Source organism: Pelobates fuscus, chromosome 12, assembly GCF_036172605.1.
Source record: "Pelobates fuscus isolate aPelFus1 chromosome 12, aPelFus1.pri, whole genome shotgun sequence".
Taxonomy (NCBI): Eukaryota; Metazoa; Chordata; class Amphibia; order Anura; family Pelobatidae; genus Pelobates; species Pelobates fuscus.
The window spans coordinates 71,427,109-71,553,288 of NC_086328.1; the positions used below are offsets into that span (position 1 = coordinate 71,427,109).

General features: G+C 42.4%; 1 protein-coding gene across 1 annotated transcript; it reads left to right on the forward strand.

Annotated features, from left to right (window-relative positions):
- Positions 1-51,092: 51,092 nt before the first annotated feature.
- On the forward strand, positions 51,093-89,237 carry PSKH1 (protein serine kinase H1). The gene is made up of 4 exons (XM_063438248.1): positions 51,093-51,344; positions 79,224-79,350; positions 81,870-82,883; positions 88,747-89,237. Exons 3-4 carry the CDS (start codon positions 81,948-81,950, stop codon positions 89,062-89,064), a joined length of 1,254 nt encoding a protein of 417 aa, XP_063294318.1. The 5' UTR covers positions 51,093-51,344; positions 79,224-79,350; positions 81,870-81,947; the 3' UTR covers positions 89,065-89,237.
- The last annotated feature ends 36,943 nt before the right edge of the window (positions 89,238-126,180 follow it).

Genomic DNA, 126,180 nt, shown 5'->3' on the forward strand with positions numbered 1-126,180 from the left:
CATTCTAATTCACTTACACTATACACACCACATTCAGTCCCGCATCATTGTCAGCGGACTAGGTAGGGCGTGGGCGGGCCCGGGAGGGAGGGGTCGGGGGGGGGGCCCCAGACCTTGTGCTTTGTCAGGGGCCCCAAAATTTCTGATGGCAGCCCTGCCGCTGAGGACCGTCCAGTAGTTTATACAGATGAATGACTGCCAGGGAGGGAGCTTTCGGTAATATGCGTTCGTCAGAAGGGAAGGTACTGAACCAGGGGGACAGTGAACAGCTCTTTCGGTGGAAAAGTTTTAGGTATAAGGACAGGGTCCGCCACACCAGAATATGCAAATTACCAAATCTTATTAAAGGGACACTGTAGGCACCCTGACCACTTCAGCTAATTGAAGTAGTCTGGATGCTGTGACCCTTTTGCACTTAGTGCTGCAATGTAAAACATTGCAGTTCCAGAGAACTGCAATGTTTACATTGCAGCTCTAAGTCTGCCCTCTGTGGCTGACTAACAGACAGCCACTAGAGGACTTTCGGAATCCAAACTGACTTTTAGTTCGATATGACGCTGGAAGTCCTTACAGACCTCCAGCATCAAATTTTCCCCATAGAAAAGCATTGAATAATGCTTTCCTATGGGGAGGTCTAATGCGCGCGCGACCATTGCCGCGCATGTGCATTAGGTCTCGGCGGGGGTGGAGCGTGGGTGGAGCCTGACCCAGCATCAAGGGACATCTGAAGGGGTGTCTGAAGGGGCTTTACCCACTTCAGCGCCGAGGGAGGGGGGCCCCGAGGGAGGGGGGCACTCCAAAAGCCTATAGTGCCATGAAAACGGGTTTGTTTTCCTGGCACTATAGGATCCCTTTAATCAGGTAGTGCATATAGCTGTTCCTACCAATAGAGGGCACTCTACAGGTTCCATGGCTAAATCCACCTAGTTGGGAGCAAGCATCTGCAACACAGGAGAGCACACTAAACAATTAACAATACACAAATACATTATACAAACCCTACACTTATAATGGACACAGTGTGATTTAGACATAGGTGTAGTCCAGGGTCCTACATAGTGTTCCTCTTAAACTCCGGGTTATGGTGACTATTGTCACAGTCACTAAATTGGCAACCCTAAAGGCTTGGGTTTGAACCCATGTATGAGACAAATCTAATAGTATAAATGAAGCTAATAGGTAAATAAACCCACACAGGTAATTGGACTGTAGAATAAAAATGAAATTAAAAAGATTGAAAATGATTAAAGCTATATAAAATAAATAGACATATGGTAATACCAACCTCCCTTGAGTAAATTCTGTTGTTATTTTAGGGCCATTCTAATTATAGTTGTTTTTACTTATGGCATTATGTTTTAGAACACCCGTATCATACCACTTTCTCCCACATCCTAAGATGTTCTACCAACCCCCCTTGAGTATACCCTGTTGTTATATTAGGGCCATTGTAATTATAGTTGTTTTCACTTACAGCATTATGATTGAGAACACCCCTACCATAACCACCTCTTCCTATTTATTATATCCTTATTTTAAGTATATAACATAAACAGAATTTAGACGGAGTATCTTACATGCACAAAACAGTAGAAATTCTGACTGTAAAAATGATATTCCTATAATAGGAAAAAAAACAAAGGAAACAAATAATGGTGCAATATCGTTGGTGCTGATGGGGAAAATTACAATATTCCCAATAAAATCCCAATGAATTTGCACTCACAAACAAGGAGCCAATCAATATCCGGCTCAGATCATCAGCTTTGTGGGATATGAGAGGTCCCACTCCCTCCTCTGTATGTAAGAGATCTTCCTTTTGTTGAAATCACAGGCATACAGTTGGAGTAATCAAAGTGCTTTATTCCATAAAGTGCACAAAAAAGTTTAAAATGAATAAAAACCTTACAGTTTGTACTTGTGTATCTTGAAAAGGTAGCAATACGCGTTTCGCCTCTCAGGGAGGCTTCCTCAGTTGCTGGCTATATACTTTATTTTAAGTACTTTTTATCCGATTACTTTTTATTTCACCAACTACTATAATTTCTTATCTATAATATTCACTTTTATGTACAGCCACTTTTATTCTATTTTTACATTAGGAATGTTTTTCCCCACCCAGCATTGCCACTTAACCCACTCCCCCTGCAATAGGTATTTGCTACAACTCCTTCCCCTACCAAGATGGCCACCGTATTCTCACAATAATTCTATGTTAATTACTTTTTTCACTATCAAAATAAGTTTTTCCTGTGGCTGCCACCTGCCGCGATTGCGGCGATCTGGGGTTAATTTTAACGGGTGACGGACGAGTTCAGTCACTCGTCGTTAAGGGTTTCCCCTGAGTGACGGACCTCGTCCGTCACTCGTCATTAAGGGGTTAATGTATAGAATGTTGATGTTTGTTGATTAGATGACATTGTATGACGCAATTTTGGCGCCAATTTTATATTAATCTTTTCCCTATATAAACCCCTACTAGCCAGGTTGAATGTTCTTTATGCCATTTGAGAAAGACTTTATTGGTATAACGTGTAATGGTTATTTTAAATTGTGTATTTTAGATCAATTAAAATTTTTGGGTTACTTTATTGTGCCAATTCTCTTTTTATTGTATTTTTTATGCACTTCTACTATTTTTGCTTTCCTGGCTTTTTACCACCAACACCTTATTAATAGAGCAGTATTTTCTGCTCTACACCTGTGAGTATTATTTTAGTTACTTTTACTTACTTTTATCCAATTGAGAGCACTATTGTCGCCTCTTTTTATTACCCCTGGAGCTTCGGATGACCAGACGGCGCTGATTTTCTTTTACATATGCCAGCAGCCTCCTACTATTTTACCCTTTGGATTTTAGACGTATTGCACTACTAGCTGCCCATGTTTCTTCATATATGCGAATACCCTGAGACATTAGGACGCACCCACCCCTACTGAAAAGTCTACTCATCTATATCCCATCAAGCATTGTTGCTCTAGTGAGACTCTTTTGGACTATTTTATGTTATTTTACTTTTCTGCTGGCGCAGCCCTACCCCATCTCTTTATATGGTAATATCTGCATATACACGAAAAGATGTGAATAAAATGTTGACTGATAAACCTGAGTTGTTCATGGAGGTGGCTGTGTGTAAATGAAAGAAGGCAAAACCTTATAGCAGAAGTCTTAGCAACTAAATTATTAGATGACAAGTGTGGCAGTAGACCCTTGAGAAGATAGGTTACTACTGCATAGGTTGTCACTTACCAGTTGTGAATAGCTCCAGAGTGATTATACCCTCCTGCACAAGATACCACTGTCTCACCCAAACACTAGTCGAGACTTAGTGAAGGGTGTAGAAGAACTGTTTTATTAGGTCATGGCACACCAAATTTATACACAGACCCCCAGCATGGAGTCTCCATTGAATGTAACACAAGTCGGACCAGGTGCCTCTGCGTCTTGTGGAAAATTGAGTCAGCTCTCGGTTAAACAAATTATCTCGCAGACACAGAAAGCCAAATATCTAAAAACCCTGAAAACACATAGAATACTGAGAAGAATCCCCACATGTCATACGTCCCCGGCAAGGTCTCTCTAAAGTGCCCAATCTGTCCAAGAAGTGCCTAGATCGGACAGGTCTAGCACAAATTAGATGGAAGTCCAAAATTCAGCGGGATGCAGCAAGCCTCAATTCGGTGCTGGGCTCCAGAGTGGTGGGTAGAGATCTTCAGTTCCCTAAAACCATAGCGCTTTCCATGGGTACATGGAGCTCTCCCAAGTTCTTGGTGTCATTGGATGCCTCATCACCCCCTCTATCAATTCTCCGAAAAGCACCCTGTGTGCTAGTTCAGGGGCCGAGAGCGCTCTGATTGACGTATTAGCAGACTGCAGCAACACCGCAGTCTGCTCTAGAGTTCCATAAGAGTTCAGAGTTACTCCCGGTACGGGCACACAGTGTCTTTCCAGCTTCCTGGCCGGTAAAGGCTGCTTCTGGGGCAGCGAACAAGTCTGGTTGGCAAGGAACACACGGTATGGAGGGTCAATACATTGCAAAAATAGTCTTTTTGGAGAGGGTAAGAGTTGGGGATACCAGTACTGGGATTAGGTGACCTGAAGGTCCATTCCAATAAGACTAAAGCCCTAATGGTTTACCCTCCTAGCCACTCACCTAAAGAAGGGGAACAGAGATGGTGAACAAAAAACAAAGATACACATTTATTGCTAATACAAAGGTGAGCAATATTCACCTACAGATATTTATGAAAATAATTCCACTACTCTTAAGGGTATACAGAGGAAAAGACACCTAAGAAAGGTACCTATAACTACCTGAGTGCACCACAAAGCAGAAGGTGCACCAACATACCAGAGAGAGAGACAGGTAGAAAAAATCCCTAAAAGTAAAGGAGGATTCCAAATTATAACCAATGCTAAAGTAAACTACATTTGCCTACAAATGTTGGGGAATAATCTCACTGCTCTTAAAGATATACAGGAGAATACAGTGGTGTAGCAAAAGTGGGGTGGAAGGGGGGGTCTACTTTTTTCGGGGGCGGCAAGGTCCCTGCTCTCTCCCATATTGGCAGTGACCCTCGTTCCACCCTCTGAGTGAGACCTGGCAGCGATGCTGCTTTTCTTGCCAAGTTTCCTCCGTGCGATGCTGTGAGTGAAGGTGTGGTGGAACAAGCCACCTATTTGGATTATTTGTTCGGATCCACCGAACAAGTTATAATTGTATTGTTCGTATACCGAACAAACTCCCAAACAGTTAGACCACAAAGGGGAGTTGCGTGCTGCGAATTGACTCTATTAACTTCCTTCACACTTAGAAACCGCAACATTCCAGGCAGTCGGCTGGGTGGCCATCGTTCGTATGACCGAACACGTGGCGGCGGCCATCTTTAGCCGCAAACACATACAGCTGTGTTTGGTCGTCAAGTGCATGAAACTATAATCGGACACTCGACGGCATGAACACCGCTGGGACTTCCACCTCTATGTGTGTTCGGTTCCATTCACCTGAAAAGAGCGTCATTCGTTAGGAGTAAACCCCTGAATGAGGGGCACACAACCAACATATATACGAACTGTTACATTCGTTACTTCATTGTTTTTTGTACTCCCGAAAGAGACCGACCGCTCCGCCTGAATTCATGGAACTCTTTTGGGCAGGCGCCTCGTGAGCGGTTGGTCTAAACCAGGCATAGTCAACCTTCGGCACTCCAGATGTTTTGGACTACACCTCCCATGATGCTTTGCCAGCATTATGGGTCTAAGAGCATTATGGGAGATGTAGTCCAAAACATCTGGAGTGCCGAAGGTTGCCTATCCCTGGTCTAAACTATACCCTGGTGGTGTTTCGACTGTGTTCATGGGATCTGAGTGCTTTCGTGATATGTTAGGCGCCCAGATCCAGGCTACCCGGGGATATGGTACTTGAGGGTGTACCTTATTGTTACAGGGGTGTCTCGGGATCTTTATTCATGTACATGTCCTGGACCTGAGAGGTATTGTAATTATGTTGTGTATTTTTGTCACTGTCCCCTCTCAGGTCCAGTGGGGAATGCCCCTGGAATTAGTTACAGTAAACCCCTTGCATGGGGACACACATAAAAGGGCGTGTGTGGCTCCCATTAAACAGTTGACTCCCAGAACTGTGTATAGTCCGGCAGTGGTGTATCTTGGTTTTGTGCTGCCCTAGGCAGGACAAAACTCAGACACCCCCCCCCCCGCGCGCGCGCGCCACCCCCACCCAACCCTTCCCCCGCCTTCTAAATACACACACATTCACTGACAGATACGCATACACTAGCTAACAGACACACACAGTCAGACACACACAGTCGGACACACACACACACTAACAAACACACACAGTCGGACACACACACTAACAAACACACACAGTCGGACACACACACTAACAGACACACACAGTGAGACACACACACTAACAGACACACACAGTCAGACACACACTAACAGACACACACAGTCAGTCACACACACTAACAGACACACACACACTAACAGACACACTAACACACACAGTAACAGACACACACAAACACACAGTCAGACACACACACACACACACACACACTAACAGACACACACTAACAGACACACACAGTCAGACACACACAGTCAGACACACACACACACACAGTAACAGACACACACACACACTAACAGACACACAGTCAGACACACACTAACAGACACACACAGTCAGACACACACACACTAACAGACACACACACTATCAGACACACACGCTATCAGACACACACACTATCAGACACACACACACATTAACCCTTTTTTTTTATTTACTTCCCCCCCCCCCCCCCATTCTCCTTACCTTTGGGAATGCTGGGGGTGGGGGGGTTCTCCCATTCCCTGGTGGTCCAGTGGCTGCAGGACGGCACTGGCTGGCAGGCTGGGCGGCCGGCGAGGGAGCTCTTCTCCTGAGCTCTCTGCTCAGCTCCCTCGCGCGCCGCCCGCAGAGTGAGGCTGGGAGGCGGAGCCGGAATATGACGTCATATTCCGGCTCCCAGTCTCACTCTGCGGGCGGCGCGCGAGGGAGCTGAGAGCTCAGGGGAAGAGCTCCCTCGCCGGCCACCCAGCCTGCCCGCCCGCCCAGCAACCAGCCCAGCATGTCTGTTAGCCGCAAGGCTAACAAGACATTTGCCCTGGGCATTTGGGGGCGGCGTTTTTTGCCGCCCCCTGGAAAATGCCGCCCAAGGCAAATGCCTTGTTTGCCTTGCGGTTAATACGCCCCTGTAGTCCGGTTACTGGGGGAATTGGATTTATACTGGTGAACTGCGCTTTCCTTTATGTTCTACAGACTACCAGTGGAGATATTGGTTTTATTATTGAAGCTCCACTACAATTGGTGGCAAGCAACAGGATACAAGCCTTGCAACTAAAGAAAGTAGCATTCGTATGTGTTTGGATTAAACGAATGGGAAAGTGAAACAGCAGTTCATATGCAGTTCGGTTATATGAATGAACGAATGAATGGAGAGAATTATGCAGCACTAAAACGAACAACATTGAAAGAATTATTAGAAGCAAGGGGTAAGATAGCCAGCAACAAAGCGAAAGCTATCCTTATCGATGAATTGATGGAGGGAGACAGAGCCAGCAGCGCTGCACCTCCACCAGCTATGGCTGAAACTGAATTTGAAAGGGAATTGAGTACAAGGCTGGCATTCTACAACGGAACACCATCAGAAGAAATCATAACAAGAGTCATGGCAGATGTACAGGACTACATATTGGCCAGACAGCAGTAGGCGACCCAGCTACAATTAGTAGACCGGCAATCCAGAGAGGGATCACCAGCAATATTGGCATCACACAAAGGAAGTCAAAAATCCCCTATCACGCATTCAAGTCCTTCTCAGACACAGAAGAAGACATTGATGGTTTTCTTCAGGACTTTGAGAGGTTGTGCCACCTGCACGACATCAGCCGCGAAAACTGGGTACCCTTGTTGGCAGGCAAACTATCCGGACATGCAGCCAATGGATACAGGGCAGTATCCGATGAGGACAGCAAGAATTACAACCGGGTGAAACATGCCATATTAGCGCGATATGCCATCACACCCGATTCCGAGAACTAAGGAAGCAGGAGAAAGACTTGCACGCAGAGTGGGCTTACCAACTTCAAAGAGCCGCCATGGAATGGGTCCAGACTAACCAAGCCATGACCATGGAGGAACTACTCCAACTTATCCTCCCGGAGCAGTTCTTCATTGGGCTAGTACCAGAAGTACAGGAGTGGGTAAGTGACCATAACCCCCTTACCCTCACAGACGCCGCCCGGCTGGCAGAAGAACACCACAATGCCAGGCGCCACCACCCTGCTTATTTTCCAGACCGGCTGTACCTACATCAGCATCAACTGCACCAGCCCCAAAGCACCATGGGAATCTGTTTAACCCCACAGCACCTAGGTTTAAACCACACTCCAATATTAGGTGCCATCAGTGCCAACAATTGGTACACGTACAGAGGGAATGCCCCCAGAACCGGAACAACCACTCGTAAACAGAGCAGCGGCCCATTACTATCAGACGGAGACCCTTACCAGCGATGCAGCTCCTGACTACCCCGAGGAACAACTGGGTGTTGTGCGCAAAGCCGACCCAATCCAGGCTGCGTCCGATAACCGGCAGCACCACAGACAAATGGTATGCTTGGAGGGGAAAATGTCCAGGCACTCCAAGACACGGGTGCCACTTTAACCCCAATCAAGTGCCACCTAGTTCCAGAAACAGCCCGTACAGGAGGATCGGTGGCAGGGAGAGCCATAGTTTGGTCCATTTGAATTGGGGTGTGGGGTTGGGAGTTGTGGAAGTGGGTTTGATACAGGAGCTACCCGCAGATGTGCTCCTTGGAAATGACTTAGACAAACTAACTTATGTTTTTGTGGCCCAACCTTCACTCGGGGAGACTTACCCTGTGACCACTCGGCAACAGGCTTGCACCGCGGACCAACAATCACAGTCTGAGGCACAGGTAAGCAACAACCACTCACCCATAGAGAAAGTTTCTGGGGATGCCCCAGCTGAGTTTGAAAGGGAGGTATCCTTTGACCCCACATTGCAGGTGTATAGAGATGGGGTCACCTCCAGTCAGGCAGGATTTGAGGGGGAGGGATACTCCTGGGACAAGGGATTACTCTATAGGAACTCATAGAGGGTAGTGGCTGGGTCTGTACCGACCCCCTTCAGCAGGGTGGCCATAGACCTTGTTGGGCCCTTAGCTAGACCCAGTCCTTCCGGCAAGAAATACATCTTGACTGTGGTGAACTATGCCACTAGATACCCAGAGGTGGGGGCGCTGACCTATGTCCATGCTGAGACAGTCGTGGATGCCCTGATGAGGATTTTCTCTCGCATGGGATTTCCCTGAGAGATTATTACGGACCTAGGTACCCAATTTACTGCAGAGGTCACCCACCAGCTCTAAAACAGATGCTCTGTACATTCGTAGACATTAACAAGGACTGGGAGAGATTCCTACTGCACCTCCTATTTGCATACCGGGAGGTACCCCATTAATCCACCGGGTTCTCCACATTAGAACTACTGTTTAGGAGGTGGGTGAGGGTGCCCCTAGATTTAATTAGGGAGCATTGGGAGGGAGTTGTTAGTACAGATGGTACTCCTATCGTCCCTCATGTGTTGGAATTTAGGGACGGCCTGGAGGAGTTAACCCAGGCTGTGCGAACGAACCTCCAGGCAGTGCAGCAACACCAGCGCAGGTAGTATGATAGAGGAGCCAGGGACCGCAGTTTTCAAGTGGGACAGAAGGTGTTGATTTTAAAACCCGTCAGCAATGATAAGCTGCAGGCCGCCTGGCAGCTTACATACAAATGTGACACCACCTATGTGATTGGCCCTTGCTGTGGTGTAGGAAGGAAACGCATGCTACATGTGAACATGCTCAAGCCCTACCATGAGTGAACGGAGGACGTGGCGGCTATCTGCGCCCCAGCCTCCGAGGATTTTGAGAATCTTCCCCTACTGTAGCTCCTAGGGGAAGGAGATCACACAGGTGCCCTTGGAGAGGTACAGTTAGGGGAGCAGTTGAGCCTTCAGGAGCGTAACACAAGTACAGGAATTAATTACATTTTCCAACATACGGCCAAATAAGGGAGCCACATTCTCCAACCTACCTGGGTACACTCCTCTGGCTACTCACCATGTAGAAACCCCAGGTCAGTTACCGTTACGCCAGCCACCCTACCACATCCCTGAAGAGAATATGTGCAAGGAGATTTAGGAGATACTTCAGCTAGGGGTTACTGAGACCTCAGATAGTCCCTGGGCATCCTCGGTAGTGCTAGTACCGAAGCGGGACAGAACAACCTGCTTCTGTGTTGACTACCGGAGGCTGAACGACAAAACCGTGTCCGACGCCTATCCCATGCCCAGGATAGACGAGCTCCTAGATAAGATGGCCAGGAACCAGTACCTCACTACAATAGATCTTTGTAAGGGGTACTGGCAAATTCCACTAGCCGAGGATGCCATACCGAAGTCGACGTTTGTCACCCCGTTTGGCCTGTACCAGTTTCGGGTAATGCCATTCGGGATGAAAAATGCCCCGGCAACTTTCCAGCAGATAGTAGATCGGCTATTGGATGGGTTCTAGGATTATGCATGCACATACCTGGACGATATTGCTATCTACAGCAACACCTGGTCAGAACACCTGACCCACGTAGGGGCGGTGTTAGACTGTATTAGAGAAGCAGGGTTGACACTTAAGCCTATCAAGTGCCATATAGGGATTGCTGAGGTACAGTACCTCGGCCACAGAGTAGGGAGCGGTCAGCAGAAACCCGAACCAGCCCTAGTGGAGGCTGTGGCAAAGTGGCCTACCCCACGTACTAAAACCCAGGTCCTAGCTTTCTTGGGAACAGCAGGGTATTACCCAAAATTTGTACCCAACTACATCGCCCTGGCCAGACCTCTCACTGACCTAACCCATAAGAACCTCCCTAGGCAGGTAGTCTGGGCCCCAGAGTGTGAGCAGGCATTCCAACAACTGAAAACCGCTCTAATTAATAGCACAAGTCCTTGTTGTTCCTGATCCAATAAACCGTTTTCTTGTTCACACAGACGCTTTTATGTTTGGATTGGGGGCAGTACTAAGCCAAGTCAGAGCCGATGGCGGAGAACACCCTGTGGCTTAATTAAGCAGAAAATTATTACCCCAATAAGTAAGCTACGCCGCCATCAAAAAAGAATGCCTGGCTGTGGTGTGGGCCCTCAAGAAATTACAACCATACCTGTATGCTCAACCCTTCTCATTGCTCACAAATCACAAACAGGGTGGCAGGAGATAATGCCAGGCTGCTTTGCTGCAGTTTAGCGCAGCAGCCATTTGACTTTACAATTCACTACTGCCCTGGAAAGCAGAATGGCAACGCAGACGGGTTATCCAGACAAACTGAACTAGAGTAGTGATCTGTGAGTACTCCCCTGGACATCCCCAAGCCGATCCGTTGGGATCAGACTGGTTACGGGGGAGCTGTGTGGCGGAACCAGCCACCTATTTGGATTATATGCCTTTCTTTTAAATCATGGACTTATCTGGTTTGGCAATTGGGGTCCACCGAACAAGTTATAACTGTATTGCTCGTATACCAAACAAACTCCCGAAATGTTAGACCACAAAGGGGAGTCGTGTGCTCCCAATTGACTCTATTAACCTCCTTTACACTTAGAAACCGCAACGTTCTAGGCGGTCGGCTGGGTAACCGTTGTTCGTATGACTGAACACATGGCTGTGGCCATCTTTAGCCACGAACACGTACATCGGTGTTTGGTCGTCGAGTGCATGGAACTATAATCGAACACTGGTTCCATTCACCTGAAAAGAGCAGCATTCGTTAGGAGTAAACTCCCGTACGAGGCACACACAACCAACGGATATACGAACTATGACATCCATTACTTTATTGTTTTTCATAGTCCCGAAAGAGACCTACCGCCCCGCCTGAATTCATGGAATTCTTTTGGGCAGGTGCCTCGTGTGTGGTCGGTAGAAACTATACCCAATTGGCGTTTCGGTTGCGTTCGTGGGATCTGAGTGCTTTCGGTATATGTTGAGCGCTCAGATCCAGGCTACCCGGGGATATAGTACTTGAGGGGGGTCTTTATTGTTAAAGGAGTGTTTTGGGGTGTTTATTCATGTGCATGTCCTGGACCTGAGAGGTAATGTAGTTATGTTGTGTATTTTGTCACTGTCCCCTCTCAGGTCTAGTGGGGAATGCCCCTGGAATGTGTTACAGTAAACCCCTTGCATAGGAACACACATGCTATGTTATTATTTATATGTATATTGTTGTTATTTATATAACGCTTTACAGTGGGTGGACAAACAAACATGTAGTTGTAACCAAACAAGTTGAACACACAGGAATAGAGGGGTTGAGGGCCCTGCTCAATGAGCTTACATTCTAGACGGAGTCGGGTAAAGTGACACAAACGGTAAGTATAGTATTAGACTAATGGCAGTTGCAAGAGAGGAATCAGTTGGGAGCTATTAACAGTTTAATTGATACGCTTTTATGAAGAAGTGGGTTTTTAATGATTTTTTGAAGGAGTGGAGACTGGGTGAGCATCTAACGGAGTTCCACAGGAACGGTGCAGCCCTGAAGAAGTCTTGAAGGCAAGCATCAGAAATGGGAGTACAGATAGAAGATAGACATAAGTCTTCAGCAGAGCGTAAGGGCCTAGACGGGACATACTTGTAGGAAGCCAATGTAGGGACTGACAGAAGGGTGAGGTGTGGGTGAACAAGAAGATGAGCCTTGCCGCTGCATTCATTATGGACTGTAATGGTGCAAGTTTGGACACGTAAGACCATTGAGAAGCGGATTACAGTAGTCAAGGCGAGAAAGGACAGTGGAATGGACCAGCACCTTAGTCGCATCTGGCGTAGGGTCGGATGCGTGCAATATTTTTGAGATGGAAGTGGCAGGATTTGGCAATAGACTGAACATGAGGCGTGAAGGAGAGGTCGTCGTCAAAGAGAACACCTAGGCAGCGAGCCTGCGTGGTGGAGCTGATGGTAGCAAAGTTGACTTGAAGGGAGACAGACACAGGAGTAGCAACATTTAAAGGAGAAAAGACCAAAATGAATCTCCTCCCCCGATTTCTCTATCTATTTCAAGCGCTACCAATACCCATTTCCAAACACGACCTTAAAACGCTCCAAGTACACATAGACAGATTCATATGGTCAAACAGGAGACCACGCATTAAAAGATCCACAATGTACAAAACTACAAAAACGGGAGGCCTGGGTTTCCCGAATTTCTACCACTGTTACCAAGCGGCCCAAATACAAAACCTACACGCACCACCAGGACTCAAACTCTGGATAGACCTGGAGCATGACCTCCTGGGATGAGACCACCCATCACTACTTTTTTGGCTCCCTAAGAAAGACAGACCACCCACCCCACAGACTACCCCTACACTAACAACATGTTTCCTCATCTGGGGATGTGATGAAGCCGAGTGTATCGGCGAAACGCGTCATCACGCTCTGACGGAATTATGTCATCACGCTCGACGGCTGTTAAGCCCCGCCTCCCGGAAGTGTTGGATCAGGAAGTCTCTCGGCACACAGAGTTTGCAAAGCCAGCGCCGATAAGGAGATAATACAGCACTCACCATAAGGAGGAGATAAGGACAAAGGGACTTATCAGCCAGAAGCAGTTTTTAATGGAAAGTGTCAAATAAAGATTTCTATCTCCACCACAGTTTTCCAGCTTGCATATTTGTACGAGAGGCCAGCAAAGTTTAAAGCAGACTCAATTGCTACCCTTGTGAGTGTTTTTGTTCTACAGTTTATATATTGGATATTTTAACATACTATCCTATAATTGTGTATTTTTCTCTTTTTGAGACATATATTGTGAATGCTGACATTAGCCAAAGGGCACATTTTTTTATCAACTATTTGCATATTTATAAGCATGTTTTTGCACAAATGCACTTGGTCACTTTTTCTGTCTAATATTGCACAGATTTGACTCCACTTGTACAAATATTTGGGTCTTAAAGGGACAGCGCACTTTATTTGTTTATCTTGTATTGCTATAGGTGAATAAGCTCCTTCACTATATATAGTGCTGCTTATTACTAGAGATGTCCCGAATAGTTCGCTGGCGAATAGTTCCTGGCGAACATAGCTTGTTCGCCACGGCGGGCGAACATATGTGATATTCGGTCCGCCCCCTATTCGTCATCATTGAGTAAACTTTGACCCTGTACCTCACAGTCAGCAGACACATTCCAGCCAATCAGCAGCAGACCCTCCCTCCCAGATCCTCCCACCTCCTGGACAGCATCCATTTTAGATTCATTCGGAAGCTGCATTCTTTCTTTTTTTTTTATTCTTTATTTTTTAAGTGCAGTGAACATACACGTAGTGACAATGACATATGGTGCAATGCAAAACGTTGGAATACAGACTTAGAGTTATGAAACAAAATGTCAAGAAGAACTGCACATTTTTAAAATATAAAACAATCATGCTAGGTAAACTTGTCTTGATATAAGTGAAAAGCATGGCATAGGGAAATCGTCAGACATGTTGAGAGTGTTCGTAAGTTTGAATACACATGCTTGAACTGAAGAGGGGTAAGGGGATTAACACCACCAGTTATAGATCAACATGTGTGAATCAGAATATCAAAACTAGAAATAAGTAGACTAAATAACCTCTTAGTGAGTGCTGTTAAATGCTAGACAACTGACTACACCTCATAACAAGGTCATTTTAGATTCTCAGCAGCAAAGATGTTTTAGCCAAGTGCTCTGACATGCTTCAGAGAGTGGTTGTCTCTACTCGCATCCATGTGCCGCTTAGTAGTGCTTCCACCGCCTGCCGGGTGGACCATAGGATCGCTCAGACCACGAGGGTCAGCAGGTCGGCGCATCAGCACCCTTGCTCCCCGAGCCCAGTCCACTGTGGAAGAAGATGCCTGGTCGCCCCCCAGCCCTCCAGCTTCAGTATAAGTAACCTGTGAGGTTCTGGGATCGGTCCTGTTCAGTCGTGGGCGGCTGGTTGGCGTGCCATCCCCCCTGGCTCTCTGTTCCGAAGGAGAGCACAATGCTGGGGCACCTCTGGAGATCTCTTCCATCCTAGGTGAGGTGAGTAGCAAAGCCCTCTGCCGTGATTCAATCCGATTCCAGAAGGCTGCACAGAGAGCATCAAAGGCTGCATGGAACTTAGCTTTCCAGTGTGGGCTTGATTGCTCTGTCGAAGTGTTGGCCATCTTAGCTGTGACACGATGGCTCATTTTGTCAGGGTGAGTAGTGGCCATTTAGCCTTGTGGGTTACTTTAGCCTTTCCCTGGTGGGGACCGGGATAACCCCCACCGGTCCAGAGGGGGGGGGGACACGGGGCTGTAGATATGAGGTACAGACACGATGAGAGCTCCAGGCCGGGAGATCGGCCGCTTCTCCCTGCCACAGAACCCCCAGAGCAGATAGGCAGGACAGTGCGTAGTCATAGGCTGCTACAAACCTGATCGGGTAAGCTCCCTGGTGTTCAGGAACAGGTAAGTGTTCAGTGAGCAACCTCCAAAGGTATTATTCCCTCTGTGGGTCTCACTTTGCAGGCTGTATGCAGGGAGCTCACTTCATGCACGTCCGTCCGCCATGCTGGCCAGGCCCCGTCCCCCCGGAAGCTGGATTCTTAGTGAGAGGAGGGACAGTGTAGCTGCTGCTGATTTAATAGGGAAATCGATAGCTAGGCTAGTGTATTCAGTGTCCACTACAGTCCTGAAGGACTCATCTGATCTCTGCTGTAACGACAGCACCCCAAAAAGCCCTTTTTAGGGCTAGAACTTCAGTCTGCTTTCTTTTTTTTTTTTTATCTAATTGCATCTAATTGCAGTTGTCTGCCTGCCAGCGTGTGTGTCAGGCTCACAGCGTATACTGTGCCAACTTGCCCAGTGCCACCACTCATATCTGGTGTCACAATAGCTTGCATTTAAAAAAAAACAAAAACACTTTTTTGACTGTAATATAATAGCAGTCAGTTTCCTTCACACGTGTGCGTTTCAGGGCCTGCCAGGGCACATTGTCACACCAGTGCAACTCATATCTGGTGTAACAGTAGTGTACATATAAAAAAAAAAAACTTTTTTGACTGTGAAATAATAGCAGTCAGTTTCCTTCACACGTGTGCGTTTCAGGGCCTGCCAGGGCACAGTGTCACACCAGTACAACTCATATCTGGTGTAACAGTAGTGTACATTTAAAAATAAAATTGAATAGCAGTTAGTTGTCTGCAAGCGTGTGTGTCAAGCCTACAGCGTCTACTCTGCCAACTTCTGTCACAGTAGCTTGCACGCATAGTACCACTAATCGAAAAAACAATGACAGGCAGAGGCAGGCCACCCCGCAGGGGCTGTCGTGGTCGTGGTGCTGTGATTCCCTTTGGCCCTAGAATAATGCCCAGTGTTCAGAGGCCACGTACCCTGAACTCGAAAAGTTCTGAGGACATAGTTGACTGGCTAACAAAGGACACCCAATCTTCTACAGCTTCCGCTCGGAACCTTGACGCACCATCCTCCTCCAGCTTAGCTTCAGGCACCTCTCAAGTTACCACTCGCCTGCCTGCCGCCACCACCAACACTAGCACCACAGCCGCTTCACTTGATCTGTCAGAGGAGTTATTTACACATCAGTTGGAAGAAATGAGTGATGCGCAACCATTATTGCCAGAGGATGTAGATAACAGGGATATGTCTCAGTCAGGCAGCATTACACACATGGACGTACGGCGTGATGATGATGATGTTGTACCCGCTGCTGCTTCCTTTGCTGAGTTGTCAGATACAAGTGAAGCTGTTGATGATGACGATGCATCTGTGGATGTCACGTGGGTGCCCGCTAGAAGAGAAGAGGAACAGGGGGAAAGTTCAGATGGGGAGACAGAAAGGAGGAGGAGACGAGTTGGAAGCAGGGGGAGGTCGAGTTGGACAGCATGCATCGGCACCCGGGGTCAGCCCGACAGCACGCCAATCAACGCATGCTGTGTCCACCACCAGAATGCAGTCATTGCAGAGCTCAGCAGTGTGGCATTTTTTTTGTGTGTCTGCCTGTGACAACAGCGATGCCATTTGCAACCTGTGCCAAAAGAAACTGAGTCGTGGGAAGTCCAACACCCACCTAGGTACAACTGCTTTGCGAAGGCACATGATCGCACATCACAAACACCTATGGGATCAACACATGAGTACTAGCAGCACAGAAACTCAAAACCGCCAAACTCCTCCTGGTCGAGCATCTTCAGCCACGTCAACCACTGCTGTCCTCCTTGCCCCCTCTCAACCATCCGCCACTCCGTCTGTTGACTTGAGCAGTTCCTTCTCATCTGCCCACAGTCAGGTGTCTGTCAAGGACATGTTTTAGCGTAAGAAGCCAATGTCACAAAGTCACTTTTCAGATATCCAGCGGCGCACTTTTCAGATATCCAGCGGCGAAACAACATGCCTGTGAGGCGCTTTATTTGCGACAGCCCGACACGTTGGAATTCAACACTCCTAATGTTCGACCGCCTGCTCCATCGCGTGCCTTGCGAAGAGTGCTGGATCAGGCCGTAGATGAGCGTGAAGAGGAAGAGTTGTGGTCATCATCACCACCAGAAACAGCCTTATCAGCATCGCTTGCTGGACCTGCGGCAACGCTGGAAGAGGATTGTGAGGAAGAGGAGGAAGAGGAGTCAGAAGAGGAATGTGGCTTTGAGGAGGAGGAGGAAGACCAATCACAACATGCATCCCAGGGTGCTCATTGTCACCTATCTGGTACCCGTGGTGTTGTACGTGGCTGGGGGGAAGAATATACCTTCATTGAGATCACTCAGGACGAGGAACGGGACATGAGTAGCTCGGCATCCAACCTTGTGCAAATGGGGTCTTTCATGCTGTTGTGCCTGTTGAGGGACCCTCGTATAAAAAGGCTGAAGGAGAACGACCTGTACTGGGTGTCCACGCTACTAGACCCCCGGTATAAGCAGAAAATGCCTGAAATGTTACTGAATTACCGCAAGTCGGAAAGGATGCAGCAGTTCCAAAATCAATTAAAAAGTATGCATTACTCAGCGTATAAGGGTGATGTCACAGCACAACAGGAATCTAACAGGGGAAGAGGTGAAAGTAATCCTCCTCCTCCCACGACCACGCCGGCAAGGACAGGACACTTTACAGACGTGTTGTTGATGGAGGACATGCAGAGCTTTTTAAGTCCTACGCATCGCCACAGCCCTTCGGGGTCCACCCTCAGAGAATGACAGGTAGCAGACTACCTCGCCTTAACTGCAGATATCGACACTCTGAGGAGCGATGAACCCCTTGACTACTGGGTGTGAGGAAGAGGAGTCAGATGAGGAATGTGGCTTTGAGGAGGACCAACCCCAACAGGCATCCCAGGGTGCTCGTTGTCACCTATCTGGTACCCGTGGTGTTGTACGTGGCTGGGGGGAAGAACATACCTTCATTGAGATCACTGAGGAGGAGGAAAGGGAAATGAATAGCTCGGCAGCCAACCAAATGGGGTCTTTCATGCTGTCGTGCCTGTTGAGGGACCCTCGTATAAAAAGGCTGAAGGAGAACGACCTGTACTGGGTGTCCACGCTACTAGACCCCCGGTATAAGCAGAAAGGGGTGGAAAGGTTACCAAATTACAACAAGTCGGAAAGGATGCAGCATTTGCAAAATAAATTAAAAAGTATGCTTTACACAGCTTATAAGGGTGATGTCACAGCACAACGGGAATCTAACAGGTGAAGAGGTGAAAGTCATCCTCCTCCTCCCACGACCACGCCGGCAAGGACAGGACACTTTAAAGACGTGTTGTTGATGGAGGACATGCGGAGCTTTATAAGTCCTACGCATCGCCGCAGTCCTTCGGGATCCACCCTCAGAGAACGACTCGACCGACAGGTAGCAGACTACCTCGCCTTAACTGCAGGTATCGACACTCTGAGGAGCGATGAACCCCTTGACTACTGGGTGTGCAGGCTTGACCTGTGGCCTGAGCTATCCCAATTTGCGATAGAACTTCTGGCCTGCCCCGCTTCAAGTGTCCTGTCAGAAAGGACCTTCAGTGCAGCAGGAGGTATTGTCACTGAGAAGAGAAGTCGCCTAGGTCAAAAAAGTCTAGATTACCTCACCTTTATTAAGATGAATGAGGGATGGATCCCGAAGGGACTGACAGTGGGCGATACATTCGACTAAAAAAGGCCTGATGAGGGGGACGTAACAGGGATTAAACTGATAAGAATAGTACTACTTAACACCCCACTCCTATCTGGTGGCACATTAGATTACACGCGCAGTGCCCCAAATTTGAAGTAGGAGGACCAACCAAGCATCTTTTTCCATCTCCCGGTTCCTAAAATTGATGCCATATACTCGTCCCCTGATAGGGGACGTAACAGGGATTAAACTGATAAGAATAGTACTACTTAACACACCATTCCAATCTGGTGGCACAGTAGATTGCACGCGCAGTGCCCCAAATTTGAAGTAAGAGGACCGACCAAGCATCTTTTTCCATCTCCCGGTTCCTAAAATCGATGACATATACACGTCCCCTGATAGGGGACGTAACACGGATAAAACTGATAGGAATAGTACTACTTAACACACCTTATAACCTTTCGGGGACCCTTGGTGTTGTACGTGGCTGGGTGGAGGAAGAGACCTTCAATGACATCAGTGAGGACAAGGAACGGGACATGGCTAGCTTGGTATCCAACCTTGCGGTTGTGCAAATGGACTGTTTGCGGTTGTTTGCGGTGCGTTAAACGGGTAGTTTGGTCTGTCACTGTGAAGCGGGCGTAAACCTTACACTACCTGATCGATACAACATCATACCTGATGTTTTAAAGCAGGTTATTCCAAACAATTTAGGAATGTTAGGTGATTTATGCCCTTTATGGATTAAAACCAGACTCTGCATCAACTATGTAATTTTCCATGGGAGTTTTGCCATGGATCCCCCTCCGGCATGCCACAGTCCAGGTGTTAGTCCCCTTGAAACAACTTTTCCATCACTATTGTGGCCAGAAAGAGTCCCTGTGGGTTATAAAATTCGCCTGCCTATTGAAGTCTATGGCGGTTCGCCCGGTTCGCCCGTTCGCGGACATTTTTGGAAATTCGCGTTCGCCGTTCGCGAACAGAAAATGTTATGTTCGCGACATCACTACTTATTACAAATTATTATTGTATAATTATTCAGCGCCATAATATTACTTGTGTGTTTATATCAGCTCTACAACATATCGACTGGCATAAACTCCTTAGTGATAAAAACACTGAGGATAAGTGGAAACTATTCAAACAAATACTAGAAATGTACATTTCTCAGTATGTACCATTGGGTAATAAATATAAAGGAAACAAATTAAAACCAATGTGACTTAGTAGAGAAGTAAAACAAGAGATTAAAAATAAGAAAAGGGCATTTAAAGCATTAAATCGGACAAATCAGAGGCATCCTATATAAGATATAAGGAAGCCAATAATGCTTGCAAAAAGTCAATTAAAGTGGCTAAACTAGTTATATATTGTGCTTTGATGAGGATATGTGGTTTATGCACAGATATTTTGATAAAATATAATATAATGACACACTGATATGTTAGGATCTTATAGATCTATATCAATGGATACTGTTCCGCGGTGATGATTATAACATAATATATCCAATAGCACTATTATAGAACAATCTGAGCAATGGCTATGGTTTAAATGTGGGGACAAACAATCTAGATAATGTGTTTGATGCAATGTTGTTGTTTTTTTTTGTTTGTTTTTTATATTATTATGATTTTTTTTTAATTTTTTTTTTACTATTATTACTTATGTATTTATTTATCTAGTTATTTATTTCATTTTCAAAATTTTGCAAGGTCTTGCCTAATTACTCCCGAGTGGCTGGCGTAAACGGACAATTCAGAACTGAGTACCCTTATACTATGCCACTCGGATGTATAGGGGCACAAAATATAAGCTGATACGTATCTCGCTTATGTCGCTTGAAATTAATTGAAACAAACGGAATCTTGTCTATTGGATACGAGATGAGGTTATTCTTCTATTTCTATCTACTAGAAACAGCATGATCCTATGAGGCTGTTTTTTTTTTTTTTTTTTCTCTTCCCCTTGCCTCTCGATGGGTTGCCCCTCTTGGTGTAGTGCTACTTCACTGTTTCCGTTGATCTCTATTGTAATCAGAAATCTACGGTTTAAAAAAGAGAAAAAAGAACTATGTTCTTTTTAAGTTTGTTCTATGTTGTCTGTTGACGCTGAATCTACTACGAATTCATTCGGCGAGATTAGGCGCACTATGTTTGTCTTTGTGTTTTTCTACGGGTGTTCTTTTTTTGTTTTCTTTTCTTAGAGCATACGATACCTTTGATAAAGTTATCACATTTAATGACACTAAAGCTTTTTTGCCTCCAGATACCGGGGCTTCGAATAGTATATTATATAATGAACCCCCGATAACTTCAGATGCTTAGGTTCCTATCTTTGAATGTGCAGGGTATGAATACTAATAAAAAAAGGAGAAGACTGTATAATACTCTTAATGAGCATAATGTACAGGTGGCATTCTTACAAGAAACTCATTGGCTCAAAGATATTAAACAAAGATGGGGAGGGCATAAATACCCTAATATTGTTCACGCCTCACTAAGAGATAACAAAAAAAGAGGAGTTGCAGTTGTGTTTAACTGTAATATAGACTTGGAAATTAAATATATCGAATTAGATCCAGAAGCTAGATTCATAATTATTGTCTGCATTATTGATAAGTTGACCTATACTTTTGTTAATGTCTATCTCCCGAACGTTGATCCTATGACTAAATTTGCGACTATAATGGACCGAGTCGATAAAGTATCCAAGGGACATCTAATTATAGCGGGGGATTTTAATTGTGTATGTGATCCTAAAATGGATAAGACGCATACTTCTAAAAAATGTTGTGATAAAAGAACTATTAAGCAGGCTAAAATACTTTATAACATCTCTAAACAGTATAATATCCATGATAAATGGAGACTATTACATCCTACTGATAAAGACTATTCTCATCAATCTTGTGTGCATGGTACGTATGCACGCATTGATTTTTGTCTCCTTGACTCAAATTTGATATCTTTGTGTAACTCAATTTAAATCAGAGAGAGTTTATGGTCAGATCATAGCCTCATACTAATGGACCTTGGAAACAAATCTCCTATGGTCCGTACCACATGGAGATTAAATGATGCTCTTATTAATGATTTAAAGAATAAAGAGGAATTAACTCAATTATTAAAAAATTTCTGGTTAGAAAATAGTTCCTCCGATACTTCACCGGCAAACAATTGGTGTACACATAAAGCTGTTATGCGTGGTTATTTAATTAAATTAGCCCATACAATGAGGGTTCTCAATGGCAAGACCCTGACTGATTTATATATTGAGTTTTATAATATATCTAAATTAAATAAACAGAAGCCATCTGCAGTATTAAAAAGTAAGTTAAATACTCTAAAAAAACAAATTAATCTGAAAGTTGAACAAAAAATCAAATTAAATATTCATAAACTAAAACTAAATAATTACTATACTGGAAACAGGTCAAATAAAAATCTGTTAAAAAGACTGCAAAACCACTATGCAAAAAATAGAGTGGAACAATTGATTGATGGCCAAAAGATCTATTCCACACCCTCTGCAATTGGGGAGAGATTCAATCCATTTTATGAAGATCTATACAATCTTAAATTGTCTCCTAATTTAAATGATATTCAAAATTATTTAGCTTGCACCCAGATTCCCAAAGTCACATCTCAAGATCTAATAACTCTAAATAGGACCATTTCGGTGGATGAAGTCAAACTTCAAATAAATCGACTTCCTACTAATAAAACTCCGGGACCTGATGGTTTCTCGAATTTATATTACAGACAGATGCAGCTTCTGTTAATTAATCCCTTAACAGAAATGTTCAATCAGATAGCCTTAAATAAATCTTTCCCACCTGAATTGTTACAGGCAAATATTATTCCAATACTGAAACAAAATAAATTAAGTTCTGACCCCGGTAATTATAGACCCATAGCGTTAATCAACACGGACATGAAGTTATATGCGGCAATAATTGCCGACAGAATTAAGAAAATCATTTTGTCACTGATTCACCCTGATCAAAGTGGATTTGTCCCAGGCAGGTTAGCGTCTAACAATACTAGGAGAATAATTGACATTATAGATTGGGCCAATAGAAATAAGCTTCCCCTCCTGGCCCTGTCATTAGATGCCGAGAAAGCATTTGACAGGGTCGGGTAGGGTTATCTTAGTGAAGCCCTTAACGCTTTTGGGCTCACCGGCTGGATACATGACGCCATTATGGCTCTCTATTCTTCTCCCTCTGCCAGAACTGTGGGTCCTAACATTACAGCAGGGTGGTTTGCACTTAAAAATGGTACGCGACAGGGATGTCCCCTTTCTCCTCTGTTGTATATCTTGTCTATTGAGCCTTTGGCTATTAACATTAGGAATAATGTATTGATAGAAGGTGTACAAATGAATTCGTTGAATGTCAAAATATCTCTTTATGCGGACGATGCGCTACTTACGCTATCAGCTCCAGAGTCTTCTCTAAAATCTTTAATGTTTGAGATCGACAGATACTCTACTATCTCAAATTTCAAGTTAAATATAAATAAATCTACGGTAATGTTTTTGAACTTGAATAATGAGATAGTAAATAGTTTAGCCTTAATCTATAAAATGATATGGACTGATTCACAAATAAACTATCTGGGATTAGTTATAACAGCTAAAGTGTCAGAAATAATGGAGCGGAATATTTCGACTCTTATGAGAAATATGAACCTTAAACTTAGAAAATGGAGAAACCTAGAAACTTCCTGGCAAGGCAAAATTAACATCATTAATTCGTATATTTTGCCTAGATGGCTATATTTGTTCTCCATGATTCCGCTTAAGGTCCCCAGACCTTGGCTGGCGATGATCCAAACATACTTCAATAATTTCATCTGGAATAGCAAAAAACCTAGAATTGCCCAAAAGATCTTAACCAAAAAATTGACAAATGGAGGTTTACATTTCCCTAGTATTGTCTATAGTTATCACGCTAGCATTATTAGGCATATATATCTTCTTCAGGACCCTAAACAGGTCTCGGAACCATGGTACATTATGGAGTCTGAAGTGGCTCATGTAGACAAATTACAATATTTGATGTGGACAGTTACAAGTAACAATTCAATAAACTCGCCTATAAACAACTCAGCGATATTATCCCAAATCTTAGAAGAGTGGACACTAATTAAGAAAAAATTAGGCCTAAATAATATGATACCTAAGTCATGCACTTTGGAGATATTGCAACTACTTATACAAGACTTTTCGTTAAAGAATTGGGTCAACGCTGATAAATTAAGGATTGCAGAAATTATGCAGGGAGACAATATTCTACCCTTTCAGAATATTTTTGACACTTTGAATATCCCACGTAGGGAAATTTTTACCTATCTCCGTATAAAAAAATTTATCCAAAAAAATGTGATTAAATCATCTTCCATTTTTGTTAAAAAATTAGAAGTCATATTTAATGCCCAATCTATTAAAAAGATTATGTCTGTTGCTGCATCAATGTTGGAAGCTCTCAAAGAGTCTCCCCACAGTCTGATTAAAACGTGGGAACTAGAATTGGAGCTTCAAATTTCTCTGGACGACTGGAACTCCTCGTTGAGCTTGGTGAATAAATATATTCACTGTTTGAACTTGTCAGAATGCCACTTTAAAGTCCTTTATAGATGGTACTATACTCCTGCTAGACTGGCTAGAATGTTTAATACTTCTGATCCAACTTGTTGGAGATGTGGTACCCACTCAGGTACTTATATACACATCTGGTGGGCTTGCCCAGCTGTCAAATACCTATGGTCTTGGGCCTTTAATATTTTTACAGCTGTGACTACTAATAGAATTATGGAGAATGCGGCCTCTGCTCTATTACATCTTAATTTGTCATTTGAATCAAAAAAAGATATCTGTTTCGCTATTCATTGTTTAGTTGCTGTTAAAATTACTATAGCAAGACACTGGAAATCATCTAAGCCGTTTGATAAACGTCTATTGATTAATCAGGTTCTGTTCCAAATATCAATGGAACACGAGATGATCAATGATGTGATTTCGAAGAAAAAACAGTGGTATGGTGAATGGTTAGATAAATACAAGTCATTATTTGGATAAACTTCTCCTAATAGTCTCTCTTAACCTAAGTTATTACTCAATAATGATTAGCTATTATACGCAAAGAGGTAATAATTGATATAGATAACCCTGAGATGATACAATACACTTAACTGAGTGTCGAAATCGATTGACCTTGTGCTCTAGATTTGGGTTGGGTTTTTTTTTTTTTTTTCTCCCTCTTTGGACTATGTTTGTATGTTTTAGTATATACTGATCCATAATTGTTTACAAGACAAATTTGATGAACTATAATGCAACTGAATCTTTAACATGAACAAGCTATGTCGTTTTTCCATTTGTCTGCTAAAGAAATTGTATGACTTGTGGGACCAGTATATTGTTGTATATGTTGAAAAAAAATCTTTCTAATAAAAATTTATTAAAAAAAAAAAATAAAGTGGCTAAACTAGAAAATGAGAAATTGATAGCCAAAGAATGCAAAACCCACCTCAAAAAGTTTTTCAAGTACATCAATTCTAAAAAACAAAAAATGAAAGTGTAGGTACACTGGAAACAGAGATGGGTTTGTTAGCTAATGAAGACCAGGAAAAAGCAGAAATTTTAAATAACTATTTTTCTTCAGTATATATTAATAAGGATCCTATGGCAAGAGATATGCAAATGATTGCTGCAAAAAACTTGCAGATAACTTGTGATTGGATAACTCGAGGCAAGGTGCTACAGCTATTAAAGAAAATTTATGTAAATAAAGCTCCGGGGCCTAACGGTATTCACCCACGAGTACTTAAGGAGCTAAGTGGGGAAATAAGTGAACCTCTGCATTTAATTTTTCACGATTCTTTTGTTTCAGGTATTGTACCGGAGGATTGGAGGAAAGCAGATGTAGTTCCTATATTTAAAAAGGGTTCAAAATCCTTGCCTGGAAATTATAGACCTGTGAGCTTAACTGCTGTGAATGGGAAAATATTTGAAGGGCTATTAAGGGATTATATTCAGGAATTCATTGGGAAGAACTTTGTTATTAGCAATAATCAGCATGGTTTTATGAAACATAGGTCATGTTAAACGAACCTAATTGCATTCTACAAAGAAGTAAGTAGAAGTATAGATCAGGGTGTTACAGTGCATGTGATCTACTTGGATTTTGCCAAGGCATTTGATATGGTTCCTCACAATAGGATAGTCTTCAAACTAAAAGAAATTGGTCTAGATGAATATTCTTGTTCTTGGGTAGAACATTGACTTAAGGATAGAGTACAACAAGTTGTCATTAATGGTAAATTTTCAGGCTGGACAAAAGAGGTAAGTGGTGTCCCTCAGGGTTCTGTTTTGGGACCGCTTCTATTTAACATATTTATAAATTATCTTGAAATAGGCATTGAAAGTCATGTATCAGTGTTTGCAGATGACACAAAACTTTGTAAAGTAATAAAATGTGAGCAGGATATTGCTTTGCGGCAGAGGGATTTGGATAGATTGGGGGACTGGGCACTAAAATTGCAGATGAAATTTAACGTAGAGAAATGCAAAATTATGCACTTCGGGGTTAAGAATGCACAAGCAATTTACACCCTAAATGGTAGTGAATTAGGGATAACCACACACGAGAAGGATTTGGGAATTGTTATAGACAACAAATTAGGCTGCAATATGCAATGTCAACCTGCAGTTGCTAAGGCCAGTAAGATTTTGTCATGTATAAATAGGGGCATAAATTCTCGGGATGAAAATATAATTTTGTCTCTTTATAAATCGCTAGTAAGACCACACCTTGAATATGCTGTGCAATTTTGGGCACCTGAAAACTAACTGTATACAGCCAAATGAGGTACACTGGAGACAGGGGGTTAACCCGTAGTAGAAATGGACAAAGAATTGGAGAAATAGTGTACCGAGAGAATATTGGGAGAAAGCAACGAGTGCTTGTGCTACATAATGACCAAAAATCATATATAAAAGTCTGGAGCTCGAGTGTTAAAAAGACCAAGGGTCAGAAAACAAAAAAAGAATTTATTAAATACTGAATGGTATAAAGAAAATGCCAATAGATTTAAAAGTACTAGACCAAAGTACAGTAGAAGAAAAACAAAAATAAAGACTAATAATAAATCAATATTCTAATGACACATATATCACTGAGACACAAAACTGATATGCTAAAGATGCATGCTTCAGTGAAGTTTCAATGTAACAGGATAATATTGGATACATGTGTCGATGTATCTCAGAGTATATTAATGAGACAGAAAACTGATATAATAAAGATGCATGCTTTAGTTAATTTTCAATGTGATAGGATAATGTTGGATACATGTATCGATGTGTCTCAAAGTAATACGATAGATATGTCAAATAGATAGATATGTTACAGCAGTATAGTAGTCAGCTGCAAAATGTATTCTACTGTCCTAAGGATATAAGGGTGATGAATACCAGCACACGTCTGTGCTAATGGGAAGACAATGGCTAATTTAGTAATGGCGGGGGTGTAGATGGAGTGCAGGAAGAATGTCAGGATGGCAAATTGTGCAAGCATATGATTGCTAGATACAAATTCGAGATCGCAAAGAATTTCACTTTAAAACTAAAATAGTAATATGGAGATTACAAGTCTAAACATATACTGATGATATATATATATATATATATATTTTTTTTTATTCTTTATTTTTGTAGTGCAGAAGTTTCATACAGTCGCTTGGGAGGTACCCCAAAGGCAGTCCTCCAGCGCATCATAAAACATTTATACATAGAGGTACAGGATTGAACTTGCACATTTTTATAAAATTGAGTTATGCGATATCCGGTATCGATTGGCATTACTTAAGAATAGTCATAACATAAAATAAACTAAAATAAGCTAAAATGACAACGCTTAACTTTCTGCTCGTGGGATAAGTAAGTAAGATGCTGTATCCAGCGTTATGGTAACTATGCGAGTAAACTATTGTGGTTGATTCCGTTTGGGGAGTCGCTTAATGGAATCACGAATCAATGTGAGACCCAACTTTCAGTACAGGCTAGGTAAATTATGGGGTGAGTGTAACAGTCACGATAGCTTGTTACTGATGCCCTCTCAAAACTTTGCTTTTAAACATAGAATAACTTCAGCTATAACTAACGAGGTAAAAAGTATAGTATTACTTTGGTATGGTGATATCATTGCATGTTTTTAGGAACTACAAGCAGAAGGGGTAATTAGTGCAGGCTGGACCAAGGTAGAATCGTGGATTGTTAAACAATAGCTGGAAGGGTTGCACCGCCTCTCCACGGTTATTCAAATGGTTATTCTCACTACAGTGTAGGGCAAAACGTTACCCTTTCTTATGGTAAATCAAAAACAAGATAAACTGCAGGTTATGCACACTTTAGCCATGACTATGCATAGTTATATGAAAAGAGCGTGTATTCAAGCTTAAAACATTAACAAACGGTCACCAACAGTCCTTGTTGTGGTCAGTATGAGAGATTGGGCTATGGACTCATCTATAGTGGCAAGTGTCCCGTTTAGCCAATACCTGACCGAAGAATGTCCCCGTCCCGTTTAGGCTCCCTTGTGGCTTTTCCTTGCGCTGAGTAGCTGGTCGTTGGCAGCAGTTTTGGTGTCGGATTTACAAAGTCCCGGCAGGGTGAGAGTCGGTCAGTCTTTAAGCGGTGGAGGTCCGTGGACAGTCCGTTCTGTCCCACAGGGTGGCTTGACTGGATTCTCCGAGCTGTAAGGTGCCCCAAGGTCTCCGTGGCTCCGTTGAGAGTGTCATAGGGGGGCCTGCACTTGGGTTGCAGTCGCTTGACGGCGTTGGCCGGTTTCTTAGGGCGCAATCCTCCCTTGGGACGTTGTCTCATTCTTTGAGGAACGCGGTGAGCAGTGGACGGCACTGTGTGGGTTGTGGCTTTCTGGTTGTCTATTTGTTTCACCTGTTTCCGCGGTTCAGGAGCTTGTTGGGTTTCACGTGGTTTACCCGTTCTGCGTTTCCTGCCATCGGTATGTGAGTGTTCCTTCATGTCGGTCGTCTCCTCAGCTTGCGGCCGTCCGTTCCACAGTTTCTGCCAGAGCTCTTTGAATAATGCGTCCAGCCGCTGTCATAGTTGTCCAGCAGGCTTCGTGTTGTCGGCGTGGCGGTCGCCATGTTGGCCATGACTGTGTTGCGGAGTAGTGTGCTTGACTCAGGTACGTTTCGTCGGTACTTGTCGCTTGGTTGTGCCGGGATATCCCTCACCGGCCGGGGGGGGGGTAAACGGGGTCTTGGGTGTAGCAGCGTTTTCCAACAGAGCCGCCGGCGTGGAGGTCGGCTGCCTCTCCCGCGCCTGCACCCGTTGGTAGGCCGCAACCCTATCTCCACCTCAGATTGCTACTCAGGGTCCGTTGTACCGGCTAAATGATCCTCTGGGTCACACCGCTATTGTGGCTTGTTATTTCAGCAATTTAGGTGTGATCTGTGAAGAATAAGTCGCTTGTTTACCGGTTCTTGCCTGGAGCTCCGGTGTGGTGCGACCAGTCTGCTTGGCGGTTAGGCCCCGCCCCCCATACTGATGATATATATAATGGTTAGTAAAGCCAATCTTGCTTGATATCACCGTATAAGTTGCAGGGGTATGAATGCTGACGGCTAAAGAAAATGTCCGTAGCCATCTGTGTACAGACAACGAATCCTTACATGTGGATGGTTAGGTGTAATGAAGTTGATGTCTATCGATAGTGGTGCAGTTGTGCATATATATAGTAAGTAGATGAAGATGTATTATTTACAATTGGCCACTCACAAATTGTTAGATGTAAAACAGCTTTAAATGGAATCCTTTTCTTCAATATTTTCTAAGTTTTCTCATCTTCATACTCCCATGCAGGGCCGGATTAACATAGGGGCTGATGGAGCTGCAGCTCCAGGCCCAGGCCCATGGAATAGGCCCATTTTAAAAAATAAATTTTTTTTTTTTTTTTTTTTTTTTTATTTTTTTTTTTAACACACTACTCTTAGGTTTGCCACCTGACTGGTATTTTACTGGCACAGCCAATATTTGAGGCTGCCGGGCCATGCCGGTATTGCAGCAATACCGGCAATACAAATGCAGGTATTTTTCTCCGAATAAATGGAGATTACTCTGCAATACCAGCACCGGCCAGTAGGGGTCACTGTGTGTGGGTAGAGGCAGGGATAGGAAGTTACAGAATATCCCTGCCTCTCTCTACTACTTACTGATCTGTGGGGGAGCAGCAACACAGCACAGAGTTCAGACAGCAGCTCTACAGCTCAGGTAAGTGAGGGATAGGGGGAAAGGCAGCAGGGACACATGGGGACACTGAGACACTAGGGGACACTGGGACACATGGGGATGCTGAGACACATGGGGATGCTGTGAGACATAGGGACATTAGGAGACACTGAGACATTGGGACACGGAGACACTATGTCCCCATTTCTCCCAGTGTCCCACATCCAGTGTCGCTAGTGTCTGCATCCCCAAGTCTCCCAGTGTCTGTGTTCCTAGTGTCTCAGTGTGCCTAGTGTCACCATGTCTCCCAGTGTCCCTATATGTCCCATTGTCCCCATGTGTCTGTTTTCCAGCCAGTGTCCCCTAGTCTCCCAGTGTCCCCTAGTCTCCCAGTGTCCCCTAGTCTCCCTGTGTCTGTGTTCCCATGTCTCTGTGTCCCTAGTGTCTTAGTGTCACCAAATGTTTCAGTGTGTCTGTGTCCCCATGTCTGTGTCCCCATGTCTGTGTCCCCATGTCTCTGTGTCCCCATGTCTCTGTGTCCCCATGTCTCTGTGTCCCCATGTCTCTGTGTCCCCATGTCTCTGTGTCCCCATGTCTCTGTGTCCCCGGGTCTCTGTGTCCCCGGGTCTCTGTGTCCCCGGGTCTCTGTGTCCCCGGGTCTCTGTGTCCCCGGGTCTCTCAGTGTCCCCGGGTCTCTCAGTGTCCCCGGGTCTCTCAGTGTCCCCATGTCTCACTGTGTCCCCCAGTATCCTAGTGACATGGGGACACACTGAGACATTGGGACACATAGGGACACAGAGACTAGGGGACTGGGCGACATGGGGACACTGACACTGTAATGCATAGGGACACTGAGACACTGGGTGACTTGCGAGACTGAGACACTGGGAGCAATCCATCTATACAGCAGAATCAAACTGTGAGTAGTTTGTTGGTGATTTTACAGAATTTTCTCTGATGTCACTCCTTGTGATTATACAAATGATTAAGGCTGGCTGTTAGAAAGGTGGCAACCCTAACTACTCTTCACATACTCTTGCTTAAAGAAGCACTATAGGGTCAGGAACACAATCATGTATTTCTGACCCGATTATGTTAAAACCACCTGGCCCCTTCTTGCCTCCCTAAGTATAGTAAAATATAACTAATATTCAGGTCTGCAGCTGCTGGCTCTGCCTCTGAACTGACTGTCTGCTGACATCATCAGAAGTGGTGGTCTGAGCAAATTACAATACTTCCCCATATGATTGTCTGAGACTGTCAACTAGGCAGATCAGGGGCAGAGCCAGCACAAGTCCAACATAGCCCTGGCCAATCAGCATCTCCTCATAAAGATAAATTGAATCAATGCATCTCTATGAGGAAAGTTCAGTGTCTGCATGCAGAGGGTGGAGACACTGAATGGCAGTGCTGCCCCAGGAAGCACCTCTAGCAGCCATCTAAGGAGTGGCCAGTGGAGTTATTTTCTCTGAAAAGACAATGTTTACTGCAAAAGGCCTGAATGGAATGATTCTAATTACCAGAACAAATACAATAAGCTGTAGTTGTTCTGGTGACTATAGTGTCCCTTTAAGTTTTGGAAGCTTAAGAGGGATGTATGTGAACAAAACTTATGTGGACTGGCTGACAATAAAATTAGTTTAGGTAATGCAGACGTTGGTCTCTCTAACACTGTGGCATGTCCCCTTTCTTCTACACTCACTACATACACCTTTTCTCTGTCTCAGACTATATACCAGGAACTTCTGCCTGCTAGTAAGAAGGTAAGGAGACAAGTGGACCAGTGAGTGCTAGGGGACAGTCCTTAGAAAGCATGGAGTGAGCACATCATTAGACGCATTTATGTCAAGCTCAGGGTGCTGCCTGCATAATATGCCCTTAATTGGACACCCTGCAGGATTGGTGGGCAGCCTGACATGCATTCATGCCAGGCTGTCCTTCAAATTCTTGGACAGACATGCCCCCTTTTTGGGCATGTTCTCCCCTTTTGGCAGGTCTGGTCACGTGATTCGCAGCAGTGGCCCAACTTTTTACCCTGCCCATTGACTTCCTGCTTCACTGCTGTTAGGGGTATGGATTTACTTGAAAGATGAAAGCATAAATTAGAGAGATTAGCATAGAGAATGTTTTCTTATAGCTGCATCCTATGAGTTTCCCTACAGCACCATCTCCATCAGATACATGACGCTTGGGAGGTAGGACTGTTTTAGTGTTTTTGGTCAATAAGATTCCGTAATTAGGCCCATCATAATTGTCAGCACCAGGCCCAGTGTGCTCTTAATCCGGCCCTGCTCCCATGAATGGGTTGAAATATTTACTCAAAAGAGAAAATATATGGAGAAATAAAGTGCAGTTCCAGAGTGCAGTAAAAAATAAATTTAAAAACTTACATATAAGCTTAAAACAATTAGCATATCACCACTGGGCGTCCTACGCATTTCGTCCTTAGATGGGACTTCCTCAGGGACTTGGTGAATAAATAACAGCAAAAAAAAAATTAATAAACTTTTTTACTACACTCTGGAACTGCACCTTATTTCTCCATATATTTTCTCTTTTGAGTTAATATTTCAACCCATTGATGGGAGTATGAAGATGAGAAAACATGGAAAATATTGAAGAAAAGGATTCCATTTAAAGCTGTTTTAAATCTAACAATTTGTGAGTGGCCAATTGTAAATAATACATCTTCATTTACTCTCACACAGTTAAGCGCTATGTTTTTGCATTTTATCTGTATTTAGCAGATTATCCCCTATTCCATTTGTATATATTTGAAGACAAGAGGAAGTCTTTGGGGACCTTTTCCCTATTCCATTTGTATATATCTGAAGACAAGAGGAAGTCTTTGGGGACCTTTTCTGGATACTTCACCTAATACAGGGAAGTTCCGGTTTGTTTTCAATTATCACTATTTTCACTGGGGTTGTGTTCACACATTTTGTTTGTACATATATAGTAAGTGCAAGCTTGCAAGCATTGAATACTAGATATCACTGCCTATAGAACCGCCCGACCTAGAAGCGTGTGAATGCTAAATATTATTAAAGCCTGACATAATAATAACAGCATCTGATAGTTTGTGCCGTATTAGGTAGTGGTGCTGATAGTAGATAATCTAATAACATACAAGGATTCTAATAGAACGATCTTGGTTATGAAAAATCAGGTACAAGCTGTAACCCCTGCAACTTATACGGTGATATTAAGGGACCTGCCTGCCAACCCAGGCCAAAAGACCAGAGAATTTAATTTGCTCTCACTGTATTTTACCCTGTAACGTTCTACGACACCCTAAAACCTGTACATGGGGGGTACTGTTTTACTCGGGAGACTTCGCTGAACACAAATATTAGTGATTCAAAACAGTAAAACATATCACAGCGATGATATTGTCAGTGAAAGTGACTTTCTTTGCATTTTTCACACACAAACAGCACTTTTACTGATGATATAATTGTTGTGATACATTTTCCAGTTTTGAAACACTAATATTTGTGTTCAGCAAAGTCTCCTGAGTATAACAGTACCTGCCATGTACAGGTTTTATAGCGTTTTTGAAAGTTACAGGGTCAAATATATGGGTCAAATATTTTTACATTGAAAATGGCCAGGTTGGTTACGTTGCCTTTGAGAGCGTATGGTAGCCCAGGAATGAGAATTACCCCCATGATGGCATACCATTTGCAAAAGAAGACAACCCAAGGTATTGCAAATGGGATATGTCTAGTCTTTTTTAGTAACCACTTAGTCACAAACACTGGCCAAAATTAGCGTTCAATTTAGTTTTTTACTTTTTTCACACACAAACAAATATGAACGCTAACTTTGGCCAGTGTTTGCGACAAAGTGGCTACTAAAAAAGTCTGGACATACCCCATATTGAATACCCTGGGTTGTCTACTTTAAAAAAAATATGTACATGTGGGGTGTTATTCAGCGATTTATGACAGATAATAGTGTTACAATGTCACTATTGATACATTTTAAAAATTTATGTTTTGAAACCGCAATATCCTACTTGTACTTATAGCCCTATAACATGCAAAAAAATAGCAAAAAGCATGTAAACACTGGGTATTTTTAAACTCAGGACAACATTTTGAATGTATTTAGCAGTTTTTTTCATTCGCTTTTGTAGATGAGTAAAAGATTTTTCACATAAAAGTCAAAAAACATGTATTTTTTTCAATTTTTCATCATATTTTTTCATTTTTCTAAAATGAAATTACATGAGATTATATAAATAATGGTATGTAAAGAAAGCCCCTTTTGTCCTAAAAAAACAATATATAATTTGTATGGGAACAGTAAATGAGAGAGCGGAAAATTACAGCTAAACACAAACACCACAAAAGTGTAAAAAGATGCCTGGTCGCAAATGTACAACATCGCAAAAACAGTCCGGTCCTTAAGGGGTTAAGCAAGATTGGCTTTACTAACCATTATATATATCATCAGTATATGTTTAGACGTGTAATCTCCATATTACTATTTTAGTTTTAAAGTGAAGTTCTTTGCAATCTCGGATTTGTATCTAGCAATCATATGCTTGCACAATTTGCCATCCTGACATTCTTCCTGCACTCCATCTACCCCCCGCCATTACTAAATTAGCCATTGTCTTCCCATTAGCACAGACGTGTGCTGGTATTCATTACCCTTATATCCTTAGGACAGTAGAATTAATTTTGCAGCTGACTATACTGCTGTAACATATCTATCTATTTGACATATCTATCTTATTACTTTGAGACACATCGATACATGTATCCAACATTATCCTATCACATTGAAACTTAACTGAAGCATGCATCTTTAGTATATCAGTTTTGTGTCTCATTAATATACTCTGAGATATATCAACACATGTATCCAATATTATCCTGTTACATTGAAACTTAACTGAAGCATGCATCTTTAGCATATCAGTTTTGTGTCTCAGTGATATATGTATCATTAGAATATTGATTTATTATTAGTCTTTATTTTTGTTTTTCTTCTACTTTGGTCTAGTACTTTTAAATCTATTGGCATTTTCTTTATACCATTCAGTATTTAAAAAATTCTTTTTTTGTTTTCTGACCCTTGGTCTTTTTAACACTCGTGCTCCAGACTTTTATATATGATTTTTGGTCATTATGTAGCACAAGCACTCGTTGCTTTCTCCCAATATTCTCTTGGTACACTATTTCTCCAATTCTTTGTCCAATTTTGGGCACCTGTTCTAAATAAAGATATCATGGCACTAGAAAAAGTGCAGAGACAAGCTACAAAATTGATAAAAGGAATGGAGCATTTTAGTTACGAAAAAAAGGTTACAAAATTTAAATCTGTTTAGTTTGGAAAAAAGGCGCCTGAGAGGGGATATAACATTATACAAATATATTCGGGGCCAGTACAAACCTTTATCTGGAAATCTATTCATAAACAGTGCTATACATAGGACACGAGGTCACACATTTAGGCTGGAAGAAAGGAGATTTCATCTAAGGCAAAGAAAAGGTTTTTTTTTACAGTAAGAGCAATCAGGATATGGAATTCTCTGCCTGAAGAGGTGGTTTTCTCAGAGTCTATACAAATGCTTAAACTGCAATTGGATAAATACTTGCAAAAACATAACATGCAGGGATATAATTTCTAATTAGTGGGGTAATAGCTGCTTGATCCAAGGAGACATCTGACTGCTATTTTTTTTTTTTTAATTCTTTATTTTTGCAGTGCAATTAAATAGGACAACACGCGTGAGGTACCCCAACGGCATTCCTCATGTTGATTTTCATAGATTATAACAATGGGGTATTCGATTGACTTGCACATTTTTTAGTTACTTAAAGGGAAACTCCAGTGCCAGAAAAACGATCCGTTTTTCTGGCACTGGAGGGTCCCTCTCCCTCCCACCCACCAATCCCCGGTTACTGAAGGGGTAAAAACCCCTTCAGTCACTTACCTGGGACAGCGGCGATGTCCCTCGCCGCTGTCTCCGCCTCCGCGACGCTCCTCCTAGTGCTTACGTCGGCCGGTGGGCGAGACTAATCTCGCTCACCGGCCGAGGAGACCTAATGCGCATGCGCGGAAATGCCGCGCATGCGCATTACGTCTCCCCATAGGAAAGCATTGAAAAATCATTTCAATGCTTTCCTATGGGGTTTTGAGCGACGCTGGAGGTCCTCACACAGCGTGAGGACGTCCAGCGACGCTCTAGCACAGGAAACCTGTGCTAGAAACAAGGAAGTGACCTCTAGTGGCTGTCTAATAGACAGCCACTAGAGGTGGAGTTAACCCTGCAATGTAAATATTGCAGTTTATGAAAAACTGCAATAATTACAGTTGCAGGGTTAAGGGTAGTGGGAGTTGGCACCCAGACCACTCCAATGAGCAGAAGTGGTCTGGGTGCCTGGAGTGTCCCTTTAAGGAAATGATGATCAAGTTTAAACATTTGTAACGCTGGATATTCATGTTGTGGTTCATACATTTTTTAACAGCATAGAGAGCATAGTTGCCTCACCAACTGCATGCATAAGTTAGCAAGCTAGTACATTAGATCAGCTACACATCTGACAGGATACTTATACTGATTCTGCGCTTTGCTGCCTGAGTGCAGACTTGAAAGATGAGAATCATAGATAAAATAGGTTAGATAGGAAAGATAAATAGGCTAGGCGATATGGCTTGGCTGGTGTTTGCATTATACAGAAAAGTCACAGTGCTTAAGGAACCCTGGGTCCCCTGACAGAGACTCCCTCCCTGTTTGTTGTTGTTCAGGTGGCAGAGAGTAGGCAGCCCCAGTCCCTGTGCAGAGAGCAACCCCCATCACTGGCAGGCTTTGCTTCACAGCTCCATCTGCGAATGATTCCCTGATGCTGTTGTGTGGCTTGTCAGGTAATGACGGGTATGCGGTTGGGAGCTGGGTATGTGCCGTGTCCTCAGATTGATCCGCAGCCATCATGTGTGTAACTTCGTGGAATCTCACCAGCTCGCTGCCGGATTACCTTTATAGCCGCTGTGTCAGTCAGATTGCCTCTGCTCAAGCTCCTCAGTGTCGATTGAAGCACTCCAAGCCGGGTCTCAGGATAGGTAAGTGTCTCGCTTGCTATCTCCCTGAGTTTCCCGTGATGAGCGCCAAGAGCCCCGAGGAGGATAGGGGGCGCCATCTCCACAGCCTGCTGGTCAGACTCCGACGCCATCTTAGGTGGTAAGCGAAGTCTCCGATCGGGGTAGAGCCCCAGGGTAGGCCGGGATAACCCCCACCGGCCCAGAGGGGGGGAAGCGGGGCCATAACCCCATTGCATTAGGGGACCACCATGTTGCGGTCAGGCAGGATAGCAGGGCGGCGGCCGTCCGCCCTACTCACCGCCCGGGTAGGCTTGACTAGGCCTCGGTCACAGAGCTCCGTTTTCTCCCCAAAAGTGGCCAGGAATCAGGTTGCTGACCGATCTCCAGATTTAGCACCTCACAGTGCGGTTGTCTGCTGTGTGCCAGTGCCAGAAATTGCGTTTTTTAACCAAATTGCAGGAAAATAGCAGGAGCTATAGTGTCATGCGTCTGCTCCGCTTGGCGGTCCGGCCCCGCCCCGCCCCCCATCTGACTGCTATTTTGGGGTCAAGAAGGAATTTTTTCCTAGTTTGTTGCAAAATTGGAAGCGCTTCAGACTAGGTTTTTTGCCTTCTTTTGGATCAACAACAAAAACATATGTGAGGAAGGCTGATGGACGCCAGTCTCTTTTCAGCTATGTAACTATGTAACTATGTAAGAAGTGAGACTTGGATGTAAGACCGCTCTGATTTCTTGGCTTACACCGATCAGTCAACCAATAAGAACGTTCCTGGTCATATTGCGAAGCGTGGGAAAAAGCACAAATTTTTTGTTGAGTTCTCCATGGGTGAAGATGGATTATTTTTAGGGGGCTTTTTTTTCATTTGAATAAGTGACGTCAGGAATTATGGATTTTTATTTGTCCTTTTTTGTGGTTTAAGAAATAAAAGAAAGAAGACTTCTGATGGTAAGTATACTTGTTTTTTTTTTTTTACAGGTATTAGATTTTTTTACCCCCTCTCCTCAGTATTATTGGGGTAAATGGGGCAGCTAGAGACTTTATTTTATTAATGTCTAAGGGATTGGGGTCCTCTAGCCAATGGGGGGGGGGACTTACTATTATATGGGAGTTGGACAAGGGCATTTTATAATTAGTGCCCCCACTAGCCAGCATGAATAGGAGCGGGGTCAGGGGACACTATGTCCTCCCCTTTATTGTTAAAATTTTGGTCCCCACCTGCCAGCATGGGTGGGTGTCGGAAACACTAGGTCCCCCCTGTTTGTTAATGTTAGGGCACCCACCCACTGGCTTAATTGGGGGCTAGAGGGGGGAAGGCACTAGGCCCAAGCATTTTATAAATATTAGGACCCCCATCCAGACTGGGAAGGGGACACTAGCACATATTTTATAGGTCCTACTTATTATAAATGTTAGGGTGGAGAATAATACCTCCATTGTTGACCCCCATTTTTTTTTTATTTATTAATTTTTTTCAGAGCACTTCCTGTCAGTCCGGCCAGGTACAGGAAATAGAAGCTCCTGTACCGCGGTCCGCCGCCCGGTCACGCTACAAAGATAGGTAGGAGGCACAAGTGGGGGGGAGAGAACCACTGAGAGGGGAGGTAGCACCACTAAGAAGGAGGAGGAGGAGGGAGAGGTAGGACCACTAAAGGGGAGGGGGGTTTAGAGAGACAGGACCACTAAAGGGGAGAGAGAGACAGATCCACTAAAGGGGAGGTGGGTAAGAGAGAGACAGGACCACTAAAGGGGGGGGGGGGAGAGAGACAGGACCACTAACAGGGGGGGGGAAGAGGGACTACTAAGGTGGTGGGGGAGAGAGGACCACTGGGGGGGGGGGGGGAGACCACTATGGGACAGGGAGGGGAGAGGAACACTAAGGGAGGGGAGGATAGAGCACTAAGGGACAGGGAGAGGAGAGGAGACCACTAAGGGACGGGGGAAGTGAAAGAGATCATGAAGGGACGTGGGGGAGTGTGAGACAAACAGAGAGGCTGAGGAAGGGGTGAAATTGAAGCACAGAGGGACTGGTAGGGGAGACAGACATGCAGAGGGGCTCAGGAGAGCGACGCACAGAGTCACTTGTGAGGGAGACACACAGAGGAGCCTGGGGGGAAAGAGACACATAAAGGAGCTGGGAAGAGTAAGACACAAAGGGGCTGGGGGGAGTAAGACATACAAAGGGGGTGGGGGGTAAGAGACAAAGCTTAAAAATATACAAGAATAAGTATATTAACAAAATAAATAGAATAATAAAAATAAAGAGCTGCTCCCCTCTCATCCCCTATTCTACCCCACAAACTCTCTCTTTCACACTACACACATACACAATGCATCCTTACACATACACAGAAACACACAATGCATCCCTACTCACACACAGACACACAGAAACATACAATGTATCCTACACTCACACAGAAACACACAATGCATCCATTACACACACACATGCACTGAATCATACAATGCATCCCTACTCACACACAGACACACCGAAACATACAATGCTTCCTAACCTCACACAGAAACACACAATGCATCCATTACACACACACAAAATGCATCCCTTACATACAAAAACACACAATGCATCCCTTACGCACACACACACTGCTTCTCTTACACACCCACAGAAACAAAATGCATCTCTTACACACACTGAATGCACCCCTTACAGACACATACACTGCATTACATTACATACACAGAAACACACCTTGCATTCCTTACACATACAAACACAGATTCACACAATGCATCCCTTACACACACACACACACACACAGAAACACACAATGCATTCCTTACACACATAAACACACTGCATCCCCTATACACACACTACATCCCTTACACAAATTGTTATCCCTATACACTACATTTCATAAGAACACACACACATTATATCCTCTACAGTAACATGCAACACATTCTCTACACACATACACTTCACTCCCTGTGAGTAAACTCATGGGTGTGTCATGTAGGTGGACTTATGGGCGGGCTTTGTAGGCAGGCCCGGACTGGCCATCGGGCATACCGGGCAAATGCCCGGTGGGCCGCGATGGCCGTGGGGCCGAGGCCGGCAGGGGAGATCACAGGATCTCCCCTGCCAGCCCCTGCAGGGCCAGCGCTACCCGAGCGCCAGCCCTGCTGTGTGTCTCCATGGGCCGTTGGGGAGATCAAAGATCTCCCTCACCGGCCCAGAGACACTGACAGGCGGCCGCCGGCAGGAGAGGGTGTGAGGGAGGGAGGCAGGCGAGAGGACCGGCGGAGCTCTAGCCAGCAGCTCCGCCGGGTCCTTCGCGAGGTCTGAGCGTTGCCGCGGTAACCGCGGCAACGCTCAGATCTCGCGAGAGTGAACTATAGCCTTCAGGCTAAAGTTCACTCTCACCACTGGACCACCAGGGAAGGAAGCTGCACGGCACCCCCCCACCCCCCAGGCAGAACGGATCCCCCTCTCCCCACAGGCAGAACAGATCCCCCCCTCCTTCCAGGCTAAAAGGTAAGAAGGGAGGAGGGGGGATATAACTTTTTTTTTTTTATTAATAAAAAATATATATTTAAATGTAAATAAAATATACATTCACACTCACACACACAGCACACAAACACACACAGCACCCTCAAACACACACACAGCACTCTCAGACAAACACAGCACCCCCAGACACACACAGCACCCCCAGACACACACAGCACCCTCAGACACACACAGCACCCAGACACACACAACATCCAGACACACACAGCACCCAGACACACACAGCACCCCCAGACACACACAGCACCCCCAGACACACACAGCACCCCCAGACACACACACAGCACCCCCAGACACACACACACAGCACCCTCAGACAAACACAGCACCCCCAGACACACACAGCACCCCCAGACACACACAGCACCCTCAGACACACACAGAACCCCCAGACACACACACACAGCACCAGCACCCCCAGACACACGCAGGACCCTCAGACACACACAGCACCCCCAGACACACACAGCACCCCCAGACACACACAGCACCCCCAGACACACACAGCACCCAAACACACACAGCACCCAAACACACACAGCACCCAAACACACACAGCACCCTCAGACACACACAGCACCCCCAGACACACACAGCACCCCCAGACACACACAGCACCCTCAGACACACACAGCACCCAAACACACACAGCACCCTCAGACACACACAGCACCCTCGCTCACACATATACAGCACACTCCCACACACACACACACACACATATATATATGAATATATATATATATATATATATAAAATAACCCTCAGTGAGTTAACAGACAAAGAAAATTAGAAACCTAGAATGTGACGCACATAAAAATACCCTCACACACAGCACCTCTCTTACATACACACACACTGCGCCCCTCACGCATACAATATGTCCAAATAAATATATATATATATATATATATATACACACACACACACTAAAGCACCCCTCACACTGCACCACTACACACACATTACGCTCCAGATACACGCTAGATCCCTTACCCTATATGCACTCTTAATCCTCTACACACACACACACACGCACACACACACACACAATCTCCTATACACACTCTGGGTCCTTTACACAGTAGATCTCCTACACACACACTACATTCCTTGTCAGCAAACACATACAACATTCTCTAAACACACCCTCTCTACAACCCCTACACACACTACGTCACCTATACACACACACTTCAACACATATGCACACACTCGCTACATCCCCTATAACACTATGCTCCCTATACACACACTCTCTACAGCCCCTAGCCACACATATTACACCACAAACACAAATGAAATTGACCTATTTACACAATACCACACCACACTCTACACACACGCAATCCCACAAGCAGGCTCCATACACATGCACCATACACTTTCCTGGCCCTTTTTTCCTCTGGTATCCCACTTGTGGAGACACCAGAGACAATTTAAAAGCAAACTCAGCGCAAGCATGTTATTACATTTGCTTGCGCTGCGCAGAACAAATTCAGGGCCTTTTTCTAATGCCAGAGCTCTTCAGCGGGGCTCTGCGCATTGAACTAACATGCTCACTTTGAGAGGGGGCGTGCTTGTCATTAGTGATGACAAAACACACCCTCTCTGGCCCCGCCCCCTTCTTAGGGGGCCGCTCTGATTGAAAAAATGCCCGGGCCTAATTTTTTTCCCAGTCCAGCCCTGTTTGTAGGCATACTCACGGTCAAGCCCTGGGTGCACAGCCATTGAGCTGTGTAAGGGGCACCAAGAAATTGAGCTGCTTCATGTTCGTTGATTTCTGTGAGCACTGTTACAAACAGTCTCCAGAGAGCATGTTCTACACCAGACCAGTGGAGCCAGACTGCAGCCTGAGCCCATCATCTTGTCCTCATCTGGTGGTAAGTAGGCAATCCAGTATATTATTCGTGGCACTAATCTCTAAATTACCTCACATTAAAGGGACACTGTAGTCACCAGAACCATTTACAGCTTAATGTAGTGGTTCTGGTGTCTATAGCCTGTCACTGCAGGCTTTTTAATGTAAACACACTGCCTTTTCAGAGAAAAGACACTGTGTGCAGCACTGGCTTTGGCCTATATGGCAGGTCATATGGGTGGGGAATTGTGATGTTACATGGTGGGCAGAGCATATGGGGGGGGGGGGGCGACAAAAATCCTTGCACCAGCCCTGTCTTCAATGATCAATTAATTAGCAAAAAGCAAGTAAATAAAAACTTGCGAACATACACCCTGCCAGAGGCATTACGTTTATAATTGATACATCTCTGATTCCGGGGCTATAGATTGGTTTGAATGTGAAAATTACATGATTTTGCTATTGCATGACGAAAAGTCATGATTTTAATAAAGACACGGAGGCGAGTATTTGCATATCCCTTTCTTTACTGTCCACAATAGCAGCAAAGAACATTAACAGAATTGAAAAGAAAAGGTAGTACATGTCTCACACACAGGCCACGCCCCCTTATGTCCAGTATAATACCCTAGTCCACCTTCCCATTTCCCTCTTTCTGAAGGTGCTACACAAAAAATTTTACAAACGTAAGAATATAACATGTAGGTAACTGTCAACAAAACTTCGGGCTTTCTGTAACCCGCATAACTGTGAGTCCCATGGAAGCAAGTTCATAAATAGGTGATGATGAGCCGTTTCCACTGGATGAGAAGGGTCGTTTCATCCGGGCGTGGCAGCGTGTCTCCGGCTGACTCGTGCAGGTCCAGGTCAGGCTGTGAAAACATAAGCGACAGGAACCCAAAGGTTAAATCGGATCTGTGTACCTATATCAAGGCTGGAAGAGGCCGAATATACATAATCTCACCTGAGCGTCATGCTAGTGCAATTGCATCTATAAGACAAAGAACCACATACATAAGTGCAAGAAAATGTCCCACTTACCACCTGTCCTTAGTCGTCCGTATGCAGACGGTGTGGGTGGGAAAATTTCCGGAATAAAATCCTCACATACTTACGCAAGTTGGGTGGGACAATACTCGCCTCCGTGTCTTTATTAAAATCATGACTTTTCGTCATGCAATAGCAAAATCATGTAATTTTATTACAAGACACGGAGGCTCGTATTTGCAAGTTTAAAGCTGGTCCACCACTGCCGTAAACAGGTGAGTAGTTGGGCGAAAGTAATATTCTCGGAATGTCGACTCTCTAGACCAATCAGCCATCCTCATAAGGTCCTCCAGGCGTGCCCCAGATGTGATAACTGCAGATGCCGAGGCGCTCCTTACTGAATGAGCCCCGAAGATGGAGGTATCGATACCTGCTGAGCCGAGTAGCCACTTCAACCAACGGGATAGAGTAGTGCTTACCACAGGTTTAAAAGGTGGACGGAGTGAGAGGAAGAGCTGGGGTGTAGTCGCCACCCGGTTAGTACGAGTGCGATCCTCGTATTCTCTTAAACGCGCCACCGGGCACAGTGGTGGTGTAGATGGGAAAGCCGGGTATGAAACCGATCTAATAGATGTTTTGGTTCGTCTATTGATGGTGAACGTTACCCCGTCAGGGGTGTATGATCTAGCGTCGAGGTCCAAGGCCCGGACGTCCGATACTCTCTTGCAAGATATAAGGCAAAGGAGACAAAGTAATTTGGCCGATAATTGGCGTAGGGAGAGATCTGGATTCGGAGGCCAGGCGAGGAGGAAGGACAAAACAGTGGAAACATCCCAAGTGGAGGCGTAGCGGGGCCTGGGTGGTCGGGAAAGTCTGGAGCCCCTTAGGAGTCTGCATACTAGTGGGTGTTGACCGGCTGGGTTTCCGTCCAAGCCTTGATGTGTCGAGGAAATAGCCGATCTGTATAAATTGATAGTTCGGTATGCCTTCCCTCCCTCGAAGAGGGATGTGAGGAAATCCAGAATGAGTGTCACAGGGGCTGAAAAGGGATCCACGTTCCTAGCCATGCACCAGCTAGCCCAATTTCTCCAGGCTGACCCATATGCTCGTCGAGTGCCCGGAGCCCATGCATCTACCAAGAGTCGTCGAGTAGAGTCCGAAACACCTCGGATTTCACAGGGTCCCCTGAAATGCGCCAGGCAGGAGGGTGAGAGAGGCATTCACCAGGAGGGGGTGACAATCCCCTGATGAGTTCCTGAGAAGGTCTTGGAATGTTGGCAGCAATCTGGGGAGATCCACCGCCATCTCCAATAGCTGTGGGAACCATGATAGCGTCCCCCAGAAAGGGGTGACGAGGACTAGTTCGGCCCGCTGGCGGCGGGTCTGGATGAGGGTGCGGGGGATCATCGAGAATAGGGGAAACGCATATAGTGGGGTTTCTTGCCAGTTCTGCAGGAAGGCGTCCACGGCTTCTGCCCATGGGTCTGGTCTCCAGCTGAAGAAAGTCGGGATGCGTTGAGTCGGGATGCGAAAAGGTCTATAGCAAAAGGAACCCACAGAGATGATATAGTGGAGAACACCTCCACGTCCAATTTCCAGTCGCTGGCGTCCGAGAGATAGCGAGAACTCCAGTCCGCCTGGACATTGTGTAACCCTGGCAAATATTCTGCTTGAACCATCAGGTTCCGTTCCAGACAGAACTCCCAGAAGTCTTTCGCTAATCTGGCTAGGAGAGCCGAATGGGTACCGCCCATGTGATTGATGTACCACACTGCTGAGATATTGTCCATGCGGAGGCGGATACATCCATGTGCCTGATCTTTCGCGAAGCTGCGGACCGCGAAGGAGCCCGCCCGGAGTTCCAAGGCATTGATGTGTAACCGGACTTCGGGTTCCGACCAGCGGCCTCCCGTAGACACGCCTGCGCAGTGAGCGCCCCATCCCTGATGCCTCGCATCTGATTCTATGGTGAACTCCGGGAGGGAGACGAAGATCGGCTTGCCATTCCAAGCGGACAGGTTGAGAATCCACCAGCGGATTTTGTCTCTTGTCTCTCTGTCCAGAGTCACCAGGTCCGCGTAGGACGCGCCTTCCCGTAGGTGCGCAATCTTGAGTCATTGTAGGGCTCTGTAATGTAGAGGGGCGGGAAATACCGCCTGAATGGAGGATGTTAAGAGGCCGATCAAGCGAGCTAATTGTCGCAACGTGAGTTGCGGTCGGAGGAGTGCCCTGCTCAGCTCCTTGCGGATCGCACGAACCTTGCTCGTGGGTAGGCTCAAGGATTCTTGAAGTGAGTTCACCATAAATCCTAGGAATTCTATCCGTGTCGTAGGGGTCAGACGGGATTTCTCCCAGTTGATGATGAACCCTAGACGGGAAAGGAGATCTATTGCCAGTTTGATGTGTCGTAAGAGGACCTGGTGAGCTTGAGCCATGAGTAGGATGTCGTCTAGATAGACGATAAGTCTTATCCCTCGACTGCGTAGCCAGGCCATCGCCGGGCAGAGGAGCTTGGTGAAGCACCAAGGGGCTGATGAGAGGCCAAAGGGGAGGCAGGTAAAACGCCAGGTCTTGTTGCGCCAATGGAAGCGTAAGAGGTCCCGAGATGTTTCTGCCACCGGGACTGTAAGGTAGGCATCCTTGAGGTCTAGTTTCGCCAACAAATCTCCGTGCTGGAGTAGGTCTCTCAGGGGGTGTATACCCTCCATCTTGAAATGACGATACTTTACCAAGTTGTTGAGGGGGCGCAGGTTTATAACCGGGCGCATAAGGCCACCTTTTCTCTCCACGAGAAATACATTGCTCAGGACCCCAGCGTTGCCTATGGGTGGCTGTTCTATCGCCCTCTTGTCTAGGAGGTCGAGCAGTTCCTCATTGATCAACATGCGATCGTGCCGAGAGAGGCAAAATGGTCTGGGGGAGGGGATACTTACCGGATCCCCCACTAGCTCTATGTGAAACCCCCGTATTGTGTTGAGCACCCAGGTGTCGGACGTCAGGCCCGACCATGCTGGGAAAAAATGTTGGAGTCTGCCCCCTACACAAACATGAGAAAAACATAGATGTGTGCACAGAGTGTGAGAATTGTAAAGACTCACCGTAAGGTCGTCTTGAGCCGGTGTATCCACGGAAACCTCTTGAGCGCCATTGCCCGCCGCGGGACGGGAAGAATGGAGATCGGCCCCTTGTGTCGTGATAGGTGGGGCGTTGAGTAATGGATCCTCGTCCCGCACTTCGGGACTGGAAATAATTCCGGCCGGCCAGACGGCTCCTAGATCTGCTGGCCCTGGTAGAGACCCGTCCCTGGAAAACCTTTCTCATAGATGTTTGTGCTTTATCAAGGGCAGTGAACGTGCCCACGTAACGCTCCAAATCTTTGATAAATGAGTCTCCAAACAGAAGGCCCTGGGTATCTTTGCCGGCTTCCGTGAGGGCCAAGTTGGCTAATTTGGGGTCAATTTTAAAAAGTATGGCTTTACGCCGTTCAATTGATAGGGAGGTATTCACACTCCCGGCAATGCATATTGCTCTTTGGACCCAGCCACGAAGGTCATCGGGGTCAACCATGCGGTGTTCCGCTTTGGCGTCTTCTGCCAGGTCAAACAGTTTGGCCAAGGGGCCAAATATGTCTAAGTGCTTGTCTTGGCAGGCACGCAGGGCTGAGTCTAAACCCTTGCGTGGGTTCCAGCCCAGTTTGGTTAGGTGCTGGGTCATTTTTGGGTCCACTTCTGGGGTGTCACACACTTTATTGGGGACTATTGGTCTGGGGCATTCTGCCCTAAGCTTGTTTCTTGCAGCCTTACTGGGATCTGCGTCCATAGGCCGTGCCAAAAGGGCTTGGGCAATGGACTGAGAGAGGGCTGATGACATAGATCCCATTGCTGCCATAATGGCGTCGGAAGCGCCGTGAATTGGGGTCCCTCTGAAATATGGGGGTTATCGCCCGAAGAGAGCGGGTTTGACATGGTGGCCGAGGTCTCCCCTAATGGGGTGGTGTTGTCCCCATCCGTATGGGCGGGGGAGACAGGCATATTGGGTTTAGGCATAGTAATAACAATGCTAGGGATACAGTCAGTGAGAATAATTCACCCAAACTGACTGTTAAAGTAATAGTAGAATTGCAATATTCAAAACCAGATAGGAGAAAGGTATTTAAAAAATGCTGACAGACAGAAGACAGAGACTCTCACCAAGGCCCAGACCGTTGGTATGAGGAAGGCAGGTCCCAAAAGGGGGGAGGAGAAACAGGAGGGTCACTGAGCTGACCAGAAAAGAACGGGAAAAGAAAAAAATGAATTAATGTAGTGAATAGATAGAAGGGTTTAAGTAAAGTGAATAAAAAGGTGAACAGTCGTTCGTCTAAAAAATTTGAATGAAAAATTCATCTAAAATGAGAAGTACCCAGGGAGAAAATGGCACTAAAGCGCTGAACAGAGACCAGAAAAAGTCTAGTGAGTCTAGTCTAGTGAGAGAAGGAGGTCAGGATTTCTCACAAGGAATAAAGGTGGGGGTGCCCCTAGTGAGTATGAGGGCACCCCACACGGTCTGGGAACCTGGGAGTACAACGAAGAACTAATATTCAGTCACATAAAATACATAAAGCAGGATGTAAGGAAAAGATTAATAAAATTATGAACGTATAGTAATGAGAAAATTAAGTATTATCAGAGTATAATAAAAAGGTACTTATCTGACGTGGTAGCAGCAAAGAAAGAGTGAAATGGGAAGGCGGACTAGGGTATTATACTGGACATAAGGGGCGTGGCCTGTGTGTGAGACATGTCCTACCTTTTCTTTTCAATTCTGTTAATGTTCTTTGCTGCTATTGTGGACAGTAAAGAAAGGGATATGCAAATACGAGTCTCCGTGTCTTGTAATAAAATCACTGATTTACTGAACTTATCTGAACTAATTTTACAGACTTTAGCAAATCTGACACTTACCAATCCAGTTGGAATTCAGTTGTTTTCACTGGAGTTTGTTCATACGAACAAAGTCCAGTGTTTAGTGAAAAACCCTGTATGTTTATCTGAGTACTACTCATATGCTCAGGAACACTTTTCCTGTTACAAATTTGAAACTGTTTTATTATTCTTTGTCCATCCAAACAAACCTGTAGTTTTATATCATGTTTCTACAAATGCTAATATATTTTCATGCTCTGGCATGTTTAACCCCTTAAGACCGCAGGACGTTCTATGCCGTCCTTATTTAGATGGCTCTAAAATCCGCAGGGCGGCATAGAACGTCCTGCGGTCTTATGTACTTACCCGGTCGCCGGCGATCCCACGCCGGCGATCGCGGTATGGGGGACTTACCTGGGAGCCCAGGGAGTCCCCCTCCGTCCTCTTCGGCCCCCCAGGGCCATGTGATCGCGAGGTCCTTGCGAGGACCCCGCGATCACATGGACGGCATAGCCGTCCATGTCAATGCCAGCAGGGGGAGTGCCTGTAATGACAGGTACTCCCCCTGCTGTCTGAAATTCAAATAAAATCCGTTAAAACAGTGTAAAAATAAGATTATATATACTTAGATCATATATATATTTATTATATATATGATCTAAGTATATATATACACATATACACATAAATATACATACACTGTCTACATGTATTTTAATATTAATATATACATAATTATATATATATATTAATATCAAAATACACGTACAATGATATTGATTAAATATATATATAATTTTTATTATATATATATATTTATATATAATAAAAAATAAATAAATATATAAATACGTTAAAAAAAATTAAAAAAATAATACAAAATAAATAGATAAAAAATATATAAACATGCGAAATTTCGTTCTAACTGTATTTTAAAATTAATATATATATATTGATATCAAAATACATGTAGAACGAAATAATATATATATCTATATACATAAGTATATACGTATATATCACTAAATATATACCTATATATAAATAAAAATAATAAAAAAAATTATATACATATATATGCACACATATATATATACACACCTATATATATAATAATTCTACGCATATATTTATGTAATAATTTTACATAATTAGGTCATTTTATTAATTACAATTAGCGGGACCTGCCTGACAACCCATGCTGAAACTATAGGGAATTTAATTTGCTAGCACTATATTTAACCCTGTAACTTTCCAAGACACCATAAAACCTGTACATGGGGGGTACTGTTTTACTCGGAAGACTTCGCTGAACACAAATATTAGTGTTTCAAAACAGTAAAATATATTACAACGACGATATCGTCAGTGACAGTGACATTTTTTGCATTTTTCACACACAAATGGCACTTACACTGGCGATATAATTGTTGTGATACGTTTTACTGTTTTGAAACACTAATATTTGTGTTCAGCGAAGTCTCCTGAGTATAACAGTACCCCTCATGTACAGGTTTTATGGTGTTTTCAAAAGTTACAGAGTCAAATATAAGGTTTGCGTTTCAGTTTTTTCACATTAAAATTCGCCAGGTTGCCTTTGAGACCGTATGGTAGCCCAGGAATGAAAATTATCTCCATGATGGCATACCATTTGCAATAGTAGACAACCCAGGGTATTGCAAATAGGGTATGGTTTTTTTTTTTAGTAGCCACTTAGTCACAAACACTGGCCAAAATTTGCGTTCAAATTAGTTTTTTGCATTTTCAAATATTAACACTAACTTTGGCCAGTGTTTGTGACCAAGTGGCTACTAAAAAAGACTGGACATACTCCATTTGCAATACCTTGGGTTGTCTACTTTTGCAAATGGTATGCCATCATGGGGGTAATTCTTATTTCTGGGCTACCATATGGTCTCAAAGGCAACGTAACCAATCTGGCGAATTTCAATGTGAAAAAACTGAAATATGTAACATGCTATATTTGACCCTGTAACTTCCCAAAACACCATAAAACCTGTACATAGGGGGTACTGTTTTACACGTGAGACATCGCTGAATACAAATATGTGTATTGTATTGCAGTAAAAGCAAACTGTATTATGACATTCACAGTTAGAATGTCACGTAGAACTAAAAAAATTAAAAAAAATCTTATTTTCTCTCATTTTTGTAATATTTTTTTCATATTAAATTATGTTCCATACCTAAATATTTGATGTTAAACGAAAGCCCTGTTTCCCCTGAATAAAATGATATATAATAAGTGTGGGTGCATTTAATATGAAAGAGGTGAATTACGGTTGGACAGACATGTAGCGCAAATGCCAGGTTTTGTTTACGGTTTTTTTGCATCACAACTTGTACATTTGGCTGCGGTCTTAAGGGGTTAAAACTTCATATATACAAAAATAATTTAAAACATTTTTTTTTTAGGTTAAGTTCTAAAAAACAACTTGTTTTTGTTCTCTAAAATAGTAAATTATTGCTTCCTCATAATTTTATATACACGTTATGAGGAAACAAATATGCAAGAAGTCAGTGTACGTCTAATAATTGAGTAAAAATGAGAGGAACCCCCCCCCCCTGCACAATCGAACATTCCTTTAGCATTTGCAAAGCTAAGAACGTTAATAAATAGCTGTATTAAGTATTGCCCGTCAACTTGTCCACTGTGTTTTAAATGCCTGACATCTACAGGGCCAGTCACGTGACATCTGCGAACTGACGCGAGATTTCTGTACATCGTCCGGATTTACGTTAGGAGACATATCTTCCAATTGGGAGAGAGGGAACGCAATAATACGGGGTCAGTGGATTGACACCAGGAAAGTTTTGGATGTAAACGGAGTTTAGGAAACGGGCTTTATACCGGGAAGAGGAGGGTAAAACAGATGGCTATGAGTAGGTGCCAGACCTCGGAGAGAACTCTATGCTGTTATTGTTACGACTTGGATTCCGAGTTTATCGCCGAGGAGTAAAAGTTGGATCAACTGGTGAGACATTATCGCAAGATTTATCAATTGTTCGTGTGAGATGGATAGGATGGTAAATATGGACCCTCCCTGCTTAGTTGGAGTGTTACTTCTTGGCTGGATATTAGAGACCAGACCCAGTGAATGCCATCACTTTGATCAATTACCTTCTTAAACTATACATAGTCATAAGAAATGTGATTAAAGTTTACATTTAATGTTGTTAAGGAAGTGGCATAATGAGAGACAATAAATTGAATTAGAAGGGTAAATGGAATGTTGGAATGCCCATATACATTAATTCTAACGTATTGGATACACGTATGTAGTTATAACAATGATCATGGTGCCTTTTAGATTGCTGCTGCATAGAAAGGAAATAAAGTTAAATAAAAACTAGTGTTAAAACAGATATAGGTGTTTACACTTTACACTGTTTACAGTCTTACCTATAAAGTACCTTTAGTAGTGACTGTCACTAGAGGCACACTGACTGCCAAATGTAAACAGTACATTTCTCAAACACTGCTACGCTTGGATTTGTCACAGTGCAGGCACCAAGACCATTGCATTGAGCTGTATAGTTATTTTTGGTGCTTAGTGTCCCTTTATTGAGAGAGAGGGAAAAAATGTGGCATGAAGACTGTAACACATCAGATAAACATTTAGCATGGATATTCTTGTGGTAAAATGTAATGTGTGTCAGATTGAGGTTATAGATCAATTTACTTGCTTGTATATAGACTTTTAAAGGGACACTATAGTCCCCAGCCAGACTTGGCTCAGTTAAGAGACCTGAGTGGAGGCATGGAGCGACACACGGTGAACCACAATGAAAGGAACACTAGAGTCACCTGAACAACTACTGCTACTGTTGTTGTTCTGATGTCTATAGCCTGTCCCAACATTTTAAGAGAAAAGGCAGTGTTTACATTGCTGACTAGTAATACCTCTGCAGTCACTTAGATGGCCACTAGGGGTGCTTCCTGGGTCAATACTGCACAGTGTTGAGCATTGGCATTCAACGTCTCCATGTTGTTCATAGGGATGCATCGATTAAATGTATCTATGTGAGGAGATGCAGACTGGTGCCGCTTGACATCTAGCCTCGCAAGCGCATTCGCCTCAAAATGCTTTCGTATCAAAGCGTTAGATTGGCTTTGATAACCATTATTAATTATCTCGGCCACAGAGGCGATGTGTGACAGGACCAGCCACGGCAAGACCAGTGTGGGAGAAAAGGTGAGTAAAATCACTGTTTCAATGGGAGGCAGGAGGTCCAGGGACCTAAACAGTTATTTTACCACTATAGTGTCAGAAATAAATATGTGTTCCTGACACTATATTGTTCCTTTAAATGTTTAGAAAAATAAGTGGGTTGGGGTGAAAATCTTATGCACTGTACTGTGACCATTATTGCTGTATAGCTCATGTAATGATTTAAGAATGATTTCCGGTTTGTAAAGGAGTATGGATGTCTGTCAGGAACCCATTTGATGCCTTTCCCCTCCTTTCAAATTGTAAAAGAATCTTGAAAGTTTGTCAGGGTGATATGTGTTTTCTTATACCTCTAGGCATTACATATATGTTTTCAAAGCATGTTAAATACTTTTTATTTTTTTTAAATATATTATTTAACTGTATTTACTGTATGTGGGCATTGTGAAATGCGGACATTATTTCCACAGTCTTACCCTTTTAGGAAACTGCATTGCTATTATTGTCATTGGGGTCTTTACAAATACTTACAAGCAGTGTATTTGACCATTTTTTGGCTCATGTGGCCCATCGAGGTGGCCCTAAGTGCAGGGGCCACCCGATCTGTATTATTTATTTTTTGTTTACTAGGGGCCTGGTCTGGCGCAGCGGCCCTTTTAAAAATCTGACCGGGCCCCTGCAGTATCTGCCGGCTGGTAGGAAGTAACTTTCTCCAAGCTTCTTACTGAGAGACCACACTGGAGGGAGGGAGGATTCAGCGAAGGAGGCACAGACCGCTTGGGGAGAGGAGCAACCAGAGAGCTGCTCTGGATCCCCAACTCCAATCAATGGCAGCCAGAAGCAGGGGGCCAAGGGAGCCACCCTCATGAACACTAAAGGTATGTTAACAGGATGGTGGCTGCAAATATAAAGCTTATATGTGTTCATGTGTATGTCAATGTGTGTTTCAGGGTGTGTATCTGTGTGTGTGTTTCTATGTGTCGGGGTGTGAATCTATTTGTATGTTTGTCAGTGTGTGTATGAATTTGTGTGTTTATATGTGTGTATCTGTGTATTAATGTGTATGTATATCTGTAAGTATGTATGCATGTGGCAGTATATGTGTGTTTATATTCATACATCTAAGCAATCAAACGCAAACACACTTCTGCAATCTTTCCTCCAAAATGATACACAAACTCACCCCTTCACTCAAACACCAATACTACACACAAATGTACATTCGCATCTAAAAGCCAACATTCCATCCAAACACACCCCTGCATTCAAACACAAACATTGCTTACAGACACTCCCCTGTATTAATACACTAAAATGACATAGAAGCACCCCTTCAACAAACAACAACACTAAACACAAAAAACTTTATTGCACTAGAGCCCTCTCTACATTTGTTCCGCCACTGCTGACACTGTAGTGTTCATTTAAATGAAACGGTTAAGGAGTGGCCAGGACACTCTTGGAAAAACCCACTGCAGCATGCTGACAACAATGGTATGGACTGTACATGGGACTCCAGGATAGTCTGACCGGCATACTTCAACAGACAGACCGCTGGTATAGTGGTACAAGTTTAAGCAGACAAGCCTTTTTGGTGGCCTGGCTTTGATTCTTTGTATGGGAACTAAACATTTTGATTTATTTTAGTGCAGTTGTTTGAAAAGAGAAAAACAAATTCAAAATAGCATCTGATACGCTACAGGCAGTGAATATGTTACACGATACAAATAAGTAAACCTCTTCAATTTCTGAATAGCAAATATGCCACGTTCACTCCACAGAAAAACAATACGTGAAATACGTGTAATGTGTCAGAGTTTTGTTAAGAATAATTTGTAAAATAATATACAACCATTTCGTTAAGAGACTGACAAGTATTCAGGTTTTCTTAGCAATAGGCTCAGGAAGGATTTTTTTCAGTCCCATTGCTAGGCAACTTACTGCTACTGTGACTTAGTAATGACCGGCAAACTGCATTAAGGTGGGGATGGTTTCAATGATTGTACAGTGTCCCCTAGATGCTGGAATGTCTCCCTACTGTTAATAGCTGACAAAACCATTGCAAGGTATTCTGTTGTTCATGCTTTATGGTGTGTCCACTTGTTGTTCAGGCTTGAACTATTGTCCATAAAGGCCTGGTGTGCCTAAAGGTCAGACAACACTGGAAAGGAAACTGAGATGTATAGTAACAGAAAGAAGGGAGAAGAAAAAGCACAAGATGTGGAGTTCTGGGGGAAGTATGAGTGAGAGATTCATGGGAGCAGTACGCCATCAGAATGTTTTGGGCCCGTAACTAAACAAATGGTTTCTGCCTTGCTCAGTCATTTCATCCAAGTCAAGTTTCAAATGTGCTCTTTTTAAAAATAAATTAGTCTCTTTACCTACAGTTTGGCCTTAGTGTAGTAAACATGCCACCCCATCAAGATTAGACCCTTTGAGCAGAACCCTAACCTAACCTGTTTTTCAGTCATTCTTATCTTTTACTGTTGTAAAAAAACTTTCAAACAGATTAGCAGTAATACTATAATTTACTTGGCAAAAACACATACACACTCTCTGATACACGCACATGCATACTAACACAAACACACATGATGCACAGAGACACAGACATTGACAAATATAGACATTCATTCACAATGTGTGTTTGGCTGTGTGTATTTCTGAGTGTGTCTGACCTTGTCTTCCTGGGTGTGCCTGACAGTGAGTTTGTATGTGTGTCTCTGTGTCAGGATCGGGTCAGGGATCCAACACGCAAAGTACAAACAGGTACAGGGTACGTATACCGGACCTTAGAATGGCCGGACTAACGTACAGAGAGTATAGAGAATGGTCAGAGACAAGCTGAGGTCGAGGGAACGAGAGGGTAGGTAAGCGAGTAACAAGCCGGGTCAAGGATAACAGAGGTAAACAGAGTAAGTCAAACAAGCCGGGTCGTAACCAAAAGGATAACTGAAAACACCAGAGCACTGTGTGACTAGACAGGCTAGAACCACGACAGGGCAATGAGCAACAGGGCGAAGTATGTTTAAATACCCTGGCTAGAGAGGATAGACACGCCTCCGACGGGTCCTGATTGGTCTCCAACGGATTGAGTGACAGGTTGTTCCGGATTGGCGTCATGACGTCGGTCTCCGGGCACCATGCTACATAAGGAAGTAACTCCCTCGCGGCCGGCGTCTATGTGAACGGGTCGACCGCGAGGAACAGGAGAAACATGGCGTCCGGACGGATAAACGTCTAAGTCTCTACCTCTCTCGGAGGTAGAGACCTCAGGTACCCTGACAGTACCCCCCCTCTCAGATACGCCCACCGGGCGGAAGGAACCGGGACGAGATGGGAAGCGGGAGTGATACGCCCTGCGGAGACGAGGAGCATGAACATCCTCTTGAGGTACCCAACTCCTCTCTTCAGGACCATAACCCTTCCAATCGACCAGATATTGAACCCTCCCCCGTGAGATTCGAGAATCAATAATAGAGTTAACCTCATACTCCTCCTGACCCTCCACCTGAACAGAGCGAGGAGGGGCTGTTGTGGAGGAAAATCTGTTGCATATAAGTGGTTTCAGCAATGAAACATGAAACGAGTTAGGGATGCGTAAGGTAGCAGGAAGAGCTAGACGGTACGCAACTGGATTGATTCGAGTCAGTACCCTGTAAGGACCAATATAACGGGGAGCGAACTTCATGGAGGGCACTTTTAAACGGATGTTCCTTGTGCTCAGCCATACCCTATCACCTGGAACAAAGACCGGAGCCGCCCTTCTACGTTTATCAGCGTGTCTCTTAACCAGCATAGAGTTGTGCATAAGGATTTGTCGAGTTTGGTCCCACAACTTCCTCAAATTGGCCACATGAACATCAACCGACGGCACCCCCTGGGAAGGAGAAGCCGAAGGAAGAATAGACGGATGAAAGCCATAATTCATGAAGAAGGGGCTTGAATGAGTAGAATCGCAGACGAGATTGTTGTGTGCAAACTCCGCCCAAGGAATCAAACCGACCCAATCGTCCTGGTGTTCGGAAACAAAACATCGTAAATATTGTTCAATTTTCTGGTTGGTACGTTCAGCAGCTCCGTTAGACTGAGGATGATAGGCAGAAGAAAAGTTCAACTTGATACCTAGTTGTGAACAGAAGGCCCTCCAAAATCGGGAAATAAATTGAGAGCCTCTGTCAGATACAATTTGGGAGGGTATCCCATGTAGACGAAAAATCTCCCTAGCGAATATCTCTGCCAATTCGGGAGAAGACGGTAGTTTAGGCAGAGGAATGAAGTGAGCCATCTTAGTGAATCTGTCAACCACGGTGAGAATAACAGTCTGTTTTTTAGAGATAGGTAGATCGACAATAAAGTCCATGGCCAAACAGGACCATGGTTTCTCTGGAACCTCTAAGGGATGCAGGAATCCACAAGGGAGTGTATGGGGTTGTTTGGTTTTAGTACAAACCTCACAAGCAGCGATGAAATCTTTAGTATCTTTACGTAAAGCAGGCCACCAGAAGTCTTTGGAGATCAAAGCAAATGTTTTGCGAATACCAGGATGTCCCGCCATCTTGCTGTTATGGAGACACTGCAACAGTTCCAGTTGAAGAGCAGGAGGAACGAAATGTCGACCCGCAGGAGTCTGTTTAGGTGCTAGATGTTGCAGCTTAATGATCTTGGCCAGTAACGGGGAGTGAATCCTGAGATTCGTATTAGCAACAATATTGCATTTCGGAACTATAGAAGAAAGAACCGGTTCCGGTATAGTAGAAGGTTCATATTGGCGAGATAAAGCATCGGCTTTAGAGTTCTTAGAACCAGGTCTGTAAGTCAGCACATAATTAAAGTGAGTCAGGAATAAGGACCAACGCGCTTGCCTAGAAGACAGACGCTTGGCCTCCCCAATATAGGACAAGTTTTTGTGGTCCGTCAAAATAGTAATAGGGTGTAAGGTCCCCTCCAATAAATGTCTCCACTCCTTTAAGGCTTTAATGACCGCTAACGGTTCCCTGTCTCCGATGTCATATCTGCTCTCAGGCCCAGAAAGTTTCCTGGAAAAAAAACCACACGGGTGTAGTGGTTTATCCACCTTAACCTTTGTGACAGAACCGCACCTACTCCTGTCTCAGAGGCATCGACCTCGAGTAGAAACGGCAAAGTCGTATCAGGATGGACTAAAATAGGAGCAGAGGCAAAAAGTTCTTTGAGATTCTTGAAAGCAACGAGAGCTTCAGTAGACCACGTCTTAGTATCCGCCCCCTGTTTGGTCATATTGGTAATGGGCGCAATAATAGACGAGTAACCCTTAATGAAGCGCCTATAATAATTGGAGAACCCAATAAACCTCTGAATAGCCTTGAGTCCCTTAGGCAATGGCCAATCTAGAATAGACTGGAGTTTGTCAGGATCCATCTTAAAGCCTTCCTGTCAGGATCGGGACAGGGATCCAACACGCAAAGTACAAAGAGTGGAAAGGTACGTATACCGGGCCTTAGAATGGCCGGACTAACGTACCGAGAGTAATAAAGAATAGTCAGAGACAAGCCGAGGTCGAGGAAACGAGAAGACAGATAAGCGAGAGACAAGCCGGGTCAAGGGATAACAGAGAAGCAGGGTAGTACAACGAGCCGAGTCAAAACCAATAGAGCAAACTAGAATACCAGAGCACTGAGTGACTAGACAAGCTAGAACCACGACAGGGCAATGAGCTGAAGTGAGGAGTAAGCTTAAATACCCTGGCTCTGGATGAAAATCACGCCTCTGACAAGTACCGATTGGATATCGGACACTTGAGTGACAGGTCGCTCGTGATAGCGTCATGACGTCACGTATTGAGCGTCCTGCTAGAAAAGGACGTGGATTCCTCGCGGCCGGTGTTTAAGTGACTGGATGAACCGCGAGGAACGGAGGAAACAGCTCGCCTGGACGGATAAACCACCAAGTCTCTACCTCCCTTAGAGGTAGAGGCCTCAGGTACCCTGACAGTACCCCCCCTCTCAGATACGCCCACCGGGCGGAATGAACCGGGGCGAGATGGGAAGCGGAGGTGAAATGCTCTGCGAAGGCGAGAAGCATGAACGTCCTCCTGAGGTACCCAACTCCTCTCCTCAGGACCATATCCCCTCCAGTTGACCAGATATTGCAATTTTCCCCTTGAAATTCTGGAGTCAATGATGGAGCTGACCTCGTACTCCTCCCGACCCTCCACCTGAACAGGACGAGGCGAGGAGACCTTAGAGGAGAATTTGTTGCAAATAAGAGGTTTCAACAAGGAGACATGAAAAGAGTTAGGAATGCGTAAGGCAGGTGGCAGAGCAAGGCGATACGCAACCGGATTGATACGAGTGAGAACCCTGTAAGGGCCTATGTAGCGAGGAGCAAACTTCATAGATGGGACTTTTAGGCGAATATTCTTAGTACTCAACCATACCCTATCCCCAGGAACAAAAACAGGAGCCGCTCTTCTATGTTTGTCAGCGTGTTTCTTGAACAGCGAGGAACTATGTAATAGAATTTGCCGAGTCTGATCCCATAATTTCTTCAGGTTGGCGACATGATCATCAACCGACGGTATCCCCTGAGAAGAGGAAACCGAAGGAAAAATCGAAGGATGAAAGCCATAGTTCATGAAGAAAGGGCTAGAGCGAGTTGAATCGCAAACAAGGTTATTGTGTGCGAACTCCGCCCAAGGAATCAGACCGACCCAATCGTCCTGGTGTTCGGAAACAAAGCAACGCAGATACTGTTCGATCTTTTGATTAGTACGTTCAGCAGCTCCGTTAGACTGAGGGTGATAGGCAGAGGAGAAGTTCAATTTGATGCCCATTTGAGAACAAAAGGATCTCCAGAAACGTGAGACAAATTGAGAACCTCTATCAGAAACAATCTCCGAAGGAATCCCATGTAGACGAAAAACCGCTCTCGCAAAAATCTCCGCCAATTCAGGAGAAGTCGGAAGTTTAGGTAATGGCACGAAATGGGCCATCTTAGTAAATCTATCCACCACCGTGAGAATAACAGTCTGTCTCTTGGAAGCAGGCAAATCTACGATAAAGTCTATGGACAAATAGGACCAAGGTTTCTCAGGAATGTCCAAGGGGTGTAACAGGCCACATGGAGATGCATGAGGTAGTTTAGTCTTGGCACAAGTCTCACAAGCTGCGACGAACTCCTCAATATCCTTTCGAAGTGAAGGCCACCAGAAATCCTTGGATATCAGAGAGTATGTCTTGCGAATACCAGGATGACCAGCTATTTTACTTTCATGAAAACATTGTAAGAGCTCCAGTTGAAGTTCAGGAGGAACAAAGTTTCTTCCCTCAGGAGTGTCTCCGGGAGCTAGATGTTGTGACTTCAAGATCTGGTCAAGTAGCGGAGAATGAATTTTGAGACTGGTATTAGCAATAATATTGCATTTGGGTACAATGGAGGACAAAAGTGGTTCAACTGAAGCAGAGGGCTCATATTGGCGAGATAGCGCATCGGCTTTAGAATTCTTTGACCCAGGTCTGTAAGTCAGAACGTAATTGAAATGGGTAAGAAACAACGACCAACGAGCCTGCCTGGAGGACAGACGCTTGGCCTCTCCGATATAAGACAAGTTTTTGTGGTCTGTCAGAATGGTAACAGGATGTAATGTACCTTCCAATAAATGTCTCCATTCTTTCAAAGCCTTGATAACCGCTAGTAATTCTCTGTCACCAATGTCATACCTGCTTTCAGTGCCGGTCAATTTTTTAGAGAAAAATCCACATGGATGTAATGGTTTATCAACACCCAACCTTTGAGATAGGACAGCACCTAAACCAGTCTCTGATGCGTCTACCTCAAGTAAAAAAGGCAGAGAGGTGTCGGGGTGAACTAAAATTGGAGCGGAAGCGAAAAGCTCCTTGAGAGTCTTGAACGCAAGGAGAGCTTCAGTAGTCCAATTCTTAGTATCAGCCCCCTGTTTGGTCATGTTAGTGATAGGTGCAATAATGGAAGAATAGCCTTTAATAAAGCGCCTATAATAATTAGAAAAACCAATAAATCTCTGTACGGCTTTAAGACCTTTGGGTAAAGGCCACTCTAGAATGGATTGGAGCTTATCCGGATCCATCTTAAATCCCTCCCCAGAGATCACATAGCCGAGAAAGGTTACCTGGGTTTGATCAAAGCTACATTTCTCCAACTTGCAGTACAAGCCATGCTGGAGAAGCTTGTGCAAAACCCTCCTGACTTGTTTGTGATGAATCTCAATCTCACTAGAATGAATGAGTATATCATCTAGGTATACAATGACGCAATCTTGCTGAAATTCCCTAAGAACCTCATTTATCAGATCTTGGAATACAGCTGGTGCATTGCATAACCCAAAAGGCATAACAGTATATTCATAGTGACCATATCGAGTATTGAATGCCGTCATCCACTCATGTCCCTGCTGGATTCTCACCAAGTTATATGCCCCTCTGAGGTCTAACTTGGTGAAAATCGTAGAGCCCTTCAAACGATCGAAGAGTTCGGTAATCAAGGGAATCGGGTAGGCATTTTTAATGGTTATCTTATTTAGGCCTCGATAATCAATACAAGGTCTCAAAGAACCATCCTTCTTTTTAACAAAAAAAAATCCAGCCCCGGCAGGGGAGGAGGACCTTCTAATGAATCCCTTGTCTAAATTTTCGTTAATATACTCCTCTAGAACTGAGTTCTCTTTCGTAGATAACGGGTATACATGACCTCTGGGCGGCATGGTACCAGGGAGTAGGTTAATTTTGCAATCAAAGGACCTGTGTGGAGGTAAGGTATCGGCTTTCTTTTTGTCAAATACAGCCTTTAAATCTAGATACTGAGACGGAATTTGTGTCTCTGTAGGGTTGTCAGAGTTAGCCGATGTGTTGGTTAAGCCGAGGGGTGAGACCTTCCGCAAGCATTTCTCTTGACAATTCTGTCCCCACGAAACTATCTCCCCTGACTCCCAATTAATAATAGGGTTATGTCTCCTCAACCAGGAGTACCCCAGAACTATGGGAATAGACGGAGAAGAAATGAGCAGTAAGGATATGTCTTCTCTATGTAGGATGCCAACAGTTAAGTTAATCGGCATGGTCTCATGGAAAATAACAGGCTCAAGTAACGGTCTACCATCGATGGCCTCAACAGCCAGTGGTGTCTCTTTTAACTGGGATGGAATAGCATGCTTGGCAGCAAAACCCTGATCTATAAAGCTCTCAGCAGCTCCAGAATCGATTAGTGCCATAGTCTTAACTACTCCCCTCTCCCACTTTAAAGAAACGGGTAATAGAAGCCTGAGCTCTTTGTAGTTGTGAATAGAGGACAAAGTAGAAACACCCAAGGCCTGTCCTCTAGAGGAACTTAGGTGCGAGCGTTTCCCGAACGATTGGGACAATTTAGGCGTAAATGACCCCTGACTCCACAATACATACATAAACCCTCCCTTCTCCTGTACTGTCTCTCCCTCTCAGTGAGATGAGTACTGCCTATCTGCATAGGTTCAGGAATACGTAAGTCTTCGAACTCAGAGATTTGAAAGGTAGGCGCTAGTTTAAAGGAGGGTCTACGGGTCCTATCTCGAGTGTTCTGCCTCTCTCTTAAGCGTTCATCAATACGAGATATAAAAGAAATTAAATCCTCCAAATTTTCAGGGAGTTCTCTAGTAGCGACCTCGTCAAGAATTACATCTGATAACCCATTCAGAAACACATCTATATAAGCCTGTTCGTTCCACTTAACTTCTGCCGCCAAGGACCTGAACTCTAGTGCATAATCCACAAGTGTTCGATTGTCCTGTCTAAGGCGCAACATTAATCTAGCTGCATTGACCTTTCTACCAGGGGGGTCAAAAGTTCTTCTAAACGCAGCTACAAAGGCATTATAATTATAGACTAGTGGATTATCATTCTCCCATAAAGGATTGGCCCATCTCAAAGCTTTTTCAATGAGTAGAGTAATAATAAATCCAACCTTTGCTCTATCTGTGGGATAAGAGCGGGGTTGTAATTCGAAATGGATGCTAATCTGGTTTAGAAAGCCACGACACCTCTCCGGTGACCCGCCATAACGTACTGGTGGGGTAATACGGGAAGAAGCACCTACAGTGGCTACCTCTAAACCTGAGACTGCAGGAGAAATAGGAGTACGTGTCTCCTCAGGTGGATTACTAGCACGAGACAAAAGTGCCTGTAGTGCCAAAGCCATCTGATCCATCCTATGCTCCATGGCGTCAAACCTGGGATCCGAAGAACCAAGCTGACTGTTTGTACCTGCAGGATCCATTGGCCCTGTCGTAATGTCAGGATCGGGACAGGGATCCAACACGCAAAGTACAAAGAGTGGAAAGGTACGTATACCGGGCCTTAGAATGGCCGGACTAACGTACCGAGAGTAATAAAGAATAGTCAGAGACAAGCCGAGGTCGAGGAAACGAGAAGACAGATAAGCGAGAGACAAGCCGGGTCAAGGGATAACAGAGAAGCAGGGTAGTACAACGAGCCGAGTCAAAACCAATAGAGCAAACTAGAATACCAGAGCACTGAGTGACTAGACAAGCTAGAACCACGACAGGGCAATGAGCTGAAGTGAGGAGTAAGCTTAAATACCCTGGCTCTGGATGAAAATCACGCCTCTGACAAGTACCGATTGGATATCGGACACTTGAGTGACAGGTCGCTCGTGATAGCGTCATGACGTCACGTATTGAGCGTCCTGCTAGAAAAGGACGTGGATTCCTCGCGGCCGGTGTTTAAGTGACTGGATGAACCGCGAGGAACGGAGGAAACAGCTCGCCTGGACGGATAAACCACCAAGTCTCTACCTCCCTTAGAGGTAGAGGCCTCAGGTACCCTGACACTTCCCCAGAAATCACGTATCCCAGAAAGTCTATCTGGGTCTGGTCAAAACTGCACTTCTCCAACTTACAGTATAAACCGTGTTGCAGAAGTTTGTGTAACACCTTTCTGACTTGTCTATGGTGAGTCTCAATCTCTCTAGAGTGTATGAGTATGTCATCCAGGTAGACAATAACACAATCATGTTGGAATTCCCTAAGAACTTCGTTAATCAAATCTTGAAAAACTGCAGGTGCGTTGCAAAGACCAAAGGGCATGACCGTGTACTCATAATGACCATAGCGGGTATTAAACGCTGTCTTCCACTCGTGGCCTTGCTGGATTCTCACCAAGTTATATGCCCCTCTGAGATCCAACTTGGTGAAAATTTTAGAATCCTTTAACCGGTCAAAGAGCTCGGTAATCAGGGGAATAGGATAGGCATTTCTGATGGTTATTTTATTCAAACCTCGGTAATCGATGCAAGGTCTGAGTGAACCATCCTTCTTTTTAACAAAAAAAAATCCAGCCCCGGCAGGAGAGGAAGATCTCCTAATGAATCCCTTGTCTAAATTCTCCTGAATATACTCCTCTAAAACAGCATTCTCTTTAGTGGATAGAGGGTATACATGACCCCTGGGCGGCATGGTACCAGGTAATAGATTAATTTTACAATCAAATGTCCTGTGTGGGGGTAGCGTATCAGCGTTCTTTTTGTCGAACACTGCTTTTAAATCCAGGTATAGAGGGGGTATCTGTATCCCCTTAGACTGGGTAGAACTGTCTGGTGTGTTAATTACAGCCAATGGGGATACCCTGCGTAAACACCTCTCCTGACAACCCTGACCCCATGAGAGTATTTCCCCTAACTCCCAATCGATAATAGGATTATGTCTCCTTAACCATGGGTACCCCAGAACTATGGGAACAGAGGGAGACGAAATGAGCATAAGTGATAAGTTCTCCTCGTGTAAGATACCAACAGTCAAGTTAATAGGTATAGTCTCACGCGAGATAACAGGCTTGAGTAGCGGTCTACCATCTATGGCCTCAACGGCCAAAGGTATCTTTCTTAACTGGGTTGGGATAGTGTGTTTAGTAGCAAAGGCTTGGTCGATAAAATTCTCAGCAGCACCGGAATCTATCAAGGCCATGGTCTTTAGCACTCCCTTCTCCCACGTTAAAGAAACTGGTAACAGCAGCCTGTGATTTTTATAATCATGAGTAGAGGACAAAATAGAAACACCCAAGGCCTGTCCTCTAGAGAAACTTAGGTGCGGGCGTTTCCCGAGCGAATAGGACAATTCAGGCGCAAGTGACCTCTGACTCCACAATACATACATAATCCCTCCCTTTTCCTGTACTGTCTCTCCTCCTCTGAAAGGCGAGTATTGCCTATCTGCATAGGTTCAGGAAACAGTGAGGTATTGGAATCAGGACTTTGAAATGCGGGTGCTAACTTAAAGGTAGGTCTAAGATTCCTCTCTCGAGTGTTCTGTCTCTCTCTTAAACGCTCATCAATGCGAGAAATGAACGAAATTAAGTCCTCTAAATTCTCAGGCAGCTCCCTAGTAGCAACTTCGTCAAGGATAACATCTGATAACCCGTTCAAAAATACATCTATATAAGCCTGCTCATTCCACTTGACTTCTGCCGCCAGAGACCTGAACTATAGTGCATAATCCACAAGTGTTCGGTTCTCCTGTCTCAGGCGCAACAGTAATCTGGCTGCATTGACCTTCCTACCAGGCGGGTCAAAAGTTCTTCTAAAGGCAGCTACAAAGGCATTATAATTATATACCAACGGGTTATCGTTCTCCCATAATGGGTTGGCCCATCTCAGAGCTTTCTCAATGAGTAAGGTGACAATAAATCCAACCTTTGCCCTATCGGTAGGATAGGAGCGAGGTTGTAATTCAAAATGAATACTGATCTGGTTTAAAAAACCACGACACTTCTCCGGTGAACCACCATAACGTACTGGTGGGGTAATACGAGAAGAGGCACCTACAGTGGCTACCTCTAGGCCTGAATTTACAGAGGAAATTGGAGTAGTACGCGTCTCCTCTGGTGGGTTATTAGCACGAGATAATAACGCCTGTAGTGCTAAGGCCATTTGGTCCATTCTGTGTTCCATGGCATCAAACCTGGAATCAGAGGGACAAACCTGACTGTTTGTACCTGCAGGATCCATTGGCCCTGTCGTAATGTCAGGATCGGGTCAGGGATCCAACACGCAAAGTACAAACAGGTACAGGGTACGTATACCGGACCTTAGAATGGCCGGACTAACGTACAGAGAGTATAGAGAATGGTCAGAGACAAGCCGAGGTCGAGGGAACGAGAGGGTAGGTAAGCGAGTAACAAGCCGGGTCAAGGATAACAGAGGTAAACAGAGTAAGTCAAACAAGCCGGGTCGTAACCAAAAGGATAACTGAAAACACCAGAGCACTGTGTGACTAGACAGGCTAGAACCGCAACAGGGCGAAGTATGTTTAAATACCCTGGCTAGAGAGGATAGACACGCCTCCGACGAGTCCTGATTGGTCTCCAACGGATTGAGTGACAGGTCGTTCCGGATTGGCGTCATGACGTCGGTCTCCGGGCACCATGCTACATAAGGAAGTAACTCCCTCGCGGCCGGCGTCTATGTGAACGGGTCGACCTCGAGGAACAGGAGAAACATGGCGTCCGGACGGATAAACGTCTAAGTCTCTACCTCTCTCGGAGGTAGAGATCTCAGGTACCCTGACACTCTGTGAGCATGTGTATGTTTGTGCCAAGACCATATATATGTAAGCTATATGTGGTGTGTTGTGTGTATGAGAGGCTGATTGTGGTCTTTGTGCATTGTGTTTATGGAGAAGCTGTGTTTCATGACTGAGTGTGTAAGAAGACTGTCTTCAGGGGGTGACTGTGACAGGGTGAGCAAATGGCCAACTGTGAGTAAGTTTGACAGGGCGAGGTGGTTAGAAGAGACTGCTTCCGTGGTGAGTGTGACAGAATGAAGGTTGTTTGACAAATTATGGGGTGAATGTGACATAATGACAAGGGTTAAAGTGAAAAGGTGAATATGACAGAGTTGGGGATGAGCGTAGCATAGTTGGAGTAGGGAGTGTGACAGGACGAGGGGAGGTAAGTGCAACAGTGAGTTGACAAGATTAAGGGGGGAGGGGGTTACTGTGACAGGGTGGAGGTGGCAGGGTTGGAAGGAGAGTGTGACAGAATTGCGGCAAAGTGTGGTTTGGTTTGAAGAAGGGCGTGTGACAGTGTGGGGGGTGTAAGTACGACTGGACTAGTTATTAATGTGATCGGGTGAGCGTGTCATTTGGTAGAGTGAGTGTAATAGAGTTAGGGGTGAGTGTGACAGGATTCGGGTGGAGGCTGTGTTTCAATGACCACATTCCCCACACTGTAACACCTGGCAGAGCAGCAGACTGGAGGTTGTGCTGGGTAGACTGTGTGGAAGGTCTCGGTACCCAGCGGCACACAGGGCAAACCACTGGGCCGCTTCTTGGTATCGGGCCCTAGGTCATGGACCATAGGCCTGACAAATCCATCTGACTTTGTCTCCCTACCGATCCCATGCAGCCCGGGCTTCCCTAGGATGCTGGGCTTGTGACATTCGGCACTGTTGTCGCACCCTGATGGTGGCCCTGAAGGGGAGGAACACTATATAGCCAAAGCTTTATGGGCCTACTAATTTATTGAGTTTGGTGTTTCAACCTCACCAATTGCTAACATGTGCAAACCAATCCAGCACCAAAGCTCCAAAGAGATCAATGACTTTAAACATGGCACTGTCATAGGATAATAAACCATTTTTTAAAAAGCGCAATAAATGTTATAAAATAAATAAAAAATATACCATTCAATTAATTCTTATTCAGTAGCTGCTATGCATAGAAAAACAAACAAATAAAAAAAACTTAAATTACCAACAATTATGCAAGCGCTTAGTAGATTTATTCTTTACAACAAAGTTGTCAGCGTTCTACAAGTGGCCCTTCAGAGGGCAAATGTAGGAGAGATATAGCCCCAGTGTTAAAAACATACAGAAGGTAGTACGTTTATATGATCCATGAGCATTAACTTGAACTTTCAGTTCCCCTTGGTAGAAAAAGACACCACTAAAATCTTTTCTGTCCTGCATCTGATATTCAGCTGATGCAAATGTAACAGTGCAGCTCTTTTGTATCGTTTAAAGGTACTTAACCCCTTAAGACCGCAGCCAAATGTACAAGTTGTGAACCAAAAAAAATGTAAACAAACCACAGATTTTGACTATATGTCTGTTCAACAATAATTTACCTCTTTCATACTAAGTGCACCCACACTTATTATATATCATTTTGTTCAGGGGAAACAGGGCTTTCATTTAATATCAAACATTCATGTATGGAACTCCATTTTATATGAATAAAATCTAAAAAACTTGAAAAAATTATGAAATCTTGTTATTTTTCAATTTCAGCATGGCAATTTAACTGTTAATGTCAGAATACTATTCGGTTTTCCTGCAATAAAACATACATATTTGTATTCAGAAATGTCTCACGAGTAAAACAGTACCCCCCATGTATAGGTTTTATGGGGTTTTGGAAAGTTACAGGGTCAAATATACGACTTGTCCATTATTTTATTTTCTGCATAGAAATTTGACAGATTGGTTTGAGTGACCTAGGTTGCCTTTTAGACCGTATGGCAGCCCAGAAATGAAAATTACCCCCATCATGGCATACCATTTGAAAAAGTAGACATCCCAGGGTATTCAAAATGGGGTATGGCCAGTCTTTTGTAGTAGCCACTTGGGCACAAACCCTAGCCAAAGTTAGCGGTTTTTTTTGTGTTTTCTTTTTTTTACATAAAATCTGTACTTTCACTGATAATATTATTGTTAGTATATAGTTTACTGCCCTGAAACACTCCTAGTTCTGCTCAGTGAGGTCTCACGAGCGCCATGGTACCCCCCATGTATAGGTTTTATGGGGTTTTGAAAAGTTTCAGGGTCATATATATACGGCTTATCCATTTATGCTTTTTCACCTTGAAATTTGTCAGATTAGTTTGCAGTGTCCAGGCTGCCTTTGAGACCGTATGGCAGCCAAGAAATGAAAATTACCCCCATCATGGCATACCATTTGAAAAAGTAGACATCCCAGGGTATTCAAAATGGGGTATGCCCAGTCTTTTCTAGTAGCCACTTGGGCACAAACCCTAGCCAAATTTAGTGTTTGTTTGTTTTTTTTGCATTTTTCACATAAAATCTGTACTTTCACTGATAATATTATTGTTAGTATATAGTTTACTGCCCTGAAACACTCCTAGTTCTGCTCAGTGATGTCTCACGAGCGCCATGGTACCCCCCATGTATAGGTTTTATGGGGTTTTGGAAAGTTTCAGGGTCATATATACGGCTTATCCATTTATGCTTTTTCACCTTGAAATTTGTCAGATTAGTTTGCAGTGTCCAGGCTGCCTTTGAGACCGTATGGCAGCCAAGAAATGAAAATTACCCCCATCATGGCATACCATTTGAAAAAGTAGACATCCCAGGGTATTCAAAATGGGGTATGCCCAGTCTTTTCTAGTAGCCACTTGGGCACAAACCCTAGCCAAATTTAGTGTTTGTTTGTTTTTTTTGCATTTTTCACATAAAATCTGTACTTTCACTGATAATATTATTGTTAGTATATAGTTTACTGCCCTGAAACACTCCTAGTTCTGCTCAGTGAGGTCTCACGAGCGCCATGGTACCCCCCATGTATAGGTTTTATGGGGTTTTGGAAAGTTTCAGGGTCATATATACGGCTTATCCATTTATGCTTTTTCACCTTGAAATTTGTCAGATTAGTTTGCAGTGTCCAGGCTGCCTTTGAGACCGTATGGCAGCCAAGAAATGAAAATTACCCCCATCATGGCATACCATTTGAAAAAGTAGACATCCCAGGGTATTCAAAATGGGGTATGCCCAGTCTTTTCTAGTAGCCACTTGGGCACAAACCCTAGCCAAATTTAGTGTTTGTTTGGTTTTTTTGCATTTTTCACATAAAATCTGTACTTTCACTGATATTATTGTTAGTATATAGTTTACTGCCCTGAAACACTCCTAGTTCTGCTCAGTGAGGTCTCACGAGCGTCATGGTACCCCCCATGTATAGGTTTTATGGTGTTTTGGAAAGTTACACGGTCATATATACGGCTTATCCATTTAGGCTTTATTACATTGAAATTTGGCAAAGTGATTTTCTGGGCCTATATCGCATTTGAGAGAGCATGGCAGCCTGGGTAATAACATTTCCACTATTATGGCATACCATTTTCAAAAGTAGGCAACCCAGAGTATAAGAAATGGTGCATTGCAAGATGTTTGGTCTAACCACTTTATCAGAAATGAAGGGCCCACATAGGGGTTATAGCTTTATTTGTGCTTTTTCATGCACATGAACTCCATTTTCACAGGACATTTCATATTCCTGATATGAGTTATTGCAACAAAGCCTCACTATTTGTATTTAACATTGTCTCCTGAATGTAACAGTACCCCCATGTACTAGATTCTCTGTTTTGGGGGGGAAGTCATGGGGACAAAAATATTAGATGTCCTTTTCAAAGTTGGCAATTTAACAAAGTGATTTTCTGGGTCTATCTCGCCTTTGAGAGAGCATGGCAGCCTGGGTAATAACATTCCCACCGTTATGGCAAACCAGTTTCAAAAGTAGGCACCCCAGAGTATAACAAATTGCATAATTTGAGATGTTAGGTCTAGCCATTTTAACAGAAATGCTGGGCCCATGTAGCGATTTCTACTTTGATTTTTGTCTTTTTAATCAGATAAATAGCATTTTCACTGGAAATGTCATAATACAGATATTAGTTAGTGCACTAGAGACTTGGTATTTTGATTTAACACTGTCTTCTGAATATAACGGTACCCCCACGTACTATTATTTCAGATTTTACTGATAAGTCACAGGGCGAAATATATTAGATGCCCTTTCAGCTTGTAAGTTTGCCAATATTATTTTCTGGGCCTATGTAGCTTTTCAGAGAGTATGGCAGCCTGGGTAATAACATTCCCACCGTTATGGCAAACCATTTTCAAAAGTAGGCACCCCAGAGTATAACAAATGGCATAATTTGAGATGTTAGGTCTAGCCATTTTAACAGAAATGCTGGGCCCATGTAGTGATTTCTACTTTGATTTTTGTCTTTTTAATCAGATAAATAGCATTTTCACTGGAAATGTCATAATCCTGATATTAGTTAGTGCACTAGAGACTTAGTATTTTGATTTAACACTGTCTTTTGAATATAACAGTACCTACATGTACCATGTTTCCAGGTTTTTATTATATCACATGAATAGAACAGTACCCCACATACACTTTGATCTGAAGGCAGAGAGAGGCAGATAGATCTTTGATATCACATAGAGAGTCACTGTGCGAAAAGTTTGAGAAGTAAAAAAAACGAAAAAAAAAAACTTTTTTGTAACCCTTTCAGTGCTAATCACAGCATTAACCCTGTGATCAGTTTTTTATTGGGAAGTCACATTTCAAGTACTACAAATGTAGTATTTTGAGTTGTTTGGTGTAGCCACTTTAGAATGGCTAGCGTAAACAGGGACAGGCCAAGGTCAGGGGAATCCAGAATTCAGAGTAGTCGGTAAAACAAGCCAATGGGTCGGTACAGGCAGCTAACAAAGCGTAGTCAGGACAAGCCGAGGTCAGAAATCCAGGTAAATCAAGCAAACAAACTGCCAAAGTCCCATACAGAGTGATTCAGAAATTCAGCTCTGTATGGTAGACTTTGAAACAGTCTGTTATGCAGAGGGCGGGTAGAGATGGGCAGGTTGGACAATAAAAACTGGAGTCCTTTCGGACTCCTTTCTTGTAGCAAACACGGCACTTTTTTTGGGGAGCTTTTTTACTAGGGGTGGATGGGATTCGGGAAGGGAAGTGTTTGCCACAAAGTCTTTGGAGATCTCCTGATTCCAAAGTGGGATTGGGGGGCTGGGTAAATAACATACGGGACAAAATGCTTAATGTGAATTCGAGGAAAGGGCAGGGCCTACCTATGACCTCTTTTGTATAGAGGACATAGGCATTGAAAATTGCAATCTGGCTCACGTAGATTGCAATTTTCTTGTACCAGGTCCTAGTTTTTCGGTTCACCAGATAGGGCTGTATGCATTGGTCAGCCAAGTCTACTCCCCCCATAAACTTGCTGTAGTCTACAATGCACTTCGGCTTTTCCAGATGCTCAGTGCTACCTCTCACAGACACTGGCACTGTACTTTCGTCATGCATCGTAGACAGCATGTATACATCTTTCCTATCTCTGAAGCGAAGAGCAAGCAACTCATCCTGGCGGAGAGCTGAAGAGGAACCTCTACTGCTTCTGCCACTTGCCAGGGCTTGGGGGAAACCCCTGCGATTCTTCCTCACTGTGCCACAGGCTAGGGTTTCAAAACAATATAAATTTTTAAATAATTCTATACTGGTATAATAATTGTCAACCCATAGCCTATATCCCTTATTCAACAAGGGAAGGATTAGATCCCAAACAATCTTGCCACTTGTACCCACAGAATCAGGGCATCCTGGTGGGTCAAGATGGCTATCCTTCCCCTGGTAAATGCGAAACGCCCATGTGTAACCAGTACAGGATTCACATAATTTATAAAATTTAACGCCATATCGGGACCGCTTCGATGGAATATATTGCTTAAATAGCAGTCAACCTTTAAATTTCATAAGGGACTCGTCAATTGAAATATCTTTATCGGGGACATAATTTTCAGAAAATTTGTCTGACAGGAGTTGAATAAAGGGCCGAATTTTATATAGCCTGTCAAACAGTGGGTCGTTTCTAGGGGGACACAGCGAGTTATCATTAAAATGAAGGAATCGCAGCAGTTGCAGGTAGCGATCCCTCAACATAACCTCAGGGAAAAGAGGTGTAGCCAGGATACGTTGCTTGCTCCAGTAGGACCTGATACTGGGCTTTTTTACAATACCCATCATTAGGGTTAAAGCCCAAAACCGCTTCATCTCTGCGACATCCGTGGGTCTCCACATATTCCTGCGACCATGATGGGACCCCGGATGTGCAGAGAGATACTGCATAGCAAACAAATTCGTTTGCTGAGCCATGAGCTCAAATATATCGTCTGACATAAAGAGCTCAAAAAAACGAATTGGCTCGCAGTCGTCCACTGTTACAGTGATGCCAGGTGTAACAGTGAACGGCGGTATTTCTGGGGCCATCATATTTGGAGGCACCCAGTCTCCGCCTGGCATTGGGCTTGCTGAGCGTCCTCTTGTGAGTGGTGGTGGGGCACCATCACTTGAGGTCTCACTCAGAGGCTCAATGTCAGAGGCAGTGATAGTGTCACTGTCTTGCAGAGTGTCACTATCACTGCCTGCCAGAATGGCATACGCCTCCTCGGCTGAGTAGCGACGTGCCATTCTAGGGGGACAAATTAATTAATTTATATACTAAAGTGGGTAATTAATTATCTACCTGCCTAACACCTACTACCTGCCCTCAAAAAATAATATAAATGTACTGATCACAGTATAGGCAGCTGCAATCAGTACACTGAAAGGGTTATTTTCAGATCTATAAAAATAACCCTAAAAAAAAGTCAGTCTGATCAGAGAGCCCTCTGATCACAGTGATCACTGATACAGTACTGTACAGCAGATAAACTGTACAGTTTAGTGATCACGGCAGCGGGGAAAGGGTTAAGGGAGATTTGGGTTGCTGCGACTGACACAAAGGGTCAAAAAAAATTAGAAATAATTTTTTTGACCCAAAAAAGTTTTTAAAACTGAAAGGGTTATTTTTTGATCTGTAAAAATAACCCTAAAAAAGGTCAGTCTGATCAGAGAGCCCTCTGATCACAGTGATCACTGATACAGTACTGTACAGCAGATATACTGTACAGTATAGTGATCACGGCAGCGGGGAAAGGGTAATGGAGATTTGGGTTGCTGCGACTGACACAAAGGGTCAAAAAAAATTAGAAATAATTTTTTTGACCCAAAAAAGTTTTTAAAACTGAAAGGGTTATTTTTTGATATGTAAAAATAACCCTAAAAAAGGTCAGTCTGATCAGAGAGCCCTCTGATCACAGTGATCACTGATACAGTACTGTACAGCAGATATACTGTACAGTATAGTGATCACGGCAGCGGGGAAAGGGTAATGGAGATTTGGGTTGCTGCGACTGACACAAAGGATCAAAAAAAATTAGAAATAATTTTTTTTTGATCCAAAAAAATAATAATAAATAAATACCCTAATCAGGTTGATCACAGTAATATGCTGTGATCAGCACTGAAAGGGTTAAATAAAATATAAATTTTAAAACTTTGAAAAAAAATTTAAACTTTCTTTTTCCACAGGAGCTGCAAAAACCACGATCTCTCTGCCTCTCTCTCTCAGATCGAAGTGAGGTGAGGAGAGGGGCAGAGACAATGTGTCAGCCAGTGATCTGAGATCATTGGCTGACACATACTAACAGTGATCACAGTGACTGGCTGTCACTGTGATCACCTCCTACAGATCGCGGTAATTGGCCACAGGGGGATGCCTGGGAGGTACAGGCATGCCCCCACCGCGATCTGTAGGGGGCTAATGGCTGCAGTTACATGTGTCAGCCAATGGGCTGACACATAGTAACACTGATCGCATTGACAGGCTATGGCAGCCTGTCAGTGTGATCAGACTGCAGCCTGACAGTTCAGATCGCGGTCACTGACCCCAGGGGGGCTGCCTGGGGGGCCAGGCATGTCCCCCGACCGCGATCTGCTGCAGAAGAATGCGGCCGGCTCCATGTGTCAGCCGATTTCAAATCGGCTGACACATGGTAAATACCGATCGCAGTGACAGCCTGTCACTGCGATCAGAAGCTGCAGACCGCGGTCCCCAGGCACATGGGGGCTGCCTGGGGGGCCAGGCATGCCCCCCGACCGCGATCTGCAGCGGCCATGTTCCGCCGGCCACGTGGGGCTGAAGACCGCCCAGGACGTACTATGCCGTCCTGCGGCGTTTAGAGCCACCAAAATAAGGACGGCATAGTACGTCCTGCGGTCTTAAGGGGTTAAATACATTTATTTCACAAAGTCACAAAAGACTTGTATTTAAACAAACACTATACTGTATATAAACTTATTTCCAACGGTATGTTTTGTACACTGGGTGTCTCTCTCTCTCTCAAAACTAAAACATAGCTCGCATCTGCCCCCTTTTAACACTAGACGTGACTAAGGTGCTGGTCCATGCTGTTGTTCTTTCTCGCCTTGACTACTGCAGTCCCCTTCTCAGTGGTCTTGCGTGTTCCCAGGCACCGCTGCAATCTATAATGAATATGGCGGCGAGGCTCATTTTCCTATCCGCCCGCACCCTCCACCACCTCCCCCCCCATCAGTCCTTACATTGGCTTCCAGTTAGATATAGGGCTCAATCTAAGATTCTGGTGCTTGCTTAGAAGTCCGTACATAATGCTGCTCCAACCAACCTATCCTCCCTAATACACAAGTGTATCCAGTCGAGGCCCCTGCGCTCTGCCGAAGACCTACGTCTATCCTCTGTCCGTACTCCCACATCTGATGCTCGCCTCCAAGACTTCTCCAGGGCTGCACCTTTTCTGTGGAACTCCCTTCCCTTCTCCGTTAGACTTTCATCCAGTCTAAACTCCTTCAAAAAAATCTTTGAAAACACACTTTAGGAAAGCATATCATTTAAACTGTTAGCAGATTTTCATTCCCTCCCCATGATTCCTCTCCTGCAACTGTCAAAAATTAGCTACTAGGCCCTCGGTGAATACTTTTCTAGCAACCTATTTCATTACCACTTTACCCCACTCCCTTTAGCATGTAAGCTCATTTAGCAGGGTCCTTAACCCCTCTGTTCCTGTGCGTCCCTTTGTCTGGTTACAATTACGTGTCTGTTAGTCCACCCATTGTACAGCGCTATGGAATTTACTAGCGCTATTTAAATAATAAAATAACTATGTTTTAAGGGGTAAATCTACTAAACGCTTGCATAATTGTTGGTATTTACTGTCATAGGATGCCTCCTGACAAACAAGTCAGTCTGCACAATTTCTCCCCTACTATACTTGCACCAGTTAACTTTGCTGCCTTCGTGAATGGGAAGTTTTTAGCAGCGACAACAGCTCAGCCACAAAGTAGAACCCCATACATACTCACAGTGCGGGGCACCAAGTGAAGCAGTAAAAACTGCCTATTATCTGTTGCATTACTCTCCGCAGAGTTCCAAACTGCCTCTCGAAGTAACATCAGCTCAAGAATTGTTCGTCTGGAGCTTCATGAAATGGATTTAGGCTTGAATGGTGTAGAGCAGGGGTAGTCAACATTTTAATACCTATACCTATGTATCTTTTTTGTTGGTAAAATTTCCTTACCGCACACCGGTGCAGCATTAACTCACATTAATTAGTGAAAGTGCAAAAATCTTTTTAGAAAGGAGGGTTTAAAAAAAAACAACAAAAAAAACGACTTGCATATATACCGGTAATTTACATTTTAATGAATTTACGCATCTACATATAAGTTTTTATAAAATATAATGAATTTTTTTCTTTTTTTTTTTCTATTTATTTTATAACTTTTCCTTGTTTTTCTCCTTCTCCTTTTCCTTTCTTCTTCTTCTCTTCTCCTTCCTTATTGCAATCTCCTGCGGGAAGGCTGAACTAGGTAGTCCACTTTATTGTTATTTAACAAAAAACAAAACAGAAAAAAATTAATATCACTGTATATCAGGGGTCCTTTTTTATTTCTCTTTATTTTCTTTCCTTAACTTCTTTTCCTTTTCTTTTCTTTTTTCTTTATTTTTTTATTTTATTTTTTTATTTTATGTTAAGCAAACCAAGTAAACAGAAAATAGCAGGACTTAGCAGAATTTGTCAATGGAAAATTCAGAACTTGGCTTGCCAAAGTTCAATATCAGCTACTCTAAACGCCAACAATCCCTGCTTTTACATCGAGTGCTTAAGCTTCCCTCCTCTTCTGGAGTGTAACCTCATCATGCCCCTGTCTGTCCCAATCAGGAGTGCAGCTGCGCATGCACTTCGTTTTAGCCATCAAAAGAAATTTAGCAAAAAGAGGCATTCACCTAATGCGTGTTGGGCATTTTTGTAAAATCTTTCTACATGGTTGGAGGTGAGGCACGCACCTTCCTCGGAGCATGTGGTTGTGCTGGAGAACTGAGGGTCACAGATAAAACCCACCACTGCGAACCATGAAAGCTAAAATTGCCCACTAGTGGGCGGTAGGGACCAGCTTGACTACCACTGGCATAGAGCATGCTGCCACTGAACTCTGGATCTGTGGAAATGAGTTCACTGGAGAGCTGAATCACACTTCACTATCTAGTGGTCTACTGGAAGAATCTGGTTGGGGCAGATGCCAAGAGAATGCTACCTACCAGATTGCATAGTGCCTGCTGTTAAGCATGGTGGAGGAGAGAAAAAGGTCAGGGATGGTTTTACATAGTTTGGACTAGGCCTCTTCATTCTAGTGAAGGGCCATTGTAATTATACAGAATACAAAAACATTTTAGAGAATTTCGTGCTTCCAACCTTGTGGCATACGTTTGAGGAAAGCCTTTTCATCTTCCAGCATAACTGTGCCCATGTAGATCAAGCAATGTTCATGAATAAATAGCATGACAAGTTTGGTTTGAAGGATATTGAGTGATGTGCAGAGAGCCCTGACTTAAACCCTGTTGCACACCTTAGCGATGAAGTGGAATGCAGATCAGTGATTAGCCTCACAAATGCTCTTTTTGTATTTTTTGTATTTTTTTTTTAAAAATACTTTATTTTTGCAGTGCATAGTTTAACAAACCGCATGTGTAGACATTTCATAAGTTGACTATGACAAGACATGAATGCGATAGCAATATGAGATGCCTAGAGTTAATTGCACTGTTTATTTTTTTTCTAAGGAAAGATATACATAACATATATTCAAGCTATGCTTCCATGGTTAGTCATAGAAATGAGTAAACAGTTGATTATGCTGGGGAAGCCATAGCACTGCTTAAACATCAAGGATAGTGTAAATAAGAAAACAAGAGTAGATCAATGCATAGAAGTGAGGGGCATAGAGAGCGATCAGTAAGACATGTCAAATGCATTGGGTCAGCAGAAGGTATTTAAGCAACTTAAATGAGCTAAGCATTTCAAAGTTTTCAAGTTAAAATCATGCTAGGGGCACATATCATGCTAACTCAGTGATGGCTAACCTTGACACCATAAATTGTTTCTGGGCTACATTTCCCATGATTCTCAGCTAGCACTTAGAGTCTTAAAGCTAGCTGAGCATCATGGGAAATGTAGTCCAGAAACAATTTATGGTGTCAAGGTTAGCCATCACTGTGCTAGCTGAACTGAACTGACTGGCCCCTCAGACAATCCTGACCCCTGCCTTGGCTAAGCGCAATAGTGATGGCTTCCCGGGATAAAGGCAAACCCTGCCTGTTCTGCTCCACCAGTCCCAGGTAACAGCATGGGCCCATATCTTGTGAGAGAGCCAGAAGCTCTATTCATTGAGCTAAGCGCAGTTGTGCTTACCTCAGTGAAGAGCCTCCGCTTACATCAAACCATTCCTAAATGATTTGATAATCCACCAGCGGATGGAAAGATGGCACTCCAGACAATATAACCCCTACAGTGAGCTTCTGCCCTATTTCACGTAACTTTTCTTGCCACGTTGCTTCTTACTCTACAAAGTCTGTGGAGGTTGTGCAGCAGGGTGTCTTCGTAAGGTAAGTAAATTTGGCTAGTAATCCAATATTTTCACCAACTCAAATCAGTTCTATAATATGAAATTAGGAAAAACAAGATAATATAATATTGTATGCATCAAAGGAGAACATTAACGATGATTGAAAATACACTCACAAAAATTTAGCTATCTATTGGCTCTCAGATGTTAGTATTTGACAATACAATCCTTGTCACAGGATATGGAATGGATGATCCGTCACTGCTTTGTAGTACTCAGAGGGTGCACATCTCACGTGCAATATATAAATGTGGAGACAAAAAGTGCCAATAGTACAATCCAATAACAGGATCTTAAAATGTTTACTAAAATGAAGTAAAATACACTCACAAGCATGAAGCGGTGTAAGCGACGCTCACGGATGTTTCTTGGGGTGAGTATTCTTCTGTATTCAACAATAGGCATATAATAAAAACAGAAACAAAAAAAGCTGCTCTCTGTATATAAGAATGTTCTATTTGTAAATAGGCGGAAATTTACTTGCATTTAGTGGAGCACACATATGCTCACTGGACACAGCGTGGGTGCCCCACTCAACCTCAATAGATTTTGGAACTCTTGGTATTTGTATTCGATGTGATATTAATGTTGCAACCTATTATCAAGTACTAGCCTCACTGTATTTGGCGCAACCGATTTCTCTTTTTTTGTTTACTTGTATAGTATTTTTGGGTTGTTAGGGTACCCAAGTTTCAGTGTTTGCTGCCCACCAGAGTCAGCGCTGTATCTATCCCTCCTATAGTTTGCTTATAATGTAGGAGAACCCTGCCGCCATCGCCTCGTAATAGGGCAAAACCATTTTACAATGGGTTGCCTTTTTACCTGGTCCTGCCGGGTCCTGCTATTTTGGCCTCACATTTGAAATACGTTTAGATGTCATGACAATTCTCACTTTATTAAACAATCCTGTATATATTTAAAATCTGAGTTCTATAAGACATGCAATGCCATCTTACTATTTGTGTAACTATGCCCAACTTTCTTTAGACTGTAAGCTTGTTGGAGTAGGACCTTTTCACATCTTGCTTAATTTATTCCTCTAGGTGTCTCTGGTCCTTGGCTCATCGCTGGATGCCCATGATCCATGGCTATGGCACTTTAACATTCAGCTGTTGGGGGGACATGAGGGAAGATTTGCTGGTGTGCCATGTCTGTTTCTGGAGTGAGAATGTAAGTTCTTATTTAAGCCAAAAGAGATTTTGGTTAAAAGATAGTGTTACTCCAACCTGCTTTTGGAAGTGGTCATGGAAGAAGGAAATGCTGTACTTACAGACATATGACTTTTTGTTTTGGGGGCTAGTTACACTCCTGGCACATGTGACTTAGGCAGCCTGTAATTCTGTTCCAGACTGCATAATGTGAGTTCTGTGCAAAAATTACTTTGTCATGCTGATGTAATCATTCTTCATTTGTAGACAGAGCTGACTGTGAAGCCCACTCTCCCTCCCTTCACTTGGTGTTAGAACATCAATCTATCTTTCCGCCCAGCCTTGCCTCCTTCCCCTTCACTTACTCTATTAACCCCTTCACACACAATGCAAGGAATATGATTGTAATTGCGATTTCCTCCCCACCTTTATCATCCTGTTATAATGCTGGACATAGAGACAGTGTGTGACTCTTGTTTTTCCATCTGTCATCCTTCTGGCATTACATGCTGCCCCCTCCCTTCACGTATTCTATCCACTCCTTTCTCTACACTTTCTCTATTAGATGCTGCCCTGTGCCCTCCTGCTATGCTAACTCCATTCCTAAATAAGATTGGAACATGGACTATGCCTGAATGATGTGCAGTGTCGATAATTTTTCCGAGCGTTTTTTTTTTCAATATTTTAAACCATTTTTTTTTTAGCAAAGAAACAAAACATGTGTGGGAAATAAGTAAGAAGTGCTTTACAAGATGGGAAAATAATGCACTTAAAAAGACTGGAGTTACCCTTTAAGCCTAATATACTTATTTTTATCAGGTGCATCCTTTTATTGGCTAGATGGAACCTAATATAATATGAGATTCTGTTTCTGATGTTTGTTTGTACAGACATTCTTTAGCATATTCCTAGCTTAGCTTGTTCAGGTTTACTGACCTTGCTAGCCATGAATCACCTGAATCTTCCCCAGATTGAACACACAATGCATAAGAATTCATTTAAAGTGTTTATCATACTTGTGCGGGGGGAGGGGGAGGCTTTGCATATTTTCCAAAGACACATAAAGGTGACATCTCCAGTTACGGTCAGGTGGCCTAGTTAAGATAGGTCTTACTTACGTGAAGCTGTCCCTCGCGGCTGTCCCTTTATTCTCTAGGTATTCTACAGCTCCTGGAGCTTTACTTTCCAGGAACCGCGTTAGTGCTGTTGTCTTGTCATACATGATAGTACCGCAGTGAGATTTCCGGAACCTTCATTGATGGAGTCTCACAATAAGTAAGATGATGAATGAATTTCATAGCTACTGGGATTGGACAAAAGTGGACAGTCAACCACAGATTTACCATAATACAGTAGTCCATAATTTGCCTTATGGTGTCTTTGGATTGCATTGGAATTTCAATAGAATTCCAACGCATTTAGCATCCGCATTTCATAAATACTATATCTTTTAAACACACTGCATCTGAATGAATTTTGAATCAAAGTTGCTGAGGCGCTTGAAAACAGTAGCTGAGAAAAAGTACTGTTTTAATTTTGCAGTTCTCATTCTTTTAGTTGCTGTCAATTTTATGGCCACTTGTGACTTTAAAACTATAATAGATTCAATAATTGAGTGTGCATTCCATGCTTCATAGACAAAGCATTGCATTGATAGATCATGGTGATAGCCATATGTCTACAATACTTCCTTTATATTAGGCAGTTTTGTGTGTGTGTGTGTGTGTGTGTGTGTGTGTGTGTGTGTAATATATCAATTTATACAGTACTACCACTCATAATACGTTTTGTGTGTGGAACTGCTCATGGGGGGATAAACTATTTATCTCCTAAACCATGCTGGATGGGAATTATGGGTAAGATTAAACCCCACAAACTAAAATGATACTCCTGAATGGAGGTCTAATCCTGGTGTGGGAAGAATTTACCACACTTAATTTGATGTTTCTCTATTAGAAGCATAGGATTGGCCCGTGGTCATCCATTAGTATGATCTGAGAAGAGGGAGGAGTGGCTGCAGCACAAATACCAGGATGGCGCTGGATAAAAGCGGAGTTTAGTCTCTTTATTTTTCATTCACAGGAAGGCTTAATTGTATACATGAGTAGGACAACGCTCCTAACTGTATAAATATATATATTTATTTATAGTGTTAGTGTTCTTTTTACCATAGTTTATTGTATGAGATAAAAATGAGAAGTTCCTGATTTGTGGAGACTCTTCGTGGCCAGAGAAATCTGCCAGCTGCAATGCCTGCCTGTGCAAGCACTGCACATCTAATAACTGTAAACAGAATTGTTTGTTTTCTTTAATGCATTAAACGAATTGGGGGTTGATGCCTGTTGTGTCCCTTTACACTACTCTTCATAAAATATCTAATAAAATATGTACCATATTTATACTATTTTTCTTTTTTTCCATGACTTATTCATATTTTATAATTTTAAGATCGGGTCTAGATTCACCTAGTTCTTATTAAAGGGTATTGTTTGCTTTAATTATTCAAAAATAAACAGTTTATTTTTTATACCTCCACCGCAGGTAAACAAGGGGTGCTGACGTCATTCTTAATGGAGCTACGCTGATACCATGTCCGCATGGAAGACGTAGCATCACTCAATGATGGGTTGTGGGACAAGCAAGGTGCTTCCGGAACCACCAAAGAATGTTCAGATAGACTTAATCAAAAAGGTGGAACCTTTTATGGAATCAAAAAATGACATGTATAAACATTTCATCACTGACTCTGATCAGACGGATTTGAAAAAAACCTCTTTATCTCCTCCATACCCTCATGAGTATTTGCACAATCATATAGAAAATACAGACTCTCGGAAAAACAAAGTAGCTAGGTACCGAGCTAAGTTTGATCCACGAGTTACTGCCAAGTATGATATTAAGGCACTTATAGGAAGAGGCAGTTTTAGCCGTGTTGTGCGAGTTGAACATAAAGCCTCCAAGCAACCTTATGCTATTAAAATGATTGAGACTAAATATAGAGAGGGAAGGGAAGTGTGTGAATCAGAGCTTAGCGTACTGAGGAGAGTTAGACACACCAACATTATTCAACTTATTGAAGTGTTTGAGACTCAGGAAAGGGTTTATATGGTGATGGAGTTGGCAACAGGTGGGGAACTTTTTGACCGTATTATTGCCAAAGGATCCTTCACTGAAAGAGATGCTACCCGTGTATTGCAGATGGTTTTGGAAGGAGTGAAATACTTACACATTCTAGGCATTACTCACAGAGACTTAAAACCTGAAAATCTGTTGTATTATCATCCAGGAACAGACTCCAAAATCATGATCACGGACTTTGGTCTTGCAAGTGCACGAAAAAAAGGGGATGATTGTTTAATGAAGACTACTTGTGGAACTCCAGAGTATATTGCACCTGAAATTCTAGTGAGAAAACCATATACCAACTCTGTGGATATGTGGGCTTTGGGAGTAATATCTTACATACTTTTGAGTGGTACTATGCCCTTTGAGGATGATAACAGAACCAGACTCTATCGACAGATTTTAAAGGGAAAATATAGCTACTGTGGAGAGGTAAGTTAGGTGTTATGTGAATTGTAAATAGTTTGATCTGGTCGCATCATCTTTCTAGGATTACATTCAGTTTAGAAATGTATTCCATGGTATATACTAATGTTTTATTGTTTTTCTGAATTGCATAATATATATAAAAAATTGCAAAAGCCCTGATAACATAGCCAAGTCTTCTTCAAAACCTTTCATCATAATTGTTCGGCAGTTTTAGAAAGATGTATGTTTACAGGTGGTGCCATAACATGGTAAGTGGTTAAACTAAAAACAAATTACTTGGGTTTTGCTGGGTCCACATACTCTGTTTCCAGTCTTTTACTGCTGTAGAACCCAATAACTCAAATTAGCATCAGCTGAGTGCTCGCAGTCATGGCATGACTGTGCTTACCTCTACAGAGATATTCAGTTTCTCCTGCAGAGAACCAGATGAGGCACAAGTTCCTGGGGAAGTTTAGCACATTGTCATACCTTAGTAAAACAGTTGAAAGAACCACTAAAGGCACTCAGACCTTTACTTTTAACTAGAGATTGACCGATATTGATTTTTTTTTTTTTAGAGCCGATACTGATAATCTGTGAACTTTCAGGCCAATAGCCGATAGCTTACCGATATTCTGTACATTTACCGTATTTTTTAAAAAAATTTTTTTGCTAATCGTTTTTATTAAGTGGTAAATGCACAAAATATACATGCCAATCAGATTTTTTTTAATTTATATTATTTATTATATGTGGATGTAGTGAGTGCAGTTAATTAGTAAATGCAGTGTGTGTGTGTGTGTGTGTGTGTAGTGGATGCAGTGTGGGTAGTGGATACAGTGTGTTTGTGTGTAAATATGTGCAGTAGGAACTCTCCCCCCACCCACCCCTTACCTGTCTTAGTGCCCCCACTTACCTGTCTTTTAGTGCTCTTCCATTCCCCTTAATGTTCCTCTCCCTTCTCTTTTAGTGCCCCCACCCCACCCCAGTGTTCCTTTTTCCTTCCCTCCCCTGTGCCTTAGTGTCCTCCCTTAATGTTCTCCCCCCTCCCCTGTCCCAGTGTTCTTTATCCCCCATTCCCCTGTCCCATAGTGTTCTTCACCCCCCTTCCCCTGTCCCATAGTGTTCTTCACCCCCTTCCCCTGTCCCATAGTGTTCTTCACCCCCTTCCCCTGTCCCATAGTGTTCTTCACCCCCCTTCCCCTGTCCCATAGTGTTCTTCATCCCCCCTTCCCTGTCCCATAGTGTTCTTCATCCCCCCTTCCCTGTCCCATAGTGTTCTTCATCCCCCTTCCCTGTCCCATAGTGTTCTTCATCCCCCCTTCCCTGTCCCATAGTGTTCTTCATCCCCCCTTCCCTGTCCCATAGTGTTCTTCATCCCCCCTTCCCTGTCCCATAGTGTTCTTCATCCCCCCTTCCCTGTCCCATAGTGTTCTTCATCCCCCCTTCCCTGTCCCATAGTGTTCTTCATCCCCCCTTCCCTGTCCCATAGTGTTCTTCATCCCCCCTTCCCTGTCCCATAGTGTTCTTCATCCCCCCTTCCCTGTCCCATAGTGTTCTTCATCCCCCCTTCCCTGTCCCATAGTTTTCTTCATCCCCCCTTCCCTGTCCCATAGTTTTCTTCATCCCCCCTTCCCTGTCCCATAGTTTTCTTCATCCCCCCTTCCCTGTCCCATAGTTTTCTTCATCCCCCCTTCCCTGTCCCATAGTTTTCTTCATCCCCCCCTTCCCTGTCCCATAGTTTTCTTCATCCCCCCTTCCCTGTCCCATAGTGTTCTTCATCCCCCCTTCCCTGTCCCATAGTGTTCTTCATCCCCCCTTCCCTGTCCCATAGTGTTCTTCATCCCCCCTTCCCTGTCCCATAGTGTTCCTTACCATCCTCCCCCCTTCCCTGTCCCATAGTGTTCTACCACCCCGTCCCTTAGTGCCCCTCTCTCTCTCTCTGCCCTCGTTGGTCCCCGGTGCGTATCTTCCCTGCTCCCCGGTGTGTCTCCCGGTAGCGTGGCCGAGTGGAGCAGTGCACACCGCGGTACAGGAGATTCAGTCTCCTATACCCGGCCGGACTGACGGGAAATGCTCTCTCAGTGAGCAATCATCTCAACAAAGTGGTTTGGGTGCAGTGGCCCTGTTAGTTTGGACATACGGCAATATTTACAATGGAGGGCTGAACACCCTTCTAGTGGCTGTTTTTCCTGACATCCTTTAGAAGGTCCATACACGCCCACAACCTATTCAGTGTGCTTTGGTGTTCAATGTCTGCTGATGTATGTTTATACAGTATTCAATGCTTTTCTATGAGAAACATTTGAATGGCGCTTCTCATCCACAGTACTTGTCTCTGAGAAGCTCAGGACTGGACAAAAACGTAGAGGAGAAAAGATGAAAAGGAGGCTAAGCAGGTGGCTACACAAACTTGTATCTCAGCGATGGAAACAAGGAAAATAAAGGCCCTATTTATGCTAATTTTTAAAAACTCACAGCGGGGATCCTGAGGGTCACACATATGCTACTAACCTTATTAATATAAATAAATAAATAAAGCAAATGCACTCATAGTTTCCCTTTAAGGGAATAGGGAAGATCTTCAATCCTTGGGAAATAGACTAAATGCCCTAGGAAAATGTAGCAGAATTAGGAACTTTAACCTTTTTTTTATAGAGAAGCATTGTGCAACTATGGCACATGCGCAGCAAACGTTCCAATCCACTAATAACCACGCAACATTGTATGATGCTGCTCAGCATCAAGCTGTTGTGCATGATGATGCTAAACATTAAGACATTCAAAAATCAATGGTCGATGAGGAAGCTGCTCCTGATGCTGTCAGACAGCCACTAGAGTGTTTCCAGCCAATGTAACTATAACTGTCTCTGAGAAATTGCTATGTATTGCAAGAAAATGCACCACATCTATGCACAAAACCACTTCTTTATGATGCATTGATTATTGATGGTCAGTGTCACGTTAAATCCGTAATAGTTAAAAATATGGCTAGCAATATAATTATCTTTTAGCTTTGTTGTGCTCATATCTCTCATAATTTTAACTGTATATGTAATAGTTTTTGTAAAGCGCTACGGAATTTGATGGCGCTATTATTATTATGATATTTATATAATAATAATTGCAGCTCCTTCCATCCTGCTGACTTTTGCATTAATCTAGCCGGTCACCTGTTTTATAGTGTATATTTCTTACACATATTAGGCGTTGATAAAATCCACGGTCTTGTCCATTTATGCACAATACTGTATAATCTTTTAGAAATGCATATTAACAAATACCTTTTAATGATTTAAAACCTGCATAAACATGGCCAATTTTTCTAATCAAGCCTGAAAGATTTTTACAACCTGGTTATTGCTTTAAGAATTAAATGCGTGTAAGATGTGGTCACTCTAAAACTTTCATAGATGCAAAGTAATTTTGTCAAAATCAACATGAAATAATATAAAATATTGTTTGATAAAAAATTTTTAATGCATTTCTCCACTCTGTTAAATCTACTTCTGGTTTTGAAGGTGTCTTAGTCTTTTAAGTCCATGACAATCCAGTGATTTTTTTTTTTATGCTACTTTGAAGCTAGTTTAACTGGCTATGTGCAAGGTTCTGCAATTAAGTTGAACTATATATAGTAAGGGTGTCAGTCTGAGAGAATAAAGTAGAATAAAATAAGGAGGGAGATCTGATGACTCTTAAAGGTTCACTATAGGGTCAGGAACACAAACATGTATTCCTGACCCTATAGTGTTAACACCACCATCTAGCCCCCCGGGCCCCTCAGGCCTCAATAAATATAGTAAATATCTTACTGTATTCAAGCCAGAAGCTGTAAATCTGCATGCTGTTAGACTCAGAAAAACAAGCAGTCTGCTGACATGTGGTCGCCTGATCCAATCACAGTGATTCCCCATAGGATTGGCTGAGACTGACAAAGAGGCAGATCAGTGGCAGAGTCAGCACAATTCAAACACAGCCCTGGCAAATCAGCATCTCCTCATACAGATGAATTGAATCAATGAATCTTTATGAGGAAAGTTCAGTGTCTGCATGCAGAGGGAGGCTACACTGAATCACAGGATGCTGTGCACAGTGCTGCCCTGTGCTCTGCTGACAGCAGATCTGAGTGGATGGAGGCATATTATGCCTCCATCAATTCCGAAGTCGTTCTGGTTCACTCTGAGTGACTGCAACTGGAGGTGTTCCTAGCTTTCAATGTAAACACTGTATTTTCTCAGAAAATACAGTGTTTACATGAGAGAGGCTGCAGGGAGCTATTTCTCACCTAAACAACTTCATTAAGCTGAAGCTGTTCAGGTGACTATAGTGTCCCTTTAAAATAAACTGGTGCATGATAAAACCAGTTTATCCTCAAATGGATTACATATACTAAATAAACACAAATCAAATGATCCTGATAGGACATTGTGTCATCCTCTAAAATGGAGCCAAGAAAATGAAGTATATAAAAATTTAAAATATATGGAAATTCTATACTTATAAATATATAAACAAACGTCCTATAAATATATTAATGAAAAACGATAAAAGAAAATCCACATCTTTCAACAGAATAACTTTTTGATAAGAATAAAATAGAAATTGTTAAAAAAAAATAAAATAAAAGTGTAATGGCAGTATATTGTGAATATAAAATAGAACTCATTCTCCATATTACAATTTTAACTATTTATATAACCCCAACATATTTCACAGCGCAGGTAAACAAGACAGACACTAAATTCTAACAAACACGATTCACGTACAGGAACGGACCATGGAACTTACAATATAAATATAAACAGAATGCATAAAAAATAGTGACAGCGGGATAGATGATAAAGGAATTTAGAAGAAAATTAATAAATTGTCATACTATCAGATTATTTGCTCACTTTATTTGAAATGCTTTGATATTGCCATAAAAGTCTTGTTTTTAAGAGGTAAAATACAATAGAGGTAGCAGCAACTACAGTGGCATATGCAGTGGTGTATCCTGGTTTTGTGCTGACAAAACTCAGGCGCCACCCCCACCCAACCCAACCCTTGTTATTGTGTCTATCCGCATGTGTAGTTATTGTGTGCCACTGTATATCTGTATGCTTGCAAGTGTTTGTATCGGAGTGTCATTCTGTATCTGAATGTGTGTCATTCTGTGTGTCTATATCTGCATGTTTCTAAATGTGTGTCTGTGTGTCTGTATGTGTATCTGTCTGCCTGTGCCCTCCCCCGTGTATCTGTATGTGTGTACCTGCATATATGGTATTGTGCTTGTCTGCTTATCTTTGTGTCAGTGTGTATCTATGTATCTGCATGTGTGTCGGTTTATGCCTCTGTGTGTGAAAAATGAGTGCAGCCCACGCACACAAACATTTCTGCTAAACTGGCACACTGCAAAAAAACAACTTGGACACCGCTACACTAGAGGCTGTCTTAACCCTGCAATGGAGACATTGCAGTTTCTCTGAAATTGCAATGTTTGCAGCTGCAGGGCTAAGGGGACAAGTACACAGACCACTTCAATGAGATTAAATGGTCCGAGTGCCTATAGTGTCCCTTTGACAGAGAGTGCAAAAATATTATTTAGAGGAACCCCCAATATAAAAAGGCTCATAAACTAAATTTTTAAAAAAATCAATTTGCACAACATAATTGAAAAAAAATGACTGTCAGAACATTGTAAGAAAGAATAATACAAGGGGACATTAAAATCTTGTGTTATCAAAGCTTTTCAAATAGAGTGAGAATATATTCTCAAAACATCGCCTCTAATGGTCTAATTCCTCTAAAATTAAATATATCAAAATGTATCATCTATCCCTCTGTCTTATTGTTTATTTGTATCGTAACTAACTTTTTATATTGTGTTTTATCTTAATTTTTGCAGCCTTGGCCTAGTGTTTCGAATTTGGCAAAGGACTTTATTGACCGTCTGCTTATGGTTGAACCAGGAGAAAGGATGACTGCAACTCAAGCTCTAAAGCACCCCTGGGTAGTTAGCATGGCTGCCTCATCCTCAATGAAGAACCTTCACCGATCCATCTCACAAAATCTGCTCAAAAGAGCATCTTCACGCTGTCAGAGTACAAAATCTTCACAGTCGACTCGTTCTAGTCGCTCTACAAAATCAACAAAGTCACGGCGAGTAAGAGAACGGGAATTGCGGGAGCTTAATCTCCGTTATCAGCAACATTACAATGGTTGATGACTGCAAGCAGGATACATAGGATAAGTGTTTAAATACACAAAGTGCCTTCTCAACTTGCCCATCCAGGATTTTTTTTCTTTTTCTTTATAGCTTTTATTTATATTGCAGGCAACTCATTTTATACGTAACGGTTTCTATGTCCATTTGGTATTTATGAGAATTATTGTTTTTTTTAAAAAAATTTTTTTTATTTGTGCAGCTTTTCAAAGATTTTTACCGAAAGGGGCACTCTCTGAACCGTAATTATAGGATTGTTGTAGTTTTGGTGTGAGGGTTCAACTGCACTATTCCATGATTTAGTGTGAACCCATTTTGGAGTGGTTTGACAATGTTAGTTGAGTACTATCCAGCACCATTCTGCAGCTCCTTGGATAATGCAGAAATAACACTTCTGCATGATCCATATTAATCTGTCAAACCTTGGATGACAATGATAGCTTGAGAGAGCTGGTCATAGCCATCCAGCACTCTCAGCTCATAATTGCTTTTGTATGTTTTGTTTTAAGCTGGTGGGCTTAGCAACGAATAATGGAGAATGTCAAACCACTCCAAAACCATAGAAACATAGAATGTGACGGCAGATAAGAACCATTTGGCCATCTTGTCTGCCCAGTTTTCTAAATACTCTAATTTTAGTTCCTGGCCATATCTTATAGCTAGGATAGTCCTGTGCCTATCCCACGCATGCTTAAACTCCTTTACTGTGTTAACCTCTACCACTTTAGCTGGAAGTCTATTCCATGCATCCACTACTCTCTCAGGAAAGTAATTCTTCCTGCTATTATTTTTAAACCTTTTCCCCTCTAATTTAAGACTATGTCCTCGTGTTGTGGTAGTTTTTCTTCTTTTAAATATAGTCTTCTCCTTTACTGTGTTGATTCCCTTTATACAGTTGCAAGAAAAAGTATGTGAACCCTTTGGAATGATATGGATTTCTGCACAAATTGGTCATAAAATGTGATCTGATCGTCATCTAAGTTCCAACAATAGACAATCACAGTCTGCTTAAACTAATAACACCCAAAGAATGAAATGTTGCTATGTTTTTATTGAACACACCATGTAAACATTCACAGTGCTGGAGGAAAAAGTATGTGAACCCTTAGATTTAATACATGGTTGAGCAGTAATAACTTCAACCAAACATTTCCTGTAGTTGCAGATCAGACGTGCACAACGGCCAGGAGTAATTCTTGACCATTCCTCTTTACAGAACTGTTTCAGTTCAGCAATATTCTTGGAATGTCTGGTGTGAATCACTTTCTTGAGGTCATGCCACAGCATCGCAATCGGGTTGAGGTCAGGACTCTGACTGGGCTACTTCAGAAGGCGTATTTTCTTCTGTTTAAGCCATTCTGTTGTTGATTTACTTCTATGCTTTGGGTCATTGTCCTGTTGCAACACCCATCTTCTGTTGAGCTCCAGCTGGTAGACAGATGGCCTTAAGTTCTCCTGCAAAATGTCTTGATAAACTTGGGAGTTCATTTTTCCTTCGATGATAGCAATCTGTCCAGGCCTTGATGCAGCAAAGCAGCCCCAAACCATGATGCCCCCACCACCATACTTCACAGTTGGGATGAAGTTTTGATGTTGGTGTGCTGTGCCTCTTTTTCGCCACACATAGTGTTGTGTGTTTCTTCCAAACAACTCAACTTTGGTTTCATCTGTACACAGAATATTTTGCCAGTACTGCTGTGGAACATCCAGGTGCTCTTGTGCAAACTGTAAACGTGCAGCAATGTTTTGTTTGAAGAAAGAAGAAAAAAACAAAAGGAAAAGACCGTGTAGTTCACCATAAAGTGATAATAATAAAAAATGAATACAAACTGAGTATCATAGATGTATTCAATATGAATATCTATAGAGAAAAATATAGAAATATATAGTGTAATATGGTTAACACATATGGAAGGTGGGGGTGGTAGAGAACTCACAAAATCAAGATGAATTCAGGCGTATTTCCCCTTGATATGCAGGGAATAATAGCAATGGGAAGGACTTCCAGCGATGTAATTCTGGATGGAGAATGATCAATATTCCTTGCAATGTTGCAAATAAAAGACAGCTTGTCTCCACACCAAGGTGGTATCCATGCAAACCAGCCTGTTTTGTTTGGACAGCAGTGGCTTCCTCTGGTATCCTCCCATGAAATCCATTGTTGTTTAGTGTTTTACGTATTGTAGATTCGCTAACAGGGATGTTCGCATTTGCCAGTGACTTTTGTAAGTCTTTAGCTGACACTCTAGGATTCTTCTTCACCTCATTGAGCAGTCTGCGCTGTGCTCTTGCAGTCATCTTTACAGGACGGCCACTCCTAGGGAGAGTAGCAGCAGTGCTGAACTTTCTCCATTTATAGACAATTTGTCTTACCATGAACTGATGAACAGCAAGGCTTTTGGAGATACTTTTATAACCCTTTCCAGCTTTATGCAAGTCAACAATTCTTAATCGTAGGTCTTCTGTGAGCTCTTTTGTGCGAGGCATCATTCACACCAGGCAATGCTTCTTGTGAAAAGCAAACCCAGAACTGGTGTTTGCTTTTTATAGGGCAGGGCAGCTGTAACCAACACCTCCAATCTAAGCTAATTGGTTGGACTCCAGTTGGCTGACATCTCACTCCAATTAGCTCTTGGAGATGTCATTAGTCTAGGGGTTTACATACTTTTTCCACCTGCACTGTGAATGTTTACATGGTGTGTTCAATAAAAACATGGCAACATTTCATTCTTTGTGTGTTATTAGTTTAAGCAGACTGTGATTGTCTATTGTTGTGACTTAGATGATGATCAGATCACATTTTATGATCAATTTGGGCTGAAATCAACATCATTCCAAAGGGTTCACATACTTTTTCTTGCAACTGTTTATTTATATGTTTCTATCATATTCCCCCCCCCCCCGTCTAGTCTTTCCTCCAAGCTATACATGTTAAGTTACTTTAACCTTTCCCTTTAAGTTATATCCTGCAATTCCAGAACCAGTTTAGTAGCCCTTCTCTGAACTCTCTCCGAAGTATCAATATCCTTCTTAAGATACAGTTTCCAGTACTGCGTACAATACTCCAAGTGAGGTCTCACCCGTGTTCTGTACAATGGCACGAGCACTTCCCTCTTTCTACTGCTAATACCTCTCTCCCTATACAACCAAGCATTCTGCTAGCATTTCCTGCTGCTCTTTTACATTGTCTGCCCGCCTTTAAGTCATCTGAAATAATTATCCCTAAATCCTTTTTGTTGAGGTTAGGAATATACTATCAGATATTCTATATTCTGCCCTTGGGTTTTTACACCCAAGATACATTATCTTGCACTTATCCACATTAAACGTCAGTTGCCATAGCTCTGATTATTTTTCTAGTTTACTTAAATCATTTGCCATTTGGCTTATCCCTCCTGGAACATGAAACCGCCTAACCGAACACCGGTGGATGATGCCTATAAGTTGATAGCACCATAACAACTGTGGTAAAATGCAGAGGTTATGGTGCTTAGAGTGCCGTCTAAAAGACACAGTAAGCACCATAACCACTTCAGTGGATTGTAGTAGTGATGGTGTCAGGAGTCTCATTACTGCTGGATCTCTCCTGGAGCTATGCTTCACCTCACATCCTAACAATGCCTACAATGAATTTGGGCATTGATTGACTGAGAGCAGCTAGGGTATGCTCTCAATACCTCCACCATTTTTATCCTTTGTGGATAGGTTGAGCATTTAAACTAAATGGTGAATAAACTGTTCGTTAGTAATGGGGACCCAGTCACTTCAGACACCATAAGCACATATGTGTGAAGTTGTTATGGTTCCTACGATGTTCTTTTAAATGTTTGGATGCTAAGTTCAAAGAGAAGCCTTGTCATACACACCCACATTGCTAAAAAAAAAAGTGAAATAATGCCCTAATAACTATATATCTCCATGTATAGTTTGTACAGATTAGATCAAAGTAAAAAAAATTAAACTATGATAAATGTTAATGTTGTGTACTGCTCCGTTATTTCTGAACAGTGCTAGAAATTAACATTGTTATATATAACCTCTGTGCTACAGATAGTTATCTTTTCATATATTTTTATTCAAAGACTTACTTTTTCAAGTCTATTGTTATTCCTTGGGTACCTTCAGAATTATAAGCAGTGGCCACACATGTCATATTGGTACAAATCTATTACTATATGTATAATGATTTTAAATGTGGTGTGTTGAAAGAAAAAAAAAATCAGCTTTATTAAAGTTCTGCAGTGAGAATGAGGAAAATCGAATTTCATTTAAAAAAAGTTTTTCTAAATGTAAAATTTTATTTTTAAAGCGCTATAAAGTTCTCTACATTTACCCATGCATAATATTTAGCATTATTTTATATTGTACACCCAGTGAATGTGACAAAAATAACTCTAATATTTCAATACTGCTCAAGAATTTAACTCCAGATCAAATAAAGACTGAGTAGACTTAATTACAAGCCAACCCTTTAAAGTGCATCTCCAGGCAAGTCTTGTTACTGTGTGCTTGGCCTGGTGACCTGTTTAATTGTATTCCCACATCCTCAACTTCTAAATATGCAATTTTCAGTTCCTTGTTTTTGGGGGATTTTTCAAAAATAAATTTTAATTTAACATGGGGCAAAAAAGTAGAAGCCTTTAGAAAAGTTTCAAGATTGAAGTTCTTACCTTTGACCAAATAATCTTTCTTAATCTAACACAAGTTTTAAATAAATATGTGACAAAACACATGACTGTGTAATATTTGTTTGCCTATGCCATCTCAAAAGAATATTCAGACGGACTCATGCAACATTGCTAGACAAGTCTTGCAGGAGTGAGACTTGACCGGGCAGAGAATCGTGATAATGCCATCCAAACATCGTCCAGTGAAGGCTGTAACGCCAACAAAAGTTTGAGAGGTTAAAACTGGTGGTCTTGGGCAGTGCACCTCAACCCTCTCCTCAAGGCACACGTAACAGTCCAGGATTTTAGGGATTACCTGGGTTTGTCTAAGGTGCTTACCTTAATCACCTTAGACATACCAGGGTAATCCCTAAATCCTGGACCGTTAGGTGTGCCTTAAGGAAAGGGTTGAGGTGCACTGATCTAGGGAATCTACATCCATTGTCCATCATGTAGTGTATGGGGAAACTTGGGTAGAAGTGGTTAAAGATTAATCAAATTGGTAAGTGTGAATAACTCCTGCCATAGAAAACTTTCCAAAAAACGTTTGTGGGAGAGTAACTCGATGAGCCAAATCTAAGTTTTAAATTCAGAATTGGGGATGGTTAATTCTTCACAATACAGATGCTAGCTTCAGTTTAGAATGTCAGGCCAGGAGTCAGATTATACTGAATAATAGAGATCAAAATCTGAAAAATGTGCTTCCACATGTTTTGCCAACCTGATTTAGTGGTTATGGAGCCAGGATTGCTCTGGAACTGTTGCATTGTGTGTAGTAAGTAGTCAAACTTTTTTGTTTGTTTGCTTTTTGTTTGTTTGTAAGTATAGTGTGACAACTTACTAGGATCTTGCCAAGCGTAGAATTAAGGTAAAGATGGAAGCATTCTCTAAGTCCGTTATACTTCCTGGCCCTAAATTGGAAATTCATGTTGAATTTTAACTTTAGTTTAAAACCTTGTATGACAGAGAAACCATTATGAATTTAAATGTTAATGCTGAAGTCTCCAATAAATGGTTAATTCTTTGCTTGAGTGCATTCAGTTTCAGACTTAAGTCATGTAGACAAACTACTACCGGTACTACTACGACCATAAAGCTACTATGTCATCTCTCTTGAGCAATGCAGTTTATATGCTTTCCTATGGGTTGGATTTTGTACCTGGGTTTTTTTCATGGTAGAGCTGCTTGCTTACACGAGCTGGTAAATGTTATTGTGATATCAATACAACCACACCAGAAAATAATGTCATATCCACCCAAATCATGAACATTGCTGATTTGCAATACAACCGCACCAGAAAATAACGGCATATCCACTCAAATCATGCACATTGCTGATAAGCCACCCACAAATATTTCCTATTGTTTAACATCCCTTGGTTTGAAATATTGCAAGAGAAAGATGTATGAAATATAATTATTTTATCCCTGTTATAATTTTTAAGGGATTAACAAATCCAAAACTTGAGTTAAAATTATTCTTATTGACACTATTTTAAGTGCCCTAGAGCTGCAAAAAAAATAGATAATTTATTGGGGCTATAAACAGCTATAAACACAAGACACCATGAGGATTATTCACTAAAGTGAGAATAGTTATGAATTCAAAGTGAATTTCACATTTAATATACTTAATAAATAAATATATATATATATATATATGTATGTGTGTGTGTGTGTGTGTATATATATATATATATATATATATATATATATGGAATTGCCTCTATTGGAGCTTATTTCTTCAAATACACTGCACATTTTAGAAAAATGTTGCTGGCACAAACAGAAAAAAGTAATTGTACCAATTTGAAATTTGTGTTGCATTTTGACTGTATTCTGGCACTTTCAACCAATTAGATTGTAATTCACAGACCAAAAAAATACATAGAGGAGGATAAAGTAATTCGCTTAATACACATGCACACTGGTATAAAATACACCAGTTCATTTTTTTTTTATCATGCCAGGAAGTGTAATCAGAATATACTCAAAATACTGTATCAAGTGAGGAACACTTTATTTTGTGTGTATACACTTTATTGCCTAATTAGAATGATTTCCAAAATGTAGAATGTGGACACCTGTTCAAATGTTTGTGTAATTCAATTTTGCATTCAAATTCTTACTCTAACTTGTGTCCTTATTCTGTAAACATTTGTGCTTTGCAAAACACTGCCTAAAAGTACACTCCACTGCCCAAATAAAATTCCCGAAGTACGATTTAGCAGGACAGAAATAGCCTCCTCTGTAATCCATGTAATAAGTTGAGCGTCTGGCAATAAAAACATGTAAAATAAGTAATTTGTACTGGGTTACAACAGAGATGTTAAGATTACATCTGAACTGGTGGGGAAGGTATCCATTTATTTGAAAGCTTGTAGAATGCCATCGCTGAGTGAAACTAAATTAAATTAGAAAGTAGTCGAAAATAACATTTAACAACTTGTGCTGCTCAAATGGGAACCTGCACCATAAGCCACTTTTTTTTTTTTTTTTACTAAGGAAGAGCTCATGACTTTTACAATACTTCCTGAGGATGGAGGTAACCATCCATCAGAGAGCCTGTAGCATTTCATAGCTGCATGAGGAAAGATAAAATATAAGGTTTTCAAAAAGAAGATTAAACAACTGGTACTGCCCCACCGCCCCACCGCCCCCACATCAAAATAGCAGCCTGCAGACAGTTGACCTTCTACGAGAAGCTGTGCGCAACAGAGAAAGCACCTAAGGGTTTAATAACACTGCTGTATGCCCACCATAGCTCCGAAAACAGAGTGGTGCAGACTGACCTACACAGACCAGTGGGAGCGGGACCTTGGTGAGGTCCTGGAAGGAATTGAATGGCAGGAAATCTGGGAAGCAAACAAAAATACATCAATGTGCGTGATGCTTCAGGAGCAGTCATGGAAAACCATGTTCCGATGGTACACCACCCCAGTGAAGCTTTTTAGAATGCATACAATAAACACAGATGACTGCTGGAGGGGGTGCCTGTAATAGAGGAACGTACATACATATTTGGTGGGAATGCCCAACTATAAATAGATTTTGGAAATCGGTCGAGAACTTAGTGCAACAGATCTTCCATAGATCACCAGCTTGGTACCCTTGGGTCTGCCTCCTGAATAGGTCTCTGGAGGGGTGGACCAGGATGAAGCAAAAACTATTGAACAAGATCACATTAAGAGCATGTAGAGCGATAGCAACAGCGTGGTTGGCGCCGGAGGGACCGAGCTTCACCGAAATATTTTCTAGGATCAAAGAGAGCAGATTAATGGATGACCTAACAGCTAGGGTGAAGGGCACCACAGTAGCGTTCCAAAAAATATGGGAACCCTGGGATAACAGCCCATTGGGACAGGGAGGTGAGTGAGAGGAGCCCCATGAGGAGCCAGGAGACAAGATAGACAGTCGCCATAGACAGAGCCAATAGGAAAGCAACATAGTCACAAGCGTTAAGGACTGGCCGCCCCTGTTCCCCCGCCGTTCCTTTCTTCTCTTTCTTTACCTTTCTCTTTTCTTATCCCATGCTTTACATGGGACCAAGCGTATGCCAGATACAAAAGATAAGCAAAAGGGCGGTACAAGCACTGTAGATACAGGAGGTGAGAAAAACAAATGGTACAATGGCAGAAGTGCAAACTGGCAGCCGGTTATCGCTATCTTCAGCGTACTCTTCTAAAAATCCACCTTAGTTGACAGTAGAATTGAGCAGAGTAAAAAGATAATGTACTGAACTACATAACGTATAACAAAGTGGAATTGCACGACATGTACTATAGGCTTTTGCACAAGCCGATATGCTATAACGTTTGTCTTACTGTTTATGCCAAGTTAAAAAAATTAAAAATAAAGAATTAAAAAAAAAAAACTGGTACTGCTCAACTGGAGCCTGACACACTAAGTCACTAGAATATGGATGATTAGATCATAACATTAATAGGATCCCCAAACTGTCCTGGGAAATAAATGGGGTAATGTGTGGCAGATCCCAACAGTGAGAGGACTTGGTGGCTGTATGTGGCCCTGCTTTTGTCCGAGAGTCCTATGGGAGAATCAAGATTGCTTGGAGCGCCGTCGCCCCCTGAAGATTCTGAATTGGATAGGAAGATTTGCCATGGAGAACCAGCAACATGTGGGACGTTCAACAGATACATGATGTCATATGAGTTGAGGAGAGACGTGAATGACTGAAGTGACCTCCGCCCTGCCGGGGTTCTCGTGGACTGATCTGCGTAGATGGTAAGAGACATGTTCTCAAAGTTTTAAGGAGAGTGACCCTGGATAACATTCAAGACAGTTACCCTATCCTTGCACATCTGGAAGTGAACAACCAAGTCTCTTGGCACAGTAGCTGGAACTTTAACTAGCCTGGGAATATGGAAAAGACAACACAGCTACCATGAGGAGCCGCAGGAAATGCGGCAACTCCGCGTCTGGGATGTCTACCAAGATGTCCCTGATCTTGAGGTTTTTGCCGCATCTCAAATCTTCAAGTGCTGCAAATCGCTGTTCAAATTAAGTGTGCTGTTGCTGCATCTCTTACAATGATAGCTGTAGGAGCATAATTTGTTGGGCATGGTCACAGGAGTCCTGTTCCAGAGCCGCAATGTGACCTGTCAGATCTTGTAGATCCTTTCAGATAGTGACTACAGCTCGTAAAAACTCCTGTCTGATGCTATTGCAAGCCTTCCACTTCTAACCCAGCCCAGACTTTATGTGACTGTCCAATCATTGACTTCCTAATGCTGCTCAATGAGAAATCTTTGCAAACCAATTGCCTGCCTCTTGAATTTAGCACCACTGAGCTAAATAACCAAGAAGTAACAGGACCGGTTGTCTGACAGCCAGGGGGTGTAACAAGGTTAATTTATAAAAGTGCCTGTGAGGGAGCTCATGTACTCTGAGCGAGTACCTCCGCCAGTTTCACTTCCTTGCTGCCACAGGGGACTCTAGAGAACTTCAGACCCAGTTGCCGAAGGTTGACTGGGGTGTCTCTTGAAATCTTTCACTTGACCATGCTGCAACTCACTTCTTCCAGGCAGGTATTGCCACCTCTGCCTTTGCCTCTTCAGCTTCTTTCCCAGGCAGGTATTTACAATGCTGCCTGTGATTTGCTCTTTCCTTTATACAGGCACTGGTGCCTCTCAGACATACCTCGCTTTTTTATTTGTCCCGGGCTAGAGGATTTGTGCAACCAGCCAACAGGTCTGAAGACTCTGTTACTGGGATCCTTAAAAACCCATACAAGACATGCAGTTCCAAAAGGAACTAACATACCATTCTTTAACTTTTTGGACAAGACTAGACTTTGGGGACTAGTCCTTAAGCATGTGGTGGCAAACATTTAAAATACAAATATATAGAACGTTAGCACATGAGCAATTATAATTAATATATGCACTATATAATATAAACAACAATTTTAAACACAATAAAAAGCAACAATATATGCATTTAATCATGTGTTTGGTTCTCATTTGCATACCAGCATTATGTAAATCCACACACTTCCATTCAGCCAGCAGAGGGCAATGCAGAGTTAGCAAGTAACAAAAAATAGTTTGTTTTGCTACAACCACAAGCCACTTTCAGGGGTTCATGGGACCAGGTCCATAGTCTGAAGGCAAGAGGCTGGCCTTTCAGCCTTTTCAAAAGGTCATGGTGTGGCGGAACCAGCCTCGCCACTGTTCACTGGAGGAGCTTGGTTGCTTGCCTGCTCCCTTTAGACTATGGCCCGGCATTTAAAACTTTTTATTTTCCATGCAGAAAGGCGTATTCATGCCTTTCTGCCGGGGTGTTCGGTAGATGCAATCTACCGAACAAAGTACCGAACGATCGACCACCTGGGAACTGGAGTGTACCGTCAATTGACCGCCCAGAAGCTGCGGTTAACCGCAGCTTAATTGATGAACGCTGGGTGGCCTTTGTTCGTTTGCCGAACACGTGGCGGCAGCCATTTTAACTCCCGAACGGCCAGCTGTGTTCAGCGCCCAAACTATGGAACTGGAAACGGACACTTATTGGCACGGACACCGCTGAGCCGCCAGCTTCCTTACCTCTGCATTCGGTAGTGGAAGCGAATTACTGTTCATTCGGTAGTTTAACCGTATGAACAGCATCACCCCAGATAGCCATGCCATGGAGCCTGTTCGTGCAACGAAAGACTAGGGGAAAGACTTTGGCTCCATGGCGATTGAACTGTATGTATGTGATCTGAGCGCCATTCGTTAATAATGTGCGCTCAGATCTAAGCTATCTGGGGATATGTAGAATGTGTATGTTTTTGTGATAAATGTAACCGTATGTAATTTTATGTCTTTTTACTGAAAATGTGTGTAATGGAGTTTTGCCTCTGTCCTTGGAGATAATTGGATTACTTCCCAATTATCTCCAGGTCAGAGAGGAGGGATTGTGATGCATTGTGAGATTGTTGAAATGTGTAAGTCTGTGATTGGTCCTTTTACCCTTTGTGTCCCAGTCTTCCATCTGGTCCCCTAGGGGAGTGTACACCAGGTGGGAGACCTGCATAAAAGCCAGGCAGATAGCCCCAGTATATAAACCAAAACGTGGATAGTGAGACAAACTGATTATCAATTTAGTGCAGGCAAGCCACTATAAATAGGGAAGCACTCCCTGTATCCCTTAACCAAAAGTGCAAGAAAAGAACTGTATACAATACAGAAAATAGGGCGCCACTTATCACCATATATGAAAAAAACTGGATATAATTACCCTCCAGCAAATGGGTAGGAATGTTCATGTGGAGAATGTACATATGGAAAATATAAAAGAGAACATCATAGTGCAAACTATTTAATATATAAGTAATAAAAAACACATAAATTAAAACACTCACAAACGGTGTGGCACAATTGAAACAATCAATATGTGCAAAGATGCTGTTGCCTTAAATAGGCTAAAACTCCCGGTCTGGCAGTCTGTGGAGGTCTGTGCAAAACTCTGCAACCAATATCGACCAGTTAATTCACCATCCGCTGCTTCAGATCTTCGGGTTAGTAGCTGCTAACCCGAAGATCTGAAGCAGCGGATGGTGAATTAACTGGTCGATATTGGTTGCAGAGTTTTGCACAGACCTCCACAGACTGCCAGACCGGGAGTTTTAGCCTATTTAAGGCAACAGCATCTTTGCACATATTGATTGTTTCAATTGTGCCACACCGTTTGTGAGTGTTTTAATTTATGTGTGTTTTTTATTACTTATATATTAAATAGTTTGCACTATGATGTTCTCTTTTATATTTTTCATATGTACATTCTCCACATGAACATTCCTACCCATTTGCTGGAGGGTAATTATATCCAGTTTTTTTATATATGGAGATAGCCCCAGTAAACCAGATTCTGCTTGACCCTAAAAACGAAGTGTCGTCTCGTTATTGGGGGAATTGGATTGTATGCTGATTGCCAGGAGTGTAAGCTGATTGAATGCTTTTCCTGTTCGGCTGTTTCCACTGTTCGTGTGTTTCCTGTTCGGGAGTTGGAGGATTCGTGTAGTTTGCAGTTTGGGAGATTGATGCTTGCAGTAGCTGCCTGTGCATCTGAAAGGGGAATATCGCCTAAACGGTTTTTAACCGCTTGTGTGCAAAACGGTCCGTTACACATGGCATGGGAGCTTCTGTGACAGTGCCAATTTCTATTAACCCCTTAACGCCGTTACGGCGTGCTATGCCGTCACGGGTTAAGTGGGCTTTAAAGCCGTTATGACGGCATAGCACGCCGTAACAGCTTGCAGCCCCAGGAGGTAAGTTATACTTACCTCCGCCGCGATCCGCTTCGGGAGGACTGCCTCACAGCCCAGGCAGCCCTCCCACGGCAAATGAGGCCCCCGGGGGCCATGTGATCGCTCTCAAAGAGCGATCACATGGCCCCCTATAGCTGGCTGTGGATCTGCCAGCAGGGGGACTGTTTGAAATATCAGACAGTCCCCCTGCTGGTGGGAAGTATAAAAAATAAATAAAAGACAAGTGTAAAAATAAATTAAATATATTTTTATATATATATAATATGTATATATATTATATATATAATATATATACATATTATATATATGTAACGTCATACAAAGTGTATTTTAATATTAATATAAGTATATATATTAATATTAAAATACACTTAGAATGACGTTACATATATATAATATGTATATATATTATATATATAATAGATGTACATATATATATTATATATAAATACGTATAATTAAAATAATAAATAAATTAAATAATAAAATAAATAAATAAAATATTGAAACAAAATTTAATATAAATTATATATGCATATGTAATTTCATTCTAACTGTATTTTGTTATTAATATATATATATCGGTAACAAAATACACTTAGAATGACATTCTATATATATCTATATATATATAAAATACAAATAACCGCAAATATATATATATAGATAAATACATATAATTACATAAAAGATTACATTAGTATACACGTAGAATTTAAATACCTATAAATGCATATATATTAAAATTCTACATGTATATTTAAATAATCTTTTAACGTAATTATGTGATTTGATTAATTAACATTTGATTGACATGCATGACAACACAGGGAGAAAGTGCAGAGAATTTAATTCGCAAGCACTATATTTGACCCTGTAACTCTCCAAGACATCATAAAACCTGTACATAGGGGGTACTGTTTTACTCGGGAGACTTCGCTGAATTCAAATATTCATGTTTCAAACTGGTAAATTGTATTACAACGATGATATTTTACGTAAAAGTGACGTTTTTTGCATTTTTTACAAGCGAACTGCACTTTTATGGTCTATATTATTGTTGTAATATGTTTTACTGTTTTAAAACACTAATATTTGTGTTTAGTGAAGTCTCCAGAGAATAACAGTACCCCCCATGTACAGGTTTTATGGTGTTTTGGAACGTTAGAGAGTCACATATAAGGCTTGCATTTCATTTTTTTCACATTGAAATTTGCCAGATTGGTTATGTTGCCTTTGAGAGCGTATGGCAGCCCAGGAATGAGAATTACCCCCATGATGGCATACCATTTGCAAAAGTAGACAACCCGAGGTATTGCAAGTGGGGTATGTCCAGTCTTTCTTAGTAGCCACTTAGTCACAAACACTGGCCAAATATTCGTTTTTTGCTTTTTTCACACAAAAACAAATATGAACGCTAACTTTGGCCAGTGTTTGTGACTAAGTGGCTACTAAAAAAGACTAAACATACCCCACTTTCAATACCTTGGCTTGTCTACTTTTTCAAATGGTATGCCATTATGGGGGTAATTCTCATTCCTGGGCTACCACACCGTCTCAAAGGTAACATTACCAATCTGGCAAATTTCAATTTGAAAATGTAATGTTCTATATTTGACCCTGTAACTTTCCAAAACAACATAAAACCTGTTAATGGGGGGTACTGTTGTACTCGTGAGACATCGCTGATTACAAATATGTGCATTTTTTTTGCAGTAAAACCTAACAGTATTATGACATTCACAGTTAAAATGTCAGACGGAAATGCAAATTTAAAAAAAAATCTTATTTTCTCACATTTTTTTTACTTTTATTCATAATAAATGATGTTCCATATATGAATAGTTAATGATAGATTAAAGCCCTGTTTCTCCTGAACAAAATGATATATAATAAGTGTGGATGCATATAATTTGAAAGAGGGGAACTACGGGTGAACAGACATATAGCACAAATTCCAGTTTTTGTTTACGTTTTGTTTTGATCAGAACGTGCACTATTGACTCCGTCCTGAAGGGGTTAAAATCTGATTATTTTTAAAATCTGCTCTTCACAAATAAAGCACTTAAAATGATACTATAGGCACCAGAACAACTTCAGTCTAATGGGCAGGTTTAGATAGTGCCCCTGCAGTCTCACTGTGAAAATCCTGTGTTATTTAGGAGTTAAATACTTTGTTTATGCATCCTAGTCACACCTTCCTAAACATTTCATGTAGAAAGATCTATGTTTAAACTTCCTTTTATGCACAGTCTGTTTAATCTATGAGGGTTTGTAAGAACTGAAAGTTCAATTTACAGAGAAGGAGATAAAAAAAAACTCAAAAATAAGTAAGCATAATTTTTTTATGTTGCTGTGTGAGTCACAGCCAGGGGAGGTGTGGCTATAGCTGCATAAACAGAAACAAAAATGATTTGACTCCTAAAAAAGGTATAGAGCAGTGAGACTGCAGAGGCATGATCTATACACCAAAACTGTTTTATTAAGCTAACATTGTTTTAATGTCTATAGCAGAGGTAGGCAATCTTCTGCACTCCAGATGTTTTGAACTACATCTCCCATAAAGCTCTTATCGCCATAATACTAGCAAAGTATCAGGATATGTAGTCCAAAAGATATGGAGTGCCGAACATTGCCTCTAGTCTCTAGTATCCATTTAAGCAAGCTGAAGTGGTTTAGGGGTCTGAAATGTCCCTTTAGCATTGATCTTTTTCGCTAACACCTCCTGTTGAACATACAAGGATATCTTGCTATTCAACAAATAGTAGATTTATAAAGGCAAGCAAGTACCACACAAATAATGATGGATTCCCCTAGTGATGTATAACTTGTCCTATTTCAAAATGACATAGTAAGTGTCAAAATTGAAATGATCAGAGGGGCGGGGCCGGACCGCCGAGCTGGATGGTCGCAAGACAGACCAGCTCCAGCTAAACTTAAACTTATCTAAGATAAAAATGCTGTATTGGCCAAATATACCGACCGGCAGCGGCGGCCCTCGATGGGCACAGAGCCCGGGACCCAGGGAGAGGCTAGCTCGCAGAGTTGTAGTCCCCTGGGAGGGAAACCTTCGAGGCTGAACTTGAGGCCTACTCCAGCGGTGAGCGGGGCGGACGGCCGCTGCCCTGCTATCCCGCCGAATGGTACCCGGCCGGGGACCTGGACCCTCGAGGAACCGGCTCCGTTCCCCCCCCCCCCCTGGACCGGGGGGGTGATCCTGGTCCTCACACTGAAACCCTGCCACCCGGACAGCCACTAAGGGGACTGAGGCCTTGCAATACCGCCAGATCTTAAAATGGCGGCGAACACGCACCTAACTGCTAGATCTGGGCGGGAGAGACTCGCCCCACAACCACCGCAACCGCCATAGCCCCATAGCGCTGCAGGATCTACCACCCATGGACTGCAACCGCACACCTGCAAAAGGGCGCCCTACTGGGACACTTACCGCATGGAACCTTCCTCAGAATCTCAGCTCCGGTAAGGAGAGGGACCCGCAACCAGCGGCGGGAAACAGGGCACCACGCATCAAGCCTGCAACCATCAGACCGGCAGAACATATCAGCCCTCACTCTGCACCACATCACCCCTTGGAAATCCCGGGGTCCAAGCCCAGAACATCGGATGTCACACAGCACCCCCATGCAACGACGACTAGCCAGCCCACAGCTGCCGCAACGCGAGCAACAACAGAACACAAGGAGTCCACACTGAATCCACAGAAGGCAGGATTTCTCGGACACAAAGGGACCTTTTAAGCATGACCCGAATAGCCTTTACCCTCCCTAGTGTAAATATAACAATATGATGTCTGCCTTATAGTATTGTGTGTATTTCTGTATTGTGTGTATTTCTGTATAACTACCAGCGGCAAGGGGTTAACAGTATAGCTCTCGACCCCTATCTACTGCACCCATCCACGAGTGGCTAAAGGGGAGTAAGAGGTGAAATTACTTTGTTGATACCTAATTACATTGTTCATACCTAAGCATGTACTTACCTAAACTAAGCATACTACCTGCATGCAACCATATGATTCTAACGCTAAGCTACCGTCCTATATATTTCCTTGTTGTCTCGTAGAATCTCAATCTAAACAATACCTACTCAGCATGATCCAAGCATGACCATATATAGAAGGCTGGGCCTGTAATTGTGGGAGGTACATTTTATCCCTACTTAAACCCTGGGAGCCCCTACTCACCTGTCAGCGACATTCCCGGAAGTAGTTCGTCTACTTCCGGTTCACGTGTTCCCGACGTCAGTTATGCCCGCCGGCAGTGCTGGGGATCTTCTAGTTGTCCCGGCGAGAAGTGTTCGCAGCTAGCTCCTGCCACCATCGGCTGCACTCTCTCCTGGTAACCGTGAGTGGGCACATTAGCACGTTATCTGGGGAACCCCTGCCTCTCTGGGGTCCCCAGCAAGGGAGGATAACTTATTTCGCCCTCCCACGATGCGCACAGTAATCGGAACGCATAGATCACCATACTATAGACCGGCTTCCTTTAGCCATACACCGATCACTCCTCTTTCGTACGGGCAATCGCACGGTCATTTCCCAAATTATACAGCTGTTAAGCAGACTTCCAGCAGTGTACAATATGTATATTTCTATGTATATAATAGTTTGAATAGTATTTTAATATTCAAAGAGATTAGGATGTTTAGTTGGCGGTAAACTAGCTTACCTCTCATTGCTCAAAGACCTCTCCTTTCCAGCATGTATTTTGTTAAATGGTTAATTAATTCAAGTATTATGTGATAAAGTGTGTTAAAACGTTGCTATAAATTTCCACCCTTAAATTTTTCACTGCAATAGATGTATTTTATTTACAGTACCATATGTTAACAGCTTCTATCTACACATTAAGCATGTAAGCCTGATTTTTAGTTCTTGTTATCTGTCACACTCTCTGCTGTGTATCGCTTAGCACTCCAGCTCTCGTGAAATACATTTCTCAAGGTGCTCAGCAGTCTGCATGGGCTGCCTCAGCATTATAGGAATTCAAGTCCATGACGTTCAACATGGCCACGGTACTCGTTAATTAAGAATTATCCTCGGAATGCACTCTTAGAAGGAAAGTAATTTATGGGAGATATGGCTATTATGTCTCCAAAGTTTAATTCTTTGTATATTTCTAGTTTTATAGTTTCAACGTTTGTTCATTATCCTGCTTACACTGGGTTTATGCATGTAAGCACTTATTGGAGGTATTTCCGGAGTAATATGAAAGTACCTTTCCTGGTTAAAAAACGTTGTTATTATTTCGGCTCACTTCCCTATGCCGGGTAGTCAGTTTGTTTGGCTTAAATAGCCACCTCCTGCTTTTACAATGAAGTAACTTTCTTTTAGGCTTGCCAAATTTAATTTTCGCATGTTTAGGTCTCTTTACTCTGTACCCTCATTTGGGGTAGTTTAATTGTCATTTTATCCGCTGGTAATCACTGTCATAGCAGCAATACTTTGTTTATTATATATATTCACAGTTAATTAACACCCCTGTCTTGTGCATGAGTTTATTGCTAACTATGCTATTTCAGTATCTCTTAAATGACATTATATACGTTTTATATGTTTTCTCCCCTCTGTTAAGATTATACTATTACCGACACTGCTTACTAACAGGCCTTGTCGGTTAAAACACAACGGTCATCGCCCTACCAAAGCTTCTTATCATGTCTACATATATGGTTAGTATCTGCCCTTTTGCTTTGCGGGGCAATGTTATATGGTTTCACCTAGGGTTTAGGTTATAACCTAAATTTACGACATGTTTTAGGTTCAAGTAAGGGTTATTCTATCTACTTATGTACACGTCATACAAGCCAATCATCAGGTACGTTAACTAGTTAAACCCAGGCAGGGTCACAAGTAGGTTCGTTCTCTCACCAATAATTAGGTATGGTCCCATAGGCCTCTTCGCCTATAAGTTGAGTGGTCCCGCAAGGCATACTGTCAGCCCTTCCGTTCAGAGGTTCGTGCCCAATCGGCCCAATACATAGTTATAGCCTTGCATCGAATCATAGTTAGGGCCTCACCCGTCACGGCCAATCATTTTTACATTCTTTTATGTGTCACCGAGAGGCCAACACCCCGCCACCCACCTCAGTGGCACAAAGGCCCCACGAGCCAAATCATAGGTAGAGCCTCTCATAGCCACTTGGCAAGTAGTCAGGGCTTCACCTGTCACCAACATAAGCTAGTTAATACAATTTCGCCAGTAGGCACTATCATAGTAAGCTGGGTCACTACTGTTCTGTACCGTACCATACTAACCTTGTCCATCTGCCTCAGGAAGTCTAGACATCCTAGACTAAATAGGAAACTCAACATCCCCGAATTTGTCCCCGCATTCGGTCTGTACAAGAGACGTGATCAGTACGGCTTTCCCCCTCTGTAGAGGGGAACTTTACTTATACCTTCATAAAATGGTTGAGTTAGCATACAAGTACGGGGGATATGCATTTTAGGATTATCTTAAGTCATTTGCTTCAAGATCCGCAGCATCGCTGTCCCAGTAAAATACGTCTACTATTTGGGCTCAGCTGGACACGATATTGGTTCTTATGCAGGTTGCAGACCTTAAAACCCCTTCCTGCGCTATACGCTCTTCTGCTGCTCATTCAGTCTATTTCTGCCGTGAAAACGTTGCGAAAATCCAACACGACCCAGAGGGAAGTGAGAGACAAACTAGGCAGGCCAATTGTTTCTAGGCGAAGCACAAGTCTGCAATAATTTCAATGCCAGGGGTTGCAGTTATAGTGATTGTAGGCTTCTTCACGTGTGCTCGCTGTGTTTCAGAACACATGAACAGATTGTACCCTAACAAATATTCCACTCCAATAAACGTACCTAAGTTGCAATGCTACCTGTCTAATCATCTTTCTTTTCATCTGGTGGAATTTCTCACAGCTGGTTTCACTAATGGGTTTCACACAGGGTTCGTGTCACCCCCCACTGGTATTTTGGGTTGCCCCAACTTACAGTCGGTACTCACAGACCCAGACAGCATACATATACTCTTACAGAAGAAATCACCAGTGGTTTCATGATAGGTCCTTTCTCTACTCCTCCTTTCACTTCCTGGAGGACAAACCCTCTAGGAATCGCCACAGGCGACACTGATTTTTGACTTTTCAGCACCTCACTCATCCCCTACACCTAGCCTTAATGCTCTAATCCCGTCAGAAGACTTTTCCCCTTCAATACGCCAGAATTGACTATAGCGTCCAAGCAATTATTTATTCCGGGAAGGATGCTTGGTTGAGTATATCTGACATTGCTAACGCCTTTAAACTACTTCTCGTCCATCGGTCACTCTGGCATCTGCATGGAGTTAAGTGGCAGGACAGTTACTATGTCGCTACTAGACTTGCCTTCGGATCCAAAAATAGCCTAAGTTATTCTATATATTCGCCGTAACTTTAACCTGGCTCCTACTGAACTTTTGCAGATGTCCAGTAGTCATACATTAGACGATTTCCTCAACATTGAACCACACCAAGACACGCCCCACCATCTTAATCACATGCTCACTCAGTCCTAAGACTTAGGAGTCCCTGTAGCCCAGGACAAAACAGAAGGTCCCAACACGGTGATTACTTTCCTGGGAATAACACTCAATTCTGTCTCCATGCAGGCCAGCCTGCCTCAAGAGAAAGTAGACCCGATTCTTTCTTACATAACAACACAACATCTGCACGTCACAAGGCACTAGCACCAGGAAACAACTACAATCACTACTCCGTTCTCTAAATTATGCTTTGAGAATAATTCCTCAGGGTAGGTCTTTTATTTCCAGAATCCTCTCACTATTGTACGGTCTCCCCGACGACGACTCCACAACTTCCTTATACGAGTAAGCTAGAGCTAAAACTACAAATGTGGCAGCTGTTCCTATCATCTTGGAATGACAGGTCGCCATTTGTTCCACCCATTTCTGACGATTCCCCTGTAATCTGGACCGATGCTTCTGGTGCATTAGGGTATGCAGCTATTTTCGGCGAGGAGTGGCTATGCGACTCTTGGCCAGCAGAGACCACCTGACTCGAAATTTCAATACCACCTCAGCTCTATTTGAAATTTATAATAATAAATTATGCTTTATGCTCTCTATTACAACACAGTAGCTCTCTCGCACAGGCAGGCTTGTCCCCTAATACAAGGAAAGCCTACTCCAGATCATACAAGTTGTTTAAAAGTTTTGTTTATGATTATCATATAATAAATGTTTTTCTGTTGAAACCGTTGTTGCTTTCACAAATTTTGCCACATCTCTCTTAATTTAGCCTACAACATTATCAAACTCTTCTTATACAGGTATACTACAGTACATGTTGACCAGCTATCCCAACAAACCCCATTCATAAGCGTCCTACCCGGTAAAAAGCGTCCTAAGAGGTGTTCACAGATTATCAGTACACAATCCCATCTAGAGAATTCCCAGAGACAGTAAGCTCTTTAAAGTATCTCTGGTATACTCGACACGTCCCCTTTTTGAACCTTCCACAAACCTAATTATCAAGTCCGCGGCTTACTTAGCTTTCTATGGTTTCTTGAGACCCAAAAAGTTTCAGTGGAGAAAGCATCCGACTTACAAGTCATGCCTCCAGAAGAAACACCTAATTATAAAAACAGGACCACTACATCTTATCTATTACCCATACCAAAACTAGCCAAACAGGTCCTCCGGTAGAAATTTAATTCTATCCTACCTCTACCAGATGGTGTCCTTTCTTAGTTTTAGATAAACTAATGGTGTCCCAATCACTTCCAACCCGCTTTGCCCACTGTTAGCTATTCAAGGGAAACCACTAACCACTAAACAGGTTATGGGTTACATTCGTACATTATTACTCCGGCTAAGACACAACCCACACGCCTTCTCGGGCCATTCCTTCCGCATTGGAGCAGCTTCAGCTGCCTCAGGTAACCACGTACCCAACTTACATCATTAAGAATATGGGTAGGTGGAAATCATCCGCATACAGTAAGTACATTCCCGATCCTGAAAAGTAATAAGAATGGCTTTCCATGACATGTCTAAATGTTTAGTTAAACTAATCTGTATTTTGAGAAATCGCTTCTTTTAATTTTTGCCCTCTTTTACAGGTCTAACCTCACGTCAGTTTCGGCACACCTCAGCTGACTTTGCTCTTTCTAATACTGCTTGTTTTATTATTTGTTTCCTTACGTCCTCGAAATGTGCCGTACACAAATATGTATTGCTAACTCAGTATATAGCTAGTTTAACCTGTCTCATCACGCGTATGTTTTATTCTGAACACGCATACTACGTAAATAATCTATACCATGCCTAACTATCTTGATTTAAGCTGAATAACTAGAAAAAAAAGAATATATAGCACATAGTGAAGTACATTAACAATAATTGGATTTAACCCACAAAGATTGCACTCACGAGATGGTGTAGGGTAATGCGCCTTTAAGCCCACAATGGGCTAAAATGGTATTTGCCTTCCACGGATAGGTTGCTCTGTCTTTCACAGGAAATGGAAGAATGCCAGTTGAAATGTAAAAAATGTTTTTCTTTATTCAAAAGGCAATAAATAGCCTTGAAAAATTCAATCAGTAAAATTTTAAAAATAACTGCAATCTAACGCGTTTCGTCCAAACAACTTGGACTTCATCAGAGAAAATTCTGCAGTTTAAACAATCACATAAAATACAAAGCATGCATAATCCCACCCCCAACAGAGTCCCTTAAATACAACCAGTCCGTGTGTTGATTGGAGCATTCTCTCCTGGAACCACTTCTCCCATCAGGGTATATTGCCTCCAGATGGCTCTCATTCTGTAATTCCGCGGCAAAAAGACATAGCCGTTTTTCATCCGTCTAGTTCATCTAGATTTGCGTTCCAAATGTCCGTTTCCGGTTGCGTTCCATGCGCATACTTCCGGTTGCGGACGGCGACGTACATCGTGACGTCAGCGTTGCGTTCCAAATGCGGCATATGCGTTCCAAGCATGGAACAGCCACTTGAGTAGTTAAATAACTGAAAATAATCTCAAAATAATCGCAATCAGTCATCAGACTTTCAAATTAAAAATAAAAACTTATAAATAACAAAGAGATACATCATCATCCAATAAAGCTATAGGACTTTCATCTTCTGCCAATTGCTATAGTATAAATATATACATAGACTACACAATAATATAATAAGAAAAATTATATAAATACTATATGTGTACAATTAAATAAATAAATAATTAAATAAAAAATAATAAATATAAATATAAATAAAATTAAAATGAACTAGAAATAAACCAAAAATAAACAAATAAAATAAAATAAAAATAAAAATAAAAATAAATAAAAATAAGAATAAAAATAGGAAAAAAAAAAAAAAAAGGGTATAAACAAAATTGTAATAATAATAAAAAATAATATACAGTTAAATAAAATAAAAATAAATATAAATAAATATAAATATAAATAAAATAAAATAAAATTGAGAACAAAAAATAAAATAAAAAATAATAAAAAACAAAACAAAAAAATAAATAAAAATCAAAATAATAATAATAATGAAAAATGATAAAAAATTTATAAAAAATTAAAAATAAAATAAAATAAAAATAAAAAGTAAAATATAAAATATCAATCTAGAGAAAAAAAAAAACTATGTGGCAGAAGGTGGAAATCCCCCCTTAGATCCAGGAACATCTTTAGAAAAAAATACCCTTATACCATGAAACTGGCCAAATCAACATCTATATTTAAACCTTTGGGTATTAAGGTATCCAATTGGTATATCCAATAGGTCTCCCGTTGTGCTAATTTCAATTCCCTATTTCCTCCTCTCCAGTGGGCGGGCACATGTTCTATACCACAACCCTTAAAATCTCTCCAATTAAAGGCCTGGCATGTATTGCAGTGTACTGGCACTGAATGAGTTGTTATGCCTTTCCTTATATTATTAATATGTTCCATGAGGCGTATTTTAAGAGGTCTTTTTGTTTTTCCCACGTACTGTTTGCCACACGGACACTGCAATAAATAAATCACAAAATCCGTGTGGCATCCAATACTGGACTTCACTGGGAAAGAAATTCCAGAAATATGACTTGTAAATTGAAGAGTTAAGCCTAGGTTCATTCTTGAGCAAGCCCGACACATTTGGCATCCCTTAGATCCCTTTGTATGTGAAATGATTTTCTTTTTAGGGATATCCTTTCTAGGAAAACTGGGAGCAACTAGATCTTTAAGGTTTTGACCCTTCTTATAGATGATAGATGGCCGGTCTGGAAGGATACTTCCAAGAACTGGATCCTGGAGTAATATGGGCCAATGTTTTTTAAGGCACCTATTAATTTTCCAATGGTCTGTATTGTATTTCGTTATGAATGAGTGTCTAAAATGTTCATTTGGATTATTTTTTGGACGTTTAATCAGTAAATCACTTCTATCTTTATTCCTTAATATTCTAATTTATTTTTCAATCGTGTTTTTATCATAACCTTTATTCACCAATTTATTTTTTATATGTTTCGCCTGAGTTTCAAAATCTTGAGTATTGGAGCAATTTCTACGTACCCTTGTGAGTTGACTTTTGGCAATGCCTCTCAGCCAAGGTTGATGGTGGCAACTTGACTTATGGACATAACTGTTCCCATCAGTTTTCTTAAAGAAACATCTGGACCTAATTTTATCTCCCTCCCAATATAGGCTTAGGTCCAAAAAATGTATAGTGTCTTTGTGCCACTCCGGTGTGAATTTCAAATTAAAGGAATTAGAATTTAAATACTGTACAAACAATAGAAAATCCTCTTGAGTACCCTTCCAGATGACAATCACGTCATCGATAAATCTCCGCCATAGGACCAGGCTCGCCCGCCAGTCATGCCCGCACCAAACAAATAGGTCCTCCCATCTGCGCATATAGATGTTGGCATAACTGGGGGCGAACCTGGTTCCCATGGCGGTCCCTGTCAACTGAAGGTAAAATTTACCCTCATGAAAAAAATAATTATGTTCCAATATAAATTTAATTGCCAACAAAATAAAATTTTGAAGTGCATCATCAACCTCGGGATCATTTTCTATGAAAAAATGAACTGCCTCAATGCCTAGCTGGTGATGGATGACTGTATATAATGATGTCACATCCAATGTTGCCCAGCTGTATTCCTCCCTCCAATTTATATCTTCAAACTCATGTAAAATGGCTGTAGTATCTTTGATATATGAAGGGGCACCCTGGGCATATTTTTGGAGCTTTGAGTCAATAAAGGCTGACAGATTTGCTGTGATAGAGTTGATGCCACTAATAATTGGGCGTCCAGGAGGAAAAAACAAATTTTTATGTAACTTTGGCAAAAAGTAGAAAATGGGGATAACGGGAAAATTGTTAAACAAAAATTGAAAATTCTTTTGAGATATTACATTATTTTCTAAGGCTCTTAATAACAAACTTTTTAATAGAGAGTTAAATGTTCCTGTCGGATCTCTATGGAGTTCTACATAGGTTTCTGTTTGACCTAAGATATTTAGGGATTCTTGATGGTAATACTCTGCAGACAGGATGACAATCCCCCCCCCTTTGTCAGCCTCCCTTATAACTATATCCTCCCTTTTAGTTAAATTTTTTAAACACATGGTCTCTTCCTTTGTCATATTAAAATTCTTTTGTTGGTTGCTATTTATCTTTTTGAAATCCTGGCAGACCATATTCTCAAAGGTTTCAAGATGGGAACCCTTGCTTTGGACAGGATAAAATTTAGATTTTGGCTTAAATTTCGAAAAACTATTATCTGTACTTGAATTAGATTTTAAACTAGTGGGTGGATTAGATGTTAATGATGAAACAGCATTATGGTTAGTTCTAAGATTAATGGAAGTATTAATCATTGGTAATGGAATGGTACTTTTTTCAAAATGTCGTTTAACTGTTAATGTTCTTATAAATTTCTTTAAATCTATAAATAAGGCGAATTCATCCACTGTACGTGCGGGAGCAAACTTTAGGCCCCGTTCTAATACACGTATTTCCAATTCAGTTAGTGGTATTGATGATAAATTAAATATACCTACATTTCGTTCTTTTAGTGGGAAGATCTCTCCTTTCTGTACTGATTTAGGGGTTCTTCCTCCATTCTCATCCTTTTGAGGGGAGTTTGTGTTTGGAGGGGGGAGTAACGATTTGGATGTGCCCAAGTGGTTTTGCGTGGTAAAAAATAATCCGTTATCCGCTGATCTTTTTGTATATGGCCTCTCTCTAAAAAATTACTGTTACTGGGAGGAGTATTCTCTCTGTGATCAACTTTTTCCCTTGTAACGTCTACATATGACCTCCTACCTCTATAGTCAATTTTTCCCCTTGTTACATCTGCATATGACCTCCTATCAAAGGACTCCCTCTTTTCCTCATTTCTTTTAGGTGACCTTTTCTCGCCATTCATTCTCCTATTGATAGGGGACTTATAGGAATATGAATTACTTTCATTTGGCCCCACTCTGTTTGTTTGTGATACTCTCTGTGTTCTATACATCTCCCTATCATCAACCTTTGGTCTCCATTTATATTGGTTAGTGCTGGTGGAGTTTCTATTTGCTATTTTCTGGGTTTCAAATCTATTATACGGAATTGTTTTTGTGGACCGTCTCCTACGGGACAATTTGTTAACTGTAGAAAAAACATTATTGAGTTTATCTTCTTTGTCTCTCCTATATTTTTTACTTTTTGTCTCCGCTATTCTTTCATCTAATACCTTCAATTTATTATTTAGTTCCTCCTCATGTTTTACAAGTTCAGAACTGTCTAAGTCAAATGATTGTTTATTATCCAATTCTTGTAGCTGTGTCTCTAGGTTACTTTTCATTTCTTTAGAGAATTGGATAATAAGTTCCATGAGCTGGAAAGAACAATTATTTAAAATTTCATCCCATTTGTTCATGAAAGCATCATTTTCCATGCCAAAAGCTGGTATTTTTTCCACCCTCAGGCCTCTTGGTATAAGGCCTTCTTTGATGTAATTTTCTAAGAAAGCTATTTCCCACCATTTTTTATTTTCATTAATTAACAATCTTTCTTTAGTTTTGAAATAGTCCTCTAATTTCCTAATTGGCTCAGGTTTTTCCCATTCGTTAAATAAAGCCTCAAATTTTTGTGATCTAGCTCTCTGTATCCTAGACAGAAAATTCCCAGCAGTAGCCATATAATCACACAATATCTTATATTAGGAGGCACAAAAAACAATATATAGACAAAGGGAACATAGACCAGGCTCACAATACTGGGGGAAACAGTATATGTATGAAAATGAAAAAATGCACACAAAAAAATATATATACACAAGTACACCTAACCAACTCAATGGTAGGAATAAGCAGAGGTACTTAACTGCGTATAAGATGGATACAGCTTCCCAAGAGGTTTCCCCCAAACGAACCTCAAATATAGATATGGATATAGACAAAAAATGGGATACAGCTGAATAACTAGAAAAAAAAGAATATATAGCACATAGTGAAGTACATTAACAATAATTGGATTTAACCCACAAAGATTGCACTCACGAGATGGTGTAGGGTAATGCGCCTTTAAGCCCACAATGGGCTAAAATGGTATTTGCCTTCCACGGATAGGTTGCTCTGTCTTTCACAGGAAATGGAAGAATGCCAGTTGAAATGTAAAAAATGTTTTTCTTTATTCAAAAGGCAATAAATAGCCTTGAAAAAAGTACCATCAAGAATCCCTAAATATCTTAGGTCAAACAGAAACCTATGTAGAACTCCATAGAGATCCGACAGGAACATTTAACTCTCTATTAAAAAGTTTGTTATTAAGAGCCTTAGAAAATAATGTAATATCTCAAAAGAATTTTCAATTTTTGTTTAACAATTTTCCCGTTATCCCCATTTTCTACTTTTTGCCAAAGTTACATAAAAATTTGTTTTTTCCTCCTGGACGCCCAATTATTAGTGGCATCAACTCTATCACAGCAAATCTGTCAGCCTTTATTGACTCAAAGCTCCAAAAATATGCCCAGGGTGCCCCTTCATATATCAAAGATACTACAGCCATTTTACATGAGTTTGAAGATATAAATTGGAGGGAGGAATACAGCTGAGCAACATTGGATGTGACATCATTATATACAGTCATCTATCACCAGCTAGGCATTGAGGCAGTTCATTTTTTCATAGAAAATGATCCCGAGGTTGATGATGCACTTCAAAATTTTATTTTGTTGGCAATTAAATTTATATTGGAACATAATTATTTTTTTCATGAGGGTAAATTTTACCTTCAGTTGACAGGGACCGCCATGGGAACCAGGTTCGCCCCCAGTTATGCCAACATCTATATGCGCAGATGGGAGGACCTATTTGTTTGGTGCGGGCATGACTGGCGGGCGAGCCTGGTCCTATGGCGGAGATTTATCGATGACGTGATTGTCATCTGGAAGGGTACTCAAGAGGATTTTCTATTGTTTGTACAGTATTTAAATTCTAATTCCTTTAATTTGAAATTCACACCGGAGTGGCACAAAGACACTATAAATTTTTTGGACCTAAGCCTATATTGGGAGGGAGATAAAATTAGGTCCAGATGTTTCTTTAAGAAAACTGATGGGAACAGTTATGTCCATAAGTCAAGTTGCCACCATCAACCTTGGCTGAGAGGCATTGCCAAAAGTCAACTCACAAGGGTACGTAGAAATTGCTCCAATACTCAAGATTTTGAAACTCAGGCGAAACATATAAAAAATAAATTGGTGAATAAAGGTTATGATAAAAACACGATTGAAAAAGAAATTAGAATATTAAGGAATAAAGATAGAAGTGATTTACTGATTAAACGTCCAAAAAATAATCCAAATGAACATTTTAGACACTCATTCATAACGAAATACAATACAGACCATTGGAAAATTAATAGGTGCCTTAAAAAACATTGGCCCATATTACTCCAGGATCCAGTTCTTGGAAGTATCCTTCCAGACCGGCCATCTATCATCTATAAGAAGGGTCAAAACCTTAAAGATCTAGTTGCTCCCAGTTTTCCTAGAAAGGATATCCCTAAAAAGAAAATCATTTCACATACAAAGGGATCTAAGGGATGCCAAATGTGTCGGGCTTGCTCAAGAATGAACCTAGGCTTAACTCTTCAATTTACAAGTCATATTTCTGGAATTTCTTTCCCAGTGAAGTCCAGTATTGGATGCCACACGGATTTTGTGATTTATTTATTGCAGTGTCCGTGTGGCAAACAGTACGTGGGAAAAACAAAAAGACCTCTTAAAATACGCCTCATGGAACATATTAATAATATAAGGAAAGGCATAACAACTCATTCAGTGCCAGTACACTGCAATACATGCCAGGCCTTTAATTGGAGAGATTTTAAGGGTTGTGGTATAGAACATGTGCCCGCCCACTGGAGAGGAGGAAATAGGGAATTGAAATTAGCACAACGGGAGACCTATTGGATATACCAATTGGATACCTTAATACCCAAAGGTTTAAATATAGATGTTGATTTGGCCAGTTTCATGGTATAAGGGTATTTTTTTCTAAAGATGTTCCTGGATCTAAGGGGGGATTTCCACCTTCTGCCACATAGTTTTTTTTTCCTCTAGATTGATATTTTATATTTTACTTTTTATTTTTATTTTATTTTATTTTTAATTTTTTATAAATTTTTTATCATTTTTCATTATTATTATTATTTTGATTTTTATTTATTTTTTTGTTTTGTTTTTTATTATTTTTTATTTTATTTTTTGTTCTCAATTTTATTTTATTTTATTTATATTTATATTTATTTATATTTATTTTTATTTTATTTAACTGTATATTATTTTTTATTATTATTACAATTTTGTTTATACCCTTTTTTTCCCTATTTTTATTCTTATTTTTATTTATTTTTATTTTTATTTTTATTTTATTTTATTTGTTTATTTTTGGTTTATTTCTAGTTCATTTTAATTTTATTTATATTTATATTTATTATTTTTTATTTAATTATTTATTTATTTAATTGTACACATATAGTATTTATATAATTTTTCTTATTATATTATTGTGTAGTCTATGTATATATTTATACTATAGCAATTGGCAGAAGATGAAAGTCCTATAGCTTTATTGGATGATGATGTATCTCTTTGTTATTTATAAGTTTTTATTTTTAATTTGAAAGTCTGATGACTGATTGCGATTATTTTGAGATTATTTTCAGTTATTTAACTACTCAAGTGGCTGTTCCATGCTTGGAACGCATATGCCGCATTTGGAACGCAACGCTGACGTCACGATGTACGTCGCCGTCCGCAACCGGAAGTATGCGCATGGAACGCAACCGGAAACGGACATTTGGAACGCAAATCTAGATGAACTAGACGGATGAAAAACGGCTATGTCTTTTTGCCGCGGAATTACAGAATGAGAGCCATCTGGAGGCAATATACCCTGATGGGAGAAGTGGTTCCAGGAGAGAATGCTCCAATCAACACACGGACTGGTTGTATTTAAGGGACTCTGTTGGGGGTGGGATTATGCATGCTTTGTATTTTATGTGATTGTTTAAACTGCAGAATTTTCTCTGATGAAGTCCAAGTTGTTTGGACGAAACGCGTTAGATTGCAGTTATTTTTAAAATTTTACTGATTGAATTTTTCAAGGCTATTTATTGCCTTTTGAATAAAGAAAAACATTTTTTACATTTCAACTGGCATTCTTCCATTTCCTGTGAAAGACAGAGCAACCTATCCGTGGAAGGCAAATACCATTTTAGCCCATTGTGGGCTTAAAGGCGCATTACCCTACACCATCTCGTGAGTGCAATCTTTGTGGGTTAAATCCAATTATTGTTAATGTACTTCACTATGTGCTATATATTCTTTTTTTTCTAGTTATTCAGCTGTATCCCATTTTTTGTCTATATCCATATCTATATTTGAGGTTCGTTTGGGGGAAACCTCTTGGGAAGCTGTATCCATCTTATACGCAGTTAAGTACCTCTGCTTATTCCTACCATTGAGTTGGTTAGGTGTACTTGTGTATATATATTTTTTTGTGTGCATTTTTTCATTTTCATACATATCTTGATTTAAACCTGTTCATATATACAAAAATAGTGCATTGTACTAACATACCCTAATGCTTTCCATGTTATCACTCATTGTTTTGAACTAAGCATGCGGATTGCCTTTGGGGTACCACGTACCTGAATGTTATCACCATATGCACTGCAAAAATAAAGAATTCAAAAAAAAAAAATTGAAATGTTCAACTTTTCACACATTTCAGTTCCTGCAAAAGATAAATAATTCATGACTCCAAATATTACCGTATTTATTCGAGTATAACGCGCACACGTGTATAACGCGCACCCCTAATTTTCGATTAAAAATCGGTATAAAATTTTGTACCGATTTTTAATAGAAAATTAGGGGTGCTCGTTATACTCGAATAAATATTAGCCCAGCAGAAGAGGGAGGGAATGGGTGCTCCGATAATACCTCCCAGGACCGCCGGGCAGCAAGGGTTTACTTACCTCCCTGCAGCTCCTCCAGCTCCCCAGTGTAAATCTCGCGAGACCCGCGGCCGTCAGAGCTGGCCGCGGGTCTCGCGAGATTTACACTGGGGAGCTGGAGGAGCTGCAGGGAGGTGAGTAAACGCTTGCTGCCCGCCACCCCAGGACCGCCGGGCTTGTAATGAGCCCGGCGGTCCTGGGAGGTATTATCGGAGCACCCACTCCCTCCCTCTTCTGCTGGGCTAATATTTATTTGAGTATAACGCGCACCCCTAATTTAAGATTAAAAATCGGTACAAAATTTTGCGCGTTATACTCGAATAAATACGGTAACTCATAAAGTCAAAGGAGTGCTGCACATAAGTAAGTTTACTTAGGACCTCTGTGGACAGGGGTCTGCAGCCCACCAGAAACAACAAGAAGTAGAGTTCCACAGATGTCACAATGTAGGGTGAAGGCAAAAAATGTTTTATTGGAGAAGGCATGTATAGCATACATGACTAAGGGCTCTAGGCTGAAACGTTGTATCTTTTTTGTCCTTTTTGATCTCCACTAAATATTTTTTTTTGCCTTCACGTTACATTGTGATGCTTACTTCTTTCACATATTACCGTAACTGTTCTGTTAAAAGGACCCTTGATTAAAAAAAAATATATACATAGAACATGATAAACACCCTTTATCGTTCTTATTGTAAAGAACCCTTTACTCTGCCATAGACGAAATTTATTTTCTTCAAGTTTAAATTGGTGACATCTTGTCCCATGAATGAATGTTATTAAAGAAATTTAATTGCTTGAATTTGACTATGAAAAAAGAGAAGCATTGTGGACAGAATTACCAAACAACCTCCATCAACATCTGAAAAAAGAAAGCAAAATGTATTTAACACAATATAACACTATAGAAAAAAAACAAAAATAAGTATTTTTTTTAATAATCACTCTCATAATATGAACACAAAGTAAAGGAAGTATTACTGATCGTCAACTTTTGAAAATAAAACGCACATGTATATTGCACCATTATTGATTGAATGCCATTTAGTATGAGTTAGATCAGTGGTCTTCAACTATTGGTCTGTGGACCGGTGCCTGTCCACAATAATTTATTGCCGGTCAACGAAAGCTTTCACCCGACTATACCGTCAGGTGAAAGCTTTTGCAGACTGGCAATAAGTTGCCGCAAGATATTTTCCCAGTGCTAGGATCGTAAGGGAGATTACAGATCTCCCTCTCCCGCCCGCTAGCACTGTAATGCTGGCAGCTGGCAGAGGAGGGAGAGAGGACACGGGGGAGCTCTAACCTGCAGCTCTGCTCGGTTCTCCTCTCACGAGCTCGGAGTGTTGCCACAGTTACCACAGCAATGCTCTTGTATCTTGCAAGAGTGTACTCTAGCAGCTCCTGATGCTGCTAGAGTTCACTCTCACCACTGAGACCACCAGGGTTCCCCATGGAACCACCAGGGATTGCCTTGAACTGTCCCCCCCTCCCAGGGAAAGGTAGGCAGAGAGGGGGGATATCTAAATTACAATTTTTTTCACTAAATTTTTAAAAATATATATTTATTAATCTACCCTCCAACCCCACAGACCCACAATCATTCTCCCCTATACACACACACTGCCCACCACACACACACACTGCCCCCATACACACACAGCCCCCCCTAAACACGGTGCCCCCCATATACACACACTGCCCCCCAAACACACACTGCCCTCTATATACACACACTGCCCCCCCTACACACACTGCCCCCTTACACACACACACACACACACACACACAAAATACACCCCTCACACACACACACACTGCATCCCTCACACATACCATTGGTTTATATTTCTGGTTGACGCCGGTTAGCAAAATATTTCTCCTCTTTTCGCCAGGTCGTGGGTGCTAAAAGGTTGCAGAACACTGAGTTAGATGACTAGTGAAACAAAGCAATCCTGATGAGCTATTGGATATGCAAGGTCTGCTAAAGTCAGTCTGAAAAGAAACGGGAAGAATAAAATGTATTAATATACCAATCTGCTATAAACAGGAACGCATTGACATCACTACTACTTTCATGGGAGTGGAATCTCATTTATTGGCAATAGCAAGCAGTGGCAGAAATGTGACGAATAGTGATGTACCGAACTGTTCGCCGGCGAATAGTTCCTGGCGAACATAGCGTGTTCGCGTTCGCCACGGCGGGCGAACACATGCGTGCTTCGATCCGCCCCCTATTCGTCATCATTGAGTAAACTTTGACCCTGTGCCTCACCGTCAGCAGACACATTCCAGCAAATTAGCAGCAGACCCTCCCTTCCAGACCCTCCCACCTCCTGTACAGCATCCATTTTAGATTCATTCTGAAGCTGCATTCTTAGATAGAGGAGGGAAAATGTAGCTGCTGCTCATTTGATAGGGAAATTGATAGCTAGGCTAGGGTATTCAGTGTCCACTACAGTCCTGAAGGACTCATCTGATCTCTGCTGTAAGGACAGCACCCCAAAAAGCCCTTTTTAGGGCTAGAACATCAGTCTGCTTTTTTTTTTTTTGTATAATGTAATTGCAGTTGCCTGCCTGCCAGCTTCTGTGTCAGGCTCACAGTGGATACTGTGCCCACTTGCCCAGTGCCACCACTCATATCTGGTGTCACAATAGCTTAAGCTTGCATTTAAAAACAAAAAAAATTGTTCCCACTGTAATAGATTGAATAGCAGTTAGTTGTCTGCAAGCGCCTGGGTGTTAGGCCTTCAGCGTGTACTCTGCCAACCTCTGCCAGTGTACTTTGCCACTCAGATCTGGTGTCACTATAGCGTGCCTTTAAAAAGAAAAAAAGGTTTTCACTGTAAGCTAATAGCAGTCAGTGTCCTTAAAGCGGGTGTCAGGCCTTCAGCGTGTGCTCTGCCAACCTCTGCAAGTGCACTTTGCCACTCATATCTGGTGTCACTATAGCGTGCCTTTAAAAAGAAAAAAAGGTTTTCACTGTAAGCTAATAGCAGTCAGTGTCCTTCAAGCGGGTGTCAGGCCTTCAGCGTGTGCTCTGCCAACCTCTGCAAGTGCACTTTGCCACTCATATCTGGTGTCACTATAGCGTGCCTTTAAAAAGAAAAAAAGGTTTTCACTGTAAGCTAATAGCAGTCAGTGTCCTTAAAGCGGGTGTCAGGCCTTCAGCGTGTGCTCTGCCAACCTCTGCAAGTGGACTTTGCCACTCATATCTGGTGTCACTATAGCGTGCCTTTAAAAAGAAAAAAAGGTTTTCACTGTAAGCTAATAGCAGTCAGTGTCCTCAAGGCGGGTGTCAGGCCTTCAGCGTGTGCTCTGCCCACCTCTGCAAGTGCACTTTGCCACTCATATCTGGTGTCACTATAGCGTGCCTTTAAAAAGAAAAAATGTTTTTCACTGTAAGCTAATAGCAGTCAGTGTCCTTAAAGCGGGTGTCAGGCCTGCAGTGTGTGCTCTGCCAACCTCTGCAAGTGCACTTTGCCACTCATATCTGGTGTCACTATAGCGTGCCTTTAAAAAGAAAAAAAGGTTTTCACTGTAAGCTAATAGCAGTCAGTGTCCTTCAAGTGGGTGTCAGGCCTTCAGCGTGTGCTCTGCCAACCTCTGCAAGTGCACTTTGCCACTCATATCTGGTGTCACTATAGCGTGCCTTTAAAAAGAAAAAAAGGTTTTCACTGTAAGCTAATAGCAGTCAGTGTCCTTAAAGCGGGTGTCAGGCCTTCAGCGTGTGCTCTGCCAACCTCTGCAAGTGGACTTTGCCACTCATATCTGGTGTCACTACAGCGTGCCTTTAAAAAGAAAAAAAGGTTTTCATTGTAAGCTAATAGCAGTCAGTGTCCTCAAGGCGGGTGTCAGGCCTTCAGCGTGTGCTCTGCCAACCTCTGCAAGTGCACTTTGCCACTCATATCTGGTGTCACTATAGCGTGCCTTTAAAAAGAAAAAAAGGTTTCCACTGTAAGCTAATAGCAGTCAGTGTCCTTAAAGCGGGTGTCAGGCCTTCAGCGTGTGCTCTGCCAACCTCTGCAAGTGCACTTCGCCACTCATATCTGGTGTCACTATAGCGTGCCTTTAAAAAGAAAAAAAAGGTTTTCACTGTAAGCTAATAGCAGTCAGTGTCCTTAAAGCGGGTGTCAGGCCTTCAGCGTGTGCTCTGCCAACCTCTGCAAGTGCACTTTGCCACTCATATCTGGTGTCACTATAGTGTGCCTTTAAAAAGAAAAAAAAGTTTTTCACTGTAAGCTAATAGCAGTCAGTGTCCTTAAAGCGGGTGTCAGGCCTTCAGCGTGTGCTCTGCCAACCTCTGCAAGTGCACTTTGCCACTTATATCTGGTGTCACTATAGCGTGCCTTTAAAAGAAAAAAAGGTTTTCACTGTAAGCTAATAGCAGTCAGTGTCCTTAAAGGCCTTCAGCGTGTACTCTGCCAACCTCTGCCAGTGTACTTTGCCACTCAGATCTGGTGTCACTATAGCGTGCCTTTAAAAAGAAAAAAAGGTTTTCACTGTAAGCTAATAGCAGTCAGTGTCCTTAAAGCGGGTGTCAGGCCTTCAGTGTGTGCTCTGCCAACCTCTGCAAGTGCACTTTGCCACTCATATCTGGTGTCACTATAGCGTGCCTTTAAAAAGAAAAAAAGGTTTTCACTGTTAGCTAATAGCAGTCAGTGTCCTTAAAGCGGGTGTCAGGCCTTCAGCGTGTACTCTGCCAAACTCTGCAAGTGCACATTGCCACTCATATCTGGTGTCACAATAGCGTTGATTTAAAAACAACATTTTTTTTTTCACTGTTATAGATTGAATAGCAGTTAGTTGTCTTCAAGCGGGTGTGTCAGGCCTACAGCGTGTACTCTGCCAACCTCTGCCACTGCACAGTGCCACTCATATCTGGTCGCACAGTAGCTTGCACGCATAGTACCACTATTCCCCCAAAAAATGACAGGCAGAGGCAGGCCACCCCGCAGGGGCCATCGTGGTCGTGGTGCTGTGGTTCCCTTTTGCCCTAGAATAATGCCCAGTTTTCAGAGGCCACGTACCCTGAACTTGAAAAGTTCTGAGGACATAGTTGACTGGCTAACACAGGACACCCAATCTTCTACAGCTTCCGCTCGGAACCTTGACGCACCATCCTCCTTTAGCTTAGCTTCGGGCACCTCTCAAGATACCACTCACCCGCCACCACCAACACTAACACCACAGCCGCTTCACTTGGTATGTCAGAGGAGTTATTTACACATCCGTTTGAAGAAATGAGTGATGCGCAACCAATATTGCCAGAGGATGTAGATAACAGGGATATATATCAGGCAGGCAGCATTACACACATGGACGTGCAGTGTGATGATGATGATGTTGTACCCGCTGCTGCTTCCTTTGCTGAGTTGTCAGATACAAGTGAAGCGGTTGATGATGACGATGCATCCATGGATGTCACGTGGGTGCCCGCTCGGCAAGAAGAAGAACAGGGCGAAAGTTCAGATGGGGAGACAGAGAGGAGGAGGAGGAGACGAGTTGGAAGCAGGGGGAGGTCGTCGCAAGGAGCTAGTGGCACAGTCAGACAGCATGCATCGGCACCCGGGGTCAGCCTGACAGCACGCCAATCAACGCATGCTGTGTCCACCACCAGAATGCCGTCATTGCAGAGCTCAGCAGCGTGGCATTTTTTTTGTGTGTCTGCCTCTGACAACAGCGATGCCATTTGCAACCTGTGCCAAAAGAAACTGAGTCGTTGGAAGTCCAACACCGACCTAGGTACAACTGCTTTGCGTAGGCACATGATCGCACATCACAAACGCCTATGGGATCAACACATGAGTACAAGCAGCAGACAAACTCAATGCCGCCATCCTCCTCCTGGTCCAGCATCTTCAGCCACGTCAACCACTGCTGTCCTCCTTGCCCCTTCTCAACCATCCGCCACTCCGTCTCTCGCCTTGAGCAGTTCCCACTCATCTGCCCACAGTCAGGTGTCTGTCAAGGACATGTTTGAGCATAAGAAGCCAATGTCAGAAAGTCACCCCCTTGCCCAGCGTCTGACAGCTGGCTTGTCTGAACTATTGGCCCGCCAGCTTTTACCATACAAGCTGGTGGAGTCTGAGGCATTCAAAAAATTTGTGGCTATTGGGATACCGCAGTGGAAGGTGCCCGGCCCAAATTTATTTTCACAAAAGGCAATCCC

Excerpts from the sequence above, each read along its gene's own strand:
- PSKH1 (XM_063438248.1), top strand. The coding sequence starts at position 81,948 with ATGATGGGTTGTGGGACAAGCAAGGTGCTTCCGGAACCACCAAAGAAT. Across the intron at positions 82,884-88,746 it reads AATATAGCTACTGTGGAGAG|CCTTGGCCTAGTGTTTCGAA; the intron begins GTAAGTTAGGTG and ends TAATTTTTGCAG.